We start from the raw sequence: 107,633 nt of genomic DNA on the forward strand, positions 1-107,633 counted from the left end.
GAATTATAATTGTTTATGAAAACAGGGAAAACTCATGCATTGCGTACTATTCCATTGTGATGCATTGTAATAGTGTTGCATTTAAGATTTAAATTAAGTTGTTTTTTCCCCTCACAGTTAAAGAAGTATTTTGGGTGTGCAGCTTCAGAAACTGAATTCCTTACTGAATGGTACATGGTAGAGAGATTTGGCTTCATTTACTGTCAGTCATTTCCTCTGCTTGTACTTTTCAGTTTAGCCTGAGCCTGAAGAGTAACAGCTGAATCAACAGAAGTATGGATCTGTACAATGTTTCAAGGGTTTTCATCTGTAGAGGTAATCAAGTAGAAAATCATACAACTTTCGACTTTAAAAGTTGACAAATGACACAAGCCTACATGATCTTTTTCCCATGTGTTCTAACTTTTGATTGTTTATTGATTTGTGTTCGAAAAAAGTTAAAAAGAGTAAGCTATTAAAAACAGAGCTTGTTAACCTATTAAAACTATTAAATAAATGATTTAATTAGAAATAGATGAGAAATACAATACAGTTGACTCTATTTAACGACTTTCAGGGGACCACAAAAAAATTGTACTTAAATAGAATGCTTCTAAAACTGCAGTGGAGTATCCGGGACTATGAAAAGTCATTCAATAGAATGTCGTTAAACAGAGAACCAACTGCAATTTGATATTTGAAAAAGTAGAAAAAACAATGCATTGTGTATTATTCCAGTATGATTATGATGCATGGTAATATTGGTGCATTTAAGTTTTAAATTAAGTTGTTTTTCCCCCGCAGTCCAAGAAGTATTTCGCATGTGCAGATGCAGAAACTCTAAATGGCACATAGTAGAGAGATTTGGCTTCATTTGCTGTCATTTCCTCTGCTTATGCTTTTCAATTTAGTCAGAGCCTGAAGACTAATAACTGATTCAACAGAAGTATGAATGTGTGTAATATTTCAAGAGTTTTAAATTTTAATCTGTAATAAGTAATCGAGGAAATTATTCAACTTTAAAATCATCAAATAACAAGTGTACATGAATTTTTTCCTTATGTTCTAACTTTTTATTATTCATTGATTTGTGTTATGCAGTTGACTCTAACTCGAATATTTTTTTATTTCATAGATTTCATTGGGTCCCTAACTCTTGAGAAGACTGTGGTTGCTTCCCGTAACTCAAAGGTTACAGCCGGTTTTTCAAGACTTTGTGATTGAGAGTTAACTGTACTATGTAGTATTTTGTCTACACGTCTGAGGAGCAAAAGCGAACTGTGTTAGCTTTAGCTAACTGAGCTGTTAGCGAAAGATAACAGCTCAGGCTCATTGATCTCTTGAATTTACAGTGATTGACATAGCTAACCTAAATTAATTTTTACTGTGTATTTGTTAGGTAATTTTTATGCCTTCTGAAACCTCTTTACACACCCTTGATGAAAAAGTTACCCAATTTTACTCCATATAGAGATGTTTGGAGCTTCTTTAGATCACCTGTTTCTTTCATGTCTTGATATCTCTTACCCCATCTTTGTTAATAGCACCCATAATTTTTGTAAAATAGTTTAAATGAAAATTCAGAAAGTAAGTTTTTAAGCTCAATGGAAGACTTAAGTAGGAGCATATTCTTGAAGATTTAAAGCTTGGATCCTATTGGATATTTGCCTAGAAGCTTGTTAAGACACCTTTAATGGTATCCTACGTAGAACGTGTGATGCAGGATAATGGTAGAACTAACGAGACATTGGGACAAAATATTGAAAGTATTTTGTGTAATTTGTCTGCTTGTCATCAAAAAAGGGTGGAGGTATCTGAAGACATAACATGCCTCATAACAATTCCTTTAAGAGGAATTGGTTAATTTTTAAAAGGTTTTTACCATATTGTTTGTAGGCTTGCTCCATTTCCCTTGAATTAGGATCTTTTGATCAAATCCAATTTGTTAAACAGTTATATTTCTGTTTCATTCTTGAAGAAATAAAGATTTGATCATTTGAATTGTTACCTACTATGCGTATATTTTTGGAAGCTATAAATAAAGTTCTTGTATCAAATCTATGTCTGTATATTTAATGTTTTCTACCATTGGCTACTATGTATTTTTTAACAGCTACATCTAGCCATTTCATATAAATCTTAGAAGTGTGGTGGAAAAAAAAACATTTTAATCATTTGAAGTTTGGTTGCTAATATTGCTAATAAGTGTTGGTTCAAACCCTTTATGCAAAAACTATTTGAGGTAAGCCTTGAATGCAGACGATTTGTAACCATGACGACGAAAATTAGTCTCGCTAAATAAATATTTAAAACATAAAATTTTTATTTGTTTATAAATATTCTATTAATTTCCTCATTATTTGAGGTTTGTGTATACATATTTTATATTTGTTTTCTTCTATTATGGGAAGAAAAAAGGAAAATAAATTTTTTGATTAATTTTGTATTTAATGACTCAAGACTCTCAACGGAATATCAATTTTCCTTGATGTAGAGTTGAGATACGTCCATTAATTAGCATATCAATCACTTAAATTTATTTTACCGATTAATCCGTGAAAAGATTGTTCTTGGCGTTTTTTTTTTTTTTTTTCTCTACCCTAATCTAAACTCCAAATTCAACATACAGAATCTGCTTTTCCCACTTCTGTAATGCGCTAAGGTTATAGTTGTTCCTAACTATGACATAAACGGAAAAATCGCACTTTTTTTCTTTCTAGGAATAAATGGTTTTGAGGTTTTTTTTTTTTTTTTGGACCAACGTTCCAGGAGGGGTTTTGTCACCAACCCTAATCTACGCTACACTGGCTGGGAGTTGCCCCCCCCCCAAAGGATGAATTAATTTTACTACTTTATTTATTACATTTTAATTGACTTTTCTTTTGCATTTTTTACGTAGTTAATTAAAAAGAACACAAAACACACACAGCATATTTGCTTGCTAAGGAAGTATTACTGGAGTCAGAGGCTCAGAGTTGCAGAATACATTTAACTCACTAGTTTCGAATTCAAGGGACCGTATTATCGCGATTCGTCCACTAATTCTTTGATGGAATAAATAATTATTTTGATTATTTTAATTTTTCTTTTTTAATTTGTAGGCGCGTCTAAAAGAATCATTTTGATCCAGGAACCTATTTGCGATTCTTTTTCAGCTTATAAAAAATGCAAAATGAAAGAAATCATATGGTGGAAAAACCATGATTTTTAATGGAAACGGCATGTAGTATCAATATGTTATCTCGACTGTATCATGGTTTCAAGAACAAATCGGCAATTGTTTTGAAATTCACACAAAAATAGTTTCTGATTTCTTCAGTAAAACTTATATGTTATGATTTTCTTTATAAATTAATTTAAAAAACTCAAGTGAGGTATGGCTTTATTTAATAACCTTGCCCTTGTGTTATAATCTTAATGGCAAATGTTCCTGAGTAAAACTGCTCATTGTCTAGCATCTCGGTGACATTCTATTGGGTTTAGTATTTAAATGGCTTGAAACATTAAAGATGTTTTCGGTCCACATTAAAAGTATATTAGTGCAAAATATTCATGTACTTCGAAGTAGATTCCTAGATAAAGGAGAAATAGTCATTGAAACTTTATTATGAAACATCGAAGGTGGGGCGGGGGAGGGGGCTATTCAATTTTCCGTACCCCCTCCAAATGATTTTTCTGTATCCGCCCCTGCTGGCTGGTCGTTGTATTTGTATTAGTTAATCAGCACAAAGTACTTTTTTTTTGATCAGGGACAATTGCCACAATAGGCCATATAGTCGTGGGGGGGGGGGGGTCAGGCCCTTTATTTGGACAGTTTAGTCTTAAAGGAGGGTAGTCTCCGATTGAAGGAAAACTCAAGCTCTGATGGTGGTCCTGTATTGGTAGGCCCAATTTTTTTTCTTGACCAGGGGCTCTGTTTTTTATTTTACTTTGAACTGAGCAGGACCGGATCTATAAATTTTGTGCCCCAAAATCTGTAGGGCTCTTCCCTTAGTAGTATGTGTGTGACGTAATTAAGTCTTTGTGTATTTTTCTATTTTTATTTATTTAATTAACTTTTTTTTTTTTTTTTTTTTCAATTTTTTCCCCAATTTCTTGGGACGTTGGGTCCCTTGCACCGCGGGGTCTGCAGGTACGCAGATCCAGCCCTGGAACCGAGGACACTCATGCTCCCCTCTCCCATTGTACATATATACAGTAGGGGATTCATAACTATATCGTCCAAATAAGCTGTGCTGTCTGTGTGTAGCTCAGAACCACGGTTACAAAGCAAGATTCATGCTTAGGAACATATAACGTTAACGTAATGCTGACGCGCGATATGCATACAAAGTCGGGGAGTCGGTTTCTCTCCTGAAGAAATACCGAAAATGATGCTGAACAAAAAAAGTCAACAGTTTCGGAATAGTGTTAACCTTGCTAATATTCATTAAGGTAAAATATATAGTTGACATTAGTCCAAAACATTTTTTATGACGGAGGGGGGGGGGGCGTCGACACCTCCTAATCCCCAAAAGTGAATCTTGGAATGAAGAAACAGTTTAATAGTATCAAGAGTGCCTAATCTTTCTCATGAGCGATGTCCTAACTCCATTTAACCCCAGAGTACATTGATATTAGGACTCGACCGATGCATCGGCCTGGCCGATGCATCGGCGCCGATGGTTCAACAATTTAGCCATCGGCATCGGCATCGGCGGCCGATGGTAACTTGCAGGAAACATCGGCCCGTCGGCCTTAAAAAACATCGAAAAGCCGATGGAATTGGCCGATGTTTTTGAAAAAAAAAAAGGACCTTTGTTGTTTTACTTTTCAATGCAAAGTAAATTGAGTTACCGTTTTTATATAAAATCGTTTACTTAAATTTCAGTATGAATTTCTATTTTATTCACCCCTGAAAGTGTTTTTAATACTGCATTCAGATACCGAACAAGTTAATTGTTGCGTTGTTTCTTGCAGCTGGATGTACGTATGTACCTCTCATAAGTCATAACTCAAAAATGGTAAGCTGTAGAATGCTAAATTTTCGCATGTGGGGTGTGCGTACGTTCCAGTTGTGCACTTTCCTTTTTGTTTTCGATCGGGTGTTCTAAAAAGCCTATTTACTTATTTTTTGTGACTATTAATTACTTATTTCAATGCAAAACTAATTTAACGTCTCAGACTGACGATCATTTGGTGATATTTTGCCGCATTGGAGACCATGGAAACAAATATGAGATGGCGAAACCGGTTTTGTTTCATTTTGTTAGATTCCCGTTGAACCGACGGTAATTTTTAATTTTACGATATTTGTAATATGAATCACAGTATTGCAGTTTTTTTCTGTATCGCTTCGGCGGAGCTACAAGTTTGAGGCCCGTCGAAATACATTCTGGGGCCCTATTTCTCTATCACAGAAGTTGTAAAACATTTATCATAGGCATTTTTGTAATTCCTACGGTTCCGCTATGGTTGTGGGGCTTCTCGCGCAATTGCAACATTTGCTATATTTTAAATCCGCCACTGCACATCAAAACAAACTCGGGTGCAAGTATTAAAAGGGTTTTTCTGCTCAATGTTTATGATTATTTTGAGCTCTATTTTTTACGACTATTTTTTGTATCTCCGAGAACACTTATGTGCCCCTCCTCCCACTCCCTCAATTTCTGAAACTAAGCTCTAGTTGTACTTCTGAGTTGTTTAAAATTAACACCATTCATAAAATTAGAGATTTTTTTTTCAAGCTTTATCTATTGTTTAGGAATAATTTCGAGCATTAATGTAAGAAATTGATTAAAGACGGTTTGAATGGTGACATAATTCGGAATTCAAAGGGACTTTTGAATTTTTTTTTCAGAAGTGCTGAAGTAGATTCAGAAACTCTTCCGAGGCGTTGGTGGTAGCGGTTCTGTACTATAAAAAGGGGGCCGAAGTTGGAGCCAAAGTTTAATGCTGTGAATTACTCCAAAATCAGAGGTTGACCCCCCTAATCCACCCTCGTCGTTTCAAGCATTTCTTAAATATTTAACGGTAATTTATTTTGGTCAAGAAATGTCATTTTGCATATTTCTTATACTTGTTTCACCTATATTTCGTAATGAGCCATCTTTTTTGCATCATTAATAGCGATCGATTTTTTTTTCTGTTGTAAGTAACTATTTTTATGTATTTATGTAAAATCAATGAATAAATTATTTTTGTTTTCATCATATTTTTAATAATATGTTGTAGAAAAGTTTCAAGGATTTTCTATTATGCATTTTTTTAAATTTCAGAAAATTATGGTTAAATTGAAAAATTTAATTTGAACTTGTTTCTAGTGCTTCAAAAAAGATTAAACAATCAAATGGTTCAATATTACGTGTGCAAACATCGGATCAAGTAGTATATGTATTCAGTGATTAACTTGGTGTAAATATTGAGTTTGTTTGTTTTGGCTGCGTTTTAAGAACCTCGCTCTTTTCATGGCTATTTCTTTTTTCCGTAAAATTTGTGTCACCGTTATAGCTTTTATGAAAAATGCAAACTTTTATGTTCATAAACTTTAAATAAGTATAAAAATATTCCTGTTAGGATTTAATATTGTAATTTATCTGTTACCTTTTTTGTTTAATTTGATGACTAAAAAATGTCTACGTGCACTCTTTCCACTTTAATTGCGTAATTTGTTGACGGTTTCATAGTTTTATTCTTACTATTTTTTTGAATGATTAAACAACATAATTTAATGTTTTTTAACTATCTTTAGTGTACCTAATTACATTACATACATTATTACAATACATTATTACAATATTACCGAAATCTTAATTATATGTTCAATTAAAAAAGAAAACAAATCAATTGGTTATTAAATAGTCTCGTTGTTTTTCTTTCTTTTATTTTTCTTTCTTCCTTCCTTTTTTTTTTTTTTTTTTTTTTTTTTTTTTTTGACTGTTGTTTTTTGTCTTCCATCATACAGCAGTCAAAAAAGGAGAAGCATAACTACACCCTGTACAGATTGTACGTAGTACGATCCAAAAGTTCGGGAGACAAGCTGTATAAAACCTTACCCAAAATAGTTCACATTACCTAAGCACATCCACCTTCAAAATTGCACTTTGAGAGACTATGTACTTCTGCCAGTTTTCATATAAATCTTGGAAACACTCCTGGAAGCCACTTTTTCGCTACCTTCTGTGATGCAGTTTTATCTTCTCCTGACGGAAGAAAGCGGCGTCCATGCAAATGTTTTTTTGCTGAGAACAGGTAAAAGTCACACGGAGCCAAGTTCGACGAAACGTTATGTTATTTGCTTGTCATATCAGAGTATTGACCAATCGAACAGTGCATCCTCAACATGAAAGTCGACTTCTTCCCCACAATGAAGTTAAAGCTGCAGCGCAAGAGGCCTTACAGAAGGCTGCGACAAATGTGTTCCAGGAGTCCTTCTAAAAGCTATACGAACGTTGGCATAAGTGCATAGTCGTTCAAGGTGACTATTTTGTAGATATATGTACTTCGGTAATGTGAACTATTTAGGGTAAGGTTTTATACAACTTGTCCTCAAACTCTTAGATCATACTACGTGCGTATGAGTTTTCAACTTACTATTTCATAACGTTTTTGAGTGACGCAAGTTTTCGCGCATAAAGACATCACAAAAGAATTTGCGATAATTAACTAAGGAGGTGTTCAAAATGGATATTTTGGTCATCTATATGTTCTTAGGTACATATGCATGTACACATGTGCCGAAAAAACGTGTGAAGTTTAACTTGGGTAATCGTAAAATAGAAATTTAGGTCGAAATCTGATTTTTTTTGTGATTACAATTCCTTATTCGGAGCAAGGAAGCAAAGTCAAAAGAATTAATGATCCTTTAAATCCCTGACAATCTTATAAATTTATTTCTTTTAGATTTTCTTCTTCTTTTTTTGCCATCGGCCTATGGCATCGGCCATCGGCCATCGGCAATCGGCCATTTGGAGGAAAACAATCGGCCATCGGCCATCTTTGAACAATCGGCCAACAATCTGCATCGGCCCATCGGCCAAAAAATGCCATCGGTCGAGTCCTAATTGATATATCATTGTGATCCCGGAAAATGGGCGCTCATATGCAACATTTTGTGAAGAGCGGGCCCAGATATTTTCCCCATGGTGTAGCCAGGATATATTTTCCCCGTGGAAACCGATTTCTGTACAGATTAGAGTTATTAAACATTTGACATTTAACTTATTCATTAGTAGCTAGAGAAATGTTAATACATTTAAAAAGTACTAAAATCAAGGAAGTTCTGATTTCCGAGGGTGCTCACCTGGGGGGGGGGGGGGGTTCATGGCGCAGACTGCGCCATTAAAATAATTCATAAGGAGGCGCATTTTTCTCATTTTGGAGGGAGGAGCGCAATATTGAGAGGGGTGCGCCCTTGCCCTTAGGGGACACCTCTGTGATTTCTAAGGGGGGAGGGCTTGAGCCCTCACTTGCCACCCATATGGGCGTCTATGGCCGAAGTACCCCCCCCCCCCCCCCATAAAGAGAGTCTCTCTAAAATGAGGATAAACATATCACTTAAAACTACCCCCTTAAAAACCTAATTAGAGCAGCCTGTGCACCATGAACTCTCTCTCTCCGCGTATATTTCTTCCTAATAAATAACGTCAACGGTCCTGTTCAAGCGACGCATCAAATTAAGGACCGTAGTCCCTGAAAATCTTCATTTGAATGACAGGGGTGCTCATCCCCGATGGGCAAGGGCGCAACTCCTCAAAATCGCAAAAAACACCCGAGCAAGAGTCCCCCCGAATGAAAAAACCCCTAAAAGCATCCCCTAAAAATGCTATGATCCTCCCCCTAGGTGGACACCCCTGTGAATGGGGACATTTAATACTCAAGAACTCAAGCTATATTATAAAAAGAAAGACATTCCCCCAAAAGTCTCCATTAGAGTATTAAGAGATCTCCTTTCCAATACATAGCTCTTAACCCCTTCCGCCCTCTAAAAATGTAGGGACTCTACTCTATAATACTAGTTCGAAAACCCATGAGAACTAGTACTAATACATCCCCCCCCCCCCCACACACACACAAAAAAGGAAAAAAACAAATTCAAGGAAAGTCCTCATCGCAATAAGGATCCCACAAAATTCTCATACACATCAGCATTTCTTAAAGAATAGGTAATCAAAAAAGAAACATTTAAAATGCTTTCGCTTACGACAAAGCCTCAAAGCTTTTGTAATATTGATTCCGAGCGTATTTCTCTTTACGCAAGAAAAAAATGGCAACCGACAATATTACTCAGCTGTATAATTCATAGACTAATAATAAGAGTAGACCGTGCTTTCTCATTCTTGCTGATGAAGAAAATTGGTTCCTAGATGTATCATGTGACTAGTGGAAGGGATTGGCGAAGACTTTGGCAGCATGGTTGCTAGATGGCAGCATTATCTACAGTTTGGCACTCGACATGTATTTTACGACAATGTGTTTTCATTAAAAAAAACTTCCAGGTGCAGAGATTGAACTGTTTTTCTTTTAGTTATGCATTATTTTGACATTAGTAATAGTTTTTGATCAGTTTTCGGTAACTTTTATTTCATTTGGAGTTGTCAGCGTTGGCGTGAACGAAATGGCGTAAACGTTTTGCGTTAATGCAAAAATGTAATAATCGGTATCTTAAATTGAAACTGTAGGTAAAAATCTTACCGTTTGCTGATTCTTCTTGGTCGCTTGCATCTTTTATTGCTTAGAGAGTTATTGAAATTCGCAACTCCAACGAACTATAGGGGGCACTGCAGTCACTGTCTAATGGCCGACTTAAACACTAAAACAAACGCATGTGGTAATGAAGAAATTTTGTTCGTATGTATGATTCTTTCGCTTTATTCATTTGAAAAGATTTTTCAAAGTCTTTTGGTTATTCTGACCCATATAGAAAGAGATTAGAAACCAAAAAGTATTACGAAAATAAACAATTAATGCAGAACACACAGTAAGTTGTTCTGAAGCAGCCATTTTCACGATGTTGAATTCGGAATTCATAAATTTTTGGTTCGCTTCGAACGGCATTTTCATTTTGTACCGTTTTTTCTATACATTAGTACATATTTAGTTCAGTTTCGTGACATTTCCGGCATTTGTTGACATTTTTGTCACATAGTGCACATACGTGGCAGACTGTCAAGAGTAACGTTTAACACTAGATAATTTGTTTCTATGACTATATGATTGGATATCTAAAGAAATCATGCATTTAATTCATTCGTCATGGAAATGATTTACCTGATATGCGAAATCTTGTCAAGATACATTATTCTTTCACACAATTTTAAAACCATAACCCTATAAACAGATTTTTGGCGAACTTTTATTTTTTATTGTTCAAATTCTTAACGTTCTTTCTGGATTTTTCAATCTGTTCTGCGACAAATATTTTCAAGAAAATTTATTTGCATACTTTCTATTTCAGTAGGATACTGTAGTAACAAAGGTTATTTAAATCATTTATGTGGAATTAGGTTAAGGAAAAGTGTCCAGTCAATGTTGTTAAGTTCTTTTTTTTTTTTTTCATCGAATTGAAAAACTGATATTTATTCAAATTCACTCAGAACAAAATAAATAAAATGTGTACTCACAGTTTATATATGGTGGTAGTTTTCTTTTCTGTTGATTGACCATTATTTCTTTTTACTTATCGAATTCTGTAATCTTACTATCATTTTATTCCACTCATGATAAAAATTAAAATGGTTTAACTAAAAACGCGAAATCTCGCCAAGGCTACTTTGCTCGCACAATTCCAAAACTATAACCCTAAACAAATTTGGCGAAACCTTTCAGCTGAGAATAAAAGGAATAAAGTAAATTCTTTCTCGGTTAAACATTTTTCATTTTGTTCTACGATAATAAATTCAAGAAAATATTTTGCATACTGTCCATTCCAACTAAATGCTGCTGTAAAATATGATTAGTTAAATTAATTTAAGACTTAAAAAAAACTCATATTCTTACAAATTCATACAAAACAATAAAAAATTTTACCTGGTATAACGTTATCCAATTTTGTTAATCCAGAGTTTTCTTGTTTACGCTTCCACCATTTAATACTTTTTTGAAAGAAATAAGGAAAACTAACATTATTTTGAGAAGCTCGAGAATACTACTAACCAGGAAACATCACGATCAAGGAAATTCAAAAAAATTCCTAATTGGTGGCATTCGAAAGAACATTGGAAAACATGTTTATGGCACTGAAACTACGTGCCCTCGTGACCACGTTATCGAAATATGATGTCTTAAAAATTGCCGAAATTTTTAGTAAAGTCGCCAAATTTAGCGAGTTTTGTTCAGAAATGGAAGGTACGGCGCGAATTCAACATCTGCATCTGACAAGACATTTCACTTCCATGTTTGGTCACCACCAAAGCGCATGAGAAATATCGCATTAATTCTTTACTCGGGGTGACTACCATGGCGCGGGGTGTCGTGGCACAGACTGCGGCATTGAAATTTTTAGGGGCTTGTGTTCCGGGATATTAACGTGCAACTGTATAGGGGAAAACGCCACAGCCCGAAATATTTGTTTTATTTTATTGTAAAAACAATGGAATTTTTTGTTATTCTGTTAAAAAAACTGATGTTTAAAACTTTTATGCTTCTGCGGGTGAAATATTTCCACTGAAAGAGTTTATTCGATGATGAAACTGTTTTGAAAAAAATATGATAACCGTAGAGAAACGGTAAACACACTTTAAAGTCTTTTTTTTTTGAAAAGTCGTAAATCTGAAGTCTTCAACAGTATCTAAATACGAAGAAAACATTTTTAAAGATTTCAAACCATGTTCTCAAATTAAAAAAAAAAACGATTTCTGTCAGTTATTTCCAGTGTGTTTTTCGTTATGTGTATCGTTTTCAAGTTATGTGTAAACCCTCTAACAAGTCAAATAAAAAAAACTGTATTAATTTTTATTTTGCTCGTATTTGAATTCCCTTTTAACGTGAAACATAATTGGTAAAAGTGACTTCAGTATTTTTAAAAATGACTAAATAACATGCAATATGATGTGCATTTACGTTATAGGGACTTTCAGTTGCAGTGACAGACTTTTTCGAACTACAGGGGTTGTTGTAATGAACGTCGACTGTAAAATTTTTGATAAGAATTTGTTATGAAGTAATTTCCGACATCGTTAGTTTTGCTGTGCAAATTTTTGACATTTACTATCCGTTGTTTTCTTTTTTTAAATTATTATTTTTTTCGATTTTAAATTAAACATTTTCGCTAGCAGTGGTCAGACAATAAAACTTCATGAATGATAATAACTTTTGAAAAAATAAATAAGAGCTGGGATACTACAATCCATGATCATGTTCTTTCAACATCAAAAACTATCCATTTTATTTTCAATATATAGGCTTTAATAAGCATGTTATTTTTCAGGGGCGTAGCTAAGGGGGGGGGGTTGGGGACAACCCCCCCCCCCAAAACGTTAGTCTCAAAAAAAAAGAGAAAAGAAGAGAGATGAGAAAGAAAAAAAAAAAAGAAGAAAAGGAAAAAATTCCAAGCGATTATATATATATATATATATATAAGAAGTAACCCCCCCCCCCGAAAGTCGGGTCTAGCTACGCCACTGTTATTTTTTACTTATTCATATTAACTCTCGTACATAATTATTAATTACTTACAACACATTTCATTACAAGACTACAAACTTAAATTAGTTAAGTAAAACACACTTGAAATGCACTTAAATTCTGAAATGCATTATTATCACGATTACAAAGTTAAATCCTACGTTCAATTTCGTTATAAAGTTGTAGCTCCTCTGGATAAAGCTCTCTAGTTTCCATTTCACAGGCTTCATAGTTACTTTTTAATTTTACCCACACAAGTAAAGGGTTAATTCGAAACATCGTTTACGCGCTTTGCAGATGACCAGAAATGGAAATGAGAGTCTTGCTAGACGCAGGCGATGAAATCACGTGGTATTTTCCATTTCTTGCCAAGTCTTTAAATTTGGCGAATTTTCGTAAGATTTCGACAGACTTTGACCCCCCATATCTCAAAAACAAAAGGACGAGGGCACACAATATTTGGGTCAAATTTTTTTCTAAAGATACTCTTTCGAATGCGACCATTTTTAACTTTTTTCATGATTACTGAACTCGTGATGTTTCCTGGTAAGGGACGAATTAATTTCTGTTGTTGAAGGCGTTCTTAGACATGTTGAATGCGTTACTCAGAACAAACTGACCGCGTTTACGTCAACAGATACACGTGGAGCGCAACGTGGCAATGTTTTAGTTGCATTCGCAGTTTTATAAATCACCGCAAGGTAGCGTATTCGAGCGCTGGAGTTCCGAATTTATTTTATTTCGCGCTGGCGTTGATGCATATCGACCGTTCCCAAGCGGTAATTCTGTAATTCAAGCTACGGCTTGGTTTCATCCGTGCTCGATAGATGGCGCCACTACTTTTTCATCATATTTTTTGCGCTCTTTTCAAAAATGTCTTGTGTTGAAGTTTTAACCATGGATAGCTTCCGGCTTTACTTATTCAAATATTAATATTACAAACGATCAAAACGAAAATTTAACTTTCAGAGTAAAAGAAATCACTGATGAAAATGCTGCAAATGTAAGTTTTAAATTTTTTTTCTTAATTTAATTGCGGATAATCCCGAAAAAAAAAATGTTATTAAAAGGACAGAACAGCCGATTTAAATTATTGGAATTAAAAAAAAAATGTGACAATTCATGTGCCTAAAGGTTTAACGTTGTAACTAATAATTTAATCAACGGTCTAATTGATACAACTATATCAATTAAATAACATTATACGCAGTATTCGGGGGGGGGGGGGAGTACATATATATAGTGTGAAATGTAAGTCAGAACAGCTCTTTTATAAAAGTACTCCAATAGGCTTTCTAGTTTATTTATTTATTTATTTATTTTTTTGTAAAACACACACATATATATATGCCAATGATTTTTTTTTATGTGGTGGTGGTGGGATCGCTTCCTTTTGAGGGGGGGGGGGGAACACATTCACACTTAGTTTTATTTACCCATGTTTTGTAGCATTTTTTAAAATTAATTTTCTGTTTAGTTTGTTCCTTAAGTTTTGTTGTTTTTTCTACCAGTACTTACATGTTCTTTACTTAATTGCTATGTTGGGCCTTTTTAGGTTAAAGATTTTTTAGATTGTATTTGTGTTTTAATAGAAATTGAATTAATTTTTCTTTTGAATGGTTAATACAGATTTAACTTAAATATGCTTGTTAATTTTATACACAGAACTGGTTACATCAATCGATTCCGATCCGCCGGTCGAAATGCGATCCGAAAACTGCTGGAAACGACTGTCCGTTTTCGAAAGGTATAAGCAATTTTTTACTTTAACTATTTGATCGCCAGAAAAAAAGTCTTTCTTCAGTAGAAATATTATTCTAAACAATCGGGACCGAACCCCATTCGGATAATTTGAACCAGAAAATATTCTATTAAAAAAAATAATTGAGTGTATGTGATGTTACTTAGTTGTAAAATATTTTATTCAAAATGAAATAATAAAGTAAAATTGCAAAATTACTGAATAATTATTTGAAAATGTGTGTGTGAATGATATTACACTAAAAAAATTATAATTTAAAATTGAATAAATAGAAAAATTGAAATAAAAATGAATTATAAAAAAAATTCTAAACAAAATTTTCAGAATTTATAAAAACTCTCCCCCAAATTCAAAAAAATCCCCTCTGGAATCTGAAGTAAAGGGGGACATTCCCCCCTAGAAATTGAACCCTATTTCAAACCCTGTTATATATACTTTTAATTGAAAGTAACTTGCCTTTGTATTGTAATTGTCAATTTAGCAGTGCATCCTGTATGCTTTGAAGGACCATCCCCAGAAACTCTTCTGTCTGTCTTATGCACACAGCGATAGCTGATTTTGTATTTATTAAATCTCCCTGATTTCGGATATGTTGTTGCAACACGCCAAGTACTTTTTGTATCTTCACTGTATTGCTGTAATCAGTTAGCATATTTAAGTTAAATCTGTATAAGCCATTCAAAAGAGAAATTAATTCAATTTCTATTAAAAATCAAATACAATCTAAAAAATCTTTAACCTAAAAAGGCCCAACATAGCAATTAAGTAAAGAACATGTAAGTACTGGTGAAAAAAACAAACAAAACTTAAAGAACAATCTAAACAGGAAAAATTAATTTTAAAAAAATGCTGCAAAACATGGGTAAATAAAACTAAGGGTGAATGTGTTCCCCCTCCCCCCCCCCCAAAAGGAAGCGATCACACCACCACCACATAAAAAAAAATCATTGGCATATATATATGTGTGTGTCTCTGTGTGTGTTTTACAAAAAAAAAAAAAAAATAAACAAATAAACTAGAAAGCCTATTGAAGTACTTTTGTAAAAGAGCTGTTCTGACTTACATTTCACACTATATATATATGTACTCCCCCCCCCCCCCCGAATACTGCGTATAATGTTATCGAATTGATATAGTTGTATCAATTAGAGCCCGTTGATTAAATTATTAATTACAACGTTAAACCTTTAGGCACATGAATTGTCACATTTTTTAAAAATTCCAATAATTTAAATCGGCTGTTCTGTCCCTTTAATAACATTTTTTTTCGGGATTATCCGCAATTAAATTAAGAAAAAAAAATTTAAAACTTACATTTGCAGCATTTTCATCAGTGATTTCTTTTACTCTGAAAGTTAAATTTTCGTTTTGATCGTTTGTAATATTAATATTTGAATAAGTAAAGCCGGATGGTAAGCTATCCATGGTTAAAACTTCAAAAGACACAAGACATTTTTAAAAAGAGCGCAAAAAATATGATGAAAAAGTAGTAGCGCCATCTATCGAGCACGGGTGAAACCAAGCCGTAGAGTGGATTACAGAATTACCGCTTGGGAACGGTCAATATGCGGCGTTGATCGTCTGCTACGATTAACGCCCGCTGTTGCTAGGATATCCACCAGTCACATGGTTTGGTTTATGAGCAGCAAAAGGGTTGCCATAGCTCGGTCTACTCTTATTATTAGTCTATGGTATAATTCATAGACTAATAATAAGAGTAGACCGAGCTTTCTCATTCTTGCTGATGAAGAAAATTGGTTCATAGATGCATCATGTGACTAGTGGAAGGGCTTGGCGAAGACTTTGGCAGCATGGTTGCTAGATGGCAGCATTATCTATAGTTTGGCACTCGACATGTATTTTAAGACAATGTGTTTTCATTAAAAAAAACTTCCAGGTGCAGAGATCGAACTGTTTTTCTTTTAGTTATGCATTATTTTGACATTAGCAATAGTTTTTGATCAGTTTTCGGTAACTTTTATTTCATTTGGAGCTGTCAACGTTGGCGTGAACGAAATGGCGTAAACGTTTTGCGTTAACGCAAAAATGTACCAATCGGTATCTTAAATTGAAACTGTAGGTAAAAATCTTACTGTTTGCTGATTCTTCTTGGTCGCTTGCATCTTTTATTGCTTAGAGAGTTATTGAAATTGACTAAAGAAAATGCACAATACTATCTAAACGAAAAACTCACTATATTAACAAAATATTTACAACTTAGAATAACAAATTTACAAATCGGACTCCATAAAAGATCATTCTTCCGTGTTCCATCAATTCTATTTATTTTATTTCGCGCTGGCGTTGATCGTCTGCTACGATTAACGCCCACTGTTGCTAGGATCTCCACCAGTCACATGGTTTGGTTTATGAGCAGCAAAAGGGTTGCCATAGTTCGGTCTACTCTTATTATTAGTCTATTGGTATAATTCGTCATGTAATTTATTTCCTGTAGAATTAGAAGTTTTTCGCCAAAATGAGCGATTATTTTGCCAATAAGTAGTCCCTACTGGAGTAGACTACGTTAGCCCAATCATAGCTTCTTATTTTCGAGGAGTAGTAGCAACGTTCTTTGCGATAAATTATAGCATTCTGCGTAATTTCTCCTCAGTTTATTAAAATTAACAGCTATGAATGAAAAAAATTGGTTTATAAATATTTTTACTATTTATTTGTTGATTTAATGAAGGTAGAAACTTTTGAAGATGTACGTTTGAAATAAAGTTGGCAACATAATTTGCTGGACTTTTGTTTATTGTGATGCATGCACTGAGATTTTCGAAGTCAAGCGCTAAAAATTAACATCATTATGGCTACTCCTTTAGAACAATTCATTGTCAAAGTGAGAAGTTTGTCTTCGCAAGGTAACTCTCTTACCTTTTACGTTGTGCTAGTTTAGGTTTTTGCTACTAAAAGCAATCTTTCAGTTTGCCTCTTGTCATAACTAGTGCACATGAAAACCCTGTAGACAACCGGTTTTCTTCTTGTGGCTGTTTCTGTTAAATAAAGAGTTATTAAAAGAACGTTATTTAGAATTCATGAATTTTGTTTGGTATTGCCATTTATGTTTGGGGCTTTCATGAAAACAATTTCAATTATCTAGCTAGAGGGAACTTGGGTTCCTGTTTTCCGGACACTTCACAAAACTCTTAATTAGTTAAAAGTGCGTTTGAGTGGTTGAAAGTAAGATCCTTGTGTCTCGGTCAATTCATTTCACGTCCTAGTAAAAATGTAATTTGATCGCATCGAGATGACGAAACAGTCTCAACTGTAAAGGATTATAGTTTTATTACTTTATCATTTGTTTTACTGTACTATATGAAACGTGACAGATTACACTTTTAACAAGGCCATCCTTAAAATGGAAAAAGAGAACATTACAGCTCTTAAGGTTGCAGAAGCTCTGAAAAAAAACTTGACAGAAAGAAAGGCTTTAAACTTAATCACTATTGTACAAAAAACATCTAGGGGGAGGCGGGGCTCTGTTAGATAGTTTTGGAACCACTTGAATAGTTTTCATGGGGGTCAATCTGACCACAACAAATGCTGTTGATTGTGAAAAGACTGAAATTATAATCTTCTTGATATATCTGATGGCAAAATAATGATCAAATGTTTGACAAAGTTGTGCTTTCTAAGGATTATTTGCAGTCAAATTGGGAACAGTGGAAGCAAGTGATAACCAAAGATGTGGTTACTTCAAGTGAAGAAAAATAACTATGGCTGTTTAAACCTTTTGAGATTTTTTTCTGAGCAATCACACACACGATTGCTAATAGTTTTTACTTGACCGTCCTTGATGTTTGGTTCCTTTTTCAACCTCACCGTCATCCATCTGCAGGCGCGGCTCCTCTGGTCCTGAGCACTGTCCCCTGGAATACTGTTTTTCTGGTCAAAGGCATCTATATCTCCTTCACACATGCATACACACTCATGCCTTTACACACACGCCAATGTGCATACCACACAGGTCTATGCACACACACAGGCCTACACATACACAAGTATGCACACGTAACCCCACAAGAAAAAGGGGCAAGCTTTGGGGACAGGAGCCATTTCTAGAAACAATAACTCCAATGAGTAAGGGTCCTGTCACAACTCATGATTGCGAAAAACATAATTTGAATTCAAAATTTCAGATTTTTTTTTCCTTAAGGCTAATTCCAGATTTTAAAAATATTTTATTGCAACTGATAACTCTGCTTTTGGAGAATATATTGACAATGTAACTAATGTGAATAGTAATAATACTGTTATTTTTCATGTCCAGACATGTAACGACTCTTGTAAAGAATGTTGAGTAAACAACATGGGTATTGCTTGATTTTGAACAAAAAAAAGCGTGCAATTTTTTCATTAGGATTACAGTCATCATTATTTAAAGGATATAAGTAAGATAAGAAGAATTATTTTGTTATTTTAGGAGATTGATGAAGATAAAGTTGAATAAAGTTTTTTGAATTTGTTAACTTGATGGTATATATCTAAATCATTGTGATATATACAGTAACATTATTATGAGGGGGAGGATGAAGTCTCTCAAATGTTTCAGGTGTTGTGCTAAATCTTTGCCTAAATTAATCAATATGTTTCCGTTTATTACCTACTTTATCTATTAACCCTTTCAGGGACGCATCATTAATTTTTGAGAAATATGAAGAAAAAACACCACAAGTAGGTTTATTTGATCATCTAGACATAGATTTTTCAGTTAAAAAAATTTTTTTGGCAACTATTTTCGCTGGGGGGTGGTGTCCCCATTAGTTCACACCCCCCCACCTGGGGAAGGACAAAAACATGTTTACACATGTAAAAATGAATTTGAATCATTTAGAACAATATGATTGAGTACCTCAGGTAAAATCAAGAAAAATGATTTACTCTTTCAGCGCTAATTAAAAATTTTAAAAACTGAAAAAATATTCCAATTTTGGGGTAAACGAAAAATTGAAAATTTGATGATTTGGACAAGAAATTGAGCCGACGAAAAAAAATTTTTTTTGTTATTCTGCCATCTCATTCTGTTCATTGAACTCAAAAGAAGAGGACTCAAGCGATCTTGATTCAAAACATTTGGAAAAAAAAGAGAAAAAAAATGTATAGATTGGTGGTTTCACAGCGCGACCACCTTCCCTGAAAGGGTTAAAGCTTTTTATTCACATTAGTTGATGTTTCTTTTATATTTTTTAACTTGTGAATAATATTTTAGGAAGTTTTGAAGCTTTGTGTGAATTCATCTCTAAAAGCACGGAGACATTAGCAAAGAATGCTCCACTGCTAGATGATGTATTACAAACTCTGAACTTAGAAGAACATTCTTTGGGTGTGTTAGCAATTTTGTAAGTATTAAGGTCTAACTATTTTGAGTTATCATTTTTACAGAGTGACATTGATCATTTTCATGCGACAAGTATTGTTTTGTTGTACTTTCAGAATTTGCTATTTGGTCACCTGTTCTGGCTATAAATGAAGGGATAATTCCCTGCATTAATTTTAGATCTTTTCTTGAAGAGCCTAGTTAATGCTAACCAGTTTCCAGTTCTTTGGCATTGTCTCTGAGTTCTAAAAAGCACTGAAAATATTTAAAGTATCATTCACTAAATCCTCTGCATATTCAACTGAAATTTTTAGATAAATTTTATCAGGTCCAAAGCTTTAGTTCTTAGCTTTATTTATTTATTTTATTATTATTTTTTTTTTCAAATGAGATGAAAAACACCTGGAAAACAAAATTCTCAAGCTGTATAATTACTTGTGTCTTGCTATATCAGATGTTGAAGTACAGTTTAAAAGCACTGGAGCAAAAATTATTTAAAACATTTGAAGTATAGTTTTCAATTTAATTTCCTTGATAATGTCATTGACCAGTGGCCCAATCTGACTGTTTCTAACTCTCCCAGTATTAGCGTAAGTAACAAACCTCATAGGATGGCTGTCAATGTTATCTGCAAGCCTTTCACAAAATTCTGCATTGTAAAAGCGGCCCCTTCACTATAATTTGCATCATAAAAGCAGCCTTTTCAAGCTTGAAGACTCATTTTACACCAAGACAGGATTTACTGCTAATATTTCGGTTGGTTTATTTTGCTTTAATGACCAAATAGTTCTAAATTAAACATATATTTTACAGGGTGTCCTTGCACCTGGTAAGCCATGGGAAATCATGGATTTCAACAACAGTAATCTAGTTTGATGATGGAGAGTCTGCAAAAAATGATCAAAAATCATGGGAATTGACTTTGAATCCATGACTTTTGGTCAAAAGTCATGGCTCTGGTGTAAAATTTTTGCATTTCAGCTGTTTTTTACATGTTATCCCCGATTAGCGCATCAAAATCTGATTGCATCCGCTTCTATAAAACTCGCTGGTTTTGTTCACTATATGAGTCTATCTCTTATACATGAATAATTCCATCTTATTCTTCCTATTGTGCAATTAAAAGGTTGCACATGTGTCATTTTGCCACATCCACTCAAAATTTTTAATCCTTTTGCATTCGAGTTGATTCAAGTCAATATCACTTGTGAAACTTATATCAAATTTCACCAGTGTTTTATTTTAATTTTATAAACATTTTCAAAACTATAATTGGTCAAAAAAGGAAATTTAGAATGTTTAGAATAGCAATAAAGTACGAAAAACATGGAATTTTCTATTATTATTATTTTTAAGTCAAGATATGCAAAATTGAGATTTTTTTTTTTTTTTTCATTATTTTTATGCAGAATTTCTTAAAATTTTAGTTACATTTTAGATCAAACTTTTTCAAATGACTGTGTTTGAGAGTATGGTCTTTTAACATCATGCTAGTATTTCAATCATTTGAAAGGATGGTAGGTATTTTCATGTATGCAGGTATTTCTATATCACTTTTGACACAAATTTGAAGTCTTTTACTACTCTGAGAAGCCATTTTTTGAGTAAATATTTTTTATACCATCTTTTTTACTCACATTTTTAATGGTAAGATGACTACTGTGTATCATGTCGGAGATTTTTCTGAGAAAAAAATAGTAACTGTTCAAATTTTTAACTGTACTTGCAGTTTAATTTTTATCATCTGTTAATATAACTTTTTTTCAGAAAAAAGGGAAATTTTCTTTTTTTTTTGGGGGGGGGGAGGAGGGGTTGGGGTCACAAAAGTAAAGCAAGTTTACAAAAAAATTTTGCTTTCTCACAAAATGAGGACTCAAAAAATAAAAACTGGATCCCCCCCCCCTTCCTTGAATTCACCTTTTAAGGGTGCTCTTCACTGAGAGTCTGAAAGCTTCGGATTCAATGCTAACCTACGGGGAAAGTTGAATGTTATTTTACAAAATTCCTTTGAAGTTTTCGGGTCAATTTTTTTTCTGAGTATTTTTCAAGCCTATGTCTGTGTATTTTAGTTTTTACTTTTTTGATACGTCCATTCTTCGATTTTTTAAAATTCGAGAAAAAATGAATTTCTTCGAAAACGAGGTACTGTTGGACCTTTCGCTCTGTAAAAAAGCTGCAAATCGTGCTATCGAAATTTTAAGAACGCCCCAACACGCAAAATATTTCCAGCTCTCTTTTGAGATTAAGTTTGAAATGATGCGACCATTTCTAAAAAAATATCGGAGTTCCAACCATCTGAAATATTTTCGAAAAAACTCAATTTCTCTACTAAGCCACGCCTACCACCGATCCCTCCTTTCTTGAGGGGAAAAACCGGATGAGGTGTATAAGATTTACAATCATTAGCGCAAACGACCGTTTCCATTTACTACTCCCCTCTTTTCCGGAGGCATTTTTCAATGAAGGAATGAATGAGTGCTTTTGAAAGTGAATCCACATGCTTGGAAACATCTTCACGATTTCATTTGTGTTTAGAAAGGGTATAGTTTTTAAAGAGTGCTTCTGAGATAATTCTTGTGAATTCTTGTGCTAAATGACCTCCTGAATCCAAATATGACCACCTTTTTCCATTCACACGTCCCGCTTTTTTGGAAATGTCGCCCGCAATTTTTTTTCAGTTTTTGACAGTTTCATAGCCTTTATTTTTATTTGGTGGGGAAGGGATCGTTATATTATACATTAATACTTTTCTGAAGGGCTAGAGAGGTGCTAAGTTTGTACGCAAGAACATATGGAGGAAATTGGTTAACTCATGGGGGGTATTACCACTTATTATATTTTTAAAATCATCAAAACCCATCCTTTTTTTCTAGGGGTTTGTTTTACAATTTTCCCTTATTTTTTGGCATGAAACCAGAGTATAGGACTCACACCTATAAACCCTATATCCGAACAAAAAAAAAATTCACGTTGTAAATTTAAAAAAAAAGGAAGTATCGCATTTTGCGTAAAGTTGCATCGCAGACCTTCAGTGAAGAACCTTTCCGAGTTATTCAAATTAATTCACGGATATAATTAAGATTAAAATGATCTTAAGTATGCTTATAATATAGGATTAATGAATATTTCTATTTCTGGGGATGCACTACCCCCATTACTTTTCACTACATCAAGAAGGCATAAACAATGGAGCTGGTGCATCCAAAGAAAGATAAATATGTATATTAATGCTACTTTATAAGCAAATTTAAGGATGCTTTTCACTGAGAGTCTGAAAGCCGACGGATCCAATGTTAACCTGCGGGGAAAGTTGGATGAAGGTTTTACAAATTCTTTTGAAGTTTTCATGTAAATTTTTTTCCGAGTATTTTTCAAGCCTCTATCTGTGTCGTGTACTTTTTGCTTTTTTGAAATATCCATTCTTTGATTGTTTAAAATTCGAGAAAAAATGAATTTCGTTGAAAAAGGTGGCAGATACTGTTTGACATTTTGCTCCATAAAAAATCTGGCAAAATATTTCCAGCACTCTTTTGAGACTTTGTTCGAAATAATGCAACCATTTCTAAAAAAAAAAAAAAAAAAAAAAAAACCCGGGGTCTAAAACCGTATTCCTCTATTTTTGTCTATATTATACTATGTTATTACAAATGTAAACGCATAAAATGCTTTCCACAGCTCAACAAACATTTTTGAAAATAATTTCTCGAGCCAAACTCGTAAAAAATTCTTTACAAGGTATGTACACATTGATCATGTAATTCATAATACAGTGAAATTCAGTAACAATGAACTTCAAAATCGGGACTGAAAACTTATTTGGTTGAAACGGGTATTTGGTTATACTGATATACGTTGTAACAGGATTTCACTGAATTTTTCTTTTGAAAACTTTCTAAGGAGAAAAATGATACATACCTGCATTTCTTTAAAGCATGAATGAGTATAAAAAAAATTGTTTTAAAGCAGGGGTGGGTTCCCAGGGTCGTGACCCCAAATGGGGTCGTGTAGCGTTTCTTATTCGGTCGAAACATTATTCCTACCACAGCATAGTTGGGAGTGGATCGAATCTAACATAGCAGTTTTGTAATGTAGGATCTAACGTAGCTTTCACAATGTTGCCAGGTTAGGTCCACACCTAGTGATACTTTACTAACATGTAGGCTACGGGATCACAGGTCCTTTACTTGGTCAAAAAAGGGTCGCAACGTGCAAAAGATTGGGAACCACTGGTTTAAATTTACAGATAATTAGAGAACTGATGGGGGAAGGGGGAGAACACTGACCATTTTGTTTTTAACTGGATGAATACACAATGTTCGAAGAAACTTTCGGTAGTCGTGTTACACTGAAATTTTCATAAGCTCAGACAAATAATTTGTCTGACGTCTAAAACATTTCCCTGAAACCTAAGGTTTTTCAATTTTAGCCGGTCTTTATCAATATATATTTGTGTGTATGCACTGTGCAGTCGCGCCTGTTCATAGTGAAGTCTAAGGAACCGAATAACAATTTCGTTTACAGCTTCAATTTCGCTATAAAAAGGTAAACAACAAGAAGGGAACTGAACCATAAATACAATATATTGGGCTTGAATATTAGTACGAAAAACCAAAATTTCTAGTTGAATTTTAATTCAAAGTGTCAAATGTCAAAGTTTTTTAATATCCTGGATTCAAAAACAAATACATAGCCACAAATTTTCAATCAAGCAATGCATTTTCTACACTTATAATTTACATCTTTTACTTGTGCTTTTAAGACGTTGTTTTTGACTTTTATCTATTCCTTGCACAAAGCTCATGCTTTTTAAAGTGCATATTTTATTTACAATTTACACATTTAAAAATTGAAGATATTTTGGAACACCCGATTTAAAATGGTGTTAAAGCTTCATTGAAACATTATCATTACTTAATATTATTCATAAATTGGGGGGGAAAATTAAAAAAAAAAAAATTAATACCAAACAGAAAAGAAAGAAACATTTAGCATCTAGCCCATAAGCTTTCATTTGAATTTTGACGTCTTGAATTTACATTATGTTTTCCACAATCACGAATTGTGGTAGAACCCTACTCGTTGGATTTCTTATTTCTACAAATGGTTCCTATCCGAATTATATTTGTAAAAGTCATGATTTGAATACAAGACGTCTACATTCAAATGAATTCCAGGGGCTGGATGCTGGACGTTGTTGACTGAATGCTGTTTTTGTCTGAAAAGTATTGTGTAAAATCGAGAGGGTCGGGAATAAGTAAAGTCGATGGCGGAGGAAATGAACTTCACCACCCAGGAGGAGGGACATGCTCGCGAAGACACGTGGAACAGACGAGTTTGCATTAAAAGCATAGAAAAATAAAGTCGAAAGAACATCAAGAACATCTTTATCAATAGAGATAGATACATGTGTTTCTGTCTTTTACATCATTCAAAAAGTTTTTATTGGGCCTGACAGATTTCTCTTCCACGTTCTAGAGTTATTTGAGTTACCCTAATTTTGCTAACAGTTTAAAATTTCCCCGGGAAGTCGAGAAGATATCAAAAAAAGAAAAATTAGAAAAATTAAAGCAATAAATGTTAGTACACTCAACAATTTATAAATTCTGCTTCATGAATACTTTTATACAAAAAGAGAAAAATTAAATTGAAATATTTTTTAAATTTAAAGGAAAGTATACTAATGTGTGTGATTTGCAAATGTCGGATTATATTTTCAATTCTGTTATTTTTTTCTGAATATAAATTACGTATGTAAGACATTGTTCACGTTCTTACGAGCAAACAATTGACGTAAGTAGGGAATATTCTACGTAATTGTTACGATTGTTTGATTGATTGCAATAATTTGCATCAATGAAAGCTTGATTGAGTGCAGCTATCAAGTTTAGGACTTCGTTTGCACGAAGCTGTCAACATTGTGTGGTAATAAAGAGGTTTCATTTAATTTCGAAATGCGAGCATGAATGAATTTTCTGAAAATTGTGCTTTTAGCCGTTGCTTTTCTCACCATAGTATCCGCAGAAAGAAAAGCATTTCTGATTATTGTTATTGTTATTATCACTATTTTGAATCGCAGAAAGCAATGCATAACTAATGTAACCAAAAATTGAAAACCATTAGAAAAAAAAAGACCTGAGAAGAGAAAAAAAAAAGTTTTAAAAAGTTATTCTATTCCTCCTAACATTTTGCATTTGAATAAGTCGAAGTACATTGTTCCAAGTGTACTGCAAGTAAACTGCAGCTTGTATTTTTAATTTAAGTACATTATTGCAAGTAATTCCCTGTTGCTCGTGTAATTCCACCCACGAAATGTATTTTCAAATGTTCTCAAACAGGGGCGGCATTTCAGCATTTCATTTGGGGGGTCGAGTTTCTTAAATATGTATTATCACAGTGCGGTAACAAACACACATTAGCTAACAAGTGGTCATAAAATCGGTTTAATATGAATAAAAATTAGTGCTTAGACGCAATTAAAATTCTGATTCATTTTCTAATAAGTTATCATACAAAACATCTCGATACTGAAGTTTTTATACCTTTTGGAAAAGTTTTAATGCATGTTTTTTGGAATTCGGAAGAGCAGGGAATCGTCTTACTATCAGTACCCAGTGTCGTGCTGTTTTGCCAGTACAGCTAAATAGAAAAGGTTTTTTCTTTCTTTTTTTTTCTTTTGCTCATTGTGCTTCGAAAATATTTCTCTAACCTAACAAAAAATTTTCTCTACCAGCTGAGCTGATTGGAATAGTTAAAAAATAATTGAAGTAACAAAGTTATGTATGAAAACACTTTTTATGTCTTACTCTTCAAAATCACACAGGCAACTTAAAAAATCGCAAGGAGCTTAATTTTCATCATTGAATAATCTAGTCTCCTGGGCACTCTCGACTTCAATGAGATGTCATCTACCACCAGCTCTGTTATTCACTATTCCAGGCTGAAGAGTCTACAACAAGGACGGAACTGCAGTCTCTGGATGTGATAACTGGTCTGTCGGTATATTGCCTGTAATTTTTCTTGCCTAGTGCTAAAAATTTTACTCATAATTGAAACATTTTATTTTTCGTTTTCAAAAAATCCAATCCAGATAATATAGATCCAACCATGCAGAAAAATAATTATCATCAAATCTTGTGTTAATTTTATTCGAAAAACAATCTATTACTTCATACAAAATATTAAAAAATCAGTGTTTGACTTCACATCATCATGTGGATTTTTCTTTTTTTAGCGCCTTTTTCAAATTGGCTCGGAGGAAGAATTTTTTTGAAAACGTTTCACCATTGATTGAAATATGCATCTATGTAAAATCTATTTTCAATTTCAATTGCAGATTGAACTATGGTAGTATGAACGCACAGATCAATTGTAGATTGAACTGTGGCTTGAATAGTCCGAAAATTAAGTGTGGCGGATTGAAGATGTTTTGATAGAGTAAAGCATTTTTAAAACACTTTCCGCAATAGAAACAAATTGAATAAAAATTCAAACGAAGTCATACATGCTTTGAAGGGCATGAGCTTTTGAAAGAATCGTTTTGCAATAATTCTCACAGTCGTCAAATCACTGCTTTGAAGTTATAGAGAAAGGTTTTTATGATTTTAACTCTTGAAGACCATCTTGTGTCACTTCGAGATTGCATAACTATAGAGTCCCATAAAAGGTATTTGTTGATATGTTTTTTTTTTAAATTCAATAAGCACATGCATTTTTAAGAAGTTTCTATGAAAGCAAATAATGCATTGAGCAGCTAAAACGTGTTTCTAGCAAAAGAAAGCGATGAACACTCATTAAATAAATATACACTTAAAAAATGAGCGTAAAAGTGAATGTAAAATATCAAGGAATTTTCTTGAGAAAACCATGCAGCCACACCACTTTGCACGAGCCTCTCATATTGGACATACCATCATTACACTGGGCACACAAGTATGAAATATTTAGCCGAGAAAAGGCCGAAAAATACTTCTTGAATTTCTAAGTTATCATCCAAATAACGAAAAACACTTTTTCTAGTCTGGGAATGTGTCGAGCTTCATCAAATAGTTACTGAGAACCAGCGAGATTTTTTTTAATGAACATTGATTTCCGACTTACATAAATTGAATTCACCCATTTTCTATCATTCTGCTTAAAAAATTTGGGGGTGCGACCGCCCCCTCTTGACCCCCCTATTTGCCGCCCCTGTTCTCAAACATCATGTAACTGCGTGCTTCGAAAATACACTTCAATAAAAGACTTACTAACTACTTATTATTATAGCCTGTTGCACTTTTCGTCTGATGCGTAAAATATTAATATTATTAATATTATCATTATTATTATTATTATTATTATTTTTGAAAAAGAGTTTCAATTTTAAGAAGTATATTAATCATTTAGTCTTGTGTATGCTGCTCTAGTCACCATGCTGATTATCTATGTTTTTGCGGGATGATTTGTTTACTGATAGTAAACAAATACAGCCCTGCGCATGATGAATCACCGGAAAAATATAAATAAATATCTAAAATATTAATTGATTAATTAACAAAAATGTCAGTTCAGCGTTGCATATCCTCCATCGAATTGCAGAAGTATTCCTTTTTCGACCATATATACTAAAAATAGCGGGATCCCCCCCTCTTTGAAATGTAACCATATCCTGATCAGAAATTGTTTTCTACCACAGTTTTACACTAAGCTTATACCTCTTATGTTTTCCCTTTTATATATATATATATATATATATATATATATATATATATATATATATATATATAATCCTATCCTAACGCAAAAAATTGCATTCTTTAATTAAACTTCAGACAAGAAACGAATTAGCTTTATGAACGAAATAAGATTCGGACGTGGTAATTGAGAACATCGTTTCAAAAAAAATAAGACAATCGTTTTTCCTGTTCAATTTCTGATAAATTTTCATTTCATTCATCAATTTTTCATGAATATAAAATCTGGGAACGCATATCCAAAAAAAAAAGAAACTTTGTTTCAAAAATTACCGCAGACCCTTTGGTACTGACTTTATTTTCTGTTCTGTTCAACCTTCGCGTCGGTACTGTTCAAGTGAGGTTTTGGCCGCCAGCTAATTTCCCTGATTGCTCTTCACGAAGGGGGTCATTTAGGGGTTCCTTTCCCTCCAGAACAATGACAGCTGTGACAGGTCACGTGTTCCTGCCTTACATCGGTTACCGTCCACTCCATTGGCTGTTGAAGTGTCAATCACTTGATTCAGGTTCACTCCCGTCGTTCAAGGAAGAAAGTCATTTACACCCTAACTTCAATGTTTTCCCTCACTGAAGAGCAGCCTTAAGTCATTAATCACATAATTTACAACCAGGTATTTTATTATGACAACCAGATTTTCAAACCTAAGTGTCAAAATTGTTGCTCAAATTTTAAGCCCTGGTGAACCATTTCTTTTCTGGCTGATCATGACCTGCATTAACATAAATGAAAAAATGTATGATGTTGTGCTATCCTACATGTGTGTTATTTGTATTTCACATATTTTATTTTATAATCTAATGTAAGTATGTAGTATGATTTATTCTTTAAAAATGACATCTATCTTGTTTTTTCTTTTTTTCTTTTTTTAATGCTTAGAAAAGTTAAAGATAATTGTTGTGCATATATTTAAAACTCTTATTTCTAATACAGCCATAATTCCTAGTCAAATGTATATTTGAAATCTAAACAGTGATGCTATGGCATTTGGAATAATTTAGTACTCTTTAGATTTTGCTTTCAAATAGCAACACATTTATCCATAGTTTTGTTAGATAATTTTCTGACTACTATTGTTCTTTGCAAAATGTTCGCTCTTCCATTGAATGGCCCAAATGTTTCTATTTACAAACATTTTTCATTTAGTACAAAATAAAAAGGAACAAACGCTCTACATCTGTTAGACATCTCCAGTCCTCATTCTAAAATCTGATGTTAAAAAAACTTATATTACTTCTAAAAAGTGCATTCAGTGGTTGCTTGCGATATTGCCAAAATTGAAAATAAAAAAGTAGCAGTCTATTTTTATAAGAACGAACATGGTGTGAAAATAAACATGTTTCATATTTTCTCAACATTTTTTAGAGTAATTACCATTCTTAATGTTTTCTTAACATCTTGTTGAATATTAAGAAAGCAGCAAAATGTAATATAATACCTTTGCTATTATTTTCACACCATAAGAAATTTAATGTATTTTCTGTTTTAGCTTGTTTCAAATATTTATTACCAGTTCATGTTTTTATTTTTGAAAATTCATTTCTTTTAATCTTTTAAATAGATGTGTCAAATTTAGTTTCTCAACAATTCCAGAGTTTGAAGTTTTATATGTTCAAGTTCAAGATTTTATATTAAATTGCAATGGTGAACAGATACGTTTTGCTCCAGACATATGTGAGTAAAGAAAAAAAAAATTTTTTTGTTAATGAGAAAATAATTGCTGTAAGTTTTCTATTCAATCTTTAAAACCTATCTTATAGTTAATTAAACCAGCTAATGAGGGCATTGCATTTTTGTTAGTATCAAAAAAGACTTTTTCTCCCTAATTCGTGAGAAAAAAATATAAAACTTTATCAGGAGTGAAAGTTTTCAGCGTATTCCCCCCCCCCCCAAGGATTTCTGGCTGTTTTTAAGATTGTTCTAAATTTCTTATAAAATGTTTACCAAATTTGGGGGGGGGAGGACTTTTACTTTAGATTCAGCCAATCTTTCAATATCATAGTTTGTGGCAATTTCAATACTTAAGCATGTTCTTGGAATCAAATTTTTATTGCACTTTCGCCAATAAATCCGTGAAACAGAATGTTTATGCCTATTAATATAACAATGATGGAATTTTTGGAACTAAGAAAAAAATGTCCAAAGCTATCTAACTTAAAATTTTTAGTCATAAAATTGGTCTTTTCTAGACATTGAGAGGAAATTTTACTTTTTTTTCTTTCCTGATTTTTGAGCATACGTCACTAACAAAACTTTTATTTTCGAGGTACATCGTGCAACGTAGCTAGTACATAGATAAAAATTGTTTGATGTACTAGTTTCTGCACTTAAAAAATGCCAGAGGTTTAGTTATAACTTTTCAAACTGGGATCATCCAGGTATAGATCTTTAAAGAGATAGATGGCTCTTTCTCCTACAGTGCAGTGTATTTCGTCCTAAGAAATTGGGATTATCATGATTCGTCCGCAAATCACGTGATCATGGAACATCGACGAGACTCCCTTCTCTCAGGCAAAAATAATATGACAACGCAAAGTGTTGTTTAAATGCTAGTTTTGTCTGAAGATTTTCATACATTAATGTAATAAGTAATCTCTACCTGTGGGAATCTGAACTTTTCTAGGCATTGTAGTTGACTTTTTTCCCCAAGATGGTGATTTACTGTTCCACATATAGATTATGAAATATATATATATATATATATATATATATATATATATACATATTTTTTTTTTACTAAACAAAGATGGCAGTCTGACTCCTTACAGCTCTGGAAATCAAATTTAAAATTAAGGAAATTTTCAAAAATTCAAAGTGAGACAAAATACCAATTTTTTTAAAAATCTATCAATTTGCTCATCTGAATCCATTTTAATGCTTAAGTGGATATATATCAAATCCTGTGTTTTTGCTCAAGATAAGTTTTATAATTTTTCGAAAATGATCTTATTGCACATGATGCCTGAATAAAATGATGTTTTTTCTAATAATTTCAGTAATTGAAATTTTGATATGCTCATGCATAATAGTTACATTAGTGTATTTTATCAGTAACAGTTAAAATCCTAATGACTTTTAATAATATATGTGTAATAAATCGCTTTCGATGATCCAGTTAATCCTCTTGTATGACTCTGCCTAGTTATAGAAGAAAACTAACTACCTTTGGTGAACAGCTGATTTTGTTATTTATATTACTTTCTGGTTTCTGCTATTATCAAGGCTTAATTTTCATTGGAGTTCACAAGAGCTGAGGTCCTGTTCTTCATTTTCATTTCATATAAAATTTTATATTTTGGACTGAATTCAGGCAATTTAAGCATTAAAATAAATTTTGAAGGTCATATTACTGCTGCATTTCTTTTGTTACAAATTAAGCCTTGGCTGTGATAGCTACAGTGAACAATTAGGTTATTTCTTATAATCATCTTCAATTAATTATATCAGTCATCAAACAAGTGGGCTTCTAATATTCTCGGGCTATAGATGGGTTTTGCGTTTTAAAGTTTGTGCTTGTAAATAAAAGTAATAATACGAAGTAGGAACCAAAAGTTCTAGGACAACGATCACTAATCGCATGTAACTGAAATGAATCGTTTGAAATGCTTTCTACTGCTCTTTCCTTTGCTGCCGGATGGTTTCTTCTATTTCATGTAATTGAAAGAGAGAAATTTTGATTCATTACGCCATTTTATTAACAGTGAATGCATAACTTTGAAAGCAAAGTAAAGCAAAAAAAAAAAAAATATAGAGACAGAAAAAGAAAAGATTTCAGCTGTTACTAATAAAGTACACTATTGTAACTATTAGACATTAATGTATCAGAATTTTAATGAAATTATTAGATTTTTTTTTTTCATATTACATGCACATTATTGAAGATAAGGTCACTTTCAAAAAATCAGAAAACATTTTCTGAGCAAAAACACGAGGTTTAGTGTACATCCATTTGCTAAATATTAAAAGAGGTTTAAATGAGCAAATTTTTAGATTTTTAAAAAATGAGCTTTTTGAGTAATTCACTTCAAAAGTTGTTGATGTTTGGAAACTTTCAAAATTTCAATTTAATTTTCTACGCTGTATGCATCCAAATATTGCTATAAAATATGCTATGTATGAAACTACCGTGTAAGAACTTCAGACTTTCAACTCCGTTTAGAAAAAAAAATAGTTTCCATATTTAAATTATAAAATCTCAATAAACATGCAATTTTTTCAGCAGAAAAATATTATCAATAAACCCAACTAATTTTCAAAACAATGCTTAGATAATTCATAGGTTTTATTTGTAGAAAAAGGAATTATTTCAATATGTTAAATAGCTTTGAAGTAGGGTCCATTTTAAATCTAAGTCTAATGTTTTATTCATTTTTTTTCAACATGGCTGTCTGTAATTGGAAAAAAGAAATCTTGCAAAATCCTTTTGGAATATTTCATATGCCCTTTAGTTGTAACTGCTGTATTGTTTTTAAAAAAATTGATGATGACAGGCTCTGCCTGACACGAAATGGAATGGCTCAAGAAATAAATTCGTTCTCTGAATACTTATCAATACATTTTATAAAAAGCTTATTGAAGTTGACTAAAAATATTGAGCAAACCAAAGTTATTGTTTCACTAATATATTGTTAGTGTACAACAACGCATGAGACAGACAAAAGATCACAACAAAAAAGTGATTCTCTTCGATGAGGGAAAGAGATGCCTCTGTTAAGATGTCCCATGATCACGTGATGTCCAACGTGGGATGTTGATGCACACCCTGAGGAGAAAAAGAGGGGAAAGGCTCATCTACTCTATTTTTAGATCTATGCATCCAGGCTCATGGACTCTTATTTGCATCTCATGCACCCCCACTTTTTTTTCACTCATATGGATCCTTCTAGATTGATGTGGACCCCTGGGGACTGCATGTGAACCACTTTAGGAACCACTGATCTAGACCAGCATTTTTTAAATTGCATTGTGCGGAATACAAAGGTTCTACAGGGATCACTGAAGAGTTCCGTCAAACTTATTCTTTTTCGCCATTACATTGGAATTAGTCACTAACAGGGTTCGCCGATATATATCACTATATACATCCAATATTTACTTTGGAAATATGATATTTTGATACTTTCCTTATTTATATTCAACTGCAGCATTTTCAATGTGAAAATTATATTAATCATAAAAATAAGGTTGTTCATTTATTATTAATAAATTACTTTTAAATAAAAAAAACTGCCTTCAAAAACACCTAGGAACTAAAAAGCAAAAAATAACCAATTACACTTACATATTATTTCCTACCGAAACCTAGAAATAAAATTTATTTTACTATTCCAGTACGAAAATCAACTAAATTAAACATCCATTTACAAAATAAACATTAATTTGAATTACTATACGATAAATTATTTTTAATACCTTACTAATTATATATGATCTCTTAATTTTTTAATAACCTTTTGAAGTCTGGGCCTCCTAAAATTACTACCTAACGTGACTGACAACCCACCAAATTCTGAATTAAACACTAATTTATCTAAACACGAAATTAGTCTTGAAAATTAAATCTTCTCAGTTACGTTTGGTAGTAGTTTATAGGAGGCCCCGATTTCAAAAGATTATTAAAAATTAAGAGATCTTATATAGATAAATAGGTATTTAAAATAATTTATTGTATAGTAATTAAAATCAGTGCTTATTTTTTAAATTGGATGTTTAGTTTAGTTGATTTTTGTACTGGAATTTTAAAATAAATTTCATTTCTAGGTTTCGGTAAGAAATCATATGTAAGTATAATCGGTTATTTTTTGCTTTTCAGTTCCTAGATGTTTTTTGAAGGCGTTTTTTTTTTTTTTTTTTTCATTTTTTTTTAAATTTAAAAGTTTTTTTTTTTTTTTTTTTGCTTTTTAATGGTGTAAATACAGTGAAGCACCATTTACACGTTTCCCTTTTATACATTTTTATCAATTATACGTTTTTTTCCCTGTGAAGTCTAATGCACATTAACCTGTACATAGTATATATTTATTCATTTGTACGCTTTTTTCATACAGTCCCTTCAAAAACATATAAACGGTGCTTCACTGTATAAAATAAGTTGGTAGGATAGAGTATGTGGTACATGACGTTAATCCCTTTCTTACCCGCATCTTGAGTAAGAAAGTGTCAAGCACATGAGTCTGAAAACAACTAAGATGAGCACGATGGGGAAAGAAATAGACCACAGCGTCTCGGAGACTTCTGACGACTGTGAAGAAAGGCTTTTTCAAATGCAACTATGTACAAAAACTTTTGTCTTTATCATTACTTGGACTTGATCAAAGTTTACTTTCCAAAAACAAATGCATGAGTCACTAAAAAAACAACAAAAATCGCTTTAAGTTTAAAATTGTAAAATTGTAAATTTTAAAATTGTAACATCATAAATTGTAAATTTAGTTTCACAACAATATTATCACACAACCCTTGATAAAGCTGTCATAGATTTAGGAAAAAAGAACTTTGCAAAATTAACAAGAATACATAGCTCTCAGCAGAGTCAATATTTGAAGTAATAGATCTCTGATAGAATCTGATTTCGAACCCTTTAAACTTTTAACTAAATTTCACGATGAACGAGCATTTGCAGAAATGCAACAATTGATGCATCTCATTTCTGATAAAAGTAGGCTGGATTCAGTGTTTAGTTACAACCATTTAAATGTTTACGGTTTCCCAAACTGTAAATTGCAAGTTGTAAAATTGTAAGTTATAAATTGTGAAAGTGTAAATTGTAATTTATGTTAGTGCAACAACAGTGCGTGTCATGTAACTCGTGATATCAGTCCCATGGTTCTTCAAATGCTCCCATTATAGATGAAGATAAAAAATTCCCCTAGAATGAATTTTATGTTTGCTTCAGAGAATCCTTGATTCAAAACTTACATTATGATTAATTACTCTTAATAATAATGTTTTTCAGTACTTACACTATGGGTAAATGAAACACATACCTTTGTTTTATGGCATTTTTTTTTAACAATGGGTTTTATATTTAATCGTTTGTGAGGGAAATTACATGAAATTTATTGTTTCTTACCCCTAACTTTTCTCTAAAGAACAAATAAGGTAAATCAAAGATTTGGAATCTTTGAGTAAAATTAGACCACCCCCTGTCCACTAAACAAAAAAAAAATCACAAAAACCAGTTCACTAAGTGAGACAATATACAAAGTTAATAAAGTACAAATCGCTTTAAATCTGAGTATGACATTTGAAGAGTTCCTTCAATTTCATCAAACCCGAACTTGATTGCCATTAGACCACCAGGGAAGTATACTGTCTCAAACAAAAGAAAAAGAATTTTCCTAAACGGTACAGGGAGGGGCATGCACAGAAATTTCGGAACCTATCAGCAAATGACTTTTCCGGGCCCCTCTCCATATTGTTTACTCCTTTAGTTCAGCCCTAGTTTTAAAAATATTGGTCCCCCTTCATTCTCAGGCCTGGGCCTACAGGTTTTCTTTCTCTCCCCCCCCCCCTCCCTCCCCCATGCACTTTCCTGGTTACAGGTGTCTTCGAGTAATTATGGTACATTGTACAAAGAAAAAGCAAGTCCGACGAGTTCAGAGCCTCCTCCTTTTTTTGAAGCCTGCTAATTAGTATAACGCTGATTACAAATTAAACTGGCGGCATTGTGAAATAGTAAGTCTAGACTACTGGTCAAACTTGAGAAATCAGATACCAGTTACAACATATGACTTATGAATATAAATTAAATCATTGGGGGAGGGGGGGATTCTGTATTCAACTCCCCTTAGATTGAATTCTAAATATGTTTAAAAACTGAAATATTAAAAAAAAATGTTTTGTGACTAAATAAAGTTATTTTAGTTTAAAATAATATTGAAGTAATTGATTCAGCTATTAAAGTAGCAAAATATATTTAATTTACTGCTTTGCTACGTAGTAAAACATTAATAACATCTTTAAATAAAAATTAACAGGCGGCGAAAATTAATCATCCGTATGCTGCAAGAATTATTGTTCAAGACGAAGGCAAAACCTTTGCTGTGAAAATACACCAGTCACGGAAAAACCTGTGATGGGTTTTTCCGTGACCTGTGATCTATTCCGCCTGCTGACGAAAGCTGGATTGCGTATCCACAACATGCGAAATTCAAAGTTTCTTGGATTTCTCTGGGACCCCTTATCAGATCCAGACCAAATTACCATGGGACCATCTGGGAAGAATATCCTTCCAAACAAAAAAAGAATTTTTCAAATTGGTCCAGTAGTATTGGAATAATACGAAAACAAACATAAAAACCCGCAAAACAAAATCATAAACTCCTTTTTTGAAGTCGGTTAAAAATAACCAAGAGGTTATGCACTATATTTTTATGATGTATCAATACATCATTAATATAGCAAAATAATATAATATTCCTTTTTTAATTTATATTCATGAAATGATGAGTAATGTCAATTTAGTGTTTAATTCACATTAAAAGTGCCTAATTAAATATTAAACATTGGTCAGAAAATGTCTTCTGACTGTGAACCAACTAATGCATATTTTTTATTTCTGAATCATTACTGTAAAAGTGGCTAACAGAAGAAAATGAGTAAAACAGCTAATGCTAAATTGACTCCATAAAAACTGAGTGAATTGAAAATTATTAAATGAAATATTAGAAATAAATACTGAAAGAAACCATAATTTTAAGTCTACATATTGGAATAACAATATAAAAAAATAAAGAGTGATTTCAGGACGCATTTACTATTTTGAAGACTTTAGTTTGTGCTGTTTGAAAACATCATATTTTCGAACCCTGGTCATTTAAAAGACCATAAAAATAAGGCTTTTGAGTGAAGCTTTTATTCAAAGTTTTTCGAATAAACAGCAGAAAAAATTCTAATTGCGTGAATTTAAAATCCTTTCATTGCAAAGTAATTCCGACTATGTCAGTAAAAGAATACAAAATTTCTTTTGAAATATCTGGTTTGTTCTTATAACATAAATTTTAATTATAACTGTTATTTTGCAACTTTGGTACAGTTTAAAAGAATGTTCTGAACTATCATGCTGCAAATAGTATTTGAATGTGACGTTTAAGTTACTTTAAGAAATTTTGCGCTAATTTTTGAAATAACTTTTTAAGGTCAATAAATATCATTCGAAGTAAATTTGATTTGCATTGGTGGAAAACCATTTCCAGAATATTGCATTTAAGCTATGCCATTGAAGAAAAACCAGGGGTTCCATAAAAGAAAAACGAAGATCCAAAAAGGTTCCACTTACCCACGAAATTAAGAAACGCTGATCTTTACATTTGTTAAATTCTGCTATAGTTGACTCTACGTACTCATAATTTTGTGTCCATTTCTTTTTTTGAAAAATGTCCACAATGAGATGCTACAATTATTATTCTGCTTTTATTTATTTATTTATTTATTTGTTGATCAGAATACATAAATACATACAATGGCTCCCAAAAGTGCTCGTACAGTTTGAAATATTTTAGTAAAACTAAAATAACTCGAATATGAAGTCCAATATTTTTTCACATCATTCCTATGTCATTCTAAATAAAACCCTGTAGTTTTTTCAAAATATTGATGGATCTTCTTTTTGAAATGTGTCAAAAAACGAAGAGACGGAGAAATAATACGCCACAAAAATCATTGTACACTCAAATATTTTCGAATAAATTCATGATTAAAATTATCATATGTCGTTTTTCTATTATTTTTGCATTGTGTTGACCCTTAAAAGTGATTTGGCTTTAACTTTTTGTTTATTTTTTCCTTAATATTGTGCTTATTAGTTTAAAATGGCTGGTACTCGTAAAAAACCACAAACACCATTCGAAATTTGAATTTTTTCCTCACAGTAGTGGTAAATTGGTTGGAAATGTCTCTAAACTAGTTAATTTATTCCATTCTATAGTATTGTGGTTGTTAAAATGCTTTAAAGAAAAGAATCGGACCGAAAACAAGATAAGAAAAGGTCAACCGGCAAAGTTGACAAAGCGTGATCGGAGATTTACAGTTAAAAATTTTATGAAAAATACACATTTGAGTGCTGTAAAAGTTTCTGCAGAGTTGAAAATTTTTACATTTAATTTTCACCTAAAACTGTTCACCAAGTTCTCTGATTAGCTGGATTAAATGGGACTTCTTCCCGCAGAAATTTTCTTGGCCGTGCGAAAAACAGAAATCTTACGCTTTTCGTTGCAAAATCAATGACAAATAAGCTCAAAACGTTTTGGAATTACTTCTTACTTACAGATAAAAATAAATTCAACATTTTTGGTTAAATTGTTGTGTAATTGTAAATAGAAGAAAAAATTAGAAGCTTAATCTTAAGAACTTAGTTGAACCAGATAATCAAGACGGTGAAGGTGTTCTTGTGTGAGGGTGCATATCAGCATCAGGACTTGGCAGTTTGAAATTTTTTGATGAAATAATGAATCATGTAGTTCATTTAAATATTTTAAAAGCCAATTTTAAACTCTTAGCCAAAAATTTGGTTATCGAAAAAAACTTTGTTTTTTATCAAGATAACGATAAGAAGCACACGGTTTTCAACGTTTGCGTCTGGTGTCTCAAAAATTGGCCTAAAGTTTAGATAATCCTTCAATCTCCAGATTTGAACTTGATGTAACATATTTAGAGATATGTGGAGGCTAGATTACGAAAATACGGCTTTGAAACGAAAATAGAGCTAGAAACAGTAAGACTCTTGAAGTGCGGTTGAACACTTACTCAGAAATTGCGCAAAAAAAAAAGAAAGAAAAAAGAATGAAATCCAATTCCAGACATTTAAAAGGTGTTATTGATACTGCATGATATTCTACTAAATAATAACTTAATAAAAAGTTAGATTATTCAATAATATATAGACATTTTTTAAAGTCTACAAAGACTTTTGAGAGATAAAATTTCTGGCAGTTTTTGATTTTTGAAAAATTAGGTTTTAATGGTTTTTTTTTAATTTCATGCGGTTTTGTTGAAAATTGATCATAGATTTTATAGTTAAATACCTATTCCATTAATTTTAATTCTAACCAATGAATAGGGTCCTATTTCATTGAAAGTCGTAGGTGTACAAACACTTTTGGGAGCCACTGTAGTATGATAATTCGATACTTAATTCGTAAGGCCTAACAAAGGATACTTTTAATCATAAATTAAAACTTAATGTATTTTTATTTTTATCTAATTTGATTATTTTATAACATCCTATTTCTTTTCAGTTGCCCAATTGTGTCATTTGTTTACCAAAAGTTTGGTGGAAAGACAGCAGGTAATATGGAAGTTACAACATGATGAAAAATCATTCAGCCAATGTTAGTCCAGTAAAATTAGGCTACAAAATGGCCAAACCCAAACATCAAAAAAAAAAAAAAAAAAAAATTGAACCTGTTGCAAATTACTTCTTACCCTACCAGCAAGAAGGGGTAAAAAATACCATAATTTTGTACTTCAAGTTTGGGGGGAAAGGGGGGTGGATAATCCTCTTTTTTTTTAAAAAATAATTTCTGTCACTTAAAAAAATTACTTAAAAATTGCAGAAACCACACTCTATAATAGTAAAATAATGAACTATGATAGACAAAAATGCTAATTGACCGGGGTGCACAGGTAGGGGAAAGGGTCTCTGTGGTGCAGATTGTGTCATTGGAATTCATAAGGCAGTTTTTCCTGGGGAATTTCTGTTTTGAGGACTTCAAGTATACTTTGTTACACTTGAGGGGTGTGCTGTTGCTTTGGGGGGGGGGGGAACCCTGTAATTTACTTTCTAAAATCAACACTTGCAGTGAAGTTCACGAAAAAATTTCACAGATTTTAAATTTTTTCGAAGTACAAAGTGCCACACAATGATTTTGTAATGTCAGAAGGCTCATTCTAAAATAATCTAAGCGAGCTCAGTAACCAATTTAGTCTTGACTGCTGAATTATTTAACTGTTTAGAGTGCTAGAGTGATATCAAAAAACTAAATCCCTCTGCAGCCCAAAGAAAGCCTAAATGGACTGAAGTTTTCCTCCTTTTTCTTAATTAATTTGCTTCAGTTTTTCTACAATCTTTTGCCATCACCGTAAGGGGCGATAAACCGAAATTGGCAATAGTGAGACAGGCAATTCTGCACCCTCTGAGTCGGTGGGAGTTCTCGTTTGCAAACTCTATCCTTTCTCTTACGCAGCGGGTTATGTGAATTATGCTAAATATGCGCACATATGCTTACAACACTGTTTGAAACTTTTGACTACATTATGCAATAAAAAAGTTCGATAAAGGTATTACATCAGGCTACCCAACGATCCAACGCAGTGGACCTGTAGCAATTCAATGATAGAACAAGTCTTTATGAGAGCAATGAGCAATATAACAGTTGAATACTAAATATTTACACCTTTTTGTCTCCCATTTTGAAGATCACAATCTTTTTCTAAAGCCACCAGAAGTTTCTTTCCTCTCTACCGGTATTGACTTAAGTTGGTAGTGGTGCTGCTAGCTGATACCGGTGGGCCGCTGATAATAAGGCGAGTTGTGATGAGGCCTTTAACGTTAGGGTAGTAAAAGGATATTGAAGACAAATAAATAAATTTGCATGAAATAATACTTTGACTTGAAATGGAGAGGGTCCTCCATTTCAAGGGTATTATTTTGTTTTTATATTATACTGAAAAGTATTATATTATACCAAATTGGGGTATTTTATTTGAGAGGAGGTGCGCCGTTGCTCTTGAAGGATGGACACACTTGATTTCCAACTTTTAATTTGCATGAAATTGCAATATTTCCTCCTGAAATGTAAAGAGGGTTCGGGAGAACTGCTTCGTTTTACGGGAAAAGGGGGGCTCTGTAGCATTGGTGGGTTGTCAAAAAACTAATGTTATCCTACTTGTGGGGTAAACACCTTTAATTTAATGCTTTTAAATTTAGTAGGACATAATATTCCCACTTGAAATGCACTTTAAAAATTCCGAAAAAAAACCCAAAATAGCAATTTTTAGATGCCTCCTGTTCCGAAACCTGACACACTATGACTTTTTACCTGTTCTTATTGGGAGGGTAATAAATAATTTGCAACTGATTTAAAGTTTTTTTCTGTTTTTTTTTTTTTTTGGTTGTTTGAGTCCGAACCCTATTTTTACTGTACTAGGTTATTTACAGCTTATCATTTGATCTAATCTGAATAACCTTTTTAAATGCTTATGTGCGAATAATTTCTTTTTTCAACAGTACATGCGAGGGATTTCCTTGTTGATTAAAGCCATACAGAAAATTCAACTTTTTAATTCACAACTAACATCAATTCATGCTGATTTATGTCAGGTATGCTTTATTTATCTGAAGCATGTTGAATTCATGTATTAGCTGAATTTTCCTAAACATTTTTTTTTTAATATATATTTGAATAAAATTGTTCTGTTTTATAGCTTTGCTTACTGGGAAAGTGTATGAAACCAGCGCTGCAATTTTTGGACATAGATATCACAGATATAAACCGAGAAGTAAGTTTTAACTTTGTGAAAATAAGTTTTTGTTTTCTAACTTCATTGTAAAAAGTGATTGCATAAAGTGAAGTGTTTTAATTACAAAAACATTCACTCATACTCAGAAACCTACAAAAAATGGGAAATCTTTGTCCTAGGAAGAAATTTTTGGTGCCAGACAAACTCAGGGTGGTCACAGATCGAGAAGACCAGGAATTATCAGGGATTTGATTGATTCAGGAAATGTCAAGGAATCCCAGAGTGAATCAGCGAAAAGTTCTAGATCTTTTCATAGAAAATGGGCTGCTTTTTTTTGCATTTTGATACAATCCTGTTAAGTACCCCTCAAAACTTGATAAATCCCTAAATTCCTGTGTCTTTCATCAAAGATTCGCCGAAATGGAAGGGATGGCAGTAAACATTAAAATTTTTAATTTAAGGCCTTTAGAATATTGACTTGTTTTCCTCCCTTTGTGGTTGCAATAGGCTGTTTGAATGTTACTATTTTCATGCATACCTACTTTATATGACTCATTAGCAGTCTTGTCACGGAATGTTAAGATTTTATATTTTTTACTTGCGATACATTTAGCTGTGCATTTCCTCCATTGAGAAGGGATAAAATGTAGAGAGAGTGAAGCCTTCAATTCTTGAAGCTAGGATCCCAAGTCATCTCTACATATATAAAAGTCTATGTCTCTCTGTTCTCTGTGTGCGATGTTCAGACAGATCTATAGTACTTACAGACTTGAAATTCTGCTTGTATGTAGTTTGAAATCTTTGATAATGCACTGTAAAGCTTTTTTTTTTTTTAATATTTTGTCTAAAAAATTTTTAATGAATTTTTAAACATACTGCAGTCTTAAAATTTCCATCAATTCTTGAGTCTGCCATCTTGCACAGTATACATGCACAGAAGGCCTGAGAAGTGAATTCTAGCTTCAACACAGAATATACAGTCAATTCACTATAACTCGAATATTACTATAACTCAAAGTTTTTATCAAGTCCCGGCCCCTTTGTCTTTCACTCTATGCTAATTATTCTCAATATCTCGAAGTTAACTTCCTTTAACTTGAAGTTTTTTCAAAGGTGACTCGTCATTTATATAGAAAGAACAAAGAAAAATAATAATAAATAAAATGAAGAAACAAGTGACTACAAGAGAAAAATTAATTCACCTTCACTTGCAATTCCTGCACAATAGACCTTTAAAACAAGAAGAGTTGAACCAATGTGTGATAAAGGAGCAGTTATAACGTGCGGAAATGAGTTAGTTTGTTTTCTTTTGTTGTACTGTACTGTTTACACTTTGCCATATTGCAAGGACTACGAATTTGCTTTTAAGCTGTTAAGTCAACTGATTGTAACTTTATTAAAAGGCTGACCTAAGTTAAGATGCGTTCCCCTTCATTCTTTAGTTCGATCATTTGCTGATAAGTTCCTGAGAGACAGAGTGAGTTTTCTCTACTATTAAAGGATGGCTAAGCAAGTAGGGGAAGATGCTGTACCCACGGACGGTTGCACCAACGGACGTTGGTCGGGAAATTCCGGGTATTGTCGAGAGAAATCCTAATTGGGGTTCAACATGTGTGTCATAGCCCTCTCCAGTACCCCAGGAAGTTTCAACGCCATCAAATGAACATTTAAGATTCTATCACATTTTTTTGGTTTTAGTAAGGTCTAAGTAAACAGGGGTGATTGTGTTCCGGTCTTTTACCGAATTTCCGGTATTTTTGGACGTATTTCCGGTATTTTTATGTCCAAAAATACCGGAATTATGTCTTCTTTTTTTTTTATTTATGCTTTTATCTCCCCACCTCCGCAATTTTTTAAAATTATATAATACTCGTCAAATATACCTGCAAGAGCCTTAAGATGGACACCTATCCCTTAAGATGGACAAATGTAACGATAATTTGCATAACACCAGCTCAAAAGTAACTTCGTAACTCATTAAAAAATTAATCAAATGTTCACACAATATTTTGACTCAGAACTATTTAATACTATGGCAAAGGTGCACTTAAGTAATAGAGACCAAAGATTACCCCCCCCCCCCCTCTCGCTTTGAAACTTTCAGGTATTTTTTGATGAACTCACAATCACCCCTGAAGTAAAATAAAACATGAGCAATTTCTTTTTTTTTCGTCCGTCTTAGATTGTATTATTCATTTTTGTTGTAGGTATCATGATTCCCTATATTTTGAAGGTTTTGTTTCTGATTTTTAATGTTTTAAAACTGGTCCTGTCAATGTGACTGCCTCGCAAAACCAAAATAGCATACCTTTGTACCCAAGGACACAGAACCATGTGTACCTACGGACAGCAATTTTTAGTCTCCTTGGGTCACACATGAGTCTTCTTGCAATGTGAAGTACCTCAAAATAGTGCCTTGTCATCACCGTAAGAAATTTGCTTTCAACAATGACGATGAATTTGAAGTAGAGCTTGAAGTTACAGTGTTGAAGTAACCCCCACCTGTTGTAGGATCTACAGGCCGTCAAGCTCACCTGTTTTCATTTGAAATCAACTTTTCTAGATTTTTGTTTTCTTAATCTGAAATGAGTTTTTTGTGGTGGGTTAATTTAGGTTGAAGGTTTCATTTTGCATATAAATTGAAGTTGTTATGTAGATACATAGAGAGTCATACTATCATGAATCTAGTTATTTTTTTTTGTTTATAAACATATTAATTATTCATAACATCATTAACTCTCTTAAGACTAATAACTTTTTCAAAGAGTTCACTGATGTTAAAGATTAAGAAAAATTAAAATAGGGAAAAAACCTTCGATTAATTTTCAAAGTTTAATTTCTGTTGGAGATTTTATTTAATATTATTTTCAATGGATGTTTGAAGTATTTCAATATAAAATAGCTTATGAAAATGTATTGAGTATAATTGAGTTCCTCAGACCTATTTATATATTATTTTTTTATATGTCCGTGGGTACAAAGGCACCTGTTTGCGGGGTGAGCGGGTTGTTGTACCCACAGATAAAAAGGATGGTTTTTAAGAAAATGTTTTTGAGGTTGAAAGTTTTGAGATTTTCACCAGACAAAAATTGCCAAATTAGATGATAAGTTGTAGATTCTGCCAGAAATTTTTTCCTATCGATTATTCATTCCCAGAGACCAGCAAAAATTGAAAAGTAAATTTTGTCTATGGGTACAGCAGCTTCCCCTACTCTGTCAATGATTTTGTAGTAAGTTACCGCCCCTAAGCCAGGGCTAAGGCAGAAATATTTAAAATACACCACCAGCTCAGTTATTCCATCATAGTTTTGATGGAATAACTGAGCGGTTGGTGTATTTTAAGTCTGTCAATGATATTTGAAAGAAAAAGGGAAACTTCTGAAGTGGTCGAATCCATGAATTCAAATTTGAAACGAATGAAGATGTGCACCTTTCCTTAAGCAGAATCAGCTCTATTTAAATGGTTCCAGCAGTATCGAAATCAAAACCATGCTTTTGATTTTTTTTCTCAATATTTTTGATTAAATAGTGCATATTGTGCTTAAAAACTTTTAAGTTCTGTAATTTTGTCTGTTATTTGTACATATTAATTGAAATATTCGATGGTTTTTCATATTAAAAATGTTCAAAACCAAAACTAGTGGTAAGTCGAAGTTTTGGTCGGTTCCTTTAGATTCGAGTTATTGCTAATTGACTGTAAAACAAATGGCTTACATGTTCTTATTCCGTTTTTTAATTGAATTCTTCTCTCTACGGAAGGGGGGAGGGGTAGCTTCTCATTTTGTCGTGTATTTAATAATGTGTTCAATGCTGTTTTCAATTGAATTATTTTTGCCACTCTGGGTGGGGGGATCTGGGTTTTTGTTTTGTACTTAATGCAGTACTTTCTATAGAGTTTTTTTTTTTTTTTTTTTTAATTTTCCGCAAACCAAATGTGTTTATTTATTTTAAAAGTTTTTTAAAGGTGTGTAAGCATTTAAGTTATTTTACATCGGGTGGGACGGGGAAGGTTCATTTATTTGAGGGATTTCTTTTAAATTTTTAGCATATGTATTGCCTTGCTGGTACAGCTAGTTTGATATGTTTTAAATCAAAGTATTGTAAGAAATCTTTTTCTTTCACTAGGTTCATGTAAAGTGTGTCTCCCATTCATTGTACGAGGGCTGTTTTTTACTTTCTTCTATATCTAATATATAGAAGAAAGTATTGGATTCGTGCAAATTTTCGAATTTCGAATTTTGACGGATTTGAACGTTTTGAGGTGTGCTGAGTCCATTTCGACTATTTTTGGAAAATGTCTGTCTGTGTGTGTGTATGTGTGTATGTATGTGTGTGTGTATGTGTGTGTATGTGTCACGTCTGTGTGTGACCAGTTTTTTGTGGCCGCTCTACAGCAAAAACTACCGCATGAAATCGAACGAAATTTGGTACACATATGTGCCCCTATGTGAACTTGTGCCCATTGGTTTTTGGCGCGAATTCCTCCAAGGGGGGTTTGGCAATGGGACGTTTTTTGAGTTACGCGTGCTTGCTATTCCTCAGGAAGTAACTGGCGGAATCAAACAAAATTTGGTCCATATGTTGCCATTAACAGGAGCAGGTGCTGATTCAATTTTGGTGTCAATAACTCAAAGGGGGGTTGAGCTATAGAACGTTTTTTTGTCGTCAATTGTGACTGCTGTATCTCAAGAAATAATGAACGGAATGAAAGAAAAATTTATCGACAAGTAGCCCTTAGTGGGTATAAGAGCTGATTTTATTTTGGTGTCAACAGCTAAAAAGGGGGGGGTAGCGCAATCGCCCGTTCTTTTTTTCCATTGTGAGTGCCCTATCTCAAGAAGCAATGCTACGTTCTGGTTGAAATTTGGAATATATGTTAATCCATATGTAAACAGGCTTTGGTTCAATTTTGACGCCAATCGCTCCAAGAGGTGTTGATTTTTTTTTTTTTTTTTTTTTGCGAATAAAAATAGCTTTATTAATGCAACAATAAAAAAGATAAATCGTAATAGATTGTCGTCTGCATATTTCTCGTGATTTTAATTGTATGGAAATGATCGGAAATATTATCTCAATGATTTAAAATTTTTTACTGTTGCCATCTTATGTTTGTTAACAAATAAAATATTTGTAATTAATTCAAGCAAGGCTTTTAAAATAACTTTCAATTTTCGCTCTTTGTTTTGCTTTTGCAATAATTCAGACATCGGGATGGTCGTCAAGTTTTTGCATGTGTAATTTTGCTTTTGTTGGGAATATTGCTTCCTCGTCAAGCATGGGGAGGGATCAGAAAAAGGAAAAATATAGAAGAAAGTTTCGTAATGGCCACAACATACTATTTTTTTTTTTTCAACTTCTGATTGTGCCGCTAGACGGCAGGGCGAGCAGCATCGGCCAGTAATGCGCGGCAGTCGACTGTGCACCTCTCACACTAAAACCTCACTCGTTTTCGGGCGTCCGACGCATTACCAGTTTATCTAGCGATACATAAACATGGCTACCGTGGTAGAATCTCCCGCCAAGTGTGAGATTCACCGTAGAATGAAACAGGTCTACGGTGAAAGCTTTATGAGTGACAGTGTGTGATTGGTGTAGGAAATTTAACAATGGACGAGGTGAAATTCATGATGGGGGGGGGGGGAGCAAGGAAGAAAGTCAGTCGCAAACGAAGACCTCGATGATCAAGTTGACCAAACTGTAAGAAGCAATTGGAGGTTCACGATTACGGATCTATCAGATCAGTTTCCTGAGATTTCAAGGTCAGCCCTATACACTATCGCAACTGACAAGTTAGGCTACAAAAGAAAACGCCATGTAAACCCATATCAAATCACTGGCGGCAAACTTCTATGAAGAATGTATTAAGAAGCTTGTACCCAGGTATGAAAAATGCCTCAATTTAAATGGCGATTATGTTGAAAAGTAACTAATAATGTACCTAACTTTTGATGATAAATTTATTTAATTACTCTCACTAGTTTTATTTTTATACCACATCGGAAGTTGATAAAAAAACAGCCCTCGTAGTTGGCGACTTGGGATCTTTGCATTTGACCCAATCATTGGATTTGCGCCTTCTAATTATTAATTCCTACTTTAAGATATCTCCCCCCCCCTTTTTTTTAGCCTACTTTCCCAGTAAAAGTCAGAAAAAAGAAGAAAAAAGCATGAAAGATGGCTTAATGCATCTTAAAAATATCGCAAAAAACAAAAAAAAAAGTCAAAAATAAAATAATTAAATAAATATTGAAATATTAAAATTTGGAAAGAGAGGTATTGAGATGGGGAAAAGTGTCTCTCTGTCTGTCTGTCCCCCCCCCCCTAATAACTTTTGAATGAATTGTCCGATTCGAACAAACTTTTTTTTGTTCGAAAGATCTCGGCAAGGACACCTCATTCCAGTGTTTCACTTTTTGATTTGAACTATTTTTTGTTCAATTTTGAACAGTTCAAAAAAACAAAATTAGCGCCTACAGGGAAATTCAAGGAAATTCCGAACTGTGAGGCGAATTTGCTTCAAACAAACTTTGTAGGAAAAAGCTTTTGACGGAAAGCTTGTATATAAAATGTCTTTTTGATTTGAACAATTTTCCGTTCAATTTTGAACAGTTCAAATCCCTTAACATTAGCGCTTACGGGGAAACTGAAAGTCAATGTAGATTCCGTACTTGAAGGCGGATTTACTTCAAACAAATTTTGTTGGAAATAGCTCTTGACGCCAAACTCCAGACTTCGACTCCGAGAATTTCGGGGGCACTTGACTCCGACTCCGACTCATGTGCCCAACAATTAATCGGACTCCGACCCCTCGACTTCGACTCTGACTTCGTAAATTTGGCAAAAATTTATACACGGAGGACAAATGACTGACTCCGATTCTTAGATATTCAACTCCAACTCCTTTACCCTAAAATGAGATTGACTCCGACTCCGACTCCGCAGCTATGGTTTTGACTGTGAAATAATTATTGTTGATTTGGCTTGTTTTTATTTTTATGCTAAAGTTTTAATTTAGGTATTCAGTTTTCGGCGAATAAACTCGAAGTCATTTATGTTTCTGCGCAAAGATATGTGCAGACAATTTTTTTTTTTTTTTGGCAATGAAAATTATTTCTTTAAGTTGACATTTTATTGTTTTTATTTATTTTAGTAAGTGCATTAATTCATTTAAAAAATGGTTTTTGGCAACAGGGGAAAAAGAAACTTTTTTTTTTGATATGATGTATTTATTTTAATGAGCTTATTAATTTTAATTATTTTTTTTTTGTTTCGAAAGCTGTTAAAGATTTTTTTAATGGAAAAATTGTATTAGCTGCTTTGTTTAAAAGTTGCTGCTATATATATATATTTTTTTTTACGCATCTAATTTTTTTAATGAGTGAAAAATATTTTATTCCTAGAAATCAGCTTAAAGTATTTTAAAAATATGTTTGAAAAAATTTGCGATTTTAGCTATTTTTGAGAATATTTATCAGGTACTAGAAAGTAGTATGGGTATACGGGAAAGTAGGCTCGTCTAGTTCTAGACAGAACTTCTTGTTTTGCTATCAGATGCTAATTTATTTTCTGGTATCAAGTTACTTATTGTGAGTTATTTTCTCTGAAGACATCACCCAGTCCATTTCATATTTTGTGCAAATCAGTACTGATGACATAGATCTTTCATTTTAAAGTCTTTATTTGAAGCAATGTACAAGAAAGCCATGTGGTGCCCGTATTAAACTTATTTTAAAATCTATAATTATTTTCTATTTTATGTATAGACATTCTGTATCCTTTCAGATTTTCTTGTAACTATTTTGTTTTTCTTTAGAATGGAAACTACGATACTAAACATTTTCTTCTTTATTTCTACTATGGTGGCATGATTTATACTAGCTTAAAGAATTATGAAAGAGCTTTATACTTCTATGAAGTGGTAAGTCATTTTAGAACTAGATAATTCTGTTTTTTATTTAGTTTATTCAACATTATGATTAAAAGGAATTTGTTAGCTGATATTGAAAATATAAGAAATCTCTCTCACACTCTTTTTTTTTTTTTTTTTTTTGATTGCATTCTAAGCAAAATGCATCACTTTTCATGTGGATTGTCATGAATATATTTAATGCCAAAAATCTGCTACTCTTGTTTAAACAGTTGTGTTACATAGATTCAAAATCACATTTAGTCTTTAATTTCTATATCTTATGATAAAATTTTGACATTCAAAATATTTGCTTTATTTTGTATGCTTTTTGTACCACAGGTACATTAAGATCAATTCCCACCTAGGCACGCTTCCATATACTTCTTCCCTAATATTCCATGAAATTTTGCATTAGCCTTGATATATATCTAACTTGAAAAAGTAAATGTGTTTCAAATTGAATTTTTGTTAATTTTATTCAAAGCTCTTTTTCACTTACAAAAATACAAACTCAAACTATTTTAACCCTGTTTTATAAATAATACAATTGTTTTAAAAAACCGTAATTTAAATGGGTGAAAAAGCTGTTACGTGTAAAATGAAGGGAAAATTAATAAAACAAATTAAATTAAACCACAAAAAAAAAATTGATAGATGGAGATTGGAGTCATTAGTGTTAGAAAATGCTCAATGAAAGGCAATAGAAAAAACACCAAGCTCATCATTATTGTCCTGGCTTTCTTAATGATTATTTTCTTCTTTTAGCTTCTTGTCCTTACACTCCTAGCATTTTAAAAATTATTATTATTTTTAATTTTATTTTATTTCCTTCTCAACCTGAATGTTGTAGTGCTAATGCGGACTAAAATTAAATTATTGCATCAAGAAGACTATTCTTCAAAACATTTTATTTGTAAAAGTTGAAATTAAAAAGAGATAGTTTTTTAACATTCATTGATGATTTAATCAAATTGTATTACATTCTATGGATGAGTATAACATAGATCAAAGATTAGAATTTATCCCCCCTCCTTTTGCATATGAATGTTGTCATTTTTATTAATAGTCTGATCATATTATATTCTCCTATGAGACTGTTTCACAATTATATTCTTTTGTTTTATATTTTTGTGTATTTTATAGGCCATAACAACTCCCAGCATGGCTGTTAGCCACATCATGCTAGAAGCTTATAAAAAATACATCCTGGTATCACTAATATTATATGGAAAGGTATATGCTGATTTTAAAGTATTTTTCCCAAAACGTAATAATTGTGGATATTATACTTAATGTGATTATGTTTTCTCTTAGATTCCCAATTTACCAAAATTCACATCACAAGTTGTTGGGCGATTTATAAAAGTATGGAGACTTCTTTATATTTTTCTTAAATATACTTAATTAATAAATTGAGTATTTGATTTTGTTCTGTTTTCTCTTTTTTTTTTCCTGCGAAAAGCAAAATCGGGAGACATGTGTAACTTAAACTCATCACTAAATTGTTGAAGTTTGGAAAGATTGGCGTTTTATTTTTAAAAAGCGCCTCTTATGCAATAATGTGTTGAACTTTAATAGCCTTGAAATTAGAAGATTCAAAATTTGGGTTTTATTTATAAATCTTTCAAACCTGAAAAATTGGAAGTTTTCTAAATGTTCAGTTTTAATTTTAGACATTAATCTTGCTTTTTTATTGTCAGTCTTTGATTTATTTATGTTCAGCTCCCCCCCCCTTCCATCACTCCCCCTAATGTTTTAAAGCTAAAGTAAATTCAGGCATTTCAAGAAAATTTACTGATCATGAAATTAACTATTAAATTTGCCATCTTACGTGAAAAGTTTCGCAAAATTACAGCTTATAAGACCTGGGAAATATGTAGAAAGAGAGAGAGACAAAAGGAGAGGTGACAGTAAACTCCCTCTTAATTGCTTTTGGGTAAATTGTGGATGATGATAAATTATTTAGCTCCATTTAAAGTGAGAGAGTTGGGGAAAAGAGAAAACACAAGGTTTATGTGTGCGTATGTCTCGGACGCCCACATGCAAAATTTTAAGGGCTCAGATACTTCCCCCATGGTTTAACAGGAGATTTTCCCCATGAAAACCAATTCAGTACAGATTAGAGAAATTAAAATTTGACATTTTTAATAACTTATTCATTAATGGCTGGAAAAGAAATGTTTTTACATTTTTGCAAAGAAAAAAGTATTAAAAGCGAGGAAGTTCTTCTTTCTAGGGGGCTTGAGCCCCCACTTGCCCCCCTATATGGGCACTCATGGCGTATGTGTCTCTGAAAAATACATTGTTTCATGGTTCGTGCGCTATAGGAACTTTTAAAACTCTTTTTTTTACAAAAAAAGTTTTACGCTTATTTTTCCTGATTTTACCTGTACACTCCAAAAATACATTTTTTTTCCAGAAAAATCTGATTATTTTGGGGTTTTTTTTTTTTCCTTTTTTTAAAAACTAGATGAAATTTAGTGCATTGAGGGAATTGACTTGACTTCTACTAAACTTTCCCACTTAGCAACTCATTTAATAAAAATCTTATTTTTGGAAACTTGACAGCTGTACTTGGACGAAAATTGCAGATTGTTTAAGATTTCAATTCTATTCTTTTATATCTTGTAAATTTTTCAATTATAAGTTGGAAACTATTTTGACATATTTCACCTGAAACCAGTGGATTTTATTTCTACTTATTTAGTTATTTATTTTCAATTTAATTTAAGTTATTTAATAATTGGTTGCAGCAATCAATGCTGTTATTTGCTAAATTTGTTGTTGTAATATTGGCACTTTTAAATCTCCCATGAACAGGGCCGGATTTAGGGGAGGGCAGACGGGGCTATTGCCCCGGGGCCTCCACAACAAAGAGGGCCCCCACAATAAAATTTTTTATAAAATGTCCTAACTTTCACGGGTTGAAAATATCGGATTTATATATATATCAAAACATCCGGATATATATCAAAGTATCGGATATTTTCAAAAATATGATTATCTTTTCGAACCCTGATTAGGGGCCTCCACTCCTTCGTTGCCCCATGGCCTCCACACTTCTAAATCCAGCCCTGCCCATGAATAAAAATGATGTATCAAATGACAAACTTTTGTTCACAATCAAGACTCAAAACCATTGCTTGTTAAGCGAACAAGGACTGGGAGAATAACTCATGTTTCTAAATAGTGCAATCATAGCAAAATTTGGAAATGACTTCAGATCAAATGAGATCAGATTCAGTGATTCAGATCAGATCATTTCAATCATTTTTAAATTATTGATGGTATTACATTAGTCTTTAATTTTTAAATATTGCACTTTTATTGTTATTTTAGGTTAGCGGTAATTAGTCAGATGTTCACTGCCTACTATTAAAAATTAATTTTAAAGCTTTTATAGTGTAGTGTAAAAGATTTTGTCTGATGCTGAAACTTATATGTGAACTGCAACATATTTGACATTTTCTATTTTATTATTTCACTTTCAACTAGTGTTACTAGGGGGAATAGGGGTCCTGGGAAAATGAACTTTTCCCAGGACCCATATTGCCCCTTTAAAAGTCATTGAATGCTCTTTAATTTGTTTTTCTAATTTTGTTTACCAACCATGCATTTAATGCAGTGATTTCCAAACTTTTATACCCTTTCTTTCCCAATAAGAAATTGTTTTGCCCCCCCCCCTTTCCTTTCAATTTTCAAATAATCCACTTCATTAACACAAGCCTGAAGTTATAATTTATTAATTCATTCACAAAAACAAAACCATATTTTCTATAAAATAATTTTTATGCACCAAAAGATATTAATTTATTATTACATAAAATAATATAGGTATTAATTTTATTACCGAAAAGCAGATGTTTAAAACGCCACATAAGTGAAATGATAATGAAATGAGCGGGCTTACTTTTGAGCGCAAATTTCCTAAAACCGTGTGTCATAGAAAATATCTGTTATTAGTGTGAGCATTCAAACCGGAAAGTTGTAGCAATGATGTATTGCTGATGCCAATCAATTCATTGATAGGGGTCTTTTTGTGTATTTTTTCAATGATATGGTTGTAACAGCTGTATGCCCAGCTGAAAATTATTCAGTGCCACCCTGGGTAGGGAACCCCTCATATTGGAAACCACCGACTTCATTATTGAAAAGTTGTATATGTAACCTAGATATATCTTTCTTATCAGTTTTAGCATTTATCAGTAACATATGTGAGTCAGGGTTGGGTTTTAGACTGTCCAAAACCGGTTTAGGACAGGACAGGTGGTTTTTACCGTCCAAAACTGTCTAAAACTGTCCAAAAGTGTCTGAAACTGTCTTAAACTGTCCAAAACTATGCTAAAGTTAAAGGGGTGTAATCTAATCAACTTGTATTTACTGCAATATTCGCAATGTATAAATATAGATATTAATCAGGTTTAATTAATGGAATTTAATAAAAAAATTTCTCAAAAATGTTCATTTAAAAAATATTTTACTTAAAAAAATTGCTAATAGCTATTGCGTAAAAACATCCTTATGTAACAGTTGGCAAAGTTATCAAAGGAAATTCACAACACTACCAAGACAACTAATGTCAGTTCCATTTATAACACAAAGGAATGTTATTAAATGTGCAATATTTAGGAAAAAGAAAAAAAAAGCTTTTTTTTTAAATGGTTTTTGCAAATAAGTTTTACATGATGTTTTAACAAAATTTATTTTTTAAATTATAGATTAAAGAACAAGAAATTGATGACTACACTTATGTTATAGAACCTGTGCTAGTCCTTTTTTAGTTCATATTTTTAATATAATACATTCTGTAACTACAAAAAATTGTAATCTTTCCTTTGCACACTTGCATAAATGTCGAAAAATTTGGTTTATGGAGGCAAAAAAACTCCTGCATACAAATTGAAATTTTCAATGAAAAATTTAATTTTTACTTAACTATACTAAAATCAGCTGCATGAATAAGTTACATATAGTATAATTATACTTGAATGTTCACATTAAATGAATATATTTCACAGTCAAAAAAATAATTTCGACACATTTTGTTCTGTTTTTGATATTTCCCACAAAATATAGTTTCTCAAAAATAGTTTTGGACACTTTCGGGCTCAAGGGGTTTGAACAGGATGGTAAAAACCTTGCCAAACCTGCTTTCATTTGCACACATGCGTAAACATAGGGAAATTTGGTTACTATTATCAAAATAAATAAACTCATGCATGCAAATTGAAATTTTAATAAATAATTCAACTTCTATGTAACTAGATTAAAATCATCTGCATAAATAAGTTGAATGTTCTCATTGAATTAATGTTCAATATAAAACATTTTATTATTTATTTTTAATGTTTTTTCACAGAATACATTTTTTCTAAAAATAGAGTTTTGGACACTTTTGGACAGTTTTGGACACAAGGGTTTTAGACAGGACGGTAAAAACCAGGGTTTTTACCGTGGTTTTTACCGTAGTGTCCAAAACCTTGCCAACCCTGATGTGAGTCCTTGAAAATCTATTAATTGCAATGAAATGAAATATTTTTTAATAACTATTTTCTATTTGATTGTAAAAAATACCCCCTTTAAGGCTTGCTTCGCTATTGAATCATCATTTTTTGAGAGAAGTCCTAGACTTGTACCAGAAAATAAAAGGTAGTAAAAAGATTTACATAAACAAATCGTCAATTTTTTTTTAAATTTTATTTTTTTAAAAGTAACCCAGACAAATTTGACCCCCCTAGGTAGCCCCCTTTTTTTCCATCTGTTGTTCCTATTTATATGATCTTTGGGTTTGGACATTCGGGCATTCAAAAATTGCAATTATTTGCTTATTGTTGAGCTATACTTTTTAAACTTTTTAAAATAGACTTATAAATGGTGAATTCCAGCGGTAACTGAAGGACAATTTTACAAAAAAAATCTATGCATTTCTGTCTGTGAGCTTATCAAAATACATATATTTTTTAACTGATGCATAGACTTTTATACACATCATAGTAAGTTGCTAAAAAAGCCAAAATAAAGATTTTTTGTTAATAACTTTTTTTTTAATCAAATTTAAAAAACAATAACCGGAGGACATTTTTGCGACATGATTTTCATGCTATCATGTTCTTCCCAAATGTTCAGCTGAACTAGAAAAGGGAAAATTCTATAAAAATTAGAGCACATACTGGAGTGTTCAATCATTACAACTCCACCTCTAGTTAAAATATATATATATACAGGGACGGACTGGCCAGGTCAGCTAGTCGGGGATCCCCGACTGGGCCGACCGCCGAGTGGGCCACTTCAAGCAATTTTGTTATTAAACATAATATATTCAAGTTCCCTTTTAACATTTTTAAAAGTGTGATAACTTTTTATAAAAAACTTTATTTTGTTTATTCTATGTGAAAAAAAGCGTTTTTAAACAGGGTCCCCCCCCCCTTATCCTAAGTAAGGACCAAAGTAAATAGCTGAAGTCCACATGTGCGAATGCTGTCCTCTCTTATCAACTTCCTCTCTAATTTTTAGAGCCGTGGGGGCCGTGGCTCCCACATTGTGGAAACGGGAGGGGCCAGAGAAATTGGGGTCGAAAGCGGCCTGTAAAAGGGCCCGGGAGGAAAAAGGAGCATTAAAAACTTATATTTGTACGTCTATTAACAAACATTGAAGGGGCCTGCACCATCAGACAAAGTGCTCCGGACCCTGCTTTAAATGCGCGGGCCATCCTTTTTGGTGTTTATACATGATACGGGGCGCGCAGGGGGGGGACACTTGTTGGCCCGGTTCCGAGGCTGAAGAGGGCCCGAGATTTTTTAAACGAGGAGTGAAAATGTAGGGACGCAGGAGTAAACAAGATGAAGGGGGGCCCGTAAATGTCATTTGTGACAGGCACCAAACTTTCAGTGCACGCCCCCTGTACATGCGAATTCTTTGAATATCAAAAAACTGCCTGAAATAAGCAGAACTTCTCCCCCCATTCTCAAGCAATTTTCATCAAACAGCGAACTTGATACATACGAAAAAGGGAAATGAACTGAAACCAGGGGTGCTACCCCCTCCCCCCAGATTCAATGGCTCAAATTCTCCCTCCCCCCCCCCAAATTTTTTTTAACACTCTTCTGCCCCCCCTTTTTTAAATTTTTTAGCTCTCTTTTTTATTTTAGTATTTTTTAAAAAATACTTTTTATTTAATTTATTTTTAAAAATATTTTTATTTATTTATTTATTTTTAAATATTATTATTTTATTTGAAAAGTTCTGTGCTAGGCCAATGACATACACACAAACACAAACTAAATAAATAAATGAAATAAAATATAAACAGAATAAAAATAAAATAAAAATAATAATTTAAATTAAAAATAAATCAATAAATAAATTTAAATTTAAAAACTAAAAAAAATCCCCCCCCACCCTTTTGATGACGCAACTTGTGCCATAATCCCCCACCTGGGGGGCACTCCAGACTCAAACCCCTAATCAGTGACCCCAGCTGAAGAAGTGTTGAAATGCTGCATCCTCAAGAGTAATTAACATTTAAGTAAAGAGATAATTAACGTTTTATGAATGGAAACAAATAATCATGAAGTCAACACCCCCAAAGAAGAGCTAAGATTTTGAATAAATTTATTAAATTGCATATTTTGCGTATTTTTCCGGAGATCAAGTGCTTTATACTGCCGCGGGCAGGTTAACGGCAGTATGCAGAAAATAGTTTTTGAGGCAGTTGAAGAAACGCGTGTTGAATTCATTACTAATAATCGGAAAATGCTGGAGTTAAACGTGTTTTTTTTTTTTCAGTGGAAACCAAATATGCAAGCTTGTACAAGAAAGCTAACGTACAATAGATTTAAAAAAAAAAAAAATCAAAATTTGCTGTGACTGCTCTTTTTCTGCCCGCCACAAATATAGCCCTATATTTGGCAAAATGATGGTTTTGCCCTACCCATGTTACAAAATCGTCATTTGCAAAGATTCACAAAAAATCAATAGTGAAATAACCGTATACGCTAAGACTTCTAAAAACTCAGATTATTGCCTCTCAAATGTGTTAGAAAGTATGTTGACTAGTTTTATCGGAGTAATATCTCTAAATGTTTCTAATTTCACTTCGAAGCTTTTTTGCAACCTTTAGTTTGTTTTGCTGTTTCAAAACTCATGTTAGTCATTTATCTGCTCTCAGCCACAATCAACAAATTGCTACAGCTACTAACTTTTTATCCTAGTAATATCTCTAAATGTTTTTAATTTCACTTCAAAGCTTTAAGGTACGGTTTTGCCCAACTTTCCTCGAACTGAAAATAATGCAGCGTGCTTATTTTCCACCAAAACATTCACTTCATAAAACTATGTATTTATTCGAATATTCGATGAAAATTTCAAACATTTGCAATATTACTTTGTTTTGGTGTTTCAAAACTCATATTAGTCATTGCTCTGCTCTCAGCCACAATCAGCAAATTGTCAATTAGTTTTGAAACAAATTACTACAGCTACTCGACAGCCACCAAGAAAATTCACTCCGTAATTTTAGAACTTGAAAGAAAAGGAGAGAATTTTGATTCCATTCTTAAAAAGCCGAGTGAATTCGCTTCTTATCTGCAGAATAAATTAACTGAAGAAAAAAAATCACTTATGTTCAAACATTGAACAAGATCTTCTTGTGGACTACATGCTAATTCATGTCAAGCGATCATTTAATAACGACTATGATAAAGTGATTGACAGTATAGCTTCCTGTTCAGGAGAACTATCTGGGTTGCTCAGTGCTTGAGGAAAATTATTTTTTTTACTTCAATGCCCAAATTTTACAGTTCAGCCTTTTAGAACCATTCCACGAAAAAACCGAAATTTTGTCCCGCACGTGATAGCTCATCTATCTTATCAAAAAACAATGATTATAAAATGTCATGAACAAAATTTTTTTTTCTTAAGAAATCTCATATACGTTTGTGATTCCTTAAGCACGAAAATTTTGTTCATTACCTTTTTAAATTATTATTTTTATAAAATTAATGAGCTGTCATGCTTTTGACAAATTGTTCGTTTTTCCGTAGAATGGTGTTGTTGTACTATATATGTATGCAATTTAAATACAGATTAAAAACTTAAAGTATTTTGAGGGCCAAGTATTGCTTTTTTTACCCTTTTTTCAGTTTTAGTTCTTATCGTTTCATATGTGTCTCTAACCTGACATAACTATTTAAACTTTGAAGTATGGTGGTAATAGGGCCAAAATGTAGTTTTGCTCATATAGAAGCAGTATACATTTTTTTTTTTTTTTTTTTGAATTCACAATGGTGGACCAAAATGATTTTGCCGACCGGGCCAAAGGTAGGCAGTCCGCCCCTGTATTTATATATATATATAAAATAATAATAATAATAGTTTATTGTTTTTAGTTTAGCAAGTGGTGCTTTTGCCCATTGTTACTCTATATTGCATGTACTGGAGCTTAAACATTCTCTTCTAGTTCATAGTTAAAATTTTGGTCTTTTGACCATAATTAATGAATCCTCCATGGCTGATGAGCTCTGGATTCACTCTTTATCTATTCCTACTTAATAGCTGTTTGCATTTTTCCTTTTTATCATCATTTATTATTTATAATTTGTTTAATATTTGAAATTCTGTTGCTTAATTTTATATATATATATATATATATATATATATATATATATATATATATATATATATATATATATATATATATATTAAGCACATAAATTATGTATTTGTTAAGGGTAACGGAAAGACAAGAAGTCCAAAGCAATTAAACTTTAAATTTCAACTAAAAAACATTTATTCGGCTAATACAGCAGTCTGAAACAATGATATCTAATACATGAGCCATCTGTTACAATTCTGAATTTTTTAAATACTCAATAATTTTCCCCTCCATCCAACTAGCAAATCTTGTCTAAATGTTAATGAATCCTTTGGCATATTCTTATGATTTGGGTTTTCGATTCAGCTGTATCTTCATTCTCATCATTATTTATTGACTTTCAAAGTGAGTCTGTTGACTTTAAAGTGAAATCTCCTTCAATTTGTTGAAGTACTTACTATATTCAATAACATAACTTGTTACAGGATTCAAATAGCCCATATTTTGTGTGCCAAGATGAGAACAGATATTTTTGGATCATTTTTTCTCCATGTTTTTGAATGATTTTCATATGCTTAGGAGTTTTTAAGTGTAATTTTCATGATTTTCATCACTTACAATGAAAGAAATAAAATCACTAAATAATTTTTAAAAAATTAAATGAAAGTTAAATTTTTAAATAAAAGCACACACAATTTTTGTGCAAATATTACTCATATATGTTTTAAATGTGGCTACTAACTTAAAATAATAGTTTATTTTGTGCTAGCATTCAAAAATTTTGCCCTGTACTAGCTTATAGGTTAAATGTTCTTCCGTTACTGTATTTTTAGTTCCTTTCCGTTACCATTAAAAACCATATAAATTAAATCTATATTAAAATTCTAACTATGCCTTCTTGACAAGGGACATAATTCTGCTTTGGATTTTAAAAAAACGTTAGTTTCAATAGCCAATAGGATTTTGGTGAACTAAATGAGATGTAGTATTTTAGTAACGGAAGGGCAGCAAATTGTCACCTTAGCATGGGCTACCATACAGGGGGGCAAGGGGGACTCGAGCCCGCTCCCCTCCCCTGTTAGAAATTAGACCTTCCTTGCTTTTAGTACTTTTTTTCTTTTTAAAAATATAAAAACATTTCTTTCCCAGTCATTAATGATTAAGTTATTAAAAATATCAAATTTCAATGATTGTTATCTGTCCTGAAATCGGTTTCCATGGGGAAAATATCCAGCTAAACCATGGGGAAAATATCTGAGCCCGCCCCCCTTTAAAATTTTGCATATCAGCACCCTTGCACCTTAGTAATGACCTATTTTATGGTTGAAAAAAAAAAGGAATTTTAAATTACTTACCAAAAGGTTTAACTAGACATTCAAAAGATAAAAGTTAACCTAAATATCATATGCTGCTAACAAGTTTATTGAAGTTACAGCATGTAACGAAAAAGAGATTTTTTGCTCTGTAAAAACACTAAGAGAAAACTTGATTTTGCACTTGATTTTCTAAAAATCATCAAACTATTTGGGTAAAACAGGTTAAGATTCAAGAAGCTCGTCTATTTCCGAAGAGGTATACGGCAAGTGTCAGGATATTAATTTTTAAAATTCAAGTGTCATGTCTCCTTTTTCCTGGAATTCATCAAATACTAATTATTTTTATGTTTATTTCTGTTGAGTGCTGGTTTTGTAAAAGGATCCTTTTTTTTATTGATTTTTTATAGCCTTCATTTTTTAAAAGGCTTTACATAAACAATTGAATGTACATGAGACAGATGCTGCAGCTTTTTTAACTGACTGAAGAAACAAGTGTAGCTGCTTGCTATGAACACTCTTATTTTTCTCTCTCTCTTCAAATAAATAATTGGAGATTTCACCTATGCACCAATGATCAATCTAGCTTCTTGATACATAACTAAGGTTTTGCTTTGTTTAACTTGTAGTATAGACAAATGATTTTTCGGCCCACGTCTAATTTGTGTGCTTTCATGAAGTACTTAAACTTGGTTGTTCTAAAAGTATTTCAGAATTATTGCTTATTATTTTAATGAAAGTAAGACATATTGTTTCTTTCATAGCCTCTTAGTCAAGCATACCATGATTTAGCCATAGCATATGCCACAAATAGTCCTGATGAAGTTAGTGCTGTGATAAATAAATATAGTGAAATCTATGCTAGAGTAAGTTTTGATTTTTATAAATTTTTATCCTTACAGTACTAGAATATAATTCATTATTATCTAATGATATTCTTAGAACTGTGCTGTTTTTAAATATTGAAGTTTTTTTTTTTTTTTTTTTGCCTTAATGTCTTAACCTTTGGTTTTAGTATGTTTTTCATTGCTATAATCATACAAAATGAATAAATATAAATACAATACATTTGGCTAAGAAAATAACTATCAGTCTTGTCCATAATGCAACATCTACAAAAATCATGAAAGTTGACTTTTCATGAAAGTAAATTTGCAACAAATTCATGCTTTAATTCTTTTGCTTTTATTCTCTTTTAGGATAACAATAGGGGTTTAGTGAAACAATGTATGTCATTTTTGTATAAGAAAAATATACAGAGGTTGACCAAAGTAAGTTTCTATGTTTTGCTGTCCAATATGAGAGTTGTTTTATGTTTTTATTTGTAAAGAAAAGTTTGATCATTATTTAATTTTATAAAAATCTTTTAACCTGTTGGTACATAGTTGGAAACTTTTCTAAAGCATCAAAGCTATTTCTTACTTTGTAATTCTTAAAGCTTGTTTTCATATTTATTGCACTGAATATAATTGAAAACATTTAATGGTCGGATATATACAAATATATGGCACAAATATTCAATTTATGCCTTACATCATTGCAATGAATGTATTATGTTGTGCCATATTGCGTTATGCAGGATGATTAAATAAGAATGATGGAGTTTCGAATATGCATATTTCTAACAGTGAAAATGACGCAAAAAGGAAATTTTTCACCCTCTTAAATCATTCTAAAGATGTTTTACGTGCCCTCCTCCTGATGCCTGAATGATATTGCACATATTCTCAAACTTGGCCATACATGTTGTAACATGTACGCAGTCACAGAAGCAATTGCTGCATTTAAGCTGTTTTTCAGTTCCTCAATATTAGCAGGTATGGAGCATATATAAATTTTGTATCGTTAATATATCTCCACAGGAAGAAATCTCATGGTGTGAAGTCTGGTGACCTAAGGAGTCAATCATGAAGTGCTAAATCACCACCAACAGTTGTCCCTTTATTTAAAGAGTTTTTGATTTAGTTTGCAATGATGTTACATCTGAATTGTACAAAAGTATTTCAAAAGACTTTTGTTGGTTGTTAAATTTTTCCCAACAAAAAAGGTCAAACTTTCAATATCACAATTATTTTGATGATTAGTTATCTGATTTTGTCTCCTATAGAAACTTTGTGCCCAAGTTAGTTATGAGCTAATATAGTGCATAGGAAATAGTGATGGGCATAATCGAGATCTTTTGATAGTCGAGATCTCGGGAATCGAGTGCTTCTGATTAATCGAGTGATTGATAATCTAGATCTTTTGAAGTCAATCACTTGAGTGATTGATAATCGAGATCTTTTGAAATCGAGAACTCGAGCGATTGACAATCGAGATCTTTCGAAATCAAGCGATTGACTTCTTGATCTCGAGAAGTTTGAATTGAGTTCTCGACTAGTTCATTCATTTTCTGGTTGACTTTCATAGGGGTTTCGGCAAAAAAAAAAAAAATAGCGTGACACAGCCTAGGCTATTGAATTGTTTAGGGGCGGTTTTTTCAAAAGGATTTTTTTGTTTCATTTTTTTGGCAAGGGGAGTGCTCTTTTCCTAGACGGATGCTTTGTAGCAAAAAAAAAAGTTTCTCCAGGATAACAGAACACCCTCTAATTTTTTTAGACTTACTAATAGTTGAAATAGGAATCTAAAATTCCTCCAGTATATTGCTATTCAAACAAGTTTAAAAATATTAAGGTGTGTCCTGTACTCTAGCTGAAAAAAAGTTTTTTTGAACCACCTAAGGCTTATATGTAACAGTTGAGTTTTCAAGTTGTTTTTGAACGAGGGGGGGGGGTGAAGCCATTAAGCCTGTCATTTGAGGGGTCAAGAAAGGACCCCTCGTCGCTTTTAGAAATTCTTACATTCATGAAGTTTTTGCTGTTATCAGGGTATAATATGCATTGCATGCTTCTCCTCTATTGTAAAATTTGAAATAATTGGCCTGAGTGGTCATGGCACATATGTAGCCAGTTAAAGTTCAATTTACGGGGAGCAATTGCCCTCGCCCCCTTCCTTGAAAAATTCTAGGTTTTGCATTCAAGTGGGCCTAGTTTTTGTTGTTTTCCTATAAAATTTGCATTGAGTAATTATTGATTAATAATAGATTAAGCCTGTTTTAGGGGGTCAATTTAACAGATTTTAGATTTCATTTGGGGTTTTCAATCCTTAGGGGGAAGCAGGTTCGACGAGAGGCCACGTTAGCTTATGAGAAACTATGGGCCCAGCCTTTGGAAGACTCGGCTTGGAATCGAATTAGTTTAAATTTCGTAGGATTATGCGCAGCGGTTAGTTAAACTGGCAATCGGCGCCTGTCAACTGCGCTCAGGGGACGCTCCGTATAGCATTTGAGGTGATGCACCTCAGTCTTTTTGTGAATCGGGTCGATGTCTGGAATTTATTTTACATTTTGAATGATTCATTCGAACAGTTGTATGTTCGAATAAATGATTCTCAGTTATCACATGACTCTTCGCATGACTTTGAGTGCCGAAGTAAGAAGTTAATAATGTAAACAAATTGGGAAATCAGTGCTTTTGGCTCTGCGAAAATGGACTCATTTATTCTGTTCTTTTTTTGCTGTTGTTGAGAGAAATTGAATTTGAATTATATTAGTCAGATGACTAATATGTGAGGAGGGAGGGTAAAATATTTCTCTCTGTGTTGTCTTGAGGATTGGTTGTCCCAGCGCATTAGAAGTACGCGTGTAACTTTTTATAAGGTGGCTGATTATTTTGTTCCTTTCTTGATTCGCTCTTTTTTATTTTTCTCTTTCATATACTGACTTCGGGAAAATGTAGAGCAGGAGATGAAAGTTGTAACGTTTCTGAGCACATTAATTTTAGCTTTCAGTCTTTGGCAAACTTTTTTAATTAAAATTACATGAAATGCAGATTATTATTGTTTAATTTATTTAATTCTATACGCATGAAATTTGGAACTATTCTTGTGTGCTTGTCATTTATTTTCGTGTGCGTAACTTCTAATAATATCATATTCCGCAGAAATGCAGATATTGAAATATCTGCTGGCTTTTCATATTATGCATCTGCAGGAATGCATAATATAATAAGCAGATTTTATTTGATTTTTTAATCATCCAAAAAAATCGCTCGATAATGAACATTCAACAACAAGCAATATGTTACAGGGATGCCCACAAGAAGGAGGGGGGGCGCAGTCCATGGCGTAGACTGGCTATTAAAGTTTTGATGAGGAGGGGAGTAACTTGAGAGGGTTTTTGGTCTTTCTTTAGGAGGCTCTCATTCTGGGGATTCTCCCTCGCATTTGAGGGCTGGGTGTCACGCCTTTAGGAGGATGGGTACCCTTGCATTATAAACACGTTGCATTTAAACGTTACATAGATGTTTCAGCATAATTGTCACAGTATTAACTGATTTATGTGTTTACTCAACAAAGTGTACTATCTGGGAATCCCCAATCAAAAAAAGCAACTGAGAAGCAATTTTTCTATTCTAATAGCATAAATAATGACAGGGGTGTCCGTTCGTCCCTGTAAGCAATGGCATCCCTCTTGCGACAATAACCTCCCCCTTTCCAAGAACGAAAGTCCCAAAAAGAGCTAAGACTCAAAAATTTCCATTACCTGGTTTGTGCCATACCGTCTCCCCCCTCGCGAGCGCCTCTGCAAATGAATCACTCGAAAAGTAAACCACTCTAGAGGTTTGTTCCATTTCTCTGTGATGCAGTTGAGGGGGGCCGTAGGATGATGGTGTGCCCTCAGATTTTTTGATAAAGTTTTCCCTTTTTTAGTTGAAATACATTTAAGAAAGAAAACAACTTTAAAGTTCAAACCTGTTAGTGTCGCCCAAGGACCCGCCGATATTATCATTACCCCCACTTTTTAATGAAAGAATGTATATTTGGTCTTTTAACTGTCAAGCTCAAAACAATATGGTGGTAAAGCATTTCTCTACCTTTTATTTACACGACCACCAGAGCACACACTTTTCACTTGCACTCCAGAGCTCCCCGTACCTGCCACAATTTGTGGCTGAACCAGTTGCATGGGACCCTGAAGACAGTTTTAATTTTTGAATCGGACCAGAAACCGAGCAGTCCCTGGCCCAGCACCCCCAGAGTATCGTTTCACTTGTAGAACTTTGACCATGAGCGTATTTAACGATCCCCAGTCACCATTAATGAAGACGGTGGATCTTCGACCAGTGAAGATCAAACCCGGGACCCTCCGATCACAAGTCCGAAGTTACCGATCAGGCTGCAACAGCCCCCACCAAAGCACACAACTTGTCCCTTTATCTGCTTATTTAATAATTCCTTAAAGATTTTTGTTCAAAAATATATCGTTCGATTAGCAAGGAATCTCTCAATAATCGAAAATTCAACATTCAGTTGTAACCCCATTCAAATAACATACGCAAGAAGCAATCATTCGATTTTTAAACAATTCCAAATCCATCCCTCTCAAGTGCGATGGTGAACCACCTATGAAGCTCTCCCCCAATTGCAATACCCCCAAAAGAAACAAAATCTCTGAAAAACTACAATCCTGCAGTTTGCGTCATAACCCCACCCCCCTTCTTTGTAACCCCCTACGGATAAATTACACGAGACGTAAACCACTTGTTTCATTAAGAAATTAATAAACACGTTTGTACCGAGAAGTAACAGGAAATACCCAACTTTCACAGCACAAATATCAAATTTATTACAAACACTTGTTTTGGGGTTCATTACCCAATGGTGTGGTCCAAAGTGGACGTAAAGGGGAAAAGGTCCCCTCATGTTTTCAGCTAAAGTATTCACCCTTTTTACATGAAATTTAATTTTAGTTTTAATACCTCTGAAGTTAGAACCTTATTAGCATCCCCAACCTTTACTTCTACCACCGGGACACACAACCCATGTCATCCACACACCCGTCCATGTGTTCACTCATTAAAGCCTTTCTCTCAAAACATATCATTAGACTACCAAATCATTCCAAAGAATCATTCAATAATCAAGCATTCGACAGCACACATTCAATTATAACACTATTTGAATGAAACATTCGAGAGGCATTTATTTGATCATAACACCATTTAGATCACAGCGGTATCTATTTCTCAAATGTGCTAATGCACCTATAAATGTACTAAAAGTATACTCTCTAAAAAAGACTAACATCCATTAAGAATTTCAAAGATGCGGTATGCGCCCTCCCCCCCCCCCACCCCAAGAAAAAAAACACTTCCCCTGTGGGCTCCTCACTGCAGCCCATGATTCCAAATTTTTCTTTGGGAAAGGTCAAAGGATATATGAGCCACTCAGAAGCCAATGCGGTTAAGTCCATTTTTGGATATTTTCTGATTTTTGGAAATTTTGATAAAATAAATGTTAATCTTCTTAGTTATTAAAGGATTTACTCTTTGGTAATTTTTTTCTAGGTTAGACAGCCCTTTTTTTAATAGCTTCTGAACATGTTGTATAATAATTTCAGAAGCCATTGTGAATAAGTCCACCTTTTATTAATATTTTTTTACATAAACTTTCAAATAAAAATTAAATTATTCTTCTTCTTTCGATATTTGTTGGCAACACTGAAAAACAAGAAATTCATTATACAAGAAGTCATAATCCCAGTGGCAGATACTTGAATTCAGATTTTTCTATTGCAAAAATGTATAACCTGTATGTCGAACAATGTAATGAAGAGCAAATTGTATCAGTAAAGGTAAAGTTTTATTACCATATATTTTCGACAAAATTTAACTTACATTTTAAGCAACCTTCAAAAGATACTTGTGCAACATCCGATTATTTGGTAATAAAAAAGCAATCTACAACAGATGAAGAAAAAAATGCAGCTGAAGTTGAACATGACGAACACTTGCGAGATGCAGAAATTGCCCGTAATAGTATGGCTAATGATCGACTAAGAGCTTCAGACGAAATATGCATGTTCAGTTTTGATTTCGAAAAAGCATTACCATTTCCGAAACTATCCACATCAGTGGTTTATTACAAGAGAAACTTATTAGTATACAATCTTGGTTGCCATGATTTCAAGACTAACGGGGGCTACATGTATGTTTGGCCTATAACCCAAGCATCGCGGGGTTCATAAGAAGTGTCATCGTGTTTATCTAAACACATTAAATTGTACGCAAAGGGTTTTCAAAAAATTATAATGTATTCAGATTCATGTTCAGGACAGAATCGAAATATAAAAACTGTGTTAAGTTTAATGAAATTAGTTCAGAGTGAAGACATAAAGGCTGAATCAATTGAGCTTAAATTTTTATTAAGTGGCACAGTTATTTGCCCAATGATGCTGATTTTGCAGTTATAGAAGCTTATGCAAAAAAATTCTGTATATTTATAACCCTAATGACTGGTATCATATAATACAAAATAGTAAAAGGAAGAACCCTTTCAGAGTTGTCGAAAAGAATCCATGAGAATTTCTTTTCACAAGACCATTGGAAGAAGCTGTTATCAACAGAAAAAAAATCAACAAGTGGATTAACAGTCAATTGGCTTAATATGAGATGCATAAAATTGGAACCCAAGCAGCATTAAGTTCAAACATAATTTTGACGAGGATGATACCTTTCATGTAATTGATTTTAAATAAATAAATAAAAAAAAAGGTAGGCCAGTAAATTTAAAAAATATAACTCAACCTATATTCAGAACAATTTCAAGAGAAACAAAAAAGACATCATATGTTCAGTAAAGTATATACCTCCAATTAAACACTACTTTTACAGGACATTAAGGACAACACATGGAGATCAAGATTTACATTTAAATAACTTGTAAGAAGATGGTTTTTGTTATTATGAATAAACATAAAACTTATGACAATAAATGTTATTTTATTATTTTTAAATAAATTTCTTATATTTTTCATCTGCAAAAAGGTATAAGTCCTAAAATTTTTAAGATGCTGTCATTATTTCAATAAATACTTACGTTTTTATTTTCACATCCTGTACATATCTTGTTTTTTTGCAGAGTTTACATTTCGAAAAAAGATTTTATACACTTTTCTAATTGAATTAATAAACCAAGAATTTTAAAAATTAATGTATCAAAAAACATTAATTTTCTCAATTTTTGCGTTTTGGACTTAACCGCATTGGCTTCTGAGCGGCTCATATGGCTCAATGCAAATTTTTTTGGAAAACAACAAAAACCATGCCCATTCATATGTAAAAACATTAACCTTTCAAAATTAGCCCTCTGACCCCCTGAATGACGGATCTACCACTGCAACTGAATCACTTCAGAAGACAATTATTGAGAGGTTTATTTGATTATCAAATTGATCCAGAAATGCACTGCTCAAGTGATAGACATTCAAGAAGTTACTAAAGTGAAAACTCAAGCAGTTGATCGCTCAAGTGACTGACATCTCGAGAACTCGACATCTTGAGAAGTTCACAAAGCGAGAACTCGAGCAGTTGATCGCTCGAGTAGTCGGGAAGTGATAATCGAGAACTTGAGTAGTCCATCGCTTGAGAACTCGGAAAGATAACCGAGATCCTGAGATGTGGTAATCGAGAACTCGAGATACGCTAATCGAGTACTCGAGTTGTGATAATCGAGAACTCGTAAATATCGAGTTCTCGAGTGATCCTGAATACTAGAGTGATTCGATTATGAAAACTCGATTATGCCCATCACTAATAGGAAAGGATTTAGAGTGGCATAGTGGGTAATAAACGTATAGTTTCAAATGTGTGTGTGTGTTTTGTTTGCTGTATATTTCATCTGGAAAAAACTAACCAGATTCAAAAAAAAAACAGACAACTTGTACTTCCTAAGTGACTCTTCTTTTAATATTTACTTCAGTGTGAACTATTAAACTGCACCTTTACTATACTTTTGGCATTTGTACCACAAATGAAAAATGTCAGCTGCTCATTTGCTTACTGTTGCACTTTGCAAAATTTTATGATCCTTGTTATATTTAATGCAATTAAAAGTGAATTCTGAGGGGGGTTTTTTTTCTAGTGTCTAATTTCATTGTATGCTATTATTTATTTCTTTATTCTTTTCTTTTAGACATTTCTTACCTTGTCATTAAGTGATATGGCTAGCAGGGTTCAACTTTCTGGTCCTGCAGAAGCTGAGTTTTATGTATTAAAAATGGTAAAGTATATATTTTTCTTCTTAGTCACTTGATAATTTCTTTTTAGACTTCTTTAGACAAAACAGCTAAATAAAGCTAAAACTTGGGAATGCCTCTATAAACCGTAAGAAGCACAGAACATAAAATTACAGAGATGAGAGCAAAATAATTCAGTGATTCCAGTGTCAGACTACTGTGTCACTTAAATGAAAAAAAAAATCTAGGTGAACTTAGATGAAACCATTGTGCCTCATAGGGTTCACTAAAGTGAACAGAGCTAGGCCTCCTTCAGTAAATTAATCAAAGAGATACCTAGATCAAAGCGTGGGTGCAAGACCTTCCATCTCAGGACGGATTTCCGTCTTGACGAAATTTTCCGAGACGGAGGACGGGACGGTAAGAAATTCGGTGACTTTCTTTCGGTTTTTACTTTAAAAAAAAAAAGGGAAAAAAATGGGTGTTTGAAAACATGCTTTAATCATTATACCGTTCCATCAATATGAATTTACCTCGATTTTCCGCCATGGGCTTGTTTTGTTTGCCACATGCTTTTGGAGCAACTTTGGTTAGGTAGATCTGTGACTGCCAACTCACTGCATCGCAGACTGGAGTTGAATGCTATTCTCGCAGATTTTTTGAACTAATCTCTTTTTGTCTCTATTTAAAAGATTAGTCTTTTTTCTCACTATTTTCCATCATCCTTTTGCTTTTTCTTAATTCATTTGCGGGGTTTCTTTTTCTGAACTTTACACACATAAACAAAAATAGTGTCTAAAGTTGAATCTAAATCACTGATTGAGAGTGATTGTTTTCGCTAACGTAATGCCTATACGCGGCAGGAGCAAAAAGTGTCCTCATACCTGGAAAAAAATGTGAACTATCAGGCATTTTGAATATTTGTTAAAAATCGGAATTCTCTGGAATGAATTGGGAAAATCAAAAGCTGGTTTGAAACATCTGTGTTTTTGTATTTTTGACATCTTCCTGCAAATATCGACCAAAACTTGATGAATCACCGAATTCTAATGCCTTTCAATCTAACACATGCTAGAATGAAAATCAGGGTGGAGGGGAGGTTGAGAGAGAAAAGAAACAAAAGAAAAATTAACTGTAATTTGAATTCCGAAACTTTGAATTCAAATTATGTTTTCCGCAATCACGAGTTGCGACAAGACTCTACTGGTTAGAGTTATTGTTTCTAGAAATGGCTCCCAGGCCCAAGCATGTCCCTCCTCCTGGGTGCTTACGTGTATATAGTTGTGTGCGTGTGTGTGTAGGCTTACGAGTGTGCACGTAGGCGTGTGTATGTGTGTAAAGGCGTGCGCGCGTAGGCGACTGTGTATGAGCATGCGTGTGTAGGACATGGACGCCACCGCCCAGCAAAAGTGGATTCCGGGGGACAGTGCTCAGGACCAGCCGCGCCGCCTCCGGTGGACGGTGGTGCTGCAGGCCTGGTCCAAGCTGAAAAAGGAACCGGAACATCAAGGACTGTCAAGTGAGAACAATAAGCAATCGTGATTGCTCAAAAATAACCGCATTGGGCATTGCGTGCTCATGAAAAAACGCAGCTCTTGCAAAGGGAGCAAGCCCCCACAATCTTAACCACGTCTTAAAACGTTTATATCCTTGATAATCTAAACGCAAAGGGGAGTGGGGAATTGAGGGCTTCAGAATAAAAAATCTAAAAACGCTGTCATAGGCCATTTTTGAAGCTAGGTGTGGTTTGAGATTTCTCCTCTGCAAACTCTTTAAGTCAAAAATAAGGCTGACTTTAATGATGTAAAAGGGAGGTGGGGGGGGGGGCTTTGAAAAACTCAGAAATTGGAGTCTTAAAAGCATTAATTTACACAGTCTTATGTGAATTTATGAGAGGGTTTTGGGTATTCTAATTGGGAAAATTTTTTGTAGGTGAAGTAGTGAAACTTGTGTAAGTTAACTACTTGCGGTGCACTGCTTTAGTGGTCAACTTAAACAGGTGGTCAACTTACAGAGGTTGATTTATATGATAAGGGTTAATTTCGTGCCTGAAAAAAGCGGTTAACTTAGACAGGTAGTCAACTTACAAGGATGGTCAACTTCACAGGTTTTACTGTATTCAAAATTAGTTCAGGCTATACTTAGATGACTTAAAGGAGAGGATATTAGGGACCCTCTCCTGAAAAATGTTTGTAACAGATGTCTTTAAACTTTTAGGCTGTCTTTGACAACTTTTTTTTTTTTTGAAAATTTTATGCAGGGAGGGGGGGGGGACTCTTTAGGCGAAATTCCGAAACGGGAACACCAGAAAAGTTTTTACAGGTGAATTGGAAGGCTTTCTCTCAATAAATTTTAAAAATTAAATTCCTAAAGCTGTATTGCTGTCTGTGGTGATGAAAAGGTGGAAATGGGTAGGGATGGGGGCAGCTAATGACAATTTTTTTTTAATGAAACTGGAGTTGCAAAACCACAAATTTAAGTCAAACTTTCAGGAAAGAAATCGAGAGGCTCTGCCGTCGAAAATATCTACTTGCTGAAGTATTGAAATGTTATTTTGACTATATTTGGGTGAGTTGAGAGTTAAGATATTGAGGGTTCTCTCTCTCAAAACCCTTTCAAAATTGAAGTTTTCAAACTTTTGGTTTTCTTTGCTGATGTGGAAGGAGAGAGGGGTGTTGCTCTTAAAACAAAATCTAAAATATAAACTTATATTGTCTGGGGTGAACACAAGGGGAAGCAGGGATTCTGCCGCCACACCGGAAAAAACTTCCGTTTCTGATGTTGTAAGAACTCTGTTCTTGGCTATCTTTGGATGACTTAAGAAGGAAGAGAGTCGTAAACTTCTTCCAAAAAGTTTCCGAAATTCAAGTCTCAAAACTTTAGACTGTCATTGGTCATGTATATAAGTAAAGGAGCTACTGTTCCTTGCAAAAAATTAAACTTTAGCCTTCAAAATGCTAATTTAGGGCATTTGTGGTGAACTTAGGGGAAACCCTTACCCTTCCCCCACCTTTACTTCTTTTCTGGTTTGTTCGTGCTACCCTACATAGAGTGTTCCAATCAGAACTGATTTATGTTATAAATATGACAGATTTATGTCCAAAGATTTATTTTTTTAATGTAAAAATGTTTACTATCAGCAAAAAAATAATGACAGAGAGCCCGAACATCATCCAACATCGTCTAAAATTGCGTTTCGAGAACTTCAATTTTTGAAATACTGCCGAAGAAGAGTTCTTGAATTCCATCTTTTCGATAATGCATTCAAAAAACATTTGAACGTTATGAAAAATGGCGTACTATTTTGTTTTCAATCCTTTCATTTCAAAAAAAATTCTGGGGAGTCCCCTAACCCCTCTATCTCTAATGTTTTTGAAGGTTGTCTAATATTGCGATTTTGGAACTCCCAGTTTGAAAACATTAGTGTAAAAGAGTGCCTGAACCCATCCTTTCCACAAACACGTTACCAAAATGGATTACCATTGCGTTTTTGTTATTTTAATTTTAAAAAAATCCGAGGGAGAGTCCCCAGAACCCCCCTCTCTATTATTGGTGGTTGTCTACAGTTACGTTTTCGGAATTATGCCATGAAGAAAGTGGCAAAGAGATACAAGCACAGACAAAAAAAAAAGAAAAAGGCTTAAATTCTACACTTAAAATTGGGTTCATATTGACAGAACAGTCAAAAGCTTACAATTCAAATGAAGCCCAAATTCCTAAACTGGTATAGTTAAAATCAACTACATTTATGCGTAGAATTTTTGTTATGCACCCATGCATAAGAAGGGGGACTCAAAATATTTTCCGTCTTGAACACATCCAAACTTGCACCCATGGATCAAAGAGGTACTCAAAAATAGCTGTCAGGAGACAGCAGAAGCTTCAACTCTGACTTTAAATATGTTCTCATTTACAAAATGGCTAGTGCAGATAATGTTTTAAGCTACACTACTATAATTATAAACAAATTTGTACAGTAGTTGTCAAACAAATCAGAAAGAAAGTAAATTTAATTAGAATATAGCAAACTATAATCTTTTTTGCATTATTAATGTTGCATTCAACTGTATTTTAAAGACTATTTCTTAAGTTACTTTCTTTGTCGTGAAACCTGTCCCCCACCCTCCACTTTTTAATTGTTGCTAAAAACAATGAAAAATAATAGTAAGTATAAAGTTGTTTTGCCAATAAATGTAACGAATTTCTTTTCAGGACTGAATTTGAGCAAGCATATGCTTGGATTTTGGCCATTTTAAACTTTTCCAATACTGCTAGTTTTTGAACTTTCTTTGATTCATATCAAGTCATCAGTCTAAAGCGTTTTTAAAACCTTTTTTCATCGTTCGCTATACTTGTTCAAAATTATTTTTAAAATTCATTTATACTAACTTTCAATATTTAGAGCAGATTAATGGCAAATTCAAGCGATTTCTTATTTATGTGCAATACATTTATATTAAAACAAAAGTCTTTTTTATTTATTTTTTTTTTACTTTCAAATAGTTTTACATCATAGTCATAGTAAATAAATTTCATAATGAAACAATTTAAAAATAAAATACAAAGAGTTTTTTTTTTTTTTTTTTAAATTCTCAAGACTATTTCTATATGCTTGGTTTACACTAAAAAATATGAAATTAAACAAGTATATGATTTCTTGACTAGTACAAAAAAAATGAAGTTAATCTAATTATTGTTATATTTAGGTTAATTCTAAAGCAGCTAATAAAGTTTAAATTAAAATTTGAGAAGAAAAGAAATATAAGCATTATAGTAAAAGCTATTTCCACAAAGCCATATACCACCTATTTCTCTTAATTTTTTAATTTAAAATTTATTAGTTGATTTAGAATAAACCTAATTAAAACAATATTAAGATTAACTGCAATTTTTTAGTACTGTAGTTAAGAAATCATATACTTTATTCATTTCATGTTTTTTAGTGTAAACCAAGCTTATAGAAATAATCTTTAGAATTTTTAAAAAATCAATTTATTTGTTCTTTAACTTTAAATATTGTGTTGTTTGAAATAAGTATTTCCTATGACAATTCTTTACTTTCAAGTTCGATTGGTTTCAGATTTAATGAAAAAAAATTAAAAAAAAAAAAAGAATTATTTGTTGTTCCAGAAATTTATGGGTGAGTTTGAGAAGAAGAACAAATGATTGAAACCCATAGATATTTTGAGTCTGCAATCTAAATTGTTGTTTCCAGTGACTTTGTATTGATATTGTTTGTTTTTACTGAGTAAATAATGCTAGGCAAATAATATTTACAACTGACTGTCCAACATTTGAATATGTTTGGTTATACCACTTAGTTTTTAAGCACTAACATGAGTTGGCATTGAAGAAAATTGAAAATTTTAAAATGTTTCTTAATATTTATATTTTCCTTTTAGATTGAAGATGGTCAAATATTTGCATCCATTAATCAGAAAGATGGTATGGTAGTATTTCTCGATAACCCTGAAAAGTATAACTCTCCTGTAATGTTTCAACAACTGGAAGATGAGGTATATAATATATTTTTTCAACTTTCTAAATCTGAATGAAGATTTTATATGCTAATTTTTAAGTTTTTTTGGAGATGTTAGCTAAACCGGATACATTTATTTGCAAATGTTTCAATGTTATTGTTTATGTAAATGTCATTTTAACCCCAACTGTAGTTCTGCGTACAGTCAACAAAACCTTTAAATCCACACAAAAAATTTCAAAAAGATATTTCTTCTGTGTCTAATTACTGTGGTAAGTTCACTCAATTAACAATGTGATTATTTTGCATAATGCAATGATTAATTCAATATTCTAACTGATAAAAAGTATCCATGGAGTAGTAGTATTGTTAATTTGGTGATTTTTTGGAGCTCAAATGCCAACACTAGTATACTTTTTTTTTTTAAGTTTTAGGTCTCAAAATATTAAGAATATTGTATTAAAGTCTGATTTTTTTATTTTTAGATGAAAAAATGCATTCTGTTAGATGAGAAGTTGAAGCAAATGGATCAAGAAATTACAATAAATCCAAAATACATTCAAAAGGTGGCTATTAAGATCGACTGCCATTGAATAAAATTGTTATTTTATTGCAAATTAATGTTTATTTAACTACATCAATTTGATATAAATGTTAAAAACAATGGTATTAAAGTACAAATATCGTAAAATTATTTCTTGCTTGTGTTTTGGAATTTCAAGGGAAGGTTTGGAGTTTGTTTTGCAATGCAGAAACAGGATTGCTTACTCTCCCAAAAAACCTGTATGCACTAACTGTGCTTCAAAAATAAAAAAAAATTTATACACTATTTTATATTTAATTGAAGAATTTTAAGTTGAGTAAAATATCTTTTGTTGGTCACCTTGTAAAAAGCATGGATAGAAAGGAAGGGCAATAGGCTCCTTCCCTTAACTGATGTGGCTACATTTATGCTATTGAAATCTTCAAAACAAAAAAAGAAGGGATTTGCCAAAAATTCAAAAAATTCACAACTATAAAATATTTGTTCAACTTGTAAATATTCGTAAAGTTCTTCGAAATCAAGTTGTGTAAATCAGTGACAACCATCATAGATTTTTGAGAAAGTTTACTTTCTATTTCTAAATTTGGGGAAAATATGATTTGTCAATAAAAAAAATTATTTTTACTAAAAGTAACTTTGCATGTTTTCTCAATGAGCTTTGTATTATATAACAATGACAGAATAATAAATATTCTTAAACTGAAAGCAGATGTTAACAGATTGCTGTACACCTACAGCAAAACACGAACATTTTGTAGGACGCATATCTTTGAGAAAAATGTTTTCAACATGTAATAGTTTATGTGAACGATTTGAACATTTACTATTGACATAACTTTGTTTATTTATGTATTTTTCATTGTTAATGATTTGAGGTTTTTCTTTTTTAACTTTTTTTACGGAAAATTTTTCGAATTCCAGGATTTTAAAATTAGGTTGATTTGTTCTATTGATGTTTATGGTGCAACAGCCTCAATATGCTATGTTGTGCCAAACGACAGTTTGAAAGCAATAAAGAATGAAAAATAGTAGAGAACACATATGAGGTAGTGAGAAGCAAAGGGATGTAAGTGGCAAAATTAAAAATTTGGAGATAACCAGTACAAATGGTAAGTGAACCTCTCCTCTGTCTTGGGGCAAGAGATTGTACTAGTAGCCCTGGTTGGTGCTGCTGTATAACATAATTTAGGAAAAAATTTCAATTAAAGCCTATCTAGGATCTGATCTTTCAACGTGTTTTACTTGAAACTTAAAATAGTCCACTTGCATCCCTTTGTTTCTCCCTGCCTCATATATAGCAGAACAAAGAGGAGACAAAGACATAAGAACAGGGGTGGACTGCCCAGGGCGGCTAGTCGGGGATCCCTGACTGTGCCAACCGCCGAGTGGGCCATTTCAAGCCATTTGTTTATTGAACTCAATACATTTAAATTCAGACCTAACGTTTTTTAAAGAAAAAAAAACATGTAATTTGATTACTCTATGTGAAAAAAGGTTTTAGAAACAGGTTTTTTTTTTTTTTTTTCCTTTTTTGGTCCATTCTAAGCAGGGACCAAAGTAAAGAGCCGAAATCCATATGTGCAAATGCTTTCCTCTCTTATCAACTGCCTCTCTAGTTTTTAGAGCCCTGGGGGCCATGGCTCCCACATTGAGGAAACTGGAAAGGGCCAGAGAAATTGGGGTCAGGGGCAGCCTAAAAAAGGGCCTGGGACGAAAAAAGTGCGTTAAAAACATATTTGTACGTCTGTTTACAAAAATTGAAAGGGCATGTAGCATAAAACAAAGTGTCCTCAACTCTGCTATAAATGGGCGGGGGGGGGGGGGCATGCACAGAGGGGGGAGAAGGGATACCTGTTGGCCCCGAGTTTTGAGCCTGAAGGGGGATTAAGATTTTTTAAATGAGAGGTAAAATATATGTAGGGACGTATGGGTCAATATGGAATGGACCCAGTAAAAGTCATTTTTGACGAGCCCATAAAATTTCTATTCACGCCTCTGCACATATGAATTCTTTGAATATTAAAAAACTGCCTGAAATGAGCAAAGCTTCTCTCCCTGTTCTCAAGCACTTTAATCAAACAGCCAACTTGATACATCCTTAAAGAGGAAATGAATTGAAACCCCCAATTAGAGCCTCCAGCTGAAGAAGTATTGAAATGTAATATGAAGGGAGTTTGCCCCTCCACTTTTTTTTAAGTTCAAAATTAATAATAGGTCAAAAAATGACAAAACTGATTGATTCACATGTTTATTGAACGAAGAATTGACTTAATAAGTATGAGTTTTTTATTTTTCTCAAGTTATCTATACTACTATTATAAAGATGAAAGTTTTTTTTGTATTGAATAGGCTCCAAAACTACTTGACCTATTTTAACCAATTTTTCACTATAGAAAGCTACATTTTCAGGAAGTAACATATGCTATAATTTATTTCTAAAAAACTTAGCCTAAAAAAGTTACTTTATCTGATTTTTAGCAGTTTTTATTACTTTATTATGTAAATTTTAGCCCATTGTTAAGCAAGAACTGAAATGAATATTTTATCCGTTGCCCAAAGGACAATATGAAATTCAACTCTGCTTTTTGACATGAAAATTTCCTACTTTGATGTATTAATTGAGAAAGGATAATAGGAGGAGGCAAGAGAAGGCAAGAGAATATAAAGCTTTCATTTCTTAAAGCAGCCATCTCAATTTGCTTGAGATATTTTATAGTGAAGTGTTGGAAGAAATCAGGTTTCTTGCTAGGCTCATGTGAAACATGTCTTCCTTTCATCGTAGTTGAACCTGAAAGTAACATACGTAGCAGCATGTGATCTTGACTAAAATCATCTGAGTCTTGACGCTATTGGCAAGAAGACGTTTAGGATTACCAAGCTAATCTGTACAATATTAGAGGAAAAGATGGTGGAATATCTAAAAGAGGCAGATTTTATCTCCACCCAGATAAATCACAACAGGATATGCACAAAAGATCAGTGGATGATTTTTATCCTTTGCTGAAAGCACAAATCGTGCAGTATCATTTAAACATTTTCGTTCAAAAGATCGAACCGCTTATCAGTTGAAGTTCGCTTCACTCGCTATTTAACTGGGTTACTGTTGAGTAGTCATTTGGTGATAAACTATAGAGTTGAGGGATTATTATATTTAAAGCTACTGTTAACATACTTCAATGTTTTTTTGTTTATTTGGTGAAATATTTTTAATTGCAAAGAATTGTTTATAGTAAAAGGGTGTTTAAGCATTTTAATTGAAGAAAATTATTATTTTAAATCAAGGGTGGGATTTTTGTTTATTTAAGTGATTTTTTTTTTCCTTTTTCCACTTTTTTAAACAATATTATTTTAAATTTTCCATAGCTAAACTGTGAATTTTTTTATTTTGCCTAAATTTGCATTTTCAGAACTGCAATGTGAAAAAAATCTCTAATAACAAACAGCATCTAAATCGTGATCTTTCTCCTAATGTCATTCAGGACAGCCTGGGATGCATTTTTCGCCTTTCAATTACAAATATTTTAAAGAATGTGTCCTTGTCCCCAAACCCATGTCCACCAATGTTACTGCACGATATGACCTGAAATTACATCTTTAAGATTCTAGTTTCACAAAACTTTATGGGATATCCTCAAATCTTCCCTTTTCCTCTCCAGTTATTGCGTCTCCATGCTAGCCTAAAAGTTACATTTTTAAAACTCCAATTTTAAAAAAATTATTGGACGGGAAGGACCCTGAAAGCTCCATTTTCAATAACCTTACACCAAATTTGAAACATTTTTTGAAGAGAGAATCCTGAGACTTATGTTTACTTTTGGTGACAGCAAGACTTCCCTCAAGTCTGTAATTGTGTTTTTCAAGCTTTCATGTCGAAAAATTTAAAGAGAGAGCCCAAGAATTCTCCCTAATTTATTAATATTACTAAAGGTTGACTGAAATTGCGTTTTTTAAGAAAAAGGCTATGAAAATTTTTCAGAAAGTCCTTGAAGCATCACCATTTCCTTAAATTTATTCCCCACACAAAGCTTACAATCCCCCCCCCCCCTCTTTCCTGTGTTGCAACCATAGAAGCTCATCTTTCCTTCATAGCTATAAATACTTATTAAATAGCATTTAAAATAGTTCTCAGTATTTTTCTTATCTTACACTTTATAAATTCAACCTACTTCTGTGTTTTTTTTTAATTAAAACTTGACATAGAAAATTGAGAAAACAGGCAAGGGTGGCTGCTTCACGTCTTTCCTCCGTTTAGAAAAATTCGAGGATCCGACACAATTTAAATTTCTTAGTTTACAGTGGTGGGCCCGAAAATGCTTTTGCCGACTGGGCTAAAGTTAGCCAGTCCGCCCCTGCATAAGAATAAGGAGCATAATTTTTGGTAACAAGCAGCCACAGCACAAGTAAATGGGGAAAAAAAGATTAAGAATCATCTGTAAATAGCCCCCTCAAAAATTAAATTAATTAACCGAACATTTCCAAATACATTAATTGGTATAATATTTTCTCCCACACTCAAAAGGCAGTCTTTATGAACTATTTTTTAATACTATGTGTAGATTTCAGTTACTGAAGGTGAAAAAAAAAGCTGATGAGATCAGTCAAGTACAGTCAAACCTTGTTTACACAAACTTGACTGGGACGACAAAATGTTTTGTGTTGACCGAATTTCGTGTTAAGCAATTTGCACATTTACCAGAATTTGTGTAAGCAGACAAGTTTTTTGTTTTTGTGACTCAGAAAATATAGGAACCATTTCTCTACGACAGTGCATTTTCAAACGTGATTTTTCCTTGATCACAAGACTGGTTTTTCGCTGCATTGTTGGTGGGTAAAAAAACACAATTTATGGCTTTTAGACCTGAAACCTCTACATGAGTAGAACAGTTGTCCAGAATTGGACAAATTTTTCTTTTTTCACGATGAAATTTGAAATCTAGGTTTATCAGCCACATGGTAAAGATTTCACTGTTCATCCAAGCTTCTTTACTGTAAGCAGTCTACAGCTAAAGTTTGTACATTCTTGAAACAAAGAGATTTTCACGATTTTCTTACAACAAGGAGAAATTTTCTCGGGGCCATCCATGTCGCTTGCGTCCAAGTGCAATCTTTCAACTTTCAAAACTAATTTCATGTAACAGGATGGGGATTTTCTTTTTAATTTCCACTTTATTTTTTCAAGACCTTAAAATTTTCTTTGTCTTATGGGGGAATTCATCGAAATCCTCTTCTTGTTAAGCGATTGATTTAACACTAATTTGTAGCTTTATCTGACGGGGAATGGCATTTATTTCACGCTAAGCGAGTTCCTGTTGATGAGATTTGATTGCATACTTTTACCACCAACTTATTCTTTGAATATCATATACCCATTTTTATCACTGTTAGGGAGAACTTGTAACTCGGCTAAATAGAGGGTGTCCCCGCATATGGTAAGTCTTGGATTTCGACTATGATCGAAAATGGGCATAGAAAGTCATGATTTTCAGCACAAAATGCTCAAACGTCCTGGAAACTAACATCTGGTCATGGATTTTGGGTTCAAAAATATCCATACATATCGATTTCTAGAAATTAGGTGCAAAATTTACCCATCTTAGCCGTTTCGTACGCTTTTACCCAGAGCTGCCAACTCCTATGAAAAAATCATAGTTTCTACGAATTACAGCTTCAAATTATGACGCTACGAAAGCAGGTTCAAAAATTAACGATTTTCTGTTTTTTTAATTTATAATCCCAAGAATGCAAAAACAAACTGGTAAGTTCAGAAAACCAATTTTCTACACATCTGCTGATGGTCTCTGCTCAACAAGTGTCGCTCTTTGAGAGTTGCATGGCGTAAAGATGGATCAGTTTTTAGATTGTGACACTGATCCAGTCATTGAATCTTCTGCAAAAAAGTGGAAAAACTCCGTGAAAAATATAAAATGTTTTATTCCATATTAATATTTTCCGTATCACATTGAAATTTGTTAAGTATCTTTGTTTTTGTTGTTTATACTGTTGACAATTCACCACTGTGTGTTTAAATCTGTAGCAGCGCCCCCCCCCCCCCTACTGCAAAATGCTGCTACAGTTTTGGATTTTCAAAAGTTGGCAGTTCTGTTTTTACCCATCTGTCCCGATTCTTCACATATTTTGAAATCTGATTGCATCCGCTTCTGTAATACTCGCTCGTTTTTCTTAATCTGTTATTCTACCGTTTGGAGGGTTATAATTTTGTGTTTAGTATTATTTTCAACCTCCTTATTATAATTGTATAGCTAGGGACTTGTATATTTCTAATTTTGACACACTCATTCAAATAAAAAATTTTAAGTCATTTAGTCATTTGCATCCAAGTTGATTCAACAGACTCATAAAAATTGATTTTTAGCAGTTAGAAAATAAAATTGGTCTAAAGAATTGATTAAGTATGTTTAAAACATCGATAAAATACAGAAATCAGGGAATTCTCAATCTGAATTGTTTTCAATATTGTAGCCTTTCCTAAAACTTTGACGGTAGTATATTTGGTAATGCCTGGTAAGTTATTAAGTACTTTACTTTAGTATTTTATTTTTTTCTGATTATTTGTTTAGTTTATTGTAAACATGATTTTAGTATTTACATAACTATTGCTAGTCACAGATTTATTTATTATTTTTTTTAACTACTACAGTAGACACCGGTTAATTGAATCAGTGGTTAATTTAATAAACCACTTTAATGAATTAAATGGTCAAAAACAACAAAATCCAGCTTTATTGAATTAATCACTTTATTGAATCAGCCGCTTTATGGAATCAAAACGGTTTAGAATGAACTTGATTCATACAAGCAGCGGCCACTGTAGCTTTGAAAAAAATGATAAGTTCTAGATTCATTATTTGTTTATAAAACAAAATATTGTAAATGCAAGAGAAAAAAAAATCAAGCGTAAATGTTTCGCTGTTCACTAGTTGTTTTTCATCATTATTGCGGCTTGTTTGAAGCTTCTTTTGAAAAATCATTTTGCAACTAAAACTTTTTTTCATTACTTTTAGTAATAGAAATATTGTGTACCATATCAGATTTTTGGAAAAAAAATAATAGATTTGTTTTCATGTAAATTCTTATCAATATAAAAAATTTGCATGATTTGTTAGAATCCAAAAAATATTTTCAGAAATTTTTAGATTTACAAATGTATGTCCTTGGTCGCAAAATAATGAAGTTGAAACTAATTAATTCATGTGCATCACTAGCCGTTGTTGCATAAATTGTCTTTTAGTTATAATAGTACCTGAGCCAGTTAACATTTTACTTTGATTTGAATTTTTATAATCACATATCCAAGACATAGCTCAGATGGTTGCAATTTAATTTTCACAAAACACGTATTCAGATATTCTTGTGAAAAATTAATGTTTTTTCTAGAAAAATTGCACCTGGTGAGTCATGGAAAATTACGAGCAGAAGTCAGGGAAAGTCATGGATTTCAAAACTTGAAATGTAGCTGATACCCTGAAAATATTGGCTAGTAATTGCTGTGGCCATTGATTTGGATTACCAATGACCATTGTTTGGAAGTTCTTACTGTGTCTCACTTTTCATTATAGCATGTTTCAAAATTCTTATTACTTCATTTTTTATTGAAATGAACTTAATGGAAAATTTAAAGCTATGTATGTATATATTTACGATTGGTATTAGGCTCTCAATTTGTATGGGATTTGGCTTATCTCCCACTAAAATGTCTTCTGCCTTGGCTATTTTCAGAAGATGGAAATTTTAGCTACCCACTGTCTCCACCTTGAATGAAAAAAGTCCATGTTGACATTATTGTGTTCTAAAAGTAGGCTTGCGAGACATCCCGGTTCGACTGGGACTGTCCCAGTTTTCAGCCAAATCTGGTGTCCCGGCCGGTTTACTTCTAGTCCTGGAAAAAGATAAACTTGATCACATATGACCAAAAGGTCTAAAAATAATTAACTGTGAATGCTTATTTAGGATAGTTACTTTATCATTTTGTAACATTGACTTGTAAAATTAATACCAGATTAGCTTGTGAGGATTTTTTTAACACGATTAAAACCAAAAAGACTAAAAACGTCATATAAAATGAAAAAAATATCTAAATAGCATTAAATTTTTTAATCCTCATTCAAAGTGTTTTTTCTAACTAAAATAAATTGTAAATATTTACATCTAAGAAGTGAAATGTTCAAATTTTCTCTGCTTATTGCATTTTGTACTACCCCTGTTTTAGGATCATAATTAGTAATTATTTGATATACACCGCCAGCTCAGTCATTCCAACCGAGGACTGCAGTTGGAATGACTGAGCTGGCCGTGTACATCATGTATTTCTGCCTTAGCCCTGGCTATAGGACGGTAACTTACTGAATATAGTAATTATTTATTCAGAGCATTAAGAATAAACTGCCCCACACACCAAAACCAAAAATCAGCCGCTGGTGTGTAAGCAACACAGTGGGGGGGGGGGTGCATTCTGGTGTCCCGGTTGAACATTTCAAAAATCTGACAAGCCTATCTAAAAGTATATTAATAAAATATCACCACCTGTCCATTTTAATCTAAGACTTTGAATTTTCAGTTGTGGAATCATCTTAATTACATTGCATGTAAATCAGTTTTAGCTTATGTTTTCAAAGATGGAAAATACTCTGATGCTTTGATTTTTCAAGTTAGTATACTTGCATTAGTTTTTTGATACATATTTTTGTTTTTGTTTTTCAGAGTTCTGAGATGCGTGAATCTTTTGAAGGTGCAGTATCCATTACTTCCGATATTCACACACAACCATGTATGTCGATTGTATCAATCTTCATACTTTGTTTGCATTTTAGATTTTTGAAAATTATTTCCCTTTTATTAGAATCATTAGTTCTCAGGTTACAGATATTGGTATTATTCAGTAGGAGCAGCAGGGCTGGATTTGTAAGTGTGGAGTCCCTGGGGCAACGAAGGAGTGGAGGCCCCTAATCAGGGTTCGAAAAGATCATCATATTTTCGAAAATATCCGATACTTTGATATATATCCAAATATTTTGATATATATGTATATATCCGATATTTTCGACCTGCGAAAGTTAGGATATTTTGTAAAAATTTTATTTTGGGGACCAATCTGTTGTGGAGGCCCCGGGGCAGTAGCCCTGCCTGCCCTCCCCTACATCCAGCCCTGAGGAGCAGGTGAATTAATGACTTTGAATTTTAAGACTAGGAGTTAAATTTTGTCAGCTAAGAATGTTCATCAATAGTTTACAATATGTTAACATAGTTTTTATTTATTTATCTATTTATTTATTTTGCTATCAGCTGCATTCGATGCTTCAGCATTTGAAAGGAGCTGTAGGCAACCAAATGAAATTAAAAAGCAGCAAAAATTATGCAGGAAATTGAGTAACACAAAGTTATTAAAAGTTTGTCTTATCTTAGTTAGTTAGGTATTCCAAAAATACAACTAGAATGATTGAGTTAGGAGCCATTAAATAAATATTTTGAGCAAAAGAATTTTCTGAACTTAATCAGTATCAGCAAGTAATATAATTAAAAGTACAAGATTTTAATTGCATACATAAACAGAAAGCTTGAATTAAAATTTGCACTTGCCAACATTTATTTTATTTGTTTGTCTTTTTTTTTCTTCCTGAATGAAATTTATAATCGAACTTGGTTCTTATCAGAGTGTTATTTCAGAAAAAATGTCTCTTTATATTTTTAATATGGCAAAGAAACAGTCGGAGAAACGTAAAGACATGATTTTTCCAATTAGTTTTTCTTCAGCAACGACCTGGAGATAAACATAGGCTTTTTTCCCCCCTTTACTGTTAAAAATTTATTCTTAAGCTGCCCTACATTTCAATGTAATATCTATTTTCTTGGCTTAGACAAAAAATCAGCCTCTTAATTAGTTCCACTCTCTCTTGCTGGTTTGTGACTTGAAGTTGCGTATTTCAAGTATGCTGATATCAATGAAGTTATATCATTTGGAAAATATTTTTTCAATTGCAACAAAACCAAAAAAAAAAACTATCACTAAACAAAATGGATTTTTTTTAGAAAAAAAAATTTACATTAAGAAGCAACTGATGTTAGATAGTACATTTAGAAATGAAGTTTCAATGCAATGCCTTTATGAGTTTCATACGTTCAACAATTTCTTTTAAAGGTGATTCTTTTCATTCAATGCCAAGTCTGTTGCCTATTATTTTAATATTAAAAGTATAAATTCGGTAGTTTCTTTTGCTTGAGTATAATATGTTTGTTAATATTTTAAAGATTTTGCCTTATTTCTCAGCATTATTAATATGCATATGGGCTTTGTAAGATATTTTACTATTACTGTCAAATCTGTTACCAATCAAGCTTGGTATCATATTACTGGTAATGTGTGGTTTTCCAAACACTTCTTGAGGTAAGTTCTTTCTTTGAATCCAAACAATTGCCATCTATGAATAGATTGTGCTACTAGTTAAAGGGACACAAACCTGAACAATGCAAATAAGTTTCAGAATTTTTTACTTAATTTGTGTATCTGAAATCAATTGAATACGTCTGACGATGGACTTGATGGTCTGATAATGGACTGGATGACTCACCGACTATTTTGAGAAAAACAGTTCCTGAAAAATGTAACAAAAGCAATAGTGCTCAATTAATTATATTTTCAGCTAGATCTAAAATATATATGAGCAACTATTTTATTTTTAATATAAAAATTGAAAGAAAATTGTATTTCCTGAATTGAATGAATTTATTGAATTGTCATGTTCTTTGTCCTCCCCCTCTCCCCTTACTTTCTTTCTTCATCAAATGAATAAAATGTTCTATATTTTGCTTGAACTGTATCTTCAGTTAATCTAGAAATTTATTTTATACACATATATTTTATTTTTTTATTTATTTTTATAGAAACTCATTAAAAGCAAAAATTGGTTGTTTTAAGGAAGCTGAAAATACCTAGCTTGTGTTGAAAAGAGCTAATTCTCTACAGACTGTATAGCTGTTTTTCATCTTTAAATATTTTGAACTATCATGTCATTGAGAATAAATTACTCATTTGAGCATATTGTAATGCATAACCAGAAGTTTACAATAAAGATTTTTTACTGTAATGTCTGATTTTTTATTATGTGATAAAATTAGTTTAATCAGCTTTTTGAGGTTGAGTGAGGTTGATTGCTAATATGAATGTTTCTTAAAGATGCTTATAAAAAATATTTTCTTTAGACATTTAGTCGAATATACATGTTTCTTGAAGATACTTGTAAAAAATGTTTTTCAATACATGTGTTTTGTTTTTCCTAGTAGAATGATTCGGGGTTTTTTTTTTTTTTTTTTTTTTTTTTGTAGGCAAAAAATAATTTTATTTGCTCCATTTTTTTTTTTCTTTAAGTGGGTATTCTAGTCTAGAAATTCAAAGAAAAATGATTTTTCCCCCCTTCATGTTCTTGAAGTTTAGACCTTCAAGAATAAGTTTCTAAGAGGATTTATGGAAATTCAAATTATTTTTGGAGTTACAGTTAATTTTGTTAAAATTAACTCTTTTGCTGAAATGAGACTGCAAACTAGAAACGAGTTTTTCTCGTAACTAGTTTTTTGATACGGTTAACAAGATATCTCAAGTTCTAATGTACTGGTTTACGTGAAATTTGATACAGACATTCTAAGTACTATAAAAATTGTCTCCACGTCGGATTTTTTGTAATTTTTGATTTTTATTATTTTTTTAAAAATACCAAAGTTAAAAAAAAGCCAAAAAAATAAACTTTTTTTTTCAAAAAGACGCCATTTTGTGAAAAAATTTATTTTCAAATCGGCTATGTCCAGACAATTCTACATCCTTGTTTTATAAGAATTAACCTTAAAGTATCAATAAAAAAATGATAAAAATGGAAAGTGAAATTAGCTACTGTTTTTTTTTTCTATTGCACCCATAAAATCACCTTAAAATCAAGCCTCTATACTAGAATACCCCCTTTAAACAAGAATCACAATAAGTGATGAATGTACTGTGTCGCAAGTGTGAGGGCACCCACAATCAGTGGCAGATTTACAGGTATGAGGACTAATGGCGGGGGGGGGGGGGCTTTGTCTATCACAGAACTGTGTAAAACATTTATCTTCTGCATATTAGTCCTAATTGAGGTTCCAAGACTAGTGGGGGGTCTTTTGCAATAGTGTCATGGCAAATCTGGCACTGCACATGACATAGCAAGATTCAGAAAAGTTCATGAAAAATATTTTATGCAGTTCTGTTCATCCCTAAGGGGCCCCCAAAAATGCATTGCAACAGGCCCCCAAATCTGTAAATCTGCCACTGATTACAATAATTATTTTAAACTAAATGCTTTGAAATTCAGGCACATAAGCCAACCATACTGCTGCTCCAGTTCAGTACTAAGAACTTGAAATAGTGGCTTTGAAATTTCTATACGGATATATATTGATTAATTAATGTTTTTCTCTATTTCTGTGCTGCGATATATTGAATTCCAGCTTGTTCACTTTTCGTTGGCCCATTTCTTGAATTACAGCACAGAAAAGAAAAGTTCAAATATTTTCTCAAAACAGCAGGTTTTACATGCCTTGGTATTGGGACTAGGCCAGCAAAAGAGAGAATTATGTGTGGAAGGAAGAGGGCTCGTAAAATAAAAAACGAGTTATGAAAACAATCTGCATACATAATTGTATCATTGCTGAAGTAGAAAGTCTTAAAAGAACACTTAAATGATATCGTGCTACTGCTAAAAACGATTTTATCCAGTTAAACATTATTTTCAATTTTAGTGTTTTCAGAAATTCCTGTCGCTTGATTTTATTTATTTTTTTTCCTCTCAAACAAATGTAAAACATAATTATTACAAAAATTTCACTTGTTTTCTTTTTGATGATTTGCTCCATGAAGTTTTGAAAGTTATTAATTTCTATCCTTCACCGCATGCGCAGTGAGAGATTTATTGCTTACATATTCATATTCCATCAACTTTCTTGTGTGCTGTCAAGTGTTCTGAAAGTTTGGCAGAAAACTGCGTCTTATGAGCTATAAACTTGCAAACATATTGATGTTTTGAAGAAAATGCTTACATCATAATGATTATTAGTGATCAGACCCAACGAGGGGCCATGTCAGCCTAGTCGGAAACCAGGGGCCCGGACCTTGGGTGGGCCCGGCGACACTGACGCCACAAAAATGAAAGAAAAGGGGGAGAGAATTTCAACTAAGCGAAAAGGTTAAAATAAAGTAAAATTTACTCTTTTGGTATTTACTGTTGTGGCACTTTAAATACAGTTGATAGTTTTTCAGTAAGCTGTTTTTCTTTTCTTTCCTTTTCTTATTTTTTTCTTTCTTTCTTGAGGGGGAGGGGGGCTCGGCGATACAACTGACAAGGGGCCCGCCTTGGCTCTCTGCAGCCCTGTTTGTTATCTTTAGTTAGTAAACTAATTGCTGAAATGTACAGCTTATTCCCAGCTATTTACGATGAAGGATGGTTACAAAAACATTTTTGGTTTCTTCAGTTTGTTACTGGGCCCCTAAATGCCTGAATGATTTAATTTTTAAGAAGCATGTCAGCTGAAGCTTTTGTTCGACTAAAGTTACAAACAATTGTTCTCTTATTTCTCGAGAAATTCTTCTAAATGTGAATTTTTGCAAGTGATGCAATTTTTTACGTCTGCCCCTGTATATTCACAATCAGGAATGGGTGATATTTTAATTTTTTGTGCGAGAAGTTTCCTTTTTACAGTTGCGATTTTTGTAAAATTAGTTTTTGCGATTTTTCCAAAAAAACTCATTTCTACTACTACTCTTTTTGTTAACTGTTGTTTGTATTCAAAATCAGGATGCTCAAACTGAAGGGAGGAGTGAAAAATTTCAAGGGAGGCACGCTTTATTCTAATTTAGACCCAATTTTGACATCAGTTACTGCATATGGAGGTAAAAAAATATTTGCACATATTGTTATATATCGTTGGGAATTGTAAGAATTTTTCCCGTTCTACGAATTTGTTTGAATTCTCTAACTTAACTACTGAGGGAGTTATTTGCGTTTCTAACTCGATTTTTTTAGGCTTGGCTGAAATTTAGGTACTACTTTTTTCATTAAATCTATCAATAAAAAGTGAAGGAATTTTCGCCCAGTTTTCTTTTTGACACCATTAGAAAGAGCGGCCTTTTTTACTCCAGATCTAACTCGACCTAACTTCGAAGGTTTAATCCTCTATCTCAATTAGAAAAAAGTTATTAGCAAAATAAGTGAAGTTCAAAAATCTGTTCTCCACTCAAATTGTTAACCATTTTATTTTCTGTTTTCTCGGTTACGCTTTTGAATCCATTGTTTCTTTCCTTCTTTCTCATATTAATTTCTTAAACTTGTGTTATTTTGTGTTTCCATGGTTATACTTTTTAAATCCATCGTTTTTTTCTTCTTTCTCACTTTAATTCTTAAAAGTATTTTGATATCTATCGTCATTGTTTGGAAAAGACATATTTTATTAAGGTTGTTTTTTTTATTAATATTGTTTTTCAAGCCTGATTGTTGAATATACGTCACTAGACACAATTTTTATTTTCAAGGTAGACCGGGCAATGCAGCTAGCTCTCAATAATCTTAGTTCTGTGAAAGTAGTTTCTCTTCCAGGGAAGTGTCGTTGCAGGGAAAACAACATGCTCTCGCTATACAGCAAATGATTCACAGCAACTAGTTGTGGCTTTGGAAAAAAATACTAAAAAGGGAAACATGCTTAATATATTTCTAGCAGTCTAGTTTCAATTAGTGACAGCACTTATTGCATGATGAGGGTGCATATGACGTTGACCGATTTCTTGATGTCGGCATTCACTTAGGGGTTGGTACTGAAAGACATGTGACTCTTTTTAATTTCGTTGAATACCGTAAAACAAGGTTACTTCAGCAAAGGTTTTCAATTTTTTGCACTATATGTCTGTTAGTAATTGAAATATTAAAAAAGAAATATTTCTCTAAACCAAAGTTATACATCTCAGCTTTAATGTTTCAACTGACTTGGATAGGATTTTTTTTTTTTTTTTTTTTTGCTTTTTATGTTTAGATTTACCTTGCATCCGGAGTTACTTTGTTACAGACTATTTCCATACTTCTTCTGTTTTGCTTGTTTAGTTTTATGAATCTGATTTGTTTTTAATTGAAAAGTTAATTTGCTCATTGAGAAATGTTGAAATAAAGCATGGACAATCTCTAAGAAATAATTTCACGTGTTGTGCATGAAGTTATAACTTATGGAGACAGAGTAATCACTTCGCTACGATTCTTGATTGCAAAAACTATAATTTGTCAAAAACTAATTCAAAGTTCTATTATTGTTATTTTATACATGCATCCGAAATTTACGGACAAGAAATAGATGATGCTTTTGCGTTGTAACCGGAAACAGCGGTTTGAGCTGCAGCTGTAGGTGTTTGCTTATTTCACGGTTCTGAACATTTTTTTTGGAAGCTCTAAGTTTGTTTCACAAGCTAATGTTTCTCCTGTGTTATCGTTAATTACTTACATAATTTAAAATCGGTGGGTGAAGAATATAATATGAGCAGACTATTAGTTTTGCCATTCTAGGTGATGTTTTCAAATGCCGCCACTCCTTCTAATAATAACAATTTGTCTCTTAAATCATCGAACATAATTTAACATTATGTTGTAAATACAGGTCAGGGCCGGATCAACTTTCAACCGCAGTGTGCAAAAGTGAAAAATTGCGCCCATTTTGAACTGGCGCAATTTTTCACTTTTGCACACAGCGGTTGAAAGTTGATAACTGGCGCAATATATTTATTTATAAAGATAAATAAATAAATAATTAAATACAATAAATAAATACATGTTTTTTTTTTTTTTAAATTTTTAGCAAACGCATAAAATGAGTCAAAGTAACTTGGTAATTAATGTAAATATTAATAATAATTTTCAAAATGGTTAACATATTTGATTCTGGTGATTTCAAAAATAGCTAAACAGTTACCAAGCTAATTCTTCGTTCATAAGACAGCGATCTGAGAGCGAGCGGATCTAACGTCTGGTTGGTTTAAAAAGGAGTCCTTACTAGAATATGAGTATACGTTAGGAGACTCGTGTTATCTACGTGGAATCTGGAATCAGTAGAATTATGCTTATGTGTTCCATGCCTATCATTAATCATTTTTCTATATGCAAAATAAGTAAATAAATAAAGTAATTTGAATTTTGAGATCTTAAAATTAAATAATGTTTTGTGCAATCAGGAATTGCGATAGGACAGTACTCGTTGGGTTTCTTGTTTCCACTAATGGCTTTTATAGCAACTATAATTTGAATTCAAGACGTTAAATTAAAATGAATGCCAGGGGCTGGATACTGTTTTTGCGTAAAAAAGATTGTTTAAAATCAAGAAGCTTGTTTATAAATTATTCGATTTCGAAGCACGTAGACGCCTGCATTATAAGCACAGAAAAATAAAATCAAAGGACGGACGTCATTCAACGTTTAAGTGAAAACAATGAGCAATTCGTGATTCCTCAAAAAAAAAAAAAAAAAAAAAGAGAGAGAGAGCAATGTGAACATTGCGTTGTGGTTAAATTTTGTGCATAGATAGGGGGTCCAGGGGTTACACCCTGGAAAGTTTTCTAAATTATAGCTCTAAAAACGCTATTTTAGACAATCTGATGATATTTGGAGAAGGAATGTTAAGGTGATCTTACTTCAGAATTTTTGGAAATTGAAAGCTCAAGAGGAAATTTTAAACAATTCGAAATTTTAGTTCTGAGAACGAAATTTGAAAAAGGGAAGGGAAGAAAGGGTTGTCTAAGGGTCTAGACAATAAAATTTTCCAAAAAAAAAAACCTTACAGTTCTTAGCAATCTTTGTCTTTTTTTTACTGAGCAATCACGATTGCTTATTGCTTTCATTTGACTGTTTTTGGCGTGCTATCATTTTATTTTCCCATCGCCACCCTCCGCACCATCACCGTCGACCGGCTCCTCACGATGCTGCTCCTATAGCGAAAGCCATCTCCAGGTTGCATCCATGTCCTACAAACACGCGCACACATACACACACACAAACACCTACACACACATACACAAACACCTACACACACATACACAAACACATACACACACAAACACATATACACGCGCATACATACAGACACCTACACATACATACAACTACCCACACATTCATGCCTGCACACAGGCACAAACACATATGACTACACACACATACACATACCCCGCCCCCACGCACACACACACTCATACACACAACTACCAACACTCATGCCTGCACACAAACACAAACACACATGTCCACATACGCAAACACTCTACACACAAACACACATACCCCCTCCCCACACACAAACACACACGCCTACGTAGACACACACACTCGTGATTGCGAAAAACATAATTTGAATTCAAGATGACAAAATTCAAATTAATTTTTTTAATTTTTTTTTTTATTCCTTTTTAATGGAGCTGTGTTGGAGGCTTTACCTTTTTCAAGACCTAGTGAGATTCCCCGATATAGCATCCATTCTTTCATGTGGCACCGTTATCGGCAGATGCCCATTACCACGAGAATATCGACGCCCAGTTTCCTTATCAGATGGAGGTGCCTGTTCAAGGAATTTAATTTTCCGAAGAGTAAATCAAGCCAAACGAATAATCGAGGAATCGTTTACATGCCGCAAAATCATACGACCCGAGCGCTTTCTATTTTCTCAATCTTGAAAAATCCACCGATTGGAGCCAGGTTTCAATCTGCGTCTTCAGGCTTAAGATACCAACGCCTAAACATTACACCACTCTGTGGGCAGGCAACCTTTGTTTAAAAAAAAGGGAACGGGATGGGGTTTGGAATCCTCTCCCACACATTTTTTCGTCCAAAATACGTAATTGTAGGTTTTCTTAAGAGAAGGAATAGGATTGGACAATTCTCCCTAGGAAATTGTCAGAAGTTTAATTTCCAAAATCTCAGTTTTAGACGATCTTTGAGATGTTAGGATAAGGAAAACTCGAAATTGATTTTTAAAATTTTCAAAATTAAAGTTTTGAAAACGTAATTGTAGGCTATCTACGATGATGTTACAGGGATCAGGTTTTAGGGCTTTTCCTTAGCAACTCTTTCTAAATTCGAGTCCTTAAAACGCAAATATTAAAATATTTAATTTTCAACCTTACCTGACATTTTAACATGTTTGAATTCAAGCGCCTATTGCCCTAAGTAAATATTTCATTGTTTTGGACCGAGGTGTTTTTACTTATTTCTTATTTTATTTTATTTTATTTTTGACTTTTTGTGATAACTCTTTTTTTTTTTTTTTCACTTTGTTTTATTTTAACTATCGTACCTCTTTAATCTACTGCAGATTTCTTGTTTTCACCTTCTTTTTTTCCCTTCAACCATTTTACAACTTCTGGTGCAACTTTTCATTACAATCGTTTCTATCTCTCTCTCTCTCTCTCTCTACTTTCACTTTTCATGTGTTTGAACCTTAGAGCAGGAATTAAAATGGGGGGAGAAAGTCCAATCATTGGCTTAGCAAAAGCTGAACCAAAGACTCCAAGTAACGTGTCTCAACAACGACGAATGTTTGGCACGTTTTACGTGAAACAAGCGAAATCTGATTCTTCCAATGGTTTGCTTTAAAATTTATCACGTAACTTGGAGTCTTGGCTTCATAAATGTAAGTCTTCACTCCCTCCATTTTATCTCTTCTCAATGGTTTGAACCATATTTCGGCGGCTCATACATTTTTCACCATTTGGCTGTGAGATTTTCATAGTAAGAAAAAAAATGAAAGTAAGAAAAATAGAAACAGAAAAACATCACAGCACCCCAGGCGGTATCTTGTTTATTTATAAAATTACACATTTTTTAGTCTAAACTATGAGCCATGAGTTTCTATAATGCTCTGAATACTGTAAAAGCATTTATTTTCGCGAGGCTTTAATTTTCGCGATTTTCGCAACCTCGTCATTATCAAAAATTTAAACCTCACGGAACATCTTTTTACGTCAGATTTTTAAACTTTTGGTTATGTTTACATAAAATTCGCGAAATTGCCGTTATCGTCATTTTTGCAAAAATTAGTCCTATAACAGTAGATTTTTTTTTTTTTTTTTCCTGTTTAAAAATGTTTGAAACGTTCATCCCAGTGGTTCTTGGTTGGTTTATCTTAATAGTATAGATGTTCTCTGAAAGATTACTAAATATTTTTTTAAATTGGCATTTTCTTCTCAAATTTTGGAGATTTTTTTTTTTTCATTTTCATTTTTTTTTTCCTTAAATCTTTAACGCAGAGAAGAATTTTCTTTCGTTACATTAATAAAATCAAACTGGCGGTTCGTTTTCCGAAAAACTGCGATGTTTACCCCGCTCCCCCTTCCCTAAGTTAGACAAGAACTAACACCTTTTACTTCATACTTGTGCAGACTACGATTATAGAATAGATAGATAAAGGGATATCGCGATGCACTCTCTTCATTTGCAGATGACTTCAGAATATTTTCCAGACAACCTTTGAGAACTTTAAGAAATGAAGAGGTTCAGGGGCTCTTTCTCTGAAAAAATTCGAAATTGAAGTCTAAAATACGCAATCGTAAACTTTATGATAACATTAGAGGTATGCCCTGACACGTCACTCACGCTGCTTTCTCTCAGAAATGTTTTGAAATTGGCATGCTAAAAACACGACTTTAGGTTTTGTTTGGTAACAATAGGAGAAAGTTTGAAGTGAGGTAGGGAGTTCACTTCTGAATTTTTTCCGAAACTGAAGCCAATATTAGACTATCGATGGAAAGGAAGGGCTCTGGGGCTTTTCCGTGGAAGTTTCTAATTCTAAATTTGGGGTTTAAGGGAGGGAGGATTCTTTGAAAGTGAAGTTTTAAAATCGCAAGATGAGTGGAAGGGAGTTGGGTATCTCCTTCGGATATAATTCGAAATTTAAATCTCAATGGCACACTTTTAGGCTATCTTCGGCAGTAACTTTAGAAACGGATGAAGATGTTAGGACCTGTCTTAAGGAATATTTTGATTTAAAATCCAACTAACGGATTTTAGTCTATCTTTGATGCCGTTAGTAGAAAAGACAGGTTTAGGTGACTGTTCCTTGAGTTTATTTTATTTTCTTCTTTTTTTTTTCAAAAGTTTAAAAATTCAATGCTTATCTGTCTGTTGATACGTTAAAGGAAGACCTGGTGGATCTCCTTTGGAAATTTTTCGTAATTGAGAGCCTAAATTAGAGCCGCCAAGAGCCAAGACGGATCCCTTGTTGGTCACCGTTTCTCCCTCCCCTCATAAAACTTATGCCAAGGCCAAGCGCAAATTCCGAGCCCTCCCAAAATGACGAGTTTCTAGTTTCTGACTAGGCTGGCATAGTCACTTGCCTGTCATGCCCTAAATATTCACTTAACGAAAGTATCTTGCGAATTCCGCCCATAATTGAGCAAAAAAAAAATCATTTGAATATTGTTTTCAGAAATTTCCAAAATTTAATTCTATTGTACTATAGAAGTAGAGTCCAAGTTCATCATAAAGCTCATGAAATGAACACAAGGATTGAACATATTTGGAGCTATTTCTGTACATTTTGTGCACAATTGATACGTTTGCTACCGTTTGCGAATGTGTCAAAATTTTGGATTATCCAAAATTTTACGAATGCAAAAGTTTTAGGGTTCCAAACGAAGGTGTGAAACAGCTAATTAGTTTCTGCTAAAGCTGTACAATTGGATTACATACGTAATTAACATCGTGAATTGCATGAGCTGAAATGTTTTGACAGTTTTGTGTTCAATCGACCTAATATTTTTCCCATCCCCGTCAGTGCTTCTATTCATTTAATGGACGTTCCGGCTTACAGAATAGCGGCTCATTGTTCTAAGTCGAAATTGCCCTACGAAAACAAGATGATTCATTCTCAAACATCACACTCGAAAGAATATTTTTCCTGTTTGATATTACACTGACCTTGTTGCGGAGAGACAACTTGCACAAAAGACATTTGATTGATGCGAGTGGGTATATAGTCCTTTAATGAATAGTAATTGATCTTGGAAACGAATGAATAGTAAATAAACAAAGAATAAAGTTCTATTTAATGTTCGTCTGCCACTGAGAATGGCATTAGTGGGTTTGAAGCAGGCAGCAATTCCAATTTCAAGTTCGAACATCAAAAAATTGATGGCTCTCAGGGTGGATGTATTTTATTTAGAATATGCTCTTCGTAGCAATACAATCATTGTGACACCTCTATTCGTTTCTATAAATGGTCCGATGCGGATTTTGAAACAGAAAATAATAAATCTTTACTAGTAATCAAGCTGAAAGTCTCTCTGTCTGGATGTCTGGATCTCTGTGACGCGCGAAGCGTCTTCACCGTTCGACCGATTTTCATGAAATAAAGGTACAAAATAGTTTGTAGCATCAGACAAAATTCGATTTTGTTCTTTTTATATTCCAATTTTAAGAAAATTTTACCGAGCAAATTATCACAACGTAGACGAATAAGTTACGAAATTATCATTTCGTGAAACCGTAACATAGGCAAGCAAATGAATGTAGCAAATTGGCGAGAAATTCATCATCCATTATTTGTAAATATACAGGCGAACCAAATGACCTTTTAATTTTCTACTACGGACAAAGCCGTGCGGGTACCATTAGTCTAAGAATGAAGTGTTTAAAATGTACGACGAATGGGGATGTTTCCTTCAGTCAAAACTCTTAGTCACTGAAATTGATAGAATAAGCAAAATAATAGTAATAATAATAATAATAATAATAATAATAATAATAATAATAATAATAATAATAATAATAACATGGAGCGAGAAAAAACTCCTCATTTTTCCAAAGCTTAATTTTTAGTTATTTTTTTTAAACGTCCGATTTTGAAAATAAGGAGTGGTCTTTATGACGTCACAAGTGATGTATTTTGGCGCATCTCCACTGGCGCGCTGAATGCTTACGCTTGCTGTTTACCACGTTTACAGCTTATGACAATTCAGAAGCGAATTAAATATAGCGCTCTACGCTTGATATCTACCATATCGTTGCCAGTACAAGCGAGTAAAGAAGCGAATTAAATATTGCGCTCTGCGCTAATGGCAGCAGTGAATGGCATTTCATCACTTGTGATGTCATGCGCAGAAGCGTAAGCAATGAAATTGCACCGTTTAAAATAATTGTTAAAAAATATTAAACTTTGTCAAATTATTTAAAAAAATGGTTGAATCCTATGTTTTTAAGAAAAAAGAATAGGGTCTGGTGGGGGAAAGTGGTCAATGGGGTAAAGTGGTCATAATTCAAATAAATGGCTATACCTTAAAAATAAATGTTCGAATGAATGTGAAAATTTTATTTTAGAGTAGTGCAGTTAGAAACTACATTTTGAATACAAAATTTTACAACTGGCAAAATTTTATTTGGTAAAAAAAAATATTTTGAGTGATTATGGTTTTTTAAAAAATATAAACACCTTTTTTAACTTCCTTGAGAAATTTTGTTTGTTAGAATTATGAACAGATTGACTGCACAGGAAGCTTCCTACATGTCTCAAGAACTCATACTCATTAGCAGTTAGCTGAATCTATTTTGAATAATTTTTTAGAACAATCTTAGTAAGATGGGGTAAAGTGGTCATAATATTAGGCTTAACGAATATTGTTCTTTTAAAATCACTTAATCTTTAAATATAAGGCAGGTATAAATTAAATATTAATTTCACTTAATATGTATTGTTTTTACAGTAAACAAGGTTAAATATATGAGTATATGCGCATGCATACGCATATACTCGTGTAGGCACGTATATATACGTATTCACATAAATGCACCAATAAACACGTATTTGGGTATCTCGTAGTATTTTTTATCGATACAGATATACATTCGACTATACACGTGTATACCCGCTTATACTCGTACATGTACGAACACTTATATACTCAGGTAGACACGACGTATATACACGTACATACTCGAGCTGACACTTACATACTAGCATATGATATACATGCATGCAGGGTGAGTTTAAACTCTTGGACAAATTTTTAAAAGGTGTTAGAGAGGAGGATAAGAAGTATGAATCATAAGAAACATATGGCCACAAACTCAACGCTGACGCGCTACATGCACGCAAAGCCAGAAACTAATGAATGCAAAACAGGTCACAAATTTATTACAAAAAAGACAATTTTACACAACGACTTAAGAAAGTTTTAAAGTCATTGATGAAACTTGCGGCCGGCATCTGTAATACATGCGTCGTAATCACTCTGTTGCAATTACGAGACTCTTGAAAAACTTTCATCAGTCGCTGCGCCTTTGTTGCGATGCGTGTATTAGAGCTACTACAGGCCTTACTTTTTAACAACTGTCTGAATATTTCTTAAGAACTAAAATATCGGGTAAAATCATCTTTGTATAACAAATTTGTGACCTGTTTTCATTCCATCAATTTCTGGCTTTGTGTGCATGTAGCGCGTCAACGACCGTAAGTTCCTTATGATTCTTTGCTTCTTATCCTCCCCTTTCACACCACTTAGATTTTTCCCAAGATCTTGGATTCACTATGTAAGCATACATGTATATTAGCGGATATACTCATAGATATGCGTGGATACATGTACTCGTGTTTAAACGTAAATGTACGTATATACGTCTAACAAGTATAGAATCGTGTTTACACGTAAGCATACGTATATACTCTTGCTTCCACATATATATATATATACGTGAGTAGACACGTACCAAACACGCACTGGATATATCCACGAATTAACTCGTGTATACCCGTATATGCATGTAAGTACACTGCTGGCCGTTAAAATTGCTACACCAAGAAGGCATAATCTGAATGAAACAAAATTTTGCACACGTGATGGCAACATTGACACTAGAAAACGATTACAAAATGAAAGCAAAATGATCATTTATTACTGGAAAAATCTCACATGAATGGAGATTTAAGTATCCTGTTGCGCCACCTCTAGTTGGAATTTAAGAACCGATACGGTCGAGCATTGAGGTACAGCAGTTTTGTACGATGTCTTACGTCTTCTCGTACCACAGTTGCTGTAAACGCGCCACTAATTTGATCAAACTTACAAGCTGTCCAATTTACCGTCTCAAGTGATCCCAAATATGCTCAATTTGTGACAAGTCACAAATCGCAGACCAGATCATCACGCAGACCAGAGAAAGTGATAATGCGGAAGAGGAAATCCCTTTACACCCTTGCTGTGTTTGACCGAGCATTGTCATGTTAAAAAATGGTTCCTGGGAGCCCCGTCGTGAGTGCTAACACGTATGAGTTTGATCAAATGAGTGGCACGTTTACAGCAACTGTGGTACTAAATGACGCAGGATATCGTAGGAGACTGTTATGTCTCAATGCCCGATTGTTTTGCTTCAAGTACATCGTACATTTACGCTAGAGGTGGCTTAACAGGGTACTTAAACCTCCATTTATTCGAGATTTTTCCAACCATAAATGATCAATTTGCTTTAATTTTGTAATCACTTTCTAATGTCAATTTTATTATCACGTGTGTAAAATTTAGCTTCATTCTGGCAATTTCTTCTTGGTGTAGCAATTTTAATGGCCAGTAGTGTATCTATGCACACTTATGTATGCGTATATACGTCGACTATACACGTATATACTCAGAAACTCAGGCATGCACATATATACTCGAGATACATGTGCAAACACGCAAATGATGTTCGTTTTGCGCGTATATACTCGCATATACACGTGACACGTATATACTCGTGTAGACACGTATACACTCCTGTAGGCAATCACGTATACATGCTTATACGCTCGTGTATACACGAATATACTTGAGTAGGCACATGCATGCATGTATCTGATGTATACATGTATTTATTCATATATGAACATGTTTACTCTTGTTTACACGACACGTATATAATCGTGCATACCCGCATATACTCGTACATATACTTGTAACTATAAAAATAACCGAAATATACAAATAATAGGGCTATTTGTAACAGTTTTGCAGCTGTTTTTAACTATGACCACTTTACCCCATGCTATGACCACTTTCCCCCACCCCATGGGGTAAAGTGGTCATAAATACAAAGGGAAATGAAAATGTTATAAAACTACTTAAATCAATATTTTTTTTCTGAAATTCAATGTACGTGTTCTTTAATAATGCAATGTAAAATAATAACAAAAAAAGTTAAACTATTTAAAGAATTTATTGTATTTATTATCCACCTAAGTTGAAAACCTACGATTTTACGACCACTTTACCCCACCAGACCCTACTCTTTCAGAAAAAAAAAAATACTTTTAAAATTTCAGAAACAACCCCATTATAAATGTTGTAATTCGTCGTATATCGCGGTGGTCGGGAGACAATGAAAAAGCGCGATTTATCCAAAAACGTGAAGTAACCGAAGTCAAAAAAAATAATAATAAATAATAAATAAATAAATAAATAAATAATAATTTGAATTTTGACATCTTAAATTCAAATTATGTTTTTCGCAGTCACGAGTGTGTATGTGTATGTAGGCGTGTGTGTTTGTGTGTGGGGGGGGGTATGTGTATGTGTGTGTTGGCATATGTGTTTGTGTGCTGGCATAAGTTTGTGTGTTGTTGTGTGTATGATTGTGTGTGTGGGGGGGGTATGTGTATGTGTGGTGTAGGCATATGTGTTTGTGTCTGTGTGCAGGCATGAATGTGTGGGTAGTTATGTATGTATGTTTTTGTGTGTGTGTGTATGTGTAGGTGTCTGTATGTATGCGTATGTGTATGTGTGTATATGTGTAGGTGTCTGTATGTATGCGTATGTGTATGTGTGCGTGTGTGTGTGTGTCGTTGTGTATGTATGCGCGTGTGTGTAGGACATGGATGCAACCTGGAGACGGCTTTCGCTATAGGAGCAGCATCGTGAGGAGCCGGTCGACGGTGATGGTGCAGAGGGTGCTGGTGGGAAAATAATATGATAGGACGCCAAAAACAGTCAAGTGAAAGCAATAAGCAATCGTGATTGCTCAAAAAAAAACAAAAAAAAAATGATATCGAAATAATTGATAGCTACAATAAATTTAGTTTATTTTCTTGGGACTACTTTTTTAGTAGGAAAACTATTTAGCTTATCTGTTAACTTTTTAGGTGAAAATAAAAATAATTTCAAACATTTCGGTTTTTTTCTGGTAAAATTAGAATCAAAAGTATAGCAACATAAACTGCAATTAGGTCTGATGAATGTAAAACAAACAAAATTTGTTTAGCTCATCAAAAGAACAGACTTTTCCTGAGACATACAAAATTTTCCCAGCATTGGGTCCCGAATTTTAAGCAACGTGTTTTTTTTTTACTTTTAATTTTTCTGGAGGCAATGGAAACGCGCGATGCATTCGAATGCATGATGTAACAAGGCGCGATGTAACGAGGGGTTTCTGTATCTGTACTGAGAGGTAAAGGGCACTAAAACCTCAAAACAAAATTCGCTGGAGATGAGTTTAAATTTTCCTTTGTGATGGATTGTATTGCTAGCTTGTCATTTACGGCCTTGTAAAAGGAAAATTTGTCTGTCACATCTAGTGCTTTTTGCTTTATACCTCTGAATAGAGTACAAAAAGTTGAGTAAGATGGTGTTAAAATTCGATTTTGAAAACAATGGGCACATTACCTCCCAGGTAGATATTTTATAGAATGCATAGAGACAATACTTAAATCATTTTTTTTTTTTTTGTACAGTACGTTAAAGTCATTCCAAGTTTCGTTATATCAATAACTTCATAGAAATAATTCTTGTAGTGTATTGTTTGTATAATGTACTTGGGTAGTATAATGTTTACCTGATTATTTTCTCTGTCGTATCTAAAATATAGTTCGACTCTGATAACTTGACTTCCTATTCGTTGAGATTTAAATGATTCCATTTGTTAAAGTAGGGGCGATGAAAGTCTGTTTGCGTAGCAAAATAACGATTATTGGAAATTGGTAGTCAGGTCACTTAAATTGAAAAATAATGAGCATTTAATATCGTACATTTAGATACCTGGACTGTATTAACTGCAATGCTTCGAGGTGTGAGTGCTTATATATTCCGTTTATGCAATGAAGTCCTTTAATCTTGAACATAACTTTCATTTGTTTGTAACAACTTTAGCTTAGGTTGCATCTGATAGAAATGATATAATGCCGTGATGGTTTCGTCATGGGTGATGGAAGTGGATTTTCAGCACCAGGGGTGTTCTCATAGGGTTACTCCATAAACTCTCAAACATTTTTTAGATTTATAGCATATACCCACAAGCTTCAAAAAATTTCATTTACTATTCCGATTCTATCATAACATTTTTTAATTTTCCTAAAGCAAAAATAATATATTTATGTTAGTCACATTTTCCTACAGGTAACATCTTTTCTTTATATTTCTTAACACTCAATAAATCAACGCTTTTTGAACGCCTTATGATCGCACACACATATTGCGCATAACGGATTACTAGGAGCTGTTGCTGTGTGCCAGCTAGGTTGGCAATTTGGGGTGCGCTGCTTCACTTTTCCAACTGTACAGTAATTTGGTGTGAAGTCCGACTTCCACAGTATACACATACCATAAGGACCCGTTTATAGGATAGGCAACCATTCACAGCATAGCAACACATTCACACAACGAAAGGACAAGAACAGGAGAGGGAAAGTACGTCCATGCCCGAGCCGGGACTCGAACCCGGACCTTCCCGTCGCAGTCAGACATCTCTGACCACTAGACAAGGCAGGCGACTACTACCCTTAGAAAAACTGATGGGAACATCACTGTCAGCACTAAACCCTTCATAACACCTCAAGAATAATTTTAGTTTCTAGATTTTCATTCGATTTTGTTTAAAACTGTATGGCGTTCGAAAATTATTACCTTTTTTTTTTTACCTATTTTTATAAAACAAGATGTAAGATGTTTTGAAAGCTTAATTGAGCGATAATCTCTTATTTAAGTTAATTATGCTTCTTTTTATCTTGTTTTCAGTGGCCTTAAAAAATGTAAAATGCGTTCTCATTTACACTTTGAGATATTATAAGGACTAAAATTTGCAAAACTTATTGCATGTTAATTTGCTCAATTCCCAAGAACGACTGTCAAAACAGTACTGTCCCTATTCTTTCACTATAAATTAAGCAGATACATTCCATAAAGATTCTAAAATCCCCCAACAGGATGGAAAGGAAGGGAAAAAAAGCTTAAAAAGAAAAAGGAAACCCCCTCCAGGTAAAAGCGATGTCACTTACGAGTTGATCTTTGTATGATACCGGAATAAGTGATAGAGCAAAAAAAAAAAAAAAGAAGAAAGACGGATTGTAACAAGGTCACTATGTCTAGGTTGACTGCAACTTTCAGGGTCACTGACTGCCTGTCGGCTTATCAAAGCGTTATACATAAAAATACTTATTACACAAGTTACGAACAAGTGACACCTGTCACCTGTCAAAACAAAACAAAAAAGAGTGTTCCGGTGTTCTGTCTGCTGTGAAAAGTTTACGGAAAACAAGCATTCGAAGTGGAAGTTTCCCATGATAGCTATTTTAAGCAAGCCGTGAAAATGGTTTGTTTGTTTTCTGTTTGGGCTTAGGAAAGCAAGTGGAATAAAGGATTCAAGAAGTAAATCCTAAACCACAACTGGGGAGAAAAGAAAGGGAAATAGCATGCAATATATCCAATCCCACTAGTTTTTGACTAACGAATATTTAATTTTGATTTTCGTCGCCATGGTTACAAATCGTTTACGTACATTCAAGGCTTAACTAAGCAGATTTGACCGAGGGAGAGGGAGTAAAAATTAAGTTTTTTTTTTTCAGGAAGCGCATTAACATAGGGGAAACTTAAAAAGCAAAATTTCATCTAGATACGAAATTTCCCGATGACTAATTCCTATTATTTAAGGTTGATAAAAGATTAAAACTACATTTCGTAACACGCTGTAAATAATCTTTATGATAAGTGTACTGGTGGATATCGGCCATAAAATCTTTACTTTTATTACCGCATCTTAATCATGTTTTTTTTTTTGGATATGCCTCGTATTGCCTATTCTAGAAAATCAGAAAATCACCAGTCACAATAAGTATTGCTTATCAATCTGTTGTTTTCTTGACTCATTACTATCACAGGTTATTTAACAGCAATTATATAGTTGAAGAGGGAAAAACCGAACGAAAAAATCTTTTCCCGTTTATTTTAGTTAATACTGACTTTTTAGAACTGACGATGACAGATGATTCTATTGTTATTGTAACGACAAGTCTGTATTTTTTTCAATGAAAATCTGATTTTTGAACTTTTCTTATAACGAACCGAATGCTATTCCAAGCCCTTTTCTTAATTTATAAAATAATAATAATAATAATAACAAAGGGGGTGGTGAGAGAATGCATGACAAGAGAGATACAAATATGCGTTTTTTCTTTACTAAATGGTAACACAGAATTCATATTTAATTAGTTTTTAAAATCATAATAGCAGCGAATAGAAAATTTATTTGTTGCATTATTATGAGGTCAACCAGTCCATAAAATTACCTGCCATTCTTTATCGGAAATTTGAAGTTAAGTTGAGCCAAAACAAAACCAAAATCCTTCTATGAAACAGAAACGTCAGCAATTGTGGGCTCTGTTACGATCTAGAACGGTGGTTCTTAACCTTTTCACTGCTGAGGACCACTTGGTACCCTTCCGAATCCTAAGCTGACCAAATACGATAAAGTAGTATTTTCATATCAATTATATTAGGTAAAATGAGAAAAATCTTAAAATTGTCTTTAACAAATTTAATCACAACTATAAAAATGGTATTAGATATATTTTTTTAATAGCTTTTCGTAGACCACAGGCGGAGAAGCACTGATCTAGACGAGAGCCTGAAAACCACTATTGAAGATTATTTAAATAGTCAATTGAAGTTTCTAAATTCTGTAAATGAATGGGCGGCGGAAAGAACGTTGTATGTTGATTTGCATCGATTTTTTTTCAGTACAAAAATGATGGATATAGTCCAGAGAATGAATCACCTATGTTTTTAGTTCGTTTACATGGTCAGAGAATGCGCTAATTGGCATTGGTCTTGCAAATAAAGTGTTCAAAATTCATGGAAGAACGTCGTACGTTGTAAATCTGCTTCGGGGCTTGCTTGCAAAAGGAAATGAGTAAGTAATTGAATGGAAAAACGATGTCGTTGCTCACCGTGGCTTGTTTAGTATATTGCACTAAGCAAATTCGTTTTTTCGACTGTAGTGGAAAGTTGTTTTCAATATAAAGCGTTTTTCCTGCCAAATAACGTATATCAAAGTTATTACAAGTTGTTTTTAAATCTCGTAAAAAGAAGGTATATTTTACTTTTTACTATCCAAGATGCTAACCATCTTCATATACATCAGTGAACTGCGAACATAGCTCCATATCGCCATGAACAACACAGGAAATATTTACATCACGAATAGTAGAATATGACATCCGGAATAAAAGCAGGACACGCCACCTTCTTACTGAAAGCAGGTAGTTGCTGATATTGGCATTGGCACACTTGAGGGTTGTGGGTTCGACTCCCACCCTCGCTCCGGTTGTACCTTCTATTCCTTGTGATGTAAATTCTTTCATGTGTTGTTTATATCTATACATATAATAAAATAAGATGTTTGTGTGTGTGTGTGTGGCGCGCTTCCCGGAAAAACGGCAAGGCCTAGAAAGATGAAATTTGGTATACAGGTGCTGTTTTTGCCGAAGATGTGCACCTCGGGCTTCGATTTTTGATATTTTAATTAGGAAAAAAGTTATTTAATAATTTATGTGTTTTTTTGCACTTTTTAGTACTTTTTACCTCACAGACCCCGAAACAATCACACCACACAAATATATTTTGTACTGTAGTGTAGGAAGTTTAATTTTAAATATGATGAATGAAAAAAATTTGAAGACAGAGCAATTTTTGCATTTTTTACGAATTTTCGAAAAAACTTTTAATTTGCAGTTTTTTCCGGGTTTTATTTTTTTTCTAATATCACCCTGCGAGAAGTATCAAAGCCTCATTTCTAAAATTTAAGTTGGTAATAGTAAAAACATTTCGCCCTCTTCAGAAGAAAAAAGTTCTTAAGAATAAGCAAAAGTTGTTTTTTTTTTACAATTTTTTTAAGCTGAACACATCATGTCTTTCCACGCATCGGTCGAAAAAAGGTTCGTCATTCCTTTATGCCTCTGACGTCACTCCTTTTATTTCGATTCGATATTTACGACGGAATCTTAATCGCAAACAATGGTAATCTTTTTTTTTTACTATATAGCTTACTTCTACATTTTATGACGTGATGACCACGTAATTTTCCGGCAGCGCTTGCTTTTTTTCTTTCCTTTTGTTTTTATTTAGGGATTGCATTTATTTCTTTTTCCATCCCCCCCACCCCCAAGTTGGACGTTTTGCTGTATCTATAAAACGAAATATTTCATAGTTGTGCGCATTTAATTCAATAAAAACAGCGAGATTTTCTTTTCTTTGTCAAACGCTACTTTTTGCACACTACGGGGAATTTTGGAGATAACCTTTTTTTTTTTTGCTCAACTTAAATTTAAAAAAAAGCGGTTTTTTGAGTGATCTTTGTTTTTATTATGAAATGGGCGGGGAGGTTAAAATAAATAGTGGTAGATCGTAAAGGTAGATAGCCGCCGAAGGCGGCAATCTTGGCATAAAAATGTGAATGGCACAAAAAAAGATAGAGATGGATTGATTAATACTGCTGCCAAATTTATTAAAACAGCCGTCGAAGGCGGCAAATGCTAAGTAAAAAGGTAAAGTTAGCCAAGCAGCCGCCGTAGGTGGCTGCTTGCATAAAAGGCGAATGGCGTAAGAA

The 107,633-nt window shown here is 33.1% G+C and overlaps 1 protein-coding gene across 2 annotated transcripts; it reads left to right on the forward strand.

Moving 5' to 3' along the window:
* Positions 1–17,085: 17,085 nt before the first annotated feature.
* LOC129221425 (COP9 signalosome complex subunit 3-like) lies at positions 17,086–86,824 on the forward strand. Of its 2 annotated transcripts, none has more exons than XM_054855909.1 (16): positions 17,086–17,208; positions 19,557–19,686; positions 29,953–30,065; positions 39,629–39,678; positions 41,620–41,712; positions 41,817–41,891; positions 49,666–49,770; positions 50,905–50,994; positions 51,076–51,126; positions 61,431–61,532; positions 61,866–61,937; positions 69,679–69,765; positions 75,124–75,237; positions 75,686–75,766; positions 84,463–84,529; positions 86,641–86,824. In XM_054855909.1, coding segments are annotated over exons 1-16 (1,287 nt in total). In that variant the 5' UTR covers positions 17,086–17,153; the 3' UTR covers positions 86,643–86,824. The 2 variants fall into 2 exon arrangements, with proteins under 2 accessions (XP_054711884.1, XP_054711885.1); XM_054855910.1 differs by having other exon boundaries at positions 84,463–84,490.
* Positions 86,825–107,633: the final 20,809 nt, after the last annotated feature.

The sequence above is a fragment of the Uloborus diversus genome, chromosome 4 (assembly GCF_026930045.1).
Source record: "Uloborus diversus isolate 005 chromosome 4, Udiv.v.3.1, whole genome shotgun sequence".
Taxonomy (NCBI): Eukaryota; Metazoa; Arthropoda; class Arachnida; order Araneae; family Uloboridae; genus Uloborus; species Uloborus diversus.

Bases quoted from the DNA above. Each gene is read 5' to 3' on its own strand.
- LOC129221425 (XM_054855909.1), top strand. From the start codon at position 17,154: ATGGCTACTCCTTTAGAACAATTCATTGTCAAAGTGAGAAGTTTGTCT. The intron at 75,238-75,685 runs GTATATAATATA...TTTTATTTTTAG, and splicing joins TTCAACAACTGGAAGATGAG to ATGAAAAAATGCATTCTGTT. The intron at 75,767-84,462 runs GTGGCTATTAAG...TTTGTTTTTCAG, and splicing joins ATCCAAAATACATTCAAAAG to AGTTCTGAGATGCGTGAATC.